This window comes from Camelus bactrianus, chromosome 15, assembly GCF_048773025.1.
Source record: "Camelus bactrianus isolate YW-2024 breed Bactrian camel chromosome 15, ASM4877302v1, whole genome shotgun sequence".
Classification (NCBI taxonomy): domain Eukaryota; kingdom Metazoa; phylum Chordata; class Mammalia; order Artiodactyla; family Camelidae; genus Camelus; species Camelus bactrianus.
Window position 1 is genome coordinate 67,908,447 of NC_133553.1, and position 143,233 is coordinate 68,051,679.

The 143,233-nt window shown below is 48.5% G+C and overlaps 2 protein-coding genes and 2 pseudogenes across 14 annotated transcripts; 1 reads left to right on the forward strand and 3 right to left on the reverse strand.

Annotated features, from left to right (window-relative positions):
- Positions 1-5,620: 5,620 nt before the first annotated feature.
- Positions 5,621-9,366, reverse strand: LOC141573376 (transmembrane protein 238-like; annotated as a pseudogene).
- Positions 9,367-16,802: 7,436 nt separating this feature from the next.
- On the reverse strand, positions 16,803-45,559 carry LOC105066983 (dynactin subunit 1). Of its 13 annotated transcripts, none has more exons than XM_074341375.1 (32): positions 45,426-45,559; positions 32,954-33,199; positions 32,586-32,664; positions 32,358-32,392; positions 31,629-31,649; positions 29,310-29,327; positions 27,913-27,933; positions 26,491-26,682; positions 25,959-26,156; positions 25,605-25,809; positions 25,451-25,529; positions 25,179-25,338; positions 24,851-24,955; positions 24,487-24,678; positions 24,286-24,402; positions 23,899-24,051; positions 23,141-23,301; positions 22,867-23,035; positions 22,619-22,687; positions 22,322-22,384; positions 22,060-22,209; positions 21,743-21,904; positions 21,520-21,651; positions 21,192-21,317; positions 20,841-20,983; positions 20,426-20,592; positions 19,038-19,052; positions 18,726-18,859; positions 18,413-18,605; positions 18,077-18,156; positions 17,504-17,593; positions 16,803-17,090 (listed from the first exon to the last, which is right to left on the reverse strand). In XM_074341375.1, exons 2-32 carry the CDS (start codon positions 33,179-33,181, stop codon positions 16,953-16,955), a joined length of 3,795 nt encoding a protein of 1,264 aa, XP_074197476.1. In that variant the 5' UTR covers positions 33,182-33,199; positions 45,426-45,559; the 3' UTR covers positions 16,803-16,952. The 13 variants fall into 13 exon arrangements, with proteins under 13 accessions (XP_074197476.1, XP_074197475.1, XP_074197477.1 ...); XM_074341374.1 differs by lacking the exon at positions 45,426-45,559 and adding an exon at positions 44,677-44,820; XM_074341376.1 differs by lacking the exon at positions 45,426-45,559 and adding an exon at positions 43,976-44,090.
- Positions 45,560-62,823: 17,264 nt separating this feature from the next.
- LOC141573377 (RNA polymerase II subunit A C-terminal domain phosphatase pseudogene) lies at positions 62,824-65,452 on the reverse strand (annotated as a pseudogene).
- A 24,212-nt stretch (positions 65,453-89,664) lies between these two features.
- On the forward strand, positions 89,665-106,281 carry LOC105066990 (NUT family member 2G-like). Its single transcript, XM_074341490.1, has 9 exons — positions 89,665-90,573; positions 91,490-91,618; positions 92,646-92,982; positions 93,342-93,545; positions 93,851-93,967; positions 94,409-94,605; positions 94,786-94,869; positions 94,978-95,119; positions 105,538-106,281. The coding sequence occupies exons 1-9, from the start codon at positions 89,720-89,722 to the stop codon at positions 106,279-106,281; spliced, it is 2,808 nt and encodes a 935-aa protein (XP_074197591.1). The 5' UTR covers positions 89,665-89,719.
- The last annotated feature ends 36,952 nt before the right edge of the window (positions 106,282-143,233 follow it).

Below are 143,233 nucleotides of genomic sequence, written 5' to 3' on the forward strand. Positions count from 1 at the left end.
AGTGTACATAAAAAGGACAGATTAATAGATAAAAAGTGAGAAATTCTTATAGCGAAAACAAGAAAGTGCAAACCAAAAGAAGCCAAATACATGGGATACAGAACATGGAATCTTTGTTCCACTCATGAGAAACGTAAAGTAGAAATTAGGGTATGAAACCATTTTTAGAGAGTTATGAATTCATTTTCTATACCGTCATCTCAATGGCCACCATGAGAATTTCAGTCCAATTTCCATATGATAGGAATATAGTCTTTACCCAACATTACCATCCAGGTATAGATGGTTCTTGTTTAATAATACAAAACCACTGAGAATAAAATTAAAAATAACAGTGAGAACACAGATTTGGACCCCAGTTATGTGATATGAGCTAAGGAGAAGTGATTCTGGACCTCCAGAGATATCTCAGAATATATCAGAATCTTGAACAACAAGGCAAGACATCAACTCCGGAAATTCCTTCGTAAAATGCAGATATTGCTTAAGGAAATGTCACATCAATGCATTATTAGATTGGATTAATATTAATTAGTCATTTCCCTACCTAGCAGAGAATACTGCCTTGGCAACTAACCTTTCAAGGTAGTCTGAATTTGATTCGTTTAGTCTGAGGAGCAATTTTTGCTTGAATAACACAGAGCAATCAGTGGAGCTGAACAGCTGGGTGCGGTCAGGGAAAGCAGCGCTCAGAGACTCCTGCCCAAGTCACTGTCATTCCAAGGTGACTGTGGGCTGACACAGGTTTGTACCCCCTGAGGAGAGGGTCAGAGACTTGACACTGTGCTATGGGGACATGTGTGGTAAACAGACTGTCAGGCGCTCAGCTGAGCCAGAGAGACTAAGCACAGTGAACTGCCAGGTGTCAGGAGCTGGTGAAAGCAACGAACCCGAAGTGAAAGTAACAATCAAGCCTTTCATCACCTACTTTATATACAAGGAAGAAGCTAAAGCCAAAGAATGTGCCAACTTCACCATTTAGTTCCCCCCCGTGGAATGGCATACTGGTAGAGGGCCAGGGGCATCAGCACAGGTGGGGGGCGCTTCACTGTTGAGGGAGCCCCAAAACAAATGGCTCCTGCAGTTTTGTGGACCCTGGGGGTGGGGAGGAAAATGGTTCGAGTGGAAAAGTTATGAGTACAGAGTCGGAGTCGAGAAAAGTCTCTTCAAGTTTTTACCCTCTTCTCAGTAACGAAGCCTCAGCTGAGGCATCTGAAGATCTCAGCAGAAGGTTCCAGATAAAGAGACCTAGGAGTAAAGGAGCTTAGCTGGGAATGCAAATATGTGTAAAAGCACGGCCAGCCAGAGGGGGCCTGAGTCTTTGACTGTGATTCCCTTCAGATACTGAAATGCATTGCTGGGGTCTGATGCGCTAAGAATAGCTTCCCCTTCCCAACCCTCCAAGTAAAAACCGTGCAACTGCCTATGGCCCAGAGTGAAAACCCACATAGGTTTTAACCAGGAGATTTTTGCAAGTTTGGCTTTTTCAGATTCCAGATACAAATAATTGACACTTGGACAAGGTGGGGGTTAGCTGGCTCTGACCTCCATGCAGTCAAAAATCTGTATATAACATTATAGTTGGCCCTCCATGTCTGCAGTTTTGAGTTTGTAGATTCAATCAACCATGGATCATGTAGCGCACTATTGAAACACATTTTCGTAGAAGTGGACCCGCACTTCACATTCGTGTTAGTCAGGGGTCAGCTGTACTTGTCTTTTTCTGTCCGACTTCTCTCACTTAACATTATGTGCCCAAGGTCCATCCTTGTTGTCACAAAGAGCAGGGTGTCCTTTTTGTCTTGTGGCAGGGTGATACTCCATTGTATATACAGTTGAAACTTGAAGAATGAGGGGTTTACGGGAGTGAACTCCTGTCCATTTGAAAACCAATCAGAGTATAACCTTACAGTCAGCCCTCGTGACCACAGTTCTGTATCCAGGAATTCAACCAACCTCAGACTGGGGAATGCTGTGTATGCATTTACTGAAAAAAAAATGCACATGTAAGTGGACTCATGCAATTCAAAGCGATGTTGTTGCATGCTGCTGAAGTGTCAATTCTTTATACCACATCTTCTTTATCCATTCATTGGTTGAAGGGCACTTAGGTTATTTTCATATCTTTGTTATTATGAATAAAGCTGCAATAAACATATAAATGTATATATCTCTTTGATATCTTGTTTTCAGATAATTTTAAAGACAACCAGCAGTAGAATTGCTGGGTCATATGGTAAATCAATTTTTAATTTTTGAGGAAATACATATTATTTTCCAGAGTGGTTGTAAGTTTACATTCCCACCAACAGTACACAAGTTTTCCCTTTTCTCCATATTTCACCAATCTGTGTTATCTCTTGTTGTTCTTGAGAATATTATTCTCACAAGCATGAGATGATATCTCATTGTGGTATTGACTCATTTCCCTGATGGTTTTTGATGTATGTTTTCATATACCTGTTGGCCATTTGAATGTCTTCTCTGGAAAAATGTCTGTTTAGTTGTTCTGACCATTTTTAAATCAGTTTGCTTGTTACTGAGTTGAATGAGTTCTTTATATATCTTGGATATTAACCCTTAATTGATATATGTTTGCAAAAAAATTTAACCCATTCTGTAGGTTGACTTTTCATTTTATTAATTGTTTCTTTTGCTGTGCAGAAGCTTTTAAGTATCATGTTGTCTCATTACTATTTTATGTATCTTACTGCCATTTTTGGTTTAGTCTGTTATGTCTGATAGAAGAATATCTACTCCCACTTTCCTTTGGTTTCCTCTTGCATGGAATATCTTCTTCCATCTCTTCACTTTGAGCCTGTGTGTATCTTTAGAGCTGAAAGTAATCTCCTATAGGCAACATATAATTTGTTCTTTTTTTTTTCTTATCCATTCAGTCCCTCTGCCTTTTGATTGCTGAGTTCAATCTATTTACATTTTTTTAACATTTTTTAAAATTGAGTTACAGTCATTTTACAATGTTGTGTCAATTTCTAGCGTAGAGCACAATTTTCCAGTTATACATGAACATACATATATTCATTGTCACATTCTTTTTTGCTGTGAGTACATTTAGATTATTCATATATAAGGTCTTACTACAGCCATCTTATCACCTGCCTTCCGGTTGTTTTGTAACTCCATTGTTTCTTTTTCCCTCTGCTTCTGCCTACTTTTATAATGTGTCGCTTCCCATGTCGATATGCTCAGTCTCACCTCTTTTTATGTTTCATAACTCTACTCTAGATTTTTGCTTTGTGATTACCGTGGGCCTTATATAAAAACAGCTCATAGATATAGCAGTTCATTTTATGCTGATAGCGACTTACCTTTATTTGCCTAAAAAGTCTCCGCTCTTATACTCATCCCCTTTTATATTTTTGATGTCACAATTTACCTATTTTTGGTATAAATTTATTAAATAATATAGTAGCAATAGTTATTTTAATGGTCTTTCCCTTTAAACTTCATACTATAATTAAGTGGTTAACACATCATTCTAATGTAGTACAGTTGATCCTTGAACAACATGGGTTTGAACTCTGTGGGTCCACTTACAGATTTTTTTTGATAAATATCACAGTAAAATGTGATTCATAGTTGGTTAAATCCATGATGCAGAAATATGGGTACCAAGGGTGGACTATGAAACTTGAGCATCCATGGATTTTGATAACTGTGGTCTGGAACCAATCCCCTACAGGTTCTGGGGGACTACTGCACAGGTTTCTAATGCTGACTGTTTATTTTTCACATTTACCAGAGTGTTGTGTACTTTTGTAAGTTTTTATGTTACTGATTAGCACCTTCTTATTTTAGACTGGAGAACTCCTTTCATCATTTTTTTGCAAAGCAGATCTAGTGGTGGTGAACTCCCTCACCTTTTATTTCTGGGAAAGCCTTTATTTTTCCTTCATATCTTAAGGATAACTTTGCCAAATAAAGTATTCTTTGCTGCTATTTTTTTCTTTCAATATTTTGAATATATCATTTCTACTCTATCCTGGCCAATAAAGTCTCTGCTGGAAAATTCACTGATAGCTTAATGGGGGTTCCTTTGTAGGTTCCTTTTTTCCCCTGGCAGCCTTTAAGATTCTTTCTTTATCATTAATTTTTGACAATTTGATTATAATATGTCTTGGAGAAGGTCTATTTGCATTGAGATAATAGGATCCTTGATTAACTTCTTGGATTTGTACATCCAGTACCCTCTCTGGTTGGGAAATTCTCAGCTATTATTTTAAAAAATAATCTCTCTGCGCCCTTCCTGTGTCTTCTCCTTTTGGGACAACAATTATTCTTATATTTGCTGTTCTGATAGTTTCCTGTAGGTCTTGTAGGGTTTCGTCACATTTTAAGAATCTTAATTCTCTCTCCTAACTGGTGCATTTCTCATTTCTATCCTCCAAGTCACTTACTCTTTTTTTGATCTGATCTGCTTTGCTTCTGATGCTATTACATTCTTTATCTCATTAACTGAATTCTTCTGCTCTAAAATTTTTGCTTGGTACTCTTTTTATAATTTCAATATTTTTGGTAAAAAACTGCTTATGTTCATTAACTTTATTCTGAGTTTCCTTAATTGTCTTTTTGAGTTTTCTTGTAGCTTGTTGAATTTCCTCATAAACATCTAGTTTGAATGTTTTATCAGTTAGATCACATTATTTCATTCTTTTAAGTTCAGTTACTACAGAATTATCATTTTCTTTTTGTGAAACCATATTTTTTAAAAAGTTTTTCATGAAGTTCACTGATTTTGTCCTGTACTGTGTCCAGTCTACTAATGAGTTTGTTGAAGGAATTCTTCATTACTACTATGGAGTTTTTGATTTCTATTATTTCTTTTTTTATTCTTTCTTAGAATGTTCATCTCTCTGTTTACTCATTTGTTCTCGCATATTGTCTACTTTTAAAATTAGAGTTATTAACATATTAATCATATTTTTCAAAATTTCTGGTCTGATAATTTCAACATCTTAATGCTATATGGGTCCGGTTGTGACACTTGCTTTGTCTGTTCAAACTCTCCTGTTTTCCTCTCAATGTGCCTCATAATTTTTTTGTTGAAAACTAGACATCATTTTGTTGAACTCTAGTACATAGTGTTTTAGTGATGTGTTCCTAAGGTGTGTTGGGAGGGAAAGTGTTTTACAGTCCCATGATTAGGTTTCATTCTTTTGTGAGACTGTTCCCCTGGGCTGTGACCTTTATTAGTATATCTCAGAGACCCTCCCCTCTTTAGTGAAGGGGCCAAATAACTAGAGGGAACTAAAATTGAGTATTTCCCTTCCCCCCATGTGTAAGGCTAAAGAGGGCTGGAGCTGAATATTTTGTTCCCTCCAAGTCAGTTATGATCTGATTAACCTCAGTAGGTTAGTGTCTATGATTAAAAAAACTCTCAGCAAACTAAGAATAGAGGAAAGATTCCTCAATTTGATAAAGAACATCTTAAAAAAGACCTATAGCCAATAACATCCTTAATTGTTAGAAAGTAGATGCTTTTCCCCTAACATCAAGAACAATGCAAGGATGATCCAAGACAAGAAATAAACAAAGTATACAAATTAGGAAGAAAGAAATAATACTCTATTTGTTCAGAAAAGACATGATTGTTTACATAAGGAATCTTACAAAATTCGCAAAAAACAGTGCTGGAACTCATAAATGATTATAGAAAGGTCACTTGATAGAAAGTTATTATACAAAATTCCATTTTTTCTATATGTACCAGTAATGAACAATTCTAATTTGAAATTCAAAACATCATTATTTATAACTACCAAAATTTTTAATACTTTGGTATAATATTAACAAAATATGTACAGAATCTAGATATGGAAAGCTAAGAACTCGGGTGAAAGAAATCAAAAACAGTCTAAATACATGGAGAGGTAATTCATGTTTGTGAAAGACTCAATATTGTTAAGACATAAATTCTCCCCATCTTTACATATAGATTCAAGGCAATTCTAACCCAAACCCAGTAATTTGTGTTGGAGATATCAACAAATATTCTAAAATGTATGTGTATATTCTAAAGACCCAGAATATCCAATATGATACCAAAGAAGAACAAAGTTGGAGGACTGGCACGATCTGATTTGAATCCTTACTATAAAAGCTACAGCAATCCAGAGGGAGGATGTAGCTCAGTGGTAAAGTGCATGCCTAGCATGCAAAAGTCCTGAGTTCAATTCCCAGTACCTCCATTAAAATAAATAAATAAATAAGTAAACCTAATTACTGCCCCCACCTGGAAAAATTAATAAATAAAAACTTAAACAAACAAACAAACAAACATAAAAAGCTACAGTAATCCAGAGACCATGGGACTAGTGAAAGAATAGACATATAGATCAATGGACTAGAATAGAGAGCCCAAAATAGGACACTGCAAGTACACTCATTAGTTCTTGATGGAGGAAAAAAAAAAAATCAGTGGAGGAAGGATAGTCTTTTCAACAAATGGTACAGGAATAATTGAACATCACTATGCAAAAAAAGTTAAACAGACACAGAATTTACCCATTTCACAATAATTAACTCAATAAAGATCAGAGGCATAAGTATAAAACACAATATGTAAACTTAGAGAAGAAAAAAAGGAAAAAAATCAATGTAACCTTGAGTGTGGCAATAAGGTTTTAAATACAATAGCAAAATCATGATTCATGAAAGTAAATTGGTAGATTGATAAATTAGACTTTATTAAACTAAAAATCTCCATGAAAGACATTGTTAAAAGAACAAATTGATAGTAATGGATTGGGAGAAAAAATATGCATAAAAGACATATGAAAAAGAATCTTTATCCAAAATATACAAGAAATAAATAAAAACACAACAGTAAGAAAGCAAATAACTCAAATAAAAATGGGCAAATTATTTGAGACACCTTCACCAATAAAGATATGTAGATGGAAAATAAGCATATAAAATTCATTTCATCATTTCTTTTCAGGGAATTTCAAATTAAAACAAGTACAAAATACTAATACAGACCTATTTAAAAGATTAAAATTCCAAAAACTTACAATGCCACATCCTGGCAAGGATGTAGAATAAGAACTCTTATTCATTGCTGGTGGGATTACAAAATGGTAGAACCATATTGGAAGACAGGTTGGCAGGCTCTTACAAAGTTAAACATAGTCTTGCCATATAATCCAGAAAATGCATTGTGTGATATTTTCTCAATTGCTTTGAAAAATTATGCTCACACAAAAACATGCATGCTAACGTTCATAGCAGTTTTATTCATAATCACCCAAAACGCGAAGCTACCAACATATGCTGTTCAAGAGCTGAATAGATAAACTGTAAATCCATGTAATGCAAGTTAGCAATTAAAGTAATTTAGTTATTAAAAAGCAGTAAGTTATCAAGCCATGAAAAGACATGAAGGAAACTTAAGTGTATACTGCTAAGTGAAAGAAGCCAGGAGAAAAAGGGTACAAATTCTGTAATTCCAATTATTTGACATTCTGGAAAAGACAAAGCTTTAAAGACACTGAAATGATTTGCAGTTTCCGGCTGTCTGGGGGTTTGAAGGAGAGATGAACTGGTGATGCACAGAGGACTTTTAAGGTAGTGAAAACATTCTATATGTTACTGCAGCACTGGAAACAGGACTTGTGTTCTCAAAACCCACAGAACTTAACAGAGTGAATCTTGATATGTGAAAATTTATATATATATATATATATATATATATATATATATATATATATATATATATATATATATATATATATATATATAAAGAGGTCAGGGGATCCCAGGAAAGAATGCAGACTGTGGCAAAAACAATCTAATTATATTACAAATGTATTAAACTATTGCACTGAAGTAAATGTGGGGGAAAATGCTGACCTATGTAACTTTGGAAACAAGTACAGTCTGTTAACAATAAAGGCAAAGAAACTGCACAGAAGGATGCCGCATAGTTCATGAGGTTGTTTCCCATGGAAGTAGGGTGAAAATCTGATACTGTTGAGCAAGTACAATGGGGTGGAACAAGTCTATAAATAGGTGACAAATAAAGGGAGCCAGGTTTTTCACTGCTGGAGTGGCCGTTTATAGCTAAGCAAAGGGAACAGATTAGATACAATGTACCCCTGTGGCTTATTTACGTTATTCATAGTAGCTTCTACCTCTTTTTTTTTTTTTTTTTTCTGTGAGGCTGAGTTGTTTATCCAGGGGATAGAGGGAGGGCAGGTAGGCATCCGGCCAGATGACGCTGGGGACAGCTGCACACCTCCGCCAGTCGGGGCCCTGACAGGTGGGGCCATGTGCGCCCGCCGCCCCAGGCCGGGGCGGGGCGCAGGCGCGCGCGGCGGGAGCCGGCGGAGGGCGGCGCGGGCGCGCGGGCGGCTCGGCCCGATCCCCGGGAGCCAGGCGCGCCGCGCCGACGGAGGAGGGAGGAAGCCGACGGAGGAGGGAGGAAGCCGACGAGCGGCGGGAGAGCTTTCCCGCGAGGCGGGCGCGAGCCGAGGGCCGCAGGCCGTAGTCGCGCTCGAGCTCCCGGCGCGAGATCGCGATGTTGCCCTGTACCAGAGGACCCAGCCCAGAGGCTCAGGAAGCCCGAGTAGACGAGCAGGTCGCCGAAGTCGCGGCCGCGCCCCTGCAGCTGCGCGAACACGCCGATCAGCAGCGCCGCGGCCAGAAGCAGCGCCATCGCGCAGCGGCCCAGGCCGGACGCCGGCACGGCCGCGCCCACCGCTGGGACGGTGCGCCGGGCGGGGGTCCCCTGCTCTTAATTCTCTATAAACATTGTCTATAAGTTAGCACTTGGGAAAGTTCTACTTTCTTAACTTGTTAATACCAGGAATAAAATATGAAAATTAAACAAAAAACAAATCACCCTGGCGGGGGGGCATCAATCTTTGAGACGTTGGAAACTCCCCAATACTGAAATGACAGGGCAGTCTTTGTCTCAGCTTCCCCACTGCATGTGAGCTGGTTTATGCCATTTCCCTTTGTTGTGCAGCCAAGGGAGGCTCTACCATGTCATTAGCAAGATGGGAACAGTGGGACGTACCATGCTTGTGGCTGACTGTGAAGGGCCAGCAAGCCAGGGAGCAAGGACCTGTGACGTCTGAAAAATTCTTCTCCACCTTTCAAATTCCTCAAAGTCTTTCAGTCATCTCATGACCCTCATATGTCTCTTTGTAAAGTCCTATTTAGCCATTTCAGGGGACAAAAAGCCACTTCTTTCTCCACTAAGCCACTCTCTGAAAACGGACAGGCTGGCCTCAGTGCTTACAAATCCAGGCTTCTGGCAGGGATGGGGAAGGAGAAAGCCGTCTTTCCTGGTCACTGTTCTGTGCCCTTCCTCACCGCACCCAGGCCTGACCGCAGCTCCATCGCCCTCCTGTGCGTTCGCATCTCTTCCTATGATAAAGGGCCGGTGTCGGTGGCACCTCCACTATTCTGTTTCTTGAAAAGTGCAGCCTCTTTGGCCAGTTCGGTGTGGCTTGAATGAAGGAAGTTCAAAGGGCTGCTCTAGGTTAGAGTCTAAGGAAGGGTTTATTTTCTTACAGCTCCATCCAGTTGCTGCATTTGAAGCAAAGCTTCGCTTGGTATTTGCCCCATATTTAATCTAAAGTAGAAACATTTTTAACCTGATCTGTGGAGCAGAGGCTGAAAGCACTTCACTCTTGTTCAATACCCAGTATCTTGTTCTTCCCTTACTGCCTGGGTGTCTCTCTGGCTCCTTTGCATAAATCCTTTTCCAATCCTTTCAAATCTTCAGTATAAATTTGTTCCATCACCATCACTTGTAAAGTTGGAGTCACCGCTTCAGCTATGTGACAGGCTTCCCAAAGGCGGCTTTGGCACCCACTGCCTCAGCGGGCCCGGGCCTCTGGGAGACGGTTCTGAGCAGGCCTGAGACTTGTCCCACTGAAGTGGGCGGAGCTGGGGTGCCGATACCCCGACTCCCTGTTGGTGCTGGCTGAGACCTGCGCCCAGAGGCAGCACCTCCCCGGGAGCAGGCCAGGGAAGACTTCGGGTGAGGGCAGGGGGGCACAGGACACCGTTGGCTTTTACGTGAAGAACGAATGATGAGGGGATATGGGCTGGGCCGTGTGCACAGACCCCCTTCCCTGTTCTCAGGCCTGGTTCTGTCGCCGAGGTCTCACTCCCCGTCAGTCCCTAGGGAGCCTTTCCTAACGGCCAGTTAGAAACAACACCGCCTCGTACTCTATGCCCCTCCCCTGCTGGTTTTGCTTTATAGCACTTACCACTCCCTCATGCATTATGTGTGTGGGTTTTTCTTGCCTGAATCATTTCAGTGCGGGAAGAGACAGCACACAAATGTTTAACGCATCAGGCAGTCGTGAGCGCAGGGGAGGAAGAGTTAGGAACGTCGTCCGGGGAGGGGCTGCTACTGTATTCGGCAGCTTGTGTGTGGCGGGGGGTCCTCTTCCACAAGATGTCACTGAGTGGACAGAAACCTTTAGGGAATGAGGGAGTGAGAAAGCTTCCCAGGCAAAGGAGACAGCAGGTACAAAGGTCCTGAGGTGGAAGCACGTTTGGCGTATCTGAGGCCAACGCTGCGGGAGCACAGGCTTGAAGGGGAGAGGAGGCAGGTGAGGTCAGGCAGGTGGCGGGGAATCTGACAGACGGTTTGGTCTCGGTAAGGACTTGGGATTTTACTCTGCGAATTAGTCAGGGTTAAAAAAACAAACAAACAAAAAACTAGCTGCCCTCCGGCCACGTGCCGCCTGTGCGGCCGGGCCCTCCCGCACACAAAGCCGGGGGAGCGCGCGCCTTCTCTGGTGACGGGCGCGCTCCGTCTGCTTCACTAACGGGTCATCTGAGGTAGAAAATGAGGACATCAGTTCTTCCCTCAGCACCTGTTGGGGTGTTGCATGGACTGAATGTTTGTGTCCCCCAGAACTCATCTGTTGAAATCTAATCCCCAGCGTGATGGTCTTTTTTTTTTAACCAAGTGAAGTTTCGGGGCAGGGCGGGGGGCGGGCACTGAGGCCAGAAAGGCGGCGCCCTCGTGACGGGTGTCAGCGCCCCCGTAAGGGCCCAGAGGGCAGGCGGACGCTCTTTGGGCCCCGTGAGAATAGGAAGAAATCAGCCGTCTGCCACCGGACGCGCACTGTCTCCGGAAACGGGCCACGCCGGCACCCTGAGCTGCGAGAAGCCAGTTTCCGATGTTGGTAAGCGCCCCGGTCGGTGGCGTTTTGCTACAGCAGCCCAAGCTGGGGCAGGTGCTTACGCGCTGAGGAAGGAGATCCTTGTATTGAGTTTCAAGATACATTCTCTCTCCTTGACTTCCTTTTACCTCGTCCTGGCTTCGGGTCCACTTTTTGTGTCATTGCTCTTCCCCTCTGCAGCTCTCTTCTTGCAGGGTCACGGCAGGACATCTTCAAGGTAACGTTCTCCGTACAGACACTAAAAGGAGAGTCTCTACAATCGCTCGCAACGAAGTGCTGGGAAACCAGTGTTCTCAGCCCTCCTCTGCGCTGTGCTCTGTGTTCTCAGGATGATGACGTGATACACCTGAACTGCTGGCTCACTGAGAATGAAATGTAAGGTATATGCATGTAAAGCCTATATTGGTGCAGTGATTTAGAATATGGAAGCCAAGAGACAACTCTCTGTAGTACATTACCTTTTTCCTGAATCTTACCCAAGTACACATATTGTAAAACAAATCATTTATAAGACAGTCGGGGAAATTTGAACACTGGACATTCGATGCATTATTTTTTTAGGTGCAACAATGGTACTGTAGCTTTCTTAAGAGCGCTGCCTTTTAGGGATACTAAAATACTTTTGGATGAAATGACAAAACGATGCCTCGGATTTGTTTCAAAATAATCTAGGGGGAGAGGAGTGAAGAGACAAATAGATGAAACAAGATTGGTCACGAAACAATGAAAATGGGCACATGGAGATTCACTACTCTCTACGCCAAGATTTCCTACAATAAAAAGAAACAGAACACAGGGTGGGACACGTATCTACTCTGACACCGGTTACTCCAGCGAGATGAGTCCAGGTCTCACCCTCAAACTGCCCAGCCTTCTAGGGAGAAATGGAGGCCAGACACCGCAGGCCACCCTTCTGAGGACCTCGGCAATAGGGGCCCTGCCCCGGGGAGCAGCACTGTGCCGGCTGGCACGTGGCAGGGATGGAGGGAGGCTGGGCAAATAGATGCGCTTCTCAGTACACAGAGGAGGAGAGAGCTACACGGGGCATAGCGCCTGCAGGGAGGCAGGGGAGACCGCACACCCTCAGATCCCACGTTCTCCAGGTGTTCTGGGCCTACCTGGCAGGGCTCGAGGGGTTCAGTGCTATGAAGCTTGCCCAGGGGAGCACACGTGCTTCTGGCTCGCTGGCAGCCCCCAAGCTGAGCAGGGCGGAACTGGCTCTGGGGCCTTGCATGTTCCCTGGGATCAGCCAGCAAAGACTCGGGTCTCTGTATTGCCCCGACTCCCGCTTCCCACCGCGCGACAGCCCAGAAAACGGGAACCCAGCCGGTAAATTCAAACTGGGGCGAGGGGCCAGCGCCAGGAATGCGTGACTCCTCTCCAGCCTCGGCTGCTAAGAGTAGGAAGAAATAGCACCTGGCTGGAAGAAACCACCACGGCAGCCACCCACGGAAACAAGCCCAAACTGGGGTGCTGAGGGACGCCTGTCCTGGGAGACCCGAGTGATGATGATTTGTGTCCCAAGCGTTTGTCTTGGGAATGCGGCTGCTCGTATTTCATTTCCTTTTCGTTTGCTCAGTATCAGCCTCTCCCAAGCATCACTTTTTATTCAGTGCCTGAATCAAACATGCTGTCTCATTCCGTCTTTCTCTGAAGATGACCTGAGCGGAAAATACCGCCCGCAGAAGGTGCTGTTGGCCTCACGTCACAGACACAGAAGCTGAGGTTGATAAGTTAAACAGCCTCCCCAAGCTCACACAGCTTACCAGTGCAAGAGCTGAGATGTGAGCCTTATTCTTACTTCACAAAGCTGCCTCCACGTTGGGGAAGGTGATGTTGGCCCTGAGAATCTGCCCAAGAACCCCCAAGAGAGGGGAGGGGCTACCAGGAGACAGAACTGCCCTTGCAGCTGCCAGCCAGCTCTCATAGCACAACTGGCAGTGCTGGGTTTAGATGGACTGAGGAACCCATCCTTGATACAGAGTACCTCACGAGGCCTCTCTCCCCACCATCACATCCCATCTCAGCTTCCAGAAATCTCTTGGGCCCCATTAGCAGCTCCCATTATCATCTACAGGCCACGTCTGCTCCCCCTCCACCCCCCAGCACGGCCCGGCCAAGAAGCTCTCACCACTGAGCAGCGGGACCCAGTGGTACACGTGTGTTGCTCTCTCCATTCTCCACCATGACCCAGTCTCTGTTCCCTCTATTCCAACACAGGGAACTCTGGTCAGCTCACCAGGCATTTCAGAATCACGTCACTTTCTGAACTCAGCCCACTGAACCTCTGAGCTACACCAGGAGCTGCTGACCACCTCCCCCGAATCCCTCTTCCTTGGCCCTGTGACACCTCCTCAGGGGGCCTCTGCTCCAGTGGACGATCCCTGGGGCTCTGCTGCGGGTTCTTCAGCTCCGAGAACTGCCCAGAGCCCCGCCCTCCTCCTGCCCTGTGCTCTCTCCCCAGGGGACCTGCAGCCTCACCCGACCCCCTCGACCACGCCCTGCAGGCCAGTGCCCTTCTGTTCACCGCACCGCTTCAGGGCTTGGGTGACGTGCCACGCCGCAGGGCACGGGATCTGGCTTTTCTGGGGTGAAGCGATACAATCCGGGCAGGTGAAGGGAGCCAGAGCCCGACAGGGCGAACGCGCAGCAATGACGGACGGGGGCAGAACGGAGAGGAGGTGAACTCGCGCTCTGTCCCGCCAGCAACCCCAGTGTGGTGCTTCTGTGGCGTCCACCTGAGACACCACACGTGGGCAAGCGGCTAGCTGTGTGTGCACCACCTCCCTGAGACAAAGTTTGTGTTCTCCTCTCCCTCCCTGCTCTGGGGTTGTATCTACCAATAAAGCGCCAACACTTCAGCTGTGTTTTCTAAGAAACCTGAGTTAAGGCAGAACTAAACTACGCTTGCAACCACCACGGACACGCTCCCCGCTCACGCCCCAAACTTCATCTCCACCCCAGACTCTCCACCGAGCCCTCGCCCAGCGGGTCCACCTGCTGACGGACAGCTCTGCTCGGCCGTTCTCCCACGCGCCTCAGACTCATCTCTAAACTGAAGCTCGCAGGGCCCCTCCCTGAACATGGGGCCTTCTCCCAGGTTTGGGGGGACGCAGACATGAAAGACACCCTGAAGGCGCTGTCAGTCTGGCTGAAGTGGGAGACAGATGGGTTAACTAACAATTACAATGGAGCGGGACGCTTACTAGCGTAAAGCAACGCTGCAGGAGCGTGTGCTGAGGAGGAGAGCGCCTGCCGTGCACCAGGCTCGCGTGTGCGATCTCATTTAGCCTTTACAGCGGCCCTGTAAGGTACTGTTCCTCCCGTTTTGCAGCTGAGAAAGCAGACCGGAGATCAGAAACCTTCCCAAGGTCACAGTGCACCTAAATCTAAGCATACCAGAAAAAAAAAAATAATAAAAAGGTTCATATTCTTTGCTGCCCCAGAACAGGAGCACCTAGTAGGTCACAGGGATTACAGATTTCCTAAGGCAGCAATGCCTGAGCTTAATAAATGAACACAATGTCAGCTAAGGTGGCGCGGGTGGGGTGGGGGCGGGGAGGTGGAGTGGAGGGAAGGAGGTAACTGGCATTCTGAGCAGTGGGAAGAGGCCTGAGCCATCACAGGGCGGCAGAGAAGCTGCAGGGGGCCACTGAGGCTGGACCGTGAGGCACGAGAGAGGCTGAGGGGCGGGCAGGACCCAGGGCACGGGTGGCCTCATGGGCAGTCCAGTGAGTCTGAATTTTAAATTCTAGGCACTTCAAGGAATCCTTTCAGGATTTTGTTTCATTTTAAATTCTAGTTGGAAGAACCACTTCAGGATTTAAAGCAGAGAATGACATGGCCCAGTCTGCATTCTGGAAAGGTCCCTTTGGCATCAATGAGCACTGGCTGAGAGAGGCAACGGAGGCAGGGGGACTAGTTTAAAAACTGCTGAAGTACCCAGAACAAGAAATTATACACAAAGTTAGCAGTGGAGGGAGTGGGAAAAAGTGAACGGGTATGAGAGACGGTAATGAAGGACAAACTGAGCAGGACTGGGTAATAAATTAGCTAAGGAGAGTGAAGAAGCCGTCAGATACTCCGGTTTGTGGCTTGTCGCACACGGGACGTAAGTGATGACTTCCCTTTTAGACCTGCTGACTTTGAGATAGATACCGACAGGCAACTGAATAAATGAGTCTTGCATTCAGGGAGTAAGTGGTGAGAAACTGCTCTCAAGGGACAGGAAAGCCCTGTCCTCTCCCCACGCCTCCGGGAGGTGCCCAGTCTCGGCCCTTGTTTTCTCACCCACCGAGGGGAAGGCAGGTCAGCAGCGTGGGCAGAAAGAACAGGGCCGCCACACACTCCCGGGAGAGAACAGCGTGCTGTGTGATCTCCTCAGCGCTAGCAGAGCCCGGTTTGGAGACAGACTCTCTGATACCAAGACACAGCCCCCCTTCCCAGCCAGTTCCGGGAGAATTAAGTCCTCACACCCCAAGATACCCCTCACATGTAATGAGTTACGTCCTGCGCGTCTAGGCTGGTAACAGCTACGTAAACCCCCCGACAGCATCGAGGAAGGTCACACAAATCATTTTCTCTTGGAAGCCTCCCTGAAGAAGGCCAAGGCACAGAGCAGGTATCAAGCACTGTAATTCACCGACCTTCCCGGAGCGGGCTCCGCCTGGGAACCGTGCCCAGCACTGCCTGTGCCCTGGGCCCCCAACCTGGAGCCTCCCTGTCCCATCTGCTCCTTCCCCTCCAGAGAGGAAGCTCCCCAGCTGGAGCTGCTCTGAAGCACGAAGGGTCTCTTCCTGCAACTGGATCAGAGACTGCCAGCGGCCTGGACAGGGTCTCCCCAAGAGAGGGATAAAACAGCGTATCAAGGAGCCAGCCCACTGCACTAACCGGCAGGGTCAGGGTGCTGCTCGCTGGCCTCAAATGTACAAGTGATTCCAGCAGATCTGGGCCAATGCCCAAAAAGCTGTAAGTTTTTTCAAAGGGGCTCCTCAGGTGACACTCATTTGTAGGGGGACTTGGGAGCAGCGTTTGTAACTTCTCTTTGCTCTTACTGATCTGTAATGTTCTCTCTGAGAGGTCCCGGGTCTTATGGGGAGACCGTGGACAGCACATCAGAAAGCTGGCTGGAGAGGTGATCGTACCATTAGCCCAGCTCCAAATGCTGGCTTGAAGGCCAGTGGAAGATCCAGGAAGCAGAGGCAGGCCTGGCGGAGGCTAAACACTCCTGACCCTCCTACCTCCGTAAATGAACTCAGGTGCCGAGCGCCCGGTCTAGCCCCTGCCCCCTTGCTCAGAGAAACTTACTGCATGTGAATTTGAGGGACACAGCATTCTACAGATCACTGCCTTCCCATCCGGCACAGCCAAGCCTCCTCGCATCCCCTGTCCTCCACTCCTGCTCCGAGTCGAATGGCCCACGTCCACTCCCAACACCACAAAGAAAGCACTGAAGCAGAGGTGGCCTTGATCAAGGCGTGAAGTCCTTCATTAGGGGGACCTCACTCAACCTTTGTGGTGGGGTCTCAGCCTGCCCCCCATGGCCCCTGAGGCTCCTCAGGAAGGAGGAAGCAGCTAAACAGTGGGTTTTGGCAGAGGCCGGGGAATGGAAATAGGGCAACCCACGTCAAGGGGCCGGGGCGGGACACTGACAGGTGGGGGTGAGGCTGACCGGGGCAGGAAGAGCTCTCCACACCCAGGGGCTGGCCGAGGTGGCTGTGTGGCAGGCAGAGCGGCCCCAGGAGGGCTGAGGGGAGAAGGGGACCGCGGGGGAAGGAGCACTTAGGAGATGAGGCGACCGTGAAGCTGGTGTAGCTGCTCCTGGGTGAGCACCAGCCGGTGCCGCTGCCCAAGGCCAGCCGCGCACGAGAAGGTCACTTTGCCCACGTACACAGTGTCGTCCTGCTGCTCCTCCTTGGCCTGGGGGTTGGGGGAGGAAGAGGCCCCAGGTCAGGGGCTCACTTCTGCCGTGTGCCCCTGACATGGTCCTGAGCGCTGAGACCGAGGCAGCCTCTCAGGACCTGAGGCTTTGAGGCTCCTCGGTTATGACGAGCACATTTTTTTCCAAATCAGAACTGGGGTACACAGCCTGACAAGGGAGTTTTCAGCCCATCCTGATATCGAAAGTCATAGAAGATGTTTGCGAAAATACTGGAATTTTTGGAAGCCTTGCCAGCACTCTTAAGTTGCTTCCAAGTAAGGCTGGGCGAGGTAACTCAGATGTGCAGTTGTTGGACCTGAGACCCCAGGGGCCTCTTCAAATTCTGGGGAGAGGGGAAGGGCCCACCTGAGCCCTCCATACTGCCCACCCTCCTCCCCGCACTCCCCCTTACCCTGAGGAAGGCTGATGAGGCGAAGGTGGCAAAGTCAGTGGGGACCGTGGCTCCGGGGCGCTGAGATACGGTCTCCTTAAGGACCTCATCCTGGTGGAGGAGGGGAAGAGGCTTCATTCAGGGGACCCCACCGGCTAGCCCAGTGTGGTTTCACAGGAACACTCAGACCAAGGAAGCAGGGACCCACTCCTCTTCATCACCCACTTTTGCTCTCAACTCCAACCCCACCGCTACCCAACATTCTTACTTTACAGATCCTTCAAGGCCCAACTCAGGCTCTGCAGCTTCTGGGAAGCCACCCCGACCATCCTACCCCGCAGTGACCTCAGCTCTGACAGAAGCAGCACCTGAACCACACGCTCAACCTGTTTTGCTGATGAGAATCTGTACCGAGTGAGCTCCCAAGGCAGGAACCCCGCCTTCCCTGCCACCCCGTCCCCAGCGGGCTGTCGAGCACAGGGCTGGGCTCCAGGAACCCCGGCACCTCCGGTGGAAGTGAGTGTGCTCAGGGCCCCCCAGCGAGCGCTCTGAAATGAGCACCGCAGGGTGAGAAAGGGCGGGGTCCAAACTGACCTTGAGCTTCTCGATGGTGTCACTTAGGGCCTTGAGCTGAGCCACCTGCTCCAGGAGCTGGGCCGAGGGGCTTTTGGCAGCTGTGGGGAGAGCAGGCCAGTGAGGCCACCAAGGCCCAGGCAGGCAGCCGAGCTGGGTTAAGGGTCAAGAGTGCAAATGCTGGACCCTCCAACGGGGCAGACACGGAAGAGAGCAGGCGAATCGAGCAAACTGAACACAGAGGCCACGGAGCAGTGCTGGTGGAGCCTCCCGGCGTGAGAACTGCCCGGGCAGGGACTGCATCTCTGGGGCAAGGCGGGGATCTGTGGTTCATCCCAGGAGCTGGCAGGTCCATACCTGGGCTGGCGCGGGTGATGTCCACCACGCGGGTGTGCGTGCTCAGCTGATTCAACGTCTCCAGCAGCTGGGCGGTCTTGCGGTACAGCGCTCCAGCGGCTAGCTCACTGCCAGGGCCCTCGTGGGGTGGGAGGGAGAGCTTCGCCACGTGCAGAGGGGGCAGGGCTGCTAAGGACGCCTTCATCTGGGCTCCCTGTGAAGGAGGGGACGAAGGAAGAGGGGTGGCAGTGAGAGGTGACAGCAGGCCCTGCTGCCTGTCATCAGTGAGGCAGCTACATGCCACCTCGACCCGTCCTCCCCGGGACCCCCTCACCTTGAGGACGCTGTTCTCGTGCTGCAGCTGGGAGATGTGCAGTCTCATGGCAGAGATCTGCTGAAGCAGCAGCGGCGAGTCCTTCACCAGCCCTGGGCCTGGCACAGACGCCGGAGCCTGTCCGGGGGCACCGCCTGTGGGGACCACAGCAAATGTCATCAGCTCAGGTGGAGAGGGCTGAAGACGGCCTCCACCCGCAATCATCCCCTCCTACCTCCAGTCCTGATTGCTCCCCAGGGGCAAGTCTCACCCTGCGCCCCCAGCCCCGACTCCCACCAGCCCTGTTCACCCCCAGCCAGGATGGGTCTCTACCTCGCTGCTGCTCTTCTGTGCTCAGGACAGCCCACGGGGAGCAGGAAAAGAGGAGAGAGGAATTAGATGATCTGGGCGTGAGGGGGACACACCAGAGGAATCCCGGGTGTGCGGGAAAACCTTTCTCCTGATCACCACACCTTCTCTAGCAAGACCCTGCCTCTCTCAGGGGAAAGAGCGTGTGAAAGACAGAAAGGGGAGGCCACGAGACGGGGTGCGAGGAAGAGTGGCCGCGGGAGTGTGCGCTGGAGGAAGCACGCGGGGCATGAGGCCGTTCCTGCCTCATACTCCATCTCCAAGAAAGGCAGACGGAAGGCTCCCGAGACCCTCGGTGCTCCCTAGCGGCAAAACTTACGTTGAAGATGCAGACACACTCCCTGTCCCTCAGGTCCCCCACTGCTCTGAGGCAAAAGTCACCATTTTTTTTTTGGTGGGAAGTTTCATAGATTAAGAACCAATATTTGTTTAAAGAACTCATGCTCAAACAACACAATGTGGCAATTCTGGAGACTCCTCTCCCAAGGAACATGGACACATCTGCACCATGAAGACTGTACAGTCAAGAAGACACTTGGTGACCTCCGGTATCAAGCAGCACCAGTGATGGGGCCTCCGAATGAGGAGCAGACCCTAGGTGAGGCCAGCTGACAGGAGAGGCCCAGCAGGGGGATCTAGAGATCCTGAGGATTTAATTCCACTACAATGAGTTTGTCTGCTGGTGGTGAGGAGGGTAAGCAAGAAGCGGAAGAGAGAACAAAAGCAAACTATACAGTAGATGGGAACGACAATGGCAATGACCGTGACCTTGGTCAGGAACCTGGAGAGATGATGCCTGGAAGCCAGAAAAACTCCAAGTAAGGAGCCTTGGCCACACAAAGAGACCAGGCAAAGGTCAGAACACAAGCCCCAGGTGACACTGGGCGAATTCAGCAATGGAAGGGACAACCACACCACAGGGTGAAGCCACATGGACTCAGCGGGGAAAATGTAATGGCCACGCAGAGGAGGAACGAGGGGCGAGCACCGGGCCCTGCTGGGCGCCACGGCCGCGAGTCCCGCCTGCTGCAGGCCGGTGGCCCTCGTAAGTCACGGCTGGGACAGAAAGGCCAGACCGCAGAACCAGAAGGGACATCTACCAGCGTCTAACTGATGCTGTAACGCTGAGCTTCGCGGACAACTCGCTGATGCCTCACTGCCCCCACTTGGTCAGACAACGCCACACACCTCAGGAGAAGCAAGTGCTTGGTGAAAGCTGCCACGGAGTGACACCGGGCAAGCACGTTCCCAGCTGAACGTCCAGGCAGGTAAGAGGGGGCAGAAGTCAAACTGCGACCAAGGGCGGGAGGGAGGCCTTTCAGGTTCCTCTGGGCCGGCCCCACTGCACTCACCCCCAGCAATGTCAGAGACCAGGGTGGCAATACCCGAGGGAGGGGGCCCCCGGAGCCCCTCGATCGTGCGCTTGGACTGGCTGTTCAGCCGCTGCTTTAACTCTGCTTTCTCTGCCTCCAGCTGGTCGATGTCAGCCTGAAGGGCATCCATCGTCTCCTCAAACTCTCTGTGAAGGAGAAGCTGGGCTTGGGCAGAGCCCCTTCCCCAGGGCCCCATCCCCACTCCTCAGTCCCGGCGGGTCCCGGGAGCGGCCCTGCCGGCGGGGAGCCAGGGGCAGAAGAGGCTCAGACTGGGACCACACCATGGGGCTGTGCCCCCGGGGGAGTCTCACTACGGGGGGGCCTGGGTTGGGGGGCAGAGAGCTGCCGCAGGAGGGAGGGCTGGAGTGAGCAGGGCCCGGGGGAGGTGCCTGACTTCTCCTTCTTCCGCAGCAGCGCCTGGGTCTCCTCCAGCCGGGTCTGGACCTTCTCGATGCGCTCATCTGCATCCTTGGCCGCACTGTCCAGCTTCTTCTCCAGGAGGCTCAGCCGCACGTTGGCCTCACTGAGCTCCTCCCCCTGGACGAGGGCAGAGCGCGTCTAGTCCCCTTACACCCCCATGGCCCCCCAGGGACCCAGCTAGACCGTGAGACAGCAGGCTCCCTCAGGCCCCCCAAGAACTCCCACTGACCACAGGCACCACGCCCCCCCTCAGCCAACACCACGGCTGCCCTGTGCCCCACAGTACTTCCTGGCCCCCCAGGTCCTGAGCCTTCCCTGCCCTCACCTTAATCTTGAGTGACTTCTTCAACTCCTTAATAACTGTCTCTCGATCTTCAAGCTTCAAGCCCAGGCCTTCAGCGTCTGTGATCTCCGCACGAAGGGCTGCCGCCCGCAGCTCAACAGGGGGAGGCTAAGGGTCAGGGTCAGGGCAGAGGGTGGGGCGGGGAGAGAAGGTCACCAAGGTGCTCCTTTTAGAGATCCGGTCACAGGGAAAATCTCCTTGCTTTCTCCAAATCTCTTCCCTCGGCCTCCCAGCCCTCCTGTAACAGCAGTAGCTCTGGCAGTCCAGGTCCTCCAGGCCCCCGGAGGCCTCCAAGGGGCTCCCCACCCACCTTGCTAGGGGGCCGCTCTGCGTCGTACTCTCCCTCCTGCATGGCCGTGGCCACCTTGTTCATGGTACTGATGAGGATGCTGCATGACTGGCGCAGACACTCATGGGGGCTGCTGGAGGGGGCCCCGTAGATCTGTAGGAGCCCACGGCAACAGTGAGAACTCCACACAGGGGGCCCAGCTGGCTCCCCCAGCACCACCTTCAGCCCAGCCATCCCGGCCCACCTGCTCGTTTGCTTTGAAAGCCAGCTCCTCCAGGGCAGCCACAGGCAGTCCCTCATTCTCTGCCAGCGGGGCAACGAGCTGGGCGGCAGCAGCTGCCACCTCCTGCAGCACAGCCACCACCCATGTCAAGTGCTTCCTGCAGTCCAGGAGGGTGTCAGATACCTGTGCAACCGGTCAGAGTCAGGAGCCCACCCTGGGCCCAGCACCACAGCCCCCAGCTCTCTCAAAACCATCCTTGTCCCCCAACCGATCTTGCCATGCCAGGCCCCTCCTGGTTCTACTCAGCTTCCTTCCCGTCCCCCCTCCCAGCCCTAAACCTGTGGGCCGAAGGCTAGTGCAGCTGGGATCCCGGGAGCATCCGTCCCTGGCATTCGCCTTCGGATCTTCTTGCAGAACTGGCGGATGTCGCTGCACGATGTTTCCAGGTCCCGGAGCAGGAGGGCAATATCTGAAGCCTCCTGCCCACCCTGCTCAGGGAGTAGGAAATGCATGGGGAACCCAGTCAGTACTGGGGCTGAGGGTGAGGAGGCGGGGACCAAGAAAGAAGAGGAGCCCACGCAGACCCAGCTGTGCTCTCACCTGCAAGAAGGCGCGCAGCCGGCCCGCCTCCACGCTCATGCAGTCCAGGGCGCTCTGCGTGAACTGTGAGGACGGAGGCACGGCGCTCAGCTCTCAGCAGGGGGCCCTCTGCCCTGTCACCACCTCTAAGGAGTCTCCGCCCTCGGCTGACCCCCGTACATAGTGGGCCCTCTGGCTTCCCTGATCTGGCCTTAGTGACCCTGTCCCAGTCCTACGTGACACCCCTTAAGGGCCTGATCTGATATCTTCTGTTTCTGGTCTCTCTAAGGGGCTCAGCCGCCGGCCCGGACACCTCACCTTGATGTGGTCGGCCAGCTGCATGGTGCTGTCCTCAGGCTGATCGGCGAGGTGGACGCTGTACAGATGCTGAAAACGGATGACAAAGAGGCAGACGGCCTTCAGGCCTTGGAAGAATGGAGAATTCTTCCCAAACTGCAATTTGAGCCCCAGGTATCCTGGGACTCCAGGGGTACGAGAGAGCAAGGGCGCCCAGCAGAAGAAACCCTCCCTTCCTCCCGGGCCAAGCCGGGATTCTCGCCCCAGACCTGGTAGTACTTGATGGCCTTGGTGAGAGGCTCCACGTTGACAGTCTCATCCAGCTGATCCTTGTGCAGCAGCTCGATGAGGAAATCCAAGGAGCGCTCGTGGGCACTCATCTCGGGGTAGAGGCTGCCCACCTTCTTATACACGTCCACGTGGCACTGAGAGAGGGCACTGGAGACCAGCGGAGGGCCCTGTGAGGCCAGGGTCTCCCAGGCAATGTCAGTTCCAGCCAGTCCCGGGCCCGTGGCCCTGGCGTAGGGCTCGGGGGTCACTTACTGCTCGTAACGGTGCAGGGTGGCCTGCAGCAAACTCAGCGAGTACACCAGCCCAGCAGCAAAGCTGAGCTGCTCCCCCGCAGCCCCTCGAAGCCCCGGCCGCTCTGAACAGTTCTCACTTAGTTCAAACTTCTCCTGGGCCTGCTTCCGGATCAGCTCTGCCTGTGGGAGGAAGCACCAGAGACCTGGGGCTCAGGGCAGAGAACGGAGAACGCAGACTTAGGAATACACGGAGCTGAGCAACTACGCGCGGGGCACGGAGACGTGAGGGGGAAAGCAGAGACAGCTCTCAGACGGGCAAGGAGCCATACACGGGGAGAGGGCACTGACGCGGTCACCGGTGGTTCTGGGGATCTGGGATGTGGGGATGGACGGATAGCAGGACCAGTGGGATCAAGCTCCTTCCCAAGCCTTCAGGCCGCCGCTCCTGCTGCCCTTCTCCCTAGAATGCTCTCCTGACAATTATCTCCCCACTAACTCGTAGGCATCTTCTGGGTCTCACCTCAAGCGTTATCCCTTCAGTGATGTCCCTCTATCTAAGTCAGATCCCCAGCTGTGTTCTCTCAAAGCAGCCACCTCCCCACCGTCACCCGCCACGCGTAAGAAACGTCTGCCTGGGCCCCTGCTGACTGTGCTCCTCACTGCATCGCGAACTCTGCGAGCAGGGGCGCTGCCTGCTGCCTTTCCTTGGCATCCGCAAGGCCCTGTTCAGAGCAAGGTCAACAGACTCCGGCGGAGCATGGGATGGACAGACTGTACCTTGCAAACGAGACGAGGAATGAGCAGCAGCACCAGGACGCAGTCGTGGTCCCCGCCTGGCCGAAGGAAGCTGTCGGGCATGAAGGCTGTCAGCAGGGACATGTGCCGGTTGGCCTGGGCCACCTCCATCTGCCTCAATTCCATCTCAATTGCCTGTGAGGCAGACGAAGAGGTGGGCTCTCAGCCAGTCTGGAGAGAAACTCGTAACCGCCATGCCGTGCTCCACCCCGTGCCCTGCTTCTGGGACAAGCCCAGGCCAGGAGGCTTCCAAACCACCCCCCCCACCCAGGAACCTGAAGCCCAGAAGCCCCGGCCAAGTCAGCGCACAGCCGCGCCCGGGCTGGCGCCCCAGCACTCAGCCGTCTCCGGCCCACCCACTCCCCTGACCTTGGCGTGGGCCTTCGTCTCAGCAAACTTGATCTTGAAGTCAAAAGTCTCCGGTGGCGGCTGCTGCTGCCTCTCCGCAGACGCCTCCTGCTGGCTCGCCAGCTCGCGGTTCATGTCCTGGGGCGGGACAGACAGTGAGGCCCGGCCGGCTCCCGAGGGGCCCGGGACGGCCGCGGGCAGCGCGCAGGGGGCACCAGGCACCTGCAGGTGGGCGGTCAGCTGGCGGTACTTCTTGATGGTTTGCTGATAGTCTGCCACCGTCTCCTGGGCCGCCTCCACCCGCTTCTGGGCCTCCCGGACCCGCGCGCCCGCCATGTCCAGCTGCTCCCGCAGTTCCAGCTCCGTCTCGCGCGCGTTCTCCTGCAGCTCGTCGTTCATCTCGTTCATCGCTTCCTGGGAGGCCGTGAGGTGGTGGGAAGGAAAGTCAGGGGGAGGGCACAGGCCGGGGTGGGTTCACTCACCACACGCCCTGCTCCAAGGTCAGGGGTCACAGGTCAGTCCATCCCTCAGCAAGTCCCTCCCAACCCCCCCAGGGTCAGAGGTCAGGGGCCTGCTGTTCTCTCACCAAGTCGCCCACGGTCTCCCTCAGTTCCCGCACTTTCTCCTCCAGATTCAGGTTCCGGTCCGTCAGCATCTCCACCATCTCCTCAGCACCCAGAGCGGCGTCCACCTGCGTAACCGGGAGGGGGCAGGGAGGAGGCTGCTGAAAGGGGCCCAGACAGCACCCAGAGGCGGCGCCAGCAGGGGGGTCGGCGGGGGCGCCCCGGGCAGGGTGCTGGGCCCCCCAGGCCAGCAGGGGGGTCGGTGGGGGCGCCCCGGGCAAGGCGCTGGGACCCCCAGGCCAGCAGGGGGGTCGACGGGGGTGCCCCAGGCAAGGCACTGGGCCCCCAGACCTGCTCCTTGAGCTCGTCGATGGTGCTCTCTGCCTGGGTCAGCTCCTCCTGCAGCCGCTCCCGCTGCTGCCTCACAGCTTCCAGCTCTTGGTTCTTCTTCTCCATGAGCTTCTGCAGTTTCACATGCTCCTGCTTCTCTGAAGAAGAAAGATCCCGCATCCTGGGGGAAAGTGGAGAGAGAAGGAGAGAGGGCGTGTGTCAGAGCCCCCGCGTGATGGCCGCCCTGACCCGTCTGGAGGCAGCCGGGCGAGCCCAGCAGCAGAGGGCCCTACCTCACCAGGGCGTCCTTCAGGCGCGCGTTCTGCTCCTCGAGCTGCTTGAGCTGATAGCTGGACGCAGCCCCGTCAGAGCCTGGGGAAGACCATCGACACTTTCAGACAAGGTTCCGACCCTGCCACTCGGTGCCCGGCTGCTCCTGGCCCTTACCCTTCTCTTCAATCTCGGCCTTGAGGATCTCCAAGTCGGTGGTGAGCTCGTCCACACGCTCCTTCAGCGCCTCCACCTCCTGCTGCAGGGACTCGGCCCGCTCTTCGGCCATCTCCTTGTCCAGAGTGGCCATCTCGATGGCGTCCGCAGTGTCGGCCATCTCCTCCATGTAGCGTTCCTTGGCCTCCAGCGCCTCCTTGGCTTCCTGAAGAGCGGTGGAGGTGGGCGGGGGCACGAGCGCGCAGCAGGCACCCTTTCTCACAGGACACTCCAGGCTCCGGTTCCAGCCCAGTTCCCAGCGTGCTTCCCCGGGCCCCGGGCCTCCCCAGACGCCCCCTTCATCCCAGGCCCCACCTTCCGCGCCTCCTTGAGGCGCCGCTGCAGGTCTGCCTGCTGCTCCTGCATTTTGCTTTTCCATTCCTGCACCTGCTCCAGCTGGATCTTGTGTTTCTCCAACTCTTTTAGTTTTGCCTTGTCTTCTGCGCGTTTCAGTCGCAGGGTCTCCAGTTTCTCCTCCAGGTCCCGCACCTGGGCCCTCAGCCCCTCCTCCTCCTGCAAAGGAGAGACCCCTTGGTCTATGCACAGCCACCCCACCTTCCCCACCGAGGCTGAGCGGAAAGAAACGTATGTAGCCGTCATTCCAGGCGCAGGGTCAATGGAAGTGGCATACGAACATCCGAGGGAAGCCCAACGCGTACGGGGCAAGTGTGGGAGAGGGGCAGCGAGGAAAGGGGAGCTTGGTCAGTGACGAGAGGCCTGTGTGCTGTCCCCACCCTTCTGACCCAAGTTCTGGGCCTCCCCCAGCCCTGGGAAACGTCTAAGCTCCTGCCAGGGTGACAGGCCCCTTTGTGTCTTGGTTCTTCTTCACGCTGACCCCAGTCCTTACCTTAGAGGGGGAAGGAAGCGGGGGGGCTGCTCCGGGAGAGGTGAGGGCCGGCGTGGGGATGATGGGGGCCGCCAGCGGGGTCTGGGCCGGGGTGCTGGGCTCGCTGCTGCTCAGCTCGCCTGCGGATGCTGATCCGGAGGGGCCCAGGGAGCTACTGGCCCCGGCCGCCCCGGAACTGGCTGGGCGGGTGGGCTATCGGAGAGGGTAGGGGCAGACCAGAAAGAGCAGGGGGCAGGGGTGGTAAAGAGAGAGAGACAGAATATGAGACATGGTGAGAGAAGAGACAGAGGAGGATAAAGGCAGAGAGTATCAGAGCACAATGAGAACAGAGAGAGCGGAGGGCAGACGGAAAATGACACAGCCAGAGACAGTGACACAGGACCGGGGTGAGGGGGCGGTGGCGGGAGAGGAAGGGATGGAAGGACACATAAGATTATAAGGCTCCTCCCTTGGCACTGACCCCACGTTCCTCCCAGCTCTGGCACTATCCCCTTGGGGCGGAATCCCTCACTCCCAGACCTCCCCTCTGTGACCCACTTGTGATCATTCTAGCGACTTCTTAACACTTTCCTATCGTTGCTCTGGGCCTGTGCCCTCCTCCCCCAGGGGGAAAAGTGCCTCAGTGTCCTTCCCAGAGAGAAAGAACAGGCTGATCTCTAACGTTCACGTTCCCAAAGACGGCTGGGCTAGAAGTGGGGGTACGAGGCTCTCCGCCCCTGTGAGGCCCTCCCCACTCTTTAAATGAAGCTGACTCTCCTTCCCTTGGTCTACTTCAGGGGAGCCGGCAGGTAAAAGGGCGAGGGTAAAAGTTGCAATCCTTGGCTCCCCTCAAAACAAGGTCAGTACAGTCAACCCACCTGTCACCTCCCTCTCCCAACACACAGGGGCTCCAATCAGAGGACGCTCCCCCGGCCCCGTGGAGTGAGGCCCCGAGCAGGCAGGCCTGCCCGTGCTCTTCCTCGCAGGGCTGAGCCTCCAGGCTCTCCAGCTGGGCTGACACTCAGAGACTGCGCGCTAGCCAGACTGCCCCCCGCCACCCAAAGCCTTTCACAGACACACCCACCTCCTTATTCCCTGACACTGACACAGCCAAGTTCTTTTTCACCTCTCTTCCAATTCCCCTGCCCCCCAAACACACACCCAAAAGCTGGTCAAAATGCCCTTCTTCGAGAAAGCCTGCCTGGATTAACCACAACCACTCTAACTTCTCTTCTGCATTCAAGCTACCCCCTCTGAGAGCCAAGAGTCATTTTCTCAGGAGGGGCCTGTCATTACCCTCGGTCCCCTCACTCCCCTGAAAAGAGAAGCCAGGATGCACTGTGACCAACTTTCACTTGCCCGTACACCTGCCCACACACACGCACACGCCTAAAATGTGTGTACACTCAGCAGTGGCTTGTACAGAGGCCTGCTTTTTCTCACCTTGGGCCGCCGAGTTGTGGTCTGGACAGGCAACAGGAGCCAGAGGAGAAGTAGTCAGGAAAGAAAGGACAATGGAAGACAGACAGACAGCAAAAGGGACAGCAATGAGAGCAGGAGCAGCAACAGGAATGAGGCCACGGCTAGCGGTCCCCCCCGCTCCCTCCCTCCCCACCCCATCCCCTTCCTCCAGTGAATCTCTGTGTCCTACTCCAGGAACTCAGAACTCCGATTCCCCACTGGCTCCTTTCCCCGCTTCTGTCCTACCCTTGCAGACCTCACCCCTTCAGACACCCTGGAAACCCCAGAAGTCCCTGTCTCCTAAGCTGAACCACAGGAGACCAAGGGCAGCAGCTGGCAGAGAAGGTCTCCAGAGACCAGCCTTCTGCAACACCTTCTCCCACTCCAGCCCAGAGCCCCACCCGCCCACCACTCCCAAGGACCTTCCCAGGTCAGCCCCTTTCTTCCAGTGCCAGACTCCACAGAGGACTCCCTAGAAATCCCATGTGACGTGAGGGACAGGAACCTGCAGAGGGAGATCAAGTCCCCGAGGCAGAGGAGCACTGCTGTCCTCCCGCCCCCCAACCCCCTCCCCGGGACCAGTTCCCGCAGCAGTCCCCAGCCCAGGGCAGAGGGCTCAGGTGTCAGCACCATGAATATTGCATTAGCCAGAAGCTCAGAGCCCAGCAAAGTAACCCCACCCGCCTGCAAGAAAGGAGGTGGGGGCGGGCAGCAGCACTGGGAAACCACTGCCCGGAGCCAAAGCCAGAAACCCCTCAGGTCACTGCAAAGTGGGAAACAGATGATTAACTCCAACACCCAAACGGTGTTCTTGCCACCCAGAGTCTCACAGATCTGGCAAAAACAAGATTTCCCTTGGGCCCTGCTTCTAGGTCTCCCCAGGAGACTAACCCCGCCCTCTACTACCCTGGGTGACCCTCCATAGCTGTGTGTTAAAAGCTACTCTAGGCAAAGCCCCTTGGTACAAACCCCAGCGAGGGTGGGATGCTGGCAGTGCAACCAAGGGTCATTCTAGCAAAGGTCGGGTGAGGCAGGCCTGCTAGAGGCATGAACATGTGGACCTGCTTCCCCAGATCCTCTCACAGGAATCGCTCCCAGAGCCAGTTCACAGCAAAAGATGCGTGAAGCCCAAACCTGTGAGGCCACTGGGTACAAGGCCCGGAACAGAGATTCAGAGCCAAAAGGAGGCAGGTCAGCAGACGCCCAGGGCACGGGGCACGGCAGCGACACACGCCCCTCCCTGCCCCCACCTGCATCCCCGTCCTCCTCCCCCGACCAGGTAGACAGAGGAAGGCAACCAGCCCCCACCCCCACCCCAGCAGCCTGCTGCCACCATCACGCTGGCAACCCGGCAGCAGGACCAGAGCAAGCAAGAGTACCTTTCGGGCTGTCGGTGCCTGTCTCATCATTGCAGAAAACCAGAGAGAGCCAGGGGAGGAAACAGAGGAAGGACAGACGGAGGGAAGGAGGGAGGGAGGGAGGGAGGGAAAGAGACCGAACAGAGGGAAAGGCGGCGGAGACAGGAGATTAGTGCATCAAATCCCAACAATGCAGCCTCAGCTTCCCGGCCCGGCAGCTCCCCAGCTGGCCAAGGGCTGCAGCTCAGATGCAGAAGCCCCCACAGGTGAGCGGTGGGGACAGCCAGGCTCCGGCAGGCACCGGAGAGGCACCCGGCCTAGTTCGCCAGCTTAGGCTGATGGCAGCCTCAGTGGCCGCAGCACCAGCTCCGCCTGACGTCATGCACCCACCCTCCTCTTCTCCACTGTGGGTGGAGTCACTGCTCCTCGGTCACCTAGCAACCGCCAGGCTCTGCTGGCTCCTCCTCCTCCTCATGACTGGACAAAGTCCTCCCCTGAACCAGCCCTGCTTCCTCCTCCAAAGAACTGGTTCTGGCTCCTCCCTCCCCTTCCCGAGATCCCACCCCCAAGAATTTGCTCCAAGAAATTGGGCTGGGGGCCATCCCATTTCTGCGATGACCTCTCTGGGACCAGGGTATCACTGGACAGGGACACCGGGCCTCGCTGCTTCATCAGCCTCTCTCATGCCCTCACTCCCCTCTGCCCACAACCCCATCATCTCCATTTCTGTCTCTTATACACACAGACAACACCCTAATGGTGGCTCAGGAGGTGCGGGCGCCCAGAGCACCCCTCCTGTGATGACACCAGCTCTGCAGGGCACATATGAAACCCTGGGGAACATTCCATCTGGGCAGCGGCAGCGCTAATGACAGTGTCTGGCTCCTCTCCCAACTCTCCCCTGGTTGTAGGCAGGGCTGCGTCTGTCTGTAACGGGCTTCTAGAAAGGGCTGCGCACCTTGCAGAGACGTCTGGTTTCTCTCCCGCCCTCCCCCTTTAAAAGCCCTTTTTTTGTTCTGGTGCAGCTCCCTGCTCCCTGTGAGAGAAGCACTGCGGAGGGAGACCGAGTGGGGGCCTGGACTACTTGGCTGGCACTCTGCACCCACCGGGAGCCAAGGCGCAGCAAGGGAGCCTAGGCCGGGCTTTGCCACATTTCCCCAGGCAGCTGCCGAAACCCCGAGATTCGGGCACGGCTCAGGCCCCACCCAGGGCCAGGTGGGACTGCGGCCAGAACTCCTCCACAGACCCCAGACTGCAGGTCCCTGCTCTGCTCTCTTCGGGGGCCTGCGGTAAGATGGGACCCGCAGCCAGGAGACAACAATCAAGGGGAAAAGCCAAGTGTCTGCAGCGGGTCCAGCATCCTTAAGGGCGGTATTTTCCTTCTTACATCCCTGTTCCGTCCTGAGCCAGGACCCCAGCATATTGTCTCCTCCAAGGCAAGACTCCCAAGTGAGGACCCGCCACCAAACAGACGTCAAAATACGTCTCCTCCCCACCCCACTGCCTCAACCTAGCAGCTCCCCATGCAAGGTCAGAAGGGCCAGAAACAGGCTGGCGACGCGGAAACCACAGAAACACACACAGCACAGGGCGTACAGGTCAGACAGGCACATGCGGGGGGGACAGCCCCCAGGGCAGGCGCTGGTGTGAAGAAGTGGTCATGGCAGCGACTTAGGCCAGAGCCTCGGGAGCGGGAGCGGCAGGGCTGAGCCGCACTCTGATGCTGGCCGCGGAAGGCTGCGGGGCGGGGGGGGGGGGGGGGGGGGGCAGGGGAGGCGGGCGGGCGCGGCCCCAGAGGACGGACGAGGCAGGGAGGGCGGGGCGGTCACGGCAGCCCCACCCAGAGGCAGGCACAGTGCAGGCTTCTGAGCTCAGGACTGCTCCCCCTGTGCTCTGTTCCCTGACCGCCCGCCTCCTGACCCAACCTCCTCACTTCCTACGTCCCCCACTCCCGAACCCCCGGTCTCCCCTGCCACTACCCCTCAGTTCAGGCTAAGTGAGAAGCCACTGCAACCCAGTAAACGCTCTACTCCATGCAGCTGCTGTTTCCGGTCGAATGCTCGGCATCTCTGACTAGAAGTCCGGAGGCGGGGGCAGGGGTGTGAGGACGGGTGAGGATCACCCCCAGTCAGTGCTACCTGGGCCTGGACATTGAGCCTGAGGACCCTGCACCCCTCAGAGGAATTCTGAAAGCCAGGCTGCCATGTCCTCTGGCCACCCCAGTCCCAAGGGCGCACGCACACGCACACACAGGCATGCAGCAGCCCAGGGACATGCAGGACAGCTGGGGAGGGGGCTCATGGCCCTCACCCACCCAGGCACAAACAGTAAACACACCACCTTCTTAGGCTTCAGTCCCCGCTGCATGAGGAGTAGGAAAGGGCAGAGTTAGAGAACAGAGTGAAGGTCACACGGCGCTGGCTGGCCAGACATCCTGGGTACAGGTGTTAGGACCAATTCAGGCACACACAGGTGTGGGGGGAGTCAGGTCACTGTCAAGTCCAGGGTTAAGTGAGAAGAGGGCTCTCTCAAGGATCAGCTTCCAGGAGGTCCACTACCTGGCCCAGGGAAGCTGGAGAGTCTGGAGCCCCACCTCACACACCCTGGACAGAGCAGCAGAGGGGAGCTACAGCGGGCCCTCCGCACACAGCCTACAACAGGTGGCAGAGGGCCCGGCTCCCTTCCATTCACCTGTGAATGGAGCGCGCCTTACTCCTCCAGTCCCTACCTTCCCCCTACCCTACAGCCTTCAGGTGTCGGCAGCCTTGGGGACCAAAAGGCAGGAAGCTGACACTACTAGGGTCAGACCTGGCCTCCTTAGGCCCCTGAGCCTCAGTTCCAATGGATCCAGAACTTCTGGGCCCTAACAGCTTTGCTCTGCTACCGCCTCTAGCGCTAAGGCAGCAACTCACGCCCAGAAAGCTTCCTTCGCAGGGAGAATGGAGGCTGGAAGGCTAACTCCGTTTACTCACCTACTGCTTCTCCCTGCCTAGGATGGGGTCTCCCTCCCCTCTTCCTCCTTTCCCGCTTTCTCCCTCTTGCTCCCCACGCCCACCCCCAACCACTTACCGGTTTGCTGGTCTTTGCGTTTGAGTCAGCTCCCTCTGCAGAATGCAAACAGAAACACAGTGTGTGCACTGAGGCGCAGGGGCACAGAGCACCGCGGCCGGGCAGGCAGGGTGTAACAAGGGCACACGGCGCTGGTGGAGAATCTCAGGATCCACCGCGGCCCCTGCTCGGGGGAGAAGTCCTGGGGGCTCGCGGGTGTGAGGAGCAATGCAAGCAGGTGGCGCTCACCTCTCCTGAGGACCTTCGAGGCAGAAGAATCGGGTGTCTCTGGGGAAGTAGTGTCTGCTCCATCTTCAAACACCTGGATCTGAGGCCACAGAACAGACTCACTATAGCCAGATCACGGATGGGTGGACGGAACAGGGGCCCCTGCCCAGGTCCTAAGCAAGCCTGGGGTATAGGGCAGTCTCCCTAAGGATGGCTCTCAGTCTTCCCTCCCCCACTACCTCCCACTCTCCCATCCAGAGACTTAAGCTCATACCCAGGACTCGGGAGCCCCAGCACAGCAGCTGCGCATGCAACAGAGCATGGGTCCACGCCCACGTGCGTTCCTGCACACGTGTACACACACACACACACACAAAGGAGGTGAGCACCTGGGACTGGCGCACAAAGATGCCATGTCCTTCATCACAAGTGAAGTACTTTCTGCCTTGGACAGTTCCATCATTCTTGCCCTTTGCTTCATCCAGGATCACGCCTACCCATTTGCCAGTGGCAAAGAGTGTGGCTCCAACATAGGCCACGGTGCCCCGGTGGCCTTTCCCAATCACCTCCACACGGGAGCCCACTCGCAGGGGCCGGGCGCTTGCCTCCGCACTCATTCTGCTGCCACTGGGAGTCTGAAAGACACATGCAAACGTGCAGGGTTAAAAGCCTCAGGTCAGAGGTGTCATCCTGATGGTAAGAAAGGCCCCAGTCAGGACCCTGGCCTGAACCCCATTTCTCACGGTGAAGTCCCCCCTGTCAAATTCCCCTTTGACAAATGTCAGTGATGTGTTCTAAAATTTCTCTAGACTCCTCTGGAATCTGCCAGAAATTTTTTTAAGTTTATACTTAAATTTAACAATAAATCAGAATTCACTGATAGATCTGTAAGTGTCACCCCACATGGCTGCTCCCTCAGGAACACCGCCCCCAGGAGGGGAACTGCTCAAGCAAATAACGTGGTTTAGACCAGGCTCCCCACAGCACAGTGCCCTGACTCATGGGCCAGGCGAGTCCGTGAGCGACCCCACAGAACCCTGCTCCCCTCCCCCCTGCTGCCTGTCTTCCCTGAGGTTCAGGTGGCTCTCTAAGGCCTCTCCCTTTCAGCGGCACACAACCGCCTCCCCTTCTAGCCCTCAGGTCACCACCACTCCTACCTGGGCTGACTCCCCACCCCCACGCCCCCCGTCACACTCCCAGACGCCTCAGGGAGCCCATTCAGCCATTTGACTCCCTTCTTCCCGGCCTGAGCCTGGGCTACCAACTCTCTACCCACAGCTCTGGAGAGTCTTCACTCGGGTTGCTGCTATGGAAACAAAACTGAAGGCCAGGTAAGGCAGGTACCTCAGATCTGTCCCCAGACTCCGCCCACTGGGCCAAACGGATGCCTTATCACCCCTCGGATGGACAAGCGCAGGACTGACTGAACGCTGTCCTTGGGAACCTCTCAGCTTCTGACACACCCGTGATGACAGGACAACGTGAAATTAGGTCCCAAACAGGCCCAGGGTTTAGAAGAAAATCACACCTAAGCCATTTTTAGCAATACCAGCTCCAAGAACCAGGGGCCTTGCAAACAGGTGAATGAGGCATGAAGTGGCAGCAAGGCCCTGAAGACGCCACAGGGTTCCCTTCTGACGCCCCACTTGGCTACATAGGGAACCTGGCCAGAGCCAGTCACTCCCCAACGTTCTCCCCCAAAGAGCTCATCTGGGAAGCTGATGCTAACATTCCCAGGGGCTCCGGGACCCCAAATCATACCTGAGACAGCAGAGTGGCTCTCATGGACCCAACAATAAAAGAAACTGACCGTAACATCAGGGCTGGCCTCAGACTCAGACACTCTCCCCAACCTCCTAACCCTAACCAGCCTCCCAGACCCGGGTGGACACACTGGGTGGACACTCCGGATTCAGCCTCGGCCAGAAGAGCGGGAGAGCAAGTGACACACAACAAAGCTGCTCGGAAGAAAGGCTTCACTGCAAGGCCATTCCAGCCCACCGACCCCACTCGGAATCCCCAGGACGGTCTGGCCGCCCGCAGGAACCTCTGGCCCGAGCTCCAATCAGAGTCAGCAGTCATGCCTTGCCAGTATCCACCGAGGGCCCAGCGCTGGGAAGGGCAGCCTGTGCGGTCCAGCACCAGCGGGGCTGCGAGTGGCCCCAGCCTGTCTCCCAGCCCCCACAGCAATGTCCACAGGCACCCAGGCCTTCTCCAGGGCCCTCCCAGACCAGGGCCACTTACCCGGCTGTACACGTGCCTCTTGCTCTGGGCCATGTTGCTCCCCTGGCCTCCACCCCCTCCCCCAGGTGGCCAGCGACAGAGAGAAAAGGCAGAAAGCTAGGCAGGAGGGTCAGGGCTCCGGGCCCTCATGGACAAGCGCAGGAGCCGGCAGGCATGGCCCTCCCCAGTCCATGGACCTCACTGGGTGGCCCGCTGGGGGAGGGATGGGGACAGAGATGGGGGCTGAGCAGCCAGAGCTCCTGCTGCCGGAGGATTCCTGAACCCAGACACAGGAGTCCTGCCGCCAGCTGATGAGTCTCACTCTGCGCTAGTGCTGCTCTAGACTTGTCAGGAGCCGCGCTGGCCTCTGGGTCCTAATGCCCCCCTGCTCCACCGGGGCCAGGACAAGAGGGACAGGGAATGCGGGACTGGGCCCACCGTCCTAGGGCCGGGAGCACAGCCCTGGCGGTCCTCCTAGTCTGCACGCCCTCACCATCCCTGCCACCCCCACCCCCGCCCCCAGGATCCGAGACCTCAGCAGACCCACAAGCATCAAGTGGCACTTCAAAACAGGGCCTGCACACGGCCAGAACAGGGTATCTCACTCTCCTTTCTCCCTCCCCTTTCTAACTTCTGGCCTCCGGGCCAGACCCACGTGACTAGGGTCTGGATTTCAATCCTACCCTGGGCCAGAGGAGCCAGGACCCCTGCCCAATACACAGCAAAGGAAGGGCAGCAATGGCGGCAACGTCACACCCACACACACAGCAAGTCACGTACCCCAGCCCCCACAGCACTGGCCCCTGCGCCCTGCGCTCCTGGCCTTGCTGCCCAGGCATCTCCTGAACAGAAACCATGAAAAAGCTGATTTTCTATATTGCACAAAATGTATTTAAAAATAACCATGGGTTCCTTTTATCATTTAAAATGTTTAATTTAGTAAGATGATACAGCCTAGTGAGAGGTCTCCAGAGGGCTCTGTACCCCAGACCACTGCATTCATGTACCCATCTAGCAGAGGCTGTAAGCCAGCAGTTCAGGGTCCCTGCCCCGAAGTAGCCAACAGGGTTGTCCAGGGCGCTGACCTCTGGCTCCACTGGGCGCAGCGTGGATGTAGATGCCCTGGGCCTGAAGTACCTGTCTTGTCCGCACTGGGCTTCACTGGCCGAGCAGGGTCTTCCTCCATTCCACCCTCTTGCTAAGGCAGGCCAGACAGCCTAACAGTAGAGTGATAGCCAACGGCCAGATACACGGCTCCCAAACCCCTCTCCACATCTCCAATCCTGGCCAGACTCCCTAAGAAACCATTCTTCTCCTCCCCTGCAAAAGCTCCATGTTGTCCCCTCCCTTCTATCCCCATTACACGGGTGGGCAGGGCCGCGCAGCTCCCTGCAGCCTGGGCTTCCGCAGGAGCACAGCACTTTACAGTCTACAGAGGACCTTGAAGAAGACTTGTTTAGCGCCGCGGTTCCGGTTCTAGACGGGGGCTGCTTCTGTTCGATTCCTGGCTTCAGCATATGGTAGCTACATAAACTCAGTCCAGTCACTTCCTATCTCTGGGCCTCAATGTCCTCACCTGTTAGTTGGGAACAAGCAGAGAACCTTTCTGAGAGCTGCTGCGAGGATTAGCTGAGATAATCCACGTGAAACATTTCGGACAGCGCAGAGTAAGAACTCAAAGCCAGGGAGCTGGCAACGTCGTCCTCAGGTTTGGACACCTCCATCCCCCACAGAGAGGCAGGCCGGGACCAGTGCTGACAGAGAAGCTGAGGCTTAGACAACTGAGCAACTTCCCTGAAGCTACACAGAAGGCAAGAGGTGAAGCCAAAACCGCAAGCAAAGCCTGAACCAGAACCCTCTGGGCTTTCCAGTCTGCTCACTGGGTTACATGCTTCTAGGTTCCCAAAGCCGTGCTCTTCCTCGGGGCCACACAGCCTTCAAAGATTCAAAAGGGCTCAGATCGAAGAGCCACAGCACAACTCACTAGCCACACAAGCATATACAGCCACCTAAGTCCGTGCAGGCTGTTTCCTCCCCTGTGAAAACGCGACCAGCACCTGCCGTACGTTGTGAGGCTCAAATAAGAGAACGCACGTCAAAGCGCTCTGTAACACGTGCAGAGGCTGCTGGAGTACAGAGAACTACCTCGCTGGATAAGAAGTGGTGAATAGGTCTTAAATAAAATGTCTCAACAATAAACATTATAAGGAATCACAAAGAAGAAGAAGGTGAGCTGGAAAGAAAAGGAAAACCCGACTATGCCTTGAATTACGAGTTGCTTCCGTGGCTCTGTGGAGCAGGAAGGCCTGCGACACTGCAAACTGTGGGCGCAGTGTGAGTAGCGACACAGGACTCTGCTTGCCTGGGGAAAATGAAAGATGACTGGCTGGGCTGAAGTGAAGAATTCTAGATGAGTTCTCCTATCAGACTAGGAGCCTTTCAAACCGGAGCCCACAACCTGTCCTCTTCACGCTCTCGTCACTCTCAGTGCAGGGAGTCAAACATTTCTTGAATGGCCTAGCGCGTCGACACTGAGCTGTATCAGAAGGTAAGTATGGACAGTCAGGGAGTTTAACACCAGCCAGAGATGAACTGGCTCCGGTAACAGCGGGGAGCCAGACCCCCCTGAGCAGGAGACTTGCATGATGAAAGCTCCTTGAGGAGGATCAGCAGGTGGCAGAGAACGAGGCGGAGCAGAGGCGGGAGCGACTTGGTGAAGACAGGGACGCACAGGACGGAGGCCGCGGCAACAGAGCAAGGGGTGAGGATGGTCTAAACCCGGTTCCTGAGAGAGACGGAGACAGAGAAGAGGAAATGGACCAATTCAGGGACAGTACAAAAGAGCCTGGAGAAAGCCCCACGTTGGATCAGACATGGGGAAAGCAGCGGTGAGCCTGTCCGGGCTCTGAAGGTGACAGACCTGGATACAGCTCTGCTTCTCCTAGTTCCTCACCTGCACATCAACTCCGGGGGAGGTATTTTCAGAGCACCAGTTACCCCATCTGACAAAAAAGGGGGAAGTAAAGCTGACCTCACAGGGATGTTGTGAGGATTAAATAAATAAGACCGGAGTACTTAGCACAGCGCCTACCACAGGGTACGTGCTCAACAAATTACAGACATGGTCTTCTCTTTGCTGAGAGGGGACGCTGGTAACAGTACAAACACATGTTTCATGCATAAATAGGTGGGTGAATGAATGCATGAGGAAGTGAAGGAATGAGTAAAACTTGGGCGTTTTCTAGCAGGAGGAGTGGAAGAATGATTGATAACAGAATTGGAAACTGAGCGTGTTAGCAGAGAGATAATCATCTTGTCCTTAGCATCTTCTCTGGGGCAGCTGTAACCGTGGCCACTAACACATGCATCTCATGACCTCCTTCCAAGGTGAACCTGTGATGCGGACAACACCGGTCCCACTACCTGCGTCCTACAGGCGACGGAACTGAATCTCAGAGGCCAAACGCCTCACCCAAGCCTCACGGCCGGTCACCGGCGGGGGCGCATCTGACTAAGCTGCGCAGGGAGGGAGGCGGCCCTGCAACAGCACCGCCGGGCCCCACCCCTCGTCACACAGGACAACGCCGAGTTCCACGTTCCCTCAGCCGGAAGACAGATACCCCCTGGACTTCTGGTTTCCTCCTCAGTGATACTGAATACTGCTACAAAGTCTAGGAAAATGGGAAGAGAGAAGGGAAGAGTCTCTGTCTGGTAAACAGGTTACCTGCAGTCTCGGAGCAAGTTTCAGAAATGACAGGAAAACCAGCGGATTATCGGGAATCGAGGCGCAACGAGTAAGGAGGACCAGCCCCTCCGCACCCAGCTTGCACTGTTTCTTGCTTTAACTGGTACCCGGCAACCTTGGAGCCCTTGACTTCCTCTTGCTTCACCTCACTTAACCTTGATCCTGGGATAACCCAGCTGTTTGCTTTCTCAGATCCCACTCGTAGAGGTTTGAAATCCAGGCAGTCTGAAAGCAGGGACCGCACACTTGAACTTGAACTGAACTGCATAGGCGCTGGGTATTCTGATTTGGTTGCGAAGAGATAAAATGAAACACAATGCTAATTAGCAAGATACAGATTTTCTTAAAACTAGGGTGAAGTTGTACATCTCTAAAGGCACCAATAGGGAAGGGATAAGCGTGAACTTGAGTCCCCCAGGAGTGAGGAAAGGAGAGGGGAACAGACACTCAGGGACTGGAAGCTTGGAAGGCTGGATGCCAGGTGTGCCCAGGAACCCAGAGAAGACGCACACAGAGCCCTTGGTTCCCAGGTCCTGTTCCAGCATCTGCCTTGCAGGTCTCAGACAGACAGAACTCAGACCCTACATGGACTTTCCTTACCTCTCCAGCTCCCCATTATCCCCAGAAATATCTGCAGCCCACTCCTAATCTGAATACAGGGCTACCCCCTCCCACGGTACCCCCCTCCCCCCAGGAGTACCCACTAATTGCCAGGTCCACCTCCACAGGGCCCAGACCTCCAAGAGCCAGGAAGGAAAGCTACTCCTTTTCCTCAATGAAGGAGCTTTTGCAGGAAGGCAACAGGCCCTTGAGCGCAGGCAGCCCTGTATGCAGGAACTGCAACCCTCCCAGAGCTGGCAGGAGTCCTCCTCAACTGCCTATGCAAAGTTCCTGCTGCTTCATCCCCATGAATCAACCAGCAAGTCCCTGGCACTAGGACCCTGCAGACAGGGAACCCTGAGCCTGCGCCCTAAAGAGAGAGATGCACCATTTCACAACTTCAGCAAAAGCTAAGCAGCCAACAAAGCCACGGCCACCTAGGCTGTGCTGGGCTCTGCCGTCAGGGCAGCTCACGGGCCACTCCGCAGAAGCAGGGCATTCTGTCCTTTCTCTTTTTAAATCCACGTCATCATCTGATCATCATGGAAATCAATCTCTTCAAGTCACCACGCAAAGGCGTATCCATGGCAACCTCAAGAGGAAGGACACAGAAACGATGCTCCAGCGGCTGCAGCAGGAGAAGGTAAGTCCATTTTCCACCCATGCCATCTCACCATTCTCCCCTTCCGCTCAAGCCAGGCGTGCGCCTTACCTACAAATTCTACCTATCACACCAATGGCGAAAACATAAAAGGTGAGTATTAATAATCTATGCTATTATATAAGGTTATGAGTCTGCCCTGTCCCACAGCTGGCAGAAAAAATTATTTTCTCAGCCTGCAGTACCTAACAAATCAATATCCATCACTTGTCTTTCTAGTCAGGTTGCTGGGAAACCACACAAGGATTTCAGAGTTCCCTACGTAGCTGTAAAAATACAGGAGCAACGTTGACCCCACCAACCTGCCCACCCAGGCCACCATCTGACCCCACCACCCTGCTCACCCAGGCCACCATCTGACCCCACCACCCTGCTCACCCAGGCCACCATCACACCCACAGACTGGCCTGGTAACATGCTCTCCTCAGCAGCCCTAAACTGCAGCCCCTCAAGGTCCAGAAATTGGAAGTTGGGATTAGATTTCTGCCTTTCTCTGAGGCCTCAGTGGAAGGAATGCCATTTCTGCAGAGCTTAGAGACTCATCGGACGTAAGTACCACTAAGCGTAAGTAAGTCATCCTCTCAATTCCCTCTTCTGTAAAACAGGGATAGTAGCAACACCCTTCTAACAGGATTGTTGTCAGAATCACGGGAAAATGCCTGGGAAGCACTCAGAAGAGTGCCTGGAGTCAAGCACTTACTAACTGCCAGCCACGATTACGATCAGGAAGAGGAAAGAGAAGGCTACAGTGCAGGGTTCAAGGTCAGAGGGAATCAGCGTTCCCGGAGCCCGTCTCGGGTCTGCGCTCGTCCCCTCTCCTCTCTGGGGAGCTGTTTCAAGCCTCCCTCCCCACTTTCAAGTCCCTTTCCTGCTCGAGCCCCCACCAGGGTCCCCACCCCTCAGCAGGTAAACTTGCTGAGAAGGAAAACTGAGCCTATTAGATGAGAATTCCTTTGCAATTTTAGATGCATCCATCACCGCCTCTTTCTCCCCACGTTCTCTCCTTTCTTCTGTCACTGCTCTTCAAGGAAACGATGTCCCCTTCTTTTCAGAGGCAACCCTCGCCCCTCCTCTAAGGGCCTGATTCAGCCATCACCTTTTCCTCTGTGCCTTCAAATGCCACCTTCCTACTGGCTCTTACACATCATCAGATAACCCATGCTCAAGGCTTCTAGTCCAGGAAAATCTGTCTCTAGTCTCTGCTACTCCTCCACAAGCTGCCACCATCTCCCTTCCTTCCTTCCTTCCCCGCCAAAAACCTCAAAGTGAGGGCATCTTCCGCATCCTCACTTCCCGTCCACTCTTCAATCCACCTGGCTCCCGTCCTTATGACTCCAAAGAAGCTGCTCACGCTAAATAACATAAAAAGCGCCCTGGTGACCACAATCTCCTCATTGCCCAGTCTCAAGGTACATTTTCCAAGCTCATCCTGCCTGACCTCCCACTAGTAACAGAGGCTGCTGATTCTCTTCCTGCAACTTTTTCCTCTGTCGCTCCCTGGACAACATTCTGTCTCACCTTGCCCACCAGTCCCTCTCCTCTCCTCTGGCATCCTCAGCCTTCGAGGAGCGTGGCTGGGCTCATCCATTCCAACAGCACCGACTACCGCTTCCACCTGCCACCCCCAGGGCACAGACTCTCCTCTGAACCAGACCCACATTTCCACCTGTCTGCTAAGTGCCAAAGAGCCCCCAAATTCAACACGATCCAAAACACGTGCTATCTTCCCCCCTCAAAAACATTCCTCTTCTAGAGGCGAGGGTATAGCTCAAGTGGTAGAGTGCGTGCTTAACATGCAGGAGGTCCTAGGTTCAATCCCCAGTCCCTCCTCCAAATATAAAAATAAATAAACCCAATTACCCCCCCCAAAGAAAAAAGAGAAAAAAACATTCCTCTTCTATATTCTCCCTTTACCACTGGCACCTCCACCCACCCAAAATAGAAAACCGAGTCATCCTCAACAACTCCCTGTCTCCTGTTCTCAACGAGTCGTTGCGTCAGGTTAACTCTGTCTCTGCAGTCTCTCTGACTCGTACCCTCCTTCCCACCCCCACTGACCTAATCTTTAACTCAGCCTTCAGCCAAGCCTAGGTTACTACAAGAGTTTCCTGACGTCCCTGATCCAGACTCTCCCCTTTCAGCCTAGTTCCACAACTGGCTTCCCAAAATACAATCACATCACCTCCCTGCCTGAAAACCTCCAGTGGCTTCCCTCCCACAAAACTGAATCTTAGCATAAACTACAGGCCGTTAAAAACCTGGCCTCCTTATGAATCTAGTCTCATCAGTCGCTTCTCCTTTGATCCCAAAGTTCTCTTATATTCCAGCCACCTGAATCTACCTCCCTTAGGCTTCTGTGAATGTTGCAAGCGTCACCAGGTCCATTCTCTCTTCGTCTTCAAGGCTCGACTCAGTTATCACCTCTTTCCCAAAGATTCCTTTGACGTCTCCACGTGGGGCTAGTCACTCCCCGCTCTGCCCTCCCGTAGCGCTTTGGAAAAACCTCCACTACAGTATCACAGTGTATTTAAAATGTTGTCTCACTTATCATCAATTCTTCCAGGGCAGACAGATTTTACTCATCGCAGTCTCCTAAGCACTGAGCACAGACAGCCCTCGACGCTGAGCAGAAGCCTGGACGTGCACCGCGCCAGGCGCTGGGGCACAGGCTGGCTCTGACAGGCTTCCCAGAGACGCCGGGAGGGACATGAAGTCCCGCACATGTCGCTCCGTCGTCCCCACAGAGGCACCTAAGAAACCACAAAGGCAGGGACAGCGCCAGGGACTGGAAGGTGGTAGCGACACTAAAACTCAAGTTCACACGCGTCCAGGGTCAAAGGAGCACAGGGAGACCGCGAGGCCGTAGGAGAAGTGCAGATCTTCTGGGAAAAGAGCTTTAGTGAGGCTCTGGGAGGGACAAGGGCCCAGTCGCTGCTTCAGTGACGCCCTCAGTGGACAAGCAGGCGCTCAGGGAGGTCAGACTGGACAGCCCATCTGTCCATCAGCCAAGGGTGACCAGAACTAGCCAGAACCTCTAAAGAAAAATTATATAAAACCAAATTCAGTGTCTCCAGGATGGCAAGGACCCTAAGATTTGAATCGGGTAACTGCTCAGCACTCACCTCCTCAGGGGACACTGAAGGTCCAGTTCCCACGCCCTTGGTGTGGGACAGACAGCCCCAGCCCCACACAGCACCCCCGGCTGTAGGCAGGCTGAACACCCGAGGAGTCCTCCACCGCGGTCCCTCCCAACCTGTAACTCCAGGCGGCCACCAGCGAATGGGACAGCCAGCAGAGTGCAACCCACAGCAGCTGGCAATTTTGCCTTACGATTTTCCCAACTAGTCTGACTCCTCCCTGACCACTTCTTTTCCTTTGTACCCTCCTGGTCAATCAGGCCCAACTTATCACTTCTTTCTCGGTATTTCTCCCGCATCCTTCCTTCCTCCTCCATCACCACTGTCATCACTTTGGTCAGCCACTCAACAGCTTTGCAAATTAAGGCAAATCATTTACCCTCTTTGGTGCCTCCTCTATAAAACGGGGTCACAGCTGCTCTGCCCACCTCCCAAGAAAAGACTGCCTTCTGTAATCTGTAAAATCTCACACATAAATATAAGGCATTACTGTTACCATCAATGTAAGTTCTCTTTACTGATCGATGAAACAGACCTGGCCCCCTGCCTTGCTGCTTCTCCATTTCCAACCACATTGCCCACCATAGTAAGACAACCACACACTCTAAAATACTGCTTTGCCCAAAGTCTTTCATTGTAAGTAACCTTACAATCTCACTGTAAGAAATCTTACCATTTCTTACTTTAATCAAACAATCCTGGATCTGACAAATGCAGTGTCATCTCTGCACCACTGTCTGCTGCTCAGGATGCTTTCCCCAGTTTTGCAAGCCCCACCCACCTTTCAAAGTCCAGCTACAGCCCCACTACACCGCACCGCAGAAGGGCTGAATTTAAGAGAGGGATCTGGAACAACATCATGGAAGAGTAAAGGATAATGCAGTCTGGGGAAACTAGGGAGAAACACCGTCATCTCACGCTTTAAGAGTCACCTATTTAAAAGAGGATTGCATTTTCCTTTTCTGTTGCATTCTAACAGATAACCTCGGACCAACAGTATGGAAGCTGCAGAGATGTATTTCAACAAAACAAAAAAGTTCCTTACTGAGAGATTCCAAGATGAAACGGGATGGACGCCTTATATGCATGCAGTAATTTCCCCACTATTAGAAATGTGCAAGCCCAGACCAGCCACTGGGCAAGGATATTTTAGATGGAACTCAACTGTCACAGGGGTAACCAGACTAGAACCACAGCATGTTAGATCTGAAAGGAATCTTAGAGATCTTCTAGTCCAGTCTGCTATTTTATAGGCCCGGACAGGGAAGCGATCACTCAGAAGCAGCCCAGTTTGCTGCGGAGAGCAGGGCGCAGAGCACGGTCTCCTTCAATCCAGTGATCCACATCCTTGCTGCTCAAAGTGTGTGTGGTCCACGGACCAGCAGCTTCAGCGTCACCTGGGAACCAAATCTGTATTTTATTGAACAAGAAACCCCCCCTCCTCCCCTCGGCCAGATGCATGCGCCACTAAAGTTCAAAAAGCACTGACCTACACTACACCCTTCCAAACCTTTAGTTTCGATGCTGGAACTCCATTTCCCAAACCGTTTCATATGTTAAACGGAAACAGTGCCCAAGATTTTCCATTCATATCTGGGAAACTCTCCATACTGTTTACTTCCAGTGGGAAGTTCAAGGTAAATATCATTAGCATATTGAAAACTGGCACATTCTATGGTAGAGAAAACCCTAACCATGAAGTTTCTAAACATATTTGAACACAAAACGCCTTTTGAAAACAGTTACCGTTAACTACTATCCTTAACGTCCCGTGGCTTGGGCTTTGGCAGTCAGTCAGGTAAAGTGTCAATCTCCACCTCAGAGCTCCTCGACTCTCAGGACTTTAAGCACATGCATTCGTAACTCGTCAGTATGGGCGTGCTGCTCTGCTCACTGTAAAAATGAAGGCAAGTTTCCACGTGACCGCCTCTTTAACAACAGCGGAGTTCCTCGTCTGAGTGATTTCGTTGGGAGGACGCGCAAGACGACTTCCCAAGGGTCATCCTTCCAGGTAAGGCGGGCCCCAGGAGTGGGTGGGAAACAGACACACTAAACGCACATCCAGGCCCCCATGCTTGAATCTATTTGGGCTGTTTTTTTGTTATGTTGTTTTGGGGTTTTTTGGTTTTTTTTTCCGTGTGACACAACTTCTCAACCATGTGCCCCACAGGAAACCTGTAGCTCGAAGTGGGTTCAGGGGTGCCTCGGACGCTCCCAGGAATGGAGAGGAACCCTGGCAGTTTCGGAAGAACTGGGAAGCACAAGCACTCCGACCCCGGGAGAACACCGCCAGGCTAGGGCGCTCGGGCGGGTGGGACCGGCCCAGACGCAGGCGGGCGCCCACCCCCGCCGCGGCCCCCCATACGCGCCGCCCCCGCCCCGCGCCCCCGGCTCCCGGCCGCGCCCCGCCGCGCGCCGAGCCCCCAGTGCACCGCCGGGAGCCTCGCCGACACGGGGTGGGGAGGAGACGGTTGCCAGCGTCGCCGCCTCCGTACCTGTCCTGCCAGGGGCTCCGCGCCGGGCTCCGGCCCCACCGGCGACCGACGCCCAGGCCCGAGCGGGGGGCCCGCCCCGCCCGCGTGGGCTGCCCGACGCGCCGCACGACACCCGCAGGCCCCCCGCCCCAGGCCCTCTCGCCGCTGAGGCCCAGAGGCGCGCTGGGTCCGGGGGACACGCTGCTCTTCCCCGAAGACCAGCCCGGGTTAAAAGCTGCCCCCCGGACGCGGCCGTGGAGACAGCGATCAGGCACAAAGCTGGACGCCTGTGGCGAAGCGCGCGCGTGCGCACTGCGCCTGGGAACCCGATTAGGCCCAGAGGAGGGCGGCGCGCGGCGGCCGGCGCGCTCCCCAGGCGGGCGCGGACGGCGCAGAGGCGCCGGGGAGCTCCCTTGCGTTGGGCCGGTGGGTCCCCCAGAGGGTCGCTGAGCTTTTCAGTGCCAAGCAGCTAATGAAAACAATAGTGATAAACCATATTTCGTCAGGTAGCTTAAGGAGAAGATTAAATTTTGCTGCTGCTCTGTATTGCCCATCGTATGAAGATACAGGCATTCTCACGCCCTTATGGCGGAAATGTAAAATAATGCAAATTTACATAATGACATTTTGGCATTCTTTAATTAAAAGAAAAGAAAACATTAAAAGTGCAAGATCCTTGACCCCAGTGCACCCACTTCTAATGATGTAGCCAAAAGAGGTGAAAAAAATGATAGAACATGTGTTCAAAGATATTTGTACAGGGATATTGGGAGAGCCAGGATTTGATAGACAATGGGTTCGAATTCGATTTCCTGGCTGCATGAGATCTTAGGTCGGTGACTTTACCTCTCACAGCTCTGCTCTTTTGAAAAACGAGGATGTTAATGATAGAGTCTACATGATTAGGTTTTTAGGAATATTAAGTGAATCCATGTAAAGAGAGAGCTATTGGAGGGTTAGGTTTATCCCAGTTAACTTCAGATTGAAAAACAACCTGAGAGATCCATGAAGTTGTTGGTGGGGTGGAGGTGGCGAGTTAATGGTAGAAAGGGGGAACTGGGCAACCTGTCCACCACTGCCCCTTTTGTCCCCATTTCATCTTCTAAATATGTCTTGTTCTTATTCTTGATAGAAAATGCATCGGCGTGATTCAAAAATCAAAACAGCGTGAAGACTGCACTGAGAAACCTCTCCTCACCCCTCTTCCCATCCATTCCTTCTTCCTTGCACACCGCACGTAACCCTTGTTACTGGTTTCTCATTTGGCAAATATGAATGTATAGTCTTACTCCCCCATTTCTTCTTTTTTTTCAATTTTCAGTCTTTTTAATGTTAATCATTCTTATATCTGCACTGGTTTCCCATTTTGGCTTCCAGAAGTTAATTGGTCTTTTGAGTATCTTCTGCTATGAGGTGCCTCTTCAAATCTGCTCATTAAAAAAACATAATTTTGTGTCATTTTTTTGTGTGATTTGTATAAATTCTTTATATATTTTGGGTAAGTCCTTTTGAAATGAGTGGGACTCTGTGGGACCTTCCCAGGACAGAGTGTCTGAGTGTCGGGGGTCTCTATCCTCTGTCCCTGCCTCGCTGTGTGTGAGTGTGGGGTGTCCTTGTCATCTTTCCCTGACGCGCTGTGTCTCAGCGTGGGGTGTGTTCTTCCTCTTTCCCGACTCGCTGTGTCCGAGTGTGGGTGTCTGTCCTCTGTGCCTGACTTGCTGTGCCTGAAACATAGACAGACAAATGCACTAGCCTCCTCCTCCTCCTCAATTAGGTAGACAGACACACTAAACAACTCCTCCTTTAGATAGATAGACAGAGACAAATAGACAGACATACTAGACTTCTCTTCCGCCCGCATTTGATAGAAAAATAGACGCACTAGGCTCCTCCTCCTGCTACAAGAGATAGACAGACTACACTCCTCCTCCATTAGACAGACAGACAGACAGACAGACAGACAGTGGGAGAACCACGCAGGGCTTTGGGGCCGTCACAGACACAGGAAGGCACTGTAGCCAATGTACCAAAGTGCCTGTTGGTTTCCCGTCCTTTCTCTCCCCTACAGTCTAGGAAACAGCGCCCTGCAGCTCTGTCCTTTATTGATCTTTTTTTGCCCTATGGTGAACACCTGGGCAGGAAGAGAGGGGTGAAGATACTGTTTTTGATTATGAAAACCTATATTCACCCTTTATGTCCGTGCATAGTTTTTATCTTGTAAATTAATCTGTTATTTTCCATACTTCACTCTTCTAGAAAATAATTGTCCAGTAAGCAATTGTCCTCAAACAGTTACCTATTCCATGTATATAAAAACATATATGTACTTGTAAGTGTATAATAATGCTTAAATGATTCTGAGTAAAAGAGAGAGCTGATAAAGAGAGTGGCTTCCAACTTGAGGGCACCTACAAGTAAGTGGACAGTCATAAGCTCTTGGGCCCTGGCCCCCCCGGCCCCCCTTGGGTTTTGTCTTTCTCTGTCCTTCTTGCCACCTGACCCCACATCAGGGGGACTTTTGGATTATAAGCCTCAGTCCGCGCTCAGACCAACCAGATGGCCATGCATCGTGACTGCCCGGGGTCCAGCTACGTTCCTCAGTCACAGAGTACTCAAGACTTTCCTTGTGGCAGTCCTTGCTACCCAGGCCCTGCCAGAGCCAGCTTCTGTCCACAGGACTGAGCCCCAAGGGAAGGAAGGAGTGACCCTTCTGTCTCTCGCCAGCTTCTAGGCCTAGGACAGGAGTTAGGGAATATGGGGAGGGGAGTGAGTGGGTCTCAGTGGATTAGCGGCCAACCCACACTCCCACGGGCTGCAGGCAAGCTCCCTGACACTCATGTAGGAAAGGGACAAGGGTCCCGGCACCAGCCTCGGTGCCAGTCAACGTTCCTGGTCGCCAGCTGGAAGGGAGTTAGTGCTGCCCAGCAGTTCCCCACATCTTGGACTCCTTTTTACTCTCATGAATGTTCTCATGATATTTTCTTTCTCCAGGTCCTCTTCGGTGGGCAGCCACTCTTCCCAAGATGCTGTCATTAGTTGTCTGCAGTCCAGAAGTTTCTGCATAGATACAAGTCCTCCTGTCTGCATTTCTCTCCTGCTTGTGTGGGTTTCAGCCCTCAAATGCCACCAGATACAAATTAAATAAATAAATAAATCCCAACAGAAATGGCAACTATGTCTTTGAAAGCTTATTGCTGTTAATTTCCAGGATTTTATGTATTAACCCTTCTAAGAACACACTGAACCTGCTAAAATCTAGCCAGTAGATCTTGGGAGACAAAAGTTTATAACAATAGTAAAGAAAAGTAATCATAGGAATTACACATGCTGACCCATGTTATCATAGGTTGGCCGTAGGTTTGAAAGGATCAGCAATTGGGTTAATTCATACATAGAATTTATAAAGTTATAGAAAACATTAACAGTTCTGTGGGCTTTAAATCATCAGAAGGCCTATGAAAAACAGGAGAGTTTACCTGCTAGTGAAACTTCTCTGTTTTAAGCCATTTATTTGTTTCGTCAATTTAACTCCAATGAAAAAAAGGGAAGGGTTCCCTAAGGGGAGGTGGTCACCATTCTAGAGTAGCGTTACCCACATTCACTCACTGAATAAGTATCTATGGGGGGATTCATTTTTCTCAGACTAAGGAGGAAATACCATCTGTGGACATGGGCTAAGACTGTACACAGGGAAGAAAGCGCATGCAGTGAAAATCACACCAGGAGATCAAACTGCTAAACTGAGACAGACAAGAGAGGAGGGGCTCCTCAGAGAGGCCTGTGAAGTCACTGTATTCTTCCTAATAAGAGTGACACCAAAAAATTGTAACATTTAATTTTTTAACATTTTTTATTGATTTATAATCATTTTACAATGTGTCAAATTACAGTGTAGAGCACAATTTTTCAGTTATACATGAACATACATATATTCATTGTCACATTTTTTTTTCTGTGAGCTACCGTAAGATCCTGTATATATTTCCCTGTGCTATGCAATATAATCTTGTTTATCTATTCTACATTTTGAAATCCCAGTCTCTCTCTTCCCACCTCCCGCCCCCTTGGCAACCACAAGTTTGTATTCTATGTCTGTGAGTCTATTTCTGTTTTGTACTTATGCTTTGTTTGCTGTTTTGTTTTGTTTTTTTTTTTAGATTCCACATATGCGCGATCTCATATGGTATTTTTCTTTCTCTTTCTGGCTTACTTCACTTAGAATGACATTTTCCAGGAGCATCCATGTTGCTGCAAATGGCATTATGTTGTCGGTTTTTATGGCTGAGTAGTATTCCATTGCATAAATATACCACCTCTTCTTTATCCAGTCATCCGTTGATGGACATTTAGGCTGTCTCCATGTCTTGGCTATTGTAAATAATGCTGCTATGAACATTGGGGTGCAGGTGTCATCTTGAAGTAGGGTTCCTTCTGGATATATGCCCAGGAGCGGGATTCCTGGGTCATACGGTAAGTCTATTCCTAGTCTTTTGAGGAATCTCCATACTGTTTTCCACAGTGGCTGCACCAAACTACATTCCCACCAGCAGTGTAAGAGGGTTCCCTTTTCTCCACAGCCTCTGCAGCATTTGTCATTTGTGGCTTTTTGAATGATGGCCATTCTGACTGGTGTGAGGTGATACCTCATTGTAGTTTTGATTTGCATTTCGCTGATAGTGATATTGAGCATTTTTTCATGTGTTTATTGATCATTTGTATGTCTTCCTTGGAGAATTGCTTGTTCAGGTCTTTTGCCCATCTTTGGATTGGGTTGTTTGGTTGTTTCTTATTAAGTCATATGAGCTGTTTATATATTCTGGAGATGAAGCCTTTGTCAGTTTCATTTGCAAAGATTTTCTCCCAGACGTAGGTTGTCTTTTTGTTTTATTTACGGTTTCCTTTGCTGTGCAGAAGCTTGTAAGTTTCATTAGGTCCCATTTGTTTATTCTTGCTTTTTATTTCTTCTAAGAGAAAATTTTTGAGATGTATGTCAGATAATGTTTTGCCTATATTTTCCTCTAGGAGGTTTATTGTATGTATCTTGTCTTATGTTTAAGTCTTTGATCCATTTTGAGTTCATTTTTGTATATGGTGTAAGGGAGTGTTCTAGCTTCATTGTTTTACATGCTGTCCAGTTTTCCCAACACCATTTGATGAAGAGACTGTCTTTATTTCGTTGTATATTCTTGCCTCCTTTGTCGAAGATTAGTTGACCTAAAGTTTGTGGGTTCATTTCTGGGCTCTCTATTCTGTTCCATTGGTCCATATGTCTGTTTTTGTACCAATACCATGCTGTCTTGATGACTGTAGCTCTGTAGTATTGTCTGAAGTCTGGAAGAGTTATTCCTCCAGCCTCTTTCTTTCTCTTCAGTAATGCTTTGGCAATTCTAGGTCTTTGATGGTTCCATATAAATTTTATTATGATTTGTTCTAGTTCTGTGAAGTATGTCCTGGGTAATTTGACAGGGGTTGCATTAAATCTATAGATTGCCTTGGGCAGTGTGACCATTTTAACAATATTGATTCTTCCAATCCAAGAGTATGGGATATCTTTCCATTTTTTAAGTCTTCTTTAATTTCCTTCATCAATGGTTTAGTTTTCTGTGTATAATTCTTCCACCTCCTTGATTAGTTTTATTCCTAGGTATTTTATTACTTTGGGTGCTATTTTAAAGGGGATTGTTTCTTTACTTTCTTTTTCTGTTGATTCATCGTTAGTGTAAAGAAATGCAACTGATTTTTGAACGTTGATCTTGTAACCTGCTACCTTACTGAATTCTTCAATCAGCTCTAGTAGTTTTTGTGTGGACGTTTTAGGGTTTTGTATTTATAGTAACATGTTATAGCTGAAATCTTTGATCATCATGTTTGTCTTTGTAATACAGCCTTATGACTTAATGTCAAGAGAACAGTTTTTCTCAACAAGGTAATTTCCCCGTTTATAATCCAAGAGTTTCCGTGTGACCCATCATGTCCTCCTTTTTGGCCTTGGCTTCCAAAAAGCGCAGAACTGAATGTAATGTTCAGTTGCAAAATGAAGCTGGCAGAAGTTTGGAGAGTCCCTCCCTTCCCCAGAGGTTATCTACAGGCGCTCATTCAGCAGGACACAGGGGTGTCGTGTCCCTGCCGTGGGTCCGCTCAGCTGTTTGTCGCTTCCCGTGGCTTTGTAGGGACATTGCTGTTGGGCTCAGTGCCGTGGAGGAGACCTTGTGTCCGTCCCAGGCTCCATTCCATCCGGTCCGTATTTGTCTGATGCCGTATGTTTTTCCGTTGCTTTATCCTGTCTTCCTAGGTCTCTGTTTTAGTTGTGTCTTTTAAAAAATTGACTCTAAAGCTCAATTCTTAAAAAGAACCTAATCTGAGAGTCTTTATTCTGTATGTGAGTTTAATCTTTTACAATTACAGTGACTACTAATGTATTTGAATTTAGTTTAAGTTCATTATTGTATTTGTTTCTCTTCTAATCAAGTTTCTAAATTTTTTTCCTTTCAAGTCCCTTTAATTATTCCTAAGTTTTAAAGTGTGATTTCTGGACATAAATCATGTCATAAAAATTAAGTATTTGTTAATTCCACAAAGTGTTGTTAATTAGTACTTCTCTTCCTGAGAAAATGTAAGGGTTATAGGATGCACTGAACTTCAGCTCCCCTTTCACCTTCAGTGTTTTAATTGTCCAGTAGGTGTATCACATTACATCCAAGGCACGCTATTTTTTTGTGTGTCTTTTTAAAAGAAAAATGCCCCCAATTGCAACATATAGATAACATTCTGATTTTGGAGTTGTTAAGACATGAAAAAATACCTCTTAGGATTGGTAAAATATAGTAATAATTTTAAACTCTCCTTCAGTTAATCATTATCATCACAATCATTATTTAGTAAGAGACCATACTCACTCAGATACATAGTCCTTTTTTTTTTTTAAACCAATTTGTTTTGTCATTTCTACTTGTAACCCCTCCCTCCTGGGTACCTCCTTCAGTAAGTTTCTTCGTTAAGGTCTATGAGTTTTGTCTGAAAATTCTGCTTGCTTCAACACTATTTAAGATAATTTAATGGGGCTTAGCTTTTTAGGGAATATGTTATTTATCTATTTTTTACTGAGGTATAGTCACTTTACAATGTTGTGTCAGTTTCTGGTGTACAGCGCAACACTTCAGTCGTACATGAACATACGTACGTTCATTTCCATATTCTTTTTCACTGTAAGCTACTGCGGGGTATGGAGTGTATCTCACTGTGCTCTGCAGTGTAAACCTGTTTGTCTGTGTTATGTGTACCAGTCAGTATCCCCCGGGATGTGTGTTATTTTATCAGCACTTTGTCTACAGACACATGTTCTGTTGTCTTCTGACCTTTATTGCTGACAATGAGAAATATTAGTGCAATCATGTTTCTTTGTAGCTAATTTGTCTTTCTCTTTGGTAGCCTTTCAGATTTTTATCTTTGTTTTATGATTGTAATACATTATGTCTAGGTCAGGATTTATTTTTGTATGAATAACTTGAGATTATGACCCTCATTCAACCTGAGTTTACACATCTTTAAGTTCTGAGATTGTTCTCTCCTTTTCTTTCTTCTTTTCCCCATGGAAAAAGTCCTACTAAATGTAAGTTGAACTTTCTCATTTTATTTTCCCAAGTATCACAACTTACTTGGTATGTTAAAGTCTCTCTATCTTTTTTACTGCTCACATTTTTAATCTTCCTGTTCTGCCTTCTGGGTGGATGACTCAATTCTCCTCTTCAATTCACAAATCCTTCCTTTAGCTAAATGTCCCATGTTTTTGAATTGTCCATTTAATACACTTCCGTGATCACTGCTTCGCCCATACTGACTAATCAGATCCCTGGACCAGCCGTCTGGGGGCAGAGCCTTCACTGTGCTGCACAGATGGGGGCACAGAGTTTAGGAACATCACCCAGGTGAGGTACCCAGTACCCAGGGTTTAGGGCTGGAACCTGGGGCCCAGGCTCTTCACACATCTGCGTTGAGGTTTTTACTCCTGTATCTGTTTTTTTCATTGTCAGAATTTATATTTTTGGTGTCTTCCAAGGCTTTCATTTTGCTCATTATAGTCTTATCTTCTGGGTTTCTTCCTTGAGCTGTAAGAACATTTACTTCCTTTATGGATTCATTCCAAGGTTTTTTTATTGCTGCCATCTTTTGGGGCATGTGTTTTGCCTCTTAAGCTGTCTGGACCTCTCCCTCATGGTGACCTAGTGTGGCTTGTTCTGACCGTGAGGCCACTTTGAGGAGAGGGTTTGTGGGGTATCCCGTTGCCCTTGGCTGTGGAGATGTCCTTAGAGGGCAGTTAGTATCTGTGTCCCTGAGGTTCCACGAGTTCCTTGGGCTCTAGGTGAGTTTTATTGTTCAGTTCTTGACTTGTGATACCCATTCCTGGATGGTGGGTATACACTTTTTTTCATTTTACTGGAGGTACTGGGGAGCGAACCCAGGACCTTGCACACGCTAAGGATGCGCTTTACCACGGAGCTCTGCCCCACCCCCCTGGGTGATATAAATTTGATTTCACACCTGTTCACAAGGCAGGCCGGGTCTCTGATTTCCTGTGGGGTTTCTTTGTGCCCAGAGCCTTGTGTGGGCAGTGGTGCTGGCCTCAGGCCTGGTGGCTGACAGGCAGGGGGCCTCCCCACCTTCTGCAGGAAGCTCAGGTTCAGTGGGCTGACGTGGCATTTTGTGTCCGGAAAGGCTTCCATCTGCTCTCAGAGCCCAGAACCCCTGGGCTCCCGTCGCCTGTCTGTGTGAGCTCTGGTCTGGCCCTGGAGGCATTTCCTCGTGTACCCGCAGCCTGGCTATAGAACTTGTAAGCAGCTCTTTGGTTACATTATAGTCACTATTTCTGTTTGGTGCAGATGGTTGGGGGGAGGGTGGAGGTTGCTGTTCCCACGTGGGTTAACATCTTTGTTGATCTTGGAGCTTTTCCATGTGCAGACTTGTTGGGTTTACAAAATTCCTCTTACAAAATACCTTACTGTGGATTCTCACCTACTGTGGGTAAATGTGTTTTAATCTAGTTAAAAATAGTATGTGTGCTGGGAGGTTTTTCCCTTATTGTTTGAATAAAACTCAATTTGAAATACTATTTCATCTTTAATAAGATGTGCAAAGCACTCATTCTTAGGGCTTCTAAGTGAAAACTGTTTCTCTCCTTTCGGTTGCATGCTGCCACTAGTCACCAGGTTGACCCGGAGTTCCTTGGCTTAGGTCTGGGCAGCGCCCTCCTCAACAGCCTGAAGCAGGCGGTGGGGGCCCTGGCCAGCAGCGCGGGCGTGCTGGGCACCGTGCAGGCAGCCGCCCAGGCTGCGCCGCAGGGCGGCTGGTCGGCGCTGCTGCCCACCGCCGAGCGGCGGCCCGGGTGCTCTGCGCCCTCCTGCCCTGCGCGGTGGGCTCGGGCTCAGAGCAGGGGCGCGGCGGGCTGGGCTGGGCTGGGCCGGGCAGGTGGGCACTGGAGAGGCTGCCAGGAGGGGAGGGGGCTTACCTCACATTGGCAAAAACACTTTCCATTTTCCACTTTCCAGCAACGAAGTTAATATCAGTCCAGGTCGGTGATTCATGATCAGTCTCGGGGCAGCTTGATGGCTGATGGAGGCTTAGAGTCTGCCTTCAATGCAGCCGTCACTGCAGAAATCCAGGCTCACGAGCTGACAGAGGTGAGCTTACCTGCCAGTGAGCTGAGATGGAAACGCCGTGCGCTGTGCTCGTACTCGTGAGAAAATAACAGCCTTTTGCCAGAATTATTAAAAACTGAAACACAAGCAAGACTTTTAGTAACGTCCAAATATTTCTGTAATTAAAACTTTTATCTTACATAGCTTTAAAAAATATTGTTACTAATATGATAAAATGCACCTGCTTCAAGTGTCTATTTAATGAATTTGACAGATACCCTGATCATAATATGCATTGTTTCTATCTCCCCAGAAAGTGCCTTTGTGCCCCCTTGCATTTGAAATCAGGACACTGTCCTGCCTCCCTCAGATGATGTCAGTTTTGCCAGTTCTGAACGTCACATAAACGGAATCATACAGTATATACTCGTTCATGTCAGCTTTATTTTGCCTTGATAATGGCTTTCAGATTCATCTGTGTTGGGTGTGTTGTTTCTGCTGCTGAGCAGTGTTCCTCTGTATGGTTATGGCACTGCTGGTCTGTCCATTCTCCTGTTGATAGACATTAGATGATTTTAACTCCATGAAATTGCTATGATCATGCTGTGTATTTTGCAAATGCAAGTTTTTCTCTTGGGTAAATACTTTGAATTCCAATTTGCCGGATCCTAGGGTGAGCGTGCGGTTACAGCTTCCCAAAGTGGTTGTGCCATTTACATTGGAACCAGCCTGTGTGAGCGTTCCAGCCCTCGACCTCATCAACATTGGGCATCTTCTTAGCTTTGGCTCCTCGGGGGGCAGGGTGGGGTGTTTGTTTGTATTTGCATGTGCTAATTGGCCACCATAGCCTCTTTTGTTACTTTCATTGTTGTAATAGTTCTCAATTTAAAAACTTACGCTGCTAAAATTAGACGGAGTGAGTGTATTAGAAATATTTTTGAAAATACACTTTGATTAAATTGAAAAACAATCAGAGGAAATCATATACGTAATGATGTTGGTAGCAACAGCCATTCTCTGTGTACCCTGTTATTTTTCAGGGACCTGTGCTGGGTACTTTACTTTTTTTCTCTTTTAACCTAGTCCACTGTGTCGAGTGGGAAAAGTTGTCTCAAAATTCCATTTTATAGACGTGGACAGGAGCACCACCGATTTGCTGAGGTGTCCTGACTGGTGAGTGGCAGGTCTGCTGACTCCAACCTCTGCCATCTTCCTGCACCCCATGTGGCTCTGTGTGATGGCTCGCCTGCTGGGGCAGTGACAGCAAATGGGCAGAGGCTGTCCTCACGTGGGCTGGCTGGTAACCTTGACGCGATCCAAGCGGTATTTTTAGAACCTGTTAGTTTGGTTAGCACCTATGTTTATTCTGTGCTTCCTGCTGCAGAGCGGGACTTGGGGGGGGGGTTTGGGATATGTGATCCCTCGGATCATAATCAAGGTGCCTAAAAATTAAGGGGCCTCTCTCCTCTCTCTCCTCAGAAGGCCATGTATTTGAAGCCAAGAATGTCTCCAAGCTACAGAAAGGCATAAACAAAACCCCTCATCACTTAGGAATAATCATTGTTAATATTTTTGGTGCACTGTCTTCCAGAATTTCAAAAGTGCAGACGTTTGCTAACGATACTGCCTGTGGTGCCAGAGCTGGTCCCAGCGACCTGCGTCCTTTTCACTCACAGGTCGCCGTGTCTTTTGTGTTGACTGTTCCGCTGCTAAGTCCGTTTGTTCGGTTGCTTTGGGGAAGACTGTCGTATAGAAGGGGAATCACTTTTTCTTCTTCTTTTTTCTTTAAATAATTTTCTATTGTTGATCATTTAGGTTTTAGATATTTTTAATACCATAAATAATTTTAACTATATTCTTGTAGATTATAAGTCATTGAGTATAAGAATGATCATTAGGAAGGAGTTCTAGAAATGAAATTGGGTCAAAAGCACACACATTCTTAAAGTGATCCATGTTGCCCTCTTACCCTTTAGAGTGGGTGGCACGGCTCCAGTCCTGCCATCAGTCACAGTCTGCATGCCCACACCCCTCAGGGTGGGGAGGGCTGTTGCATTTAGGCAGTTCTGGCTTTCTTTTTTAAATTGAAGTATAGCTGATTTACAATGTTGTGTCAGTGTCTGCGTACAGCATACTGCTTCAGTCATACATAAACGTACATATATTCATTTTCATATTCTTTTTTACCATAGGTTGCTATGAGATTGAATATAGTTCCCTGTGCTAACAATATGAACTTGTTGTTTATCTATTTTATATTAATTAGTTAGTATCTGCAAATCTCGAACTCCCAATTTATCCCTTCCCACTCCCTTCCCCCTCTGGTAACCGTAAGTTTTTTTTCTATGTCTGTGAGTCTAGACTGGTCTGGCTTTTGCCATTAGAAAATAAAGCCGAGCAGGAAAGACCTTGTTTGCTTTTTCAGAGTAAATTTGATGACTAGAACGATGCTTGGTAGGTCTCAGGAATATTGATTGCGTTGATTGGCAACAGATACCTCCTTTAAATTTAAAAAAAATAATAGCTTTATCAAGATATAATTCACCTACTATGAAGTTTTGTCTTTTAAAGTGTGTGAGTTAATGATTTTTCTTATATATTCACAGAGTCGTGCAACCATCATCACCACTGTCTAATTTCAGAACATTTTCATCATTCCTAAAAGAAACTCTGTGCCCTTTAACAGTCAGTCCCCATTCCCACTCCTCCCAGCCACTGACAGCCACCAGCCTGCTTTCTGTCTCTAGGGGTTTCCCTGTTCTGGACATTTCATGTAAGTGGATTTGTACTGTATGTGGCCCTTTGTGTTTTCAAAGTTCGGCCAGGTTGTAGCATCCATGTTGATGTGCCTGGGGTGGAGTTGCTGAGTTTTATGGTGACTCTGTGTTTCATGTTTCGAGGAGTGGCCAGACTGTTTCCTAAAGTGGCTGTACCGTTTCACATTCCCAGTAGCACTGTGTGAGGGTTCCAGCTTCTCTGCATCCTTGCCAACGCGTGCTGCTGTTCATCTTGTTTTTAATGACAGCTGTCCTAGCAGGCGTGCTTTCCTTGATGACTAGTGGTGCTTAGCATCTCTTCGTGTGCTTGTTAGCCATTTGCATGTCTTCTTTCATGGTAGATCTATTCAATTCTTTTCTGCTTGTTTCTTAATCAGGTTATTTACCTTTCAGTCGTCAAGCTGTAAGAACTCTTTCTGTATGGTGGCCGTCGTGTATCAGACACCTGGCTTAGGCACATTTCCTCTTAGTTTGAGGGTTATTGCTTCCTGTTTACAAAACAGATAGACCCCCGCCTCGGTGATCACAGCAGGGGTAGAGAGTTTAGGAACTTCACTGAAGGAGGCTGCAGACCATCAGCACTGGCCGCTTGGACACTGGGTTTGTAGGACAAATTGTTTAGGAACTGAGCAGTGAGTGATGGGTGGGTGTGGGCTTGTGTCACCAGCGGTGTTGAGTCGGTGCACAGCCAGGCTGTGGGATTAGGGCTCAGTGCAGGGTGCCGTCACACCTGCTGCTAAGACAGCTGGTAACCAGTTTCTGTTTCCTGTTTCTTGAATTACAGGCTATTGAAGCCAAAAAAGCAGCACAGAAGGAAAAAGAAATTGATGAACAGGAAGCGAATGCCTTGACATTTCACAGAAGATCTTATTAGTACAGGAATCTATGAATCTTCTGGAAAATAGTGTTTGCCTCTGGTTCAACTCATACAACAGCTTCTTAGGTAAATATTTTAACGGGAGGATGATTGGTTTTCATATTACGATAGTGAGGTGTAGTGCTGGGGTCGTCTCAAAAATGTGTTTGGTTGTTGAGAAAATGCTCTGAAAATCACCAAGGACAGGCTTTAGGGGGAAGAGCAGACTCTTGCCCTCCTTAGCAGGCAGGTAGATGGAAGCGGACATCACCAAGGCAAGTTCATTTTCTTTTTAAACTAGTCGTGTCATGGCCACATTCTGTGGATCATAGGTTCATTTGTTTAATTTGTAAGACAACCGTTAAAAGTGGAAGTAAATAAAAGAATGGTGAGGGTTATTTTTGAAGGGACTGATCAGGAGGAGGTAAGAGTCAGAGTCAAGAGTATAAACAGACGCCGACCTGGACAAGGGCTGAGGTAGCCAGACCCCGTCTACTGAGGAAACGTCAGCCTGCGCTTCAGGGCCCTTCACAGAGAGCAGAAATGCGAGGTGGTTTCTGGGAGGCGTTTGTTAGATACTGAAAAATGACTGCTCCTTTATGTAACACAGCTTTGCTGTCTGTGAACTTGGCTCCTGGTTTATTTTTCACACGGAGAGGAAAGAGAGCCCTGGAGGGTTGCCTCAGACACCCAAGTCCAGAGCAGTGGCAAGTAATATTCTGGTGTGGGGCAGCCTGCCCCCCACAGCTGGGGACACCAGAATTTACTGGGCACGCAGTGAGCTTTCAAAAGAGGAAGCTTTAGAGCTAGTTCCTTGCATAGCTTTTTAGTACATACTAACTAAAAAAAACCCTTTTCCTATTTTTTTTATGCCTAATCTGATGGTTGGGTTTCTTTGCTTGATAATTACACGTTCTGATCTTCAGTATAATGATCTGAAAGAAAGTGAATTACTTCAGTGCAGTTGGTGGTAGTGAAGAGAGCTTGGGAATTGCTCCGAGACAACGTCAGTTGTGACTGTTCGAATAAAGCTGGCAGCTGAAACTCTGCCCAGTTTGGTAACTGGGAGTAGTGACAAGAACAGTGTTCATGTTGCAGAGTGAATTAATGATCAAGTGAAAAAATGGACACTGAGTGCTTTGGAATTAAAAGGTAAAAAGTTCTAAGGCGACAAAGCATGTATCTCAGAGAAGTGCTTTCCTGAGGTCAGCTGCCTTCCTTCACCAAGGAGGCTGTGCCCAGGCCCGCCGGCGTCGCTGGCGGAGAGACAACGCTGGGCTCCTGTCCTTGTTCTGTAACAAGGTCCTGTTCTCACGAGGGAGGGGCCGGCTCTCCCGCTCTCCTGCTTGTTCTGTCTCCTGGGTGTGGAGAGAGACCGTCCATCTTACCTGCCCGCACCTGTGCTGTGCAGCCTGGCAACCACTTGCCACGTCGGCCTGATGAACACTTGAAATGCGTCCAGTGTAGCTGAGACGCTGAGTTTTTACTTTGAGTAACTAAAATTCAGATTTAAAAACTGAGACCTGATTCAGCTATTAGAAAACTTGTATGTTTGGAGTAAGCTGGCCACGAGTTTACCTTTTCAACTCTGCCTTTTTATGAGTCTTGAGTGCACATCACGTTATTTTCAGTGAAAATCACTTGCCCGCGTTGAGATGTGCTATCTGCACAAAATGACAAAGGCTTTTGAAGACTGTGTGGGAAAACTAATATAAATACTTCAGTGCTTTTTTAGTTGGTTTTATGTTGAAGTGATAATATTTGCACTACACTGGAGTAAATACCTTACGAGTACTGATCTTTTCAAGTTCTTTCCATCCTAATGTGTGGGACTGGTGGAACATTCTACATTACACGGGTGACTCCCGGGCAGCACTTTTCTGTCGGGCAGCGCTCTCTAGACCGGCCTCACACGCTGCCTCCTGAACCTTCCTCTTTCCTTTCGGTCCCTCTGGCCCACAGGGAGGAGCTGGCTCCACGGCAGGTGTGTAATGAAGATGTACCTCTTTGGAAAACAAAACAAAAATTGAAACATGGAGGGACACAACACCTTAAACACTTTTGGAAAATAGAGAAAATGTGTCGGCAGCTTTCTCACCAACAGGATGCTGTGATCCAGGCGCTTTTCATAGCACAGATAATGTGCCCGATCCCTTGCGGAGGCCAACTGTACCGTTTACTTCTTACCTTAAGGTTTTGAAGGGTTTGTGGTTGAAGGAGACTCAGTGTGTTGACTTAGCTGATGCAATTGTTGAAAAATAGTCTAAAGATGTAAGAGATTTTGGAGACATTTCATGTGCTTTACTCCTTGGGAAAACAGGTTGGAGAAACTGCAGCTTGCCCAAAATAAGACCTGAAACAGATTTCAGAGTAATTCTAATGTTGGAAAACCATTTATACTGGAAAGTAGAGAGCTATGAAGATTTTTCAGTTAGTGAACTCTTGTCTGAGTCACACACTTTGATTATGGTTCTGAGTTTCATACTTGGGAAATAAGTCAGCATTTATACTGTGTTTCATTGCTGTCTTTTGCACCATCCTATATGGCACAAAACCCAGACTCTGGGCCTGTGTCTCCTATTGCGATACGGTTACCAGGGCGTGGAGCGGAAAGAGGAGGGGGACCGCAGGCGAGGCCCTGCGCACCCACCTGCCCCTTGTGTGGCCGGGAGCGCGCCGGGCACCGGGGCTCCCCCTGCTCCTTCTCAGCCACGCTGTGCACGTGAGTTGAACTCCTAACGTCTCCTGCTCCCGTCCTCACTCCACCGCTGTTATTCCTGGATTGAACCCCGGGGGCAGGTGCAGCTGAGAGAGGTTCTCCACAAACCTGCTCTTACCTCAGGAATCAAAGAAACGGAGCAGAATGCCCGTCCACGGCCCGGTGCTGTGCGGAGGGCCCGGGCTCGCCGCCTCAGTGGCAGGGCCAGTGTGGGCCCCTGGCCCTGCCCTCCTGGCCGGGACGGGGCTGGTGTCGGGGAGCTGCTCTGACGGTGGGTCCAGGACCAGGCTCAGCGCTGGCTCTTTTCCTCCACTAACTCCCTTCCTCCTTCCGTTCTCAGTACCGCAGGTCAGGCCTCTTTCCCCTGGCGCTGGGGCTGTCCCTGGCTGGCAGGCTCTGATCTGATGTTTCTCGTGCCCTCTTATCTGCCTTCACACTGACTTCAGAGTTACCTTTATCAGACACAAACAGGATGTCACTTTCCTAGTGAAACCTCGGTGGCTCAGTGTTGCAGAATCTAGTTGCAGCAGCCCGACACCCCATCACCTACACCGTGTCCACTGCGGCCCCCCACTTCCTTGTCCTGTCTTGAACTCGCTGCCCTTGGTCCTTTGCATTCTGCCCCTGGAGCCAGAACATTTACTGCTCTTCTAATTGCCCCTTCTGCTTTCTCCCTGTTTGCTCAGATGACGTCGGATCCTGCAGCTGGAATCGGATCCTCTGCCCCTGTCCTTGCTCCTGTGTTCCTGGCCCACCTCTTACTCTGTCTGACCTGTCCTGTTTGTACCCACCCTGGTCCTCCTTCCTGTGATTTCTGAGCCCTGGGCGTCTCCCACATGGCCCACCCGGGTGCTCCCTTGAATAGGTCTGAAGGCAGACTTGTGAGGCAGATGCAGAAATTCGGGTGGATCTTGTCTTTAAGAAAAGTGTCATGTTTATGTCTGAAATGCAACTTTGGACCAAAAATAGTAACACAGTTGTTTTTTCTTTCGAGGATTTGTAAAGGAGTTTTCTATCATTTTGGGCCCTTCCCCGCAGCTCTTAGGAGCACATTTGTAGAGCAAAGGGTATCCTTCTGTCTTCTGTGTCTTCTGAGCTCCGCTGCTTATTAGCTCTGGCTGAGGTGTGCTCACTGCACGTACACCTGACACCCAGGGGGAGGAAGCCAGCTGCAGCTCACCTGGGCGTGTGAGCTTTGCATCCTCTGCTCCCTTCCATAGAAACATCGCTTCTCAGTCGCCAGATTGAAAGGTGTTGCCCGTCGGGTATCGTCACGTCTAGACTGAGCAGCACAGTCGTGGAAGATCTGCGCCACCGCATTTGCTGCTGCGTTTTCACCACCTACTTCTCAGTAAACCTCATCCAGGAGGACGTGTTGGTCAGACTTCAGGTATTTCTAGTAAGTTACTTTGTTTTCTTTCTTTTTTCTTTCTTTCTTTTCTCTTTTTCTTTTTCTTTTTTTTTTTTGGAAGGTGTTGGGTAATTAGGTTTATTTATTTGATGGAGGTACTGGGGATGGAACCCAGGACCAGGTGCATGCTAAGCATGTGCTCCACCACTGAGCTACATCCTCCCGTCTCGTGAGTTACTTAAAATGTTAGTGTCTTGTGTGTATTTCTGGCTTTTTCACTTAGGCTTTTTGACATGCCTATTCTGCATGGCCCAGATGTGTAGTTTTTACACTATTAGATGCACCAATTTTGGGAGACTTCATTTTGCATCCACTTTTTTGGGACAAATGTTCCTATATTAGATGCATTAATATTTTTTATTTTATTGTGCTAACATTTAAATTCTTTGTTTTTTTGGAGAGAAGGAAGATAATTAGGTTTACTTATTTATTTTTTTATTTAACGAAAATACTCGGGATCGAACCCATGACCTCATGCATGCTAAGCATGCGCTCTGCCTCTGAACAACACCCTCCCCCAGCATTTAAATTCTTTAGACATCACAAACAGCGACTTGTGTGTTTGGGCTGGTCTTACAGGAGATTTATCACACTTACTCCAGATGTTAGTTAGGGTCTGTTGGAGGTGGACTTAATGTGGGAATGAAATAGTGACAGTATTTGTGTGTCGCCCTGGGAAGCTAGCTGGGTGAAGCAGGAGGAAGGCATCACCGTTGGAGGAAGACTGAGGGAATCTCAGGTACAGCCCTGGTTTGTCAGCCGCCGGACGCAGGGCTGAGTCTTCTGGGCGCTGTAGGCGGCCCACTACGGAGCTGGGATGACACCTGATGGCGCCTGCGGGGATCCACGCAGGATGATGTGCAAGTGCTCAGTTCTGTGCCTGAAGGAGGGTACTTTGCACAAGCCCCGAAGGTGGTGACTGGCTCTCTCTATAAGGTAGTTTTCTCTGGCAGGGATGGAAAGGCTTGCTGCTTTTAATATTTTTGTACCCTCCCACGGCTGGTGCGCCCGCTTGTGCAGAGTTTAGGCCATTTGGAGGAGGAGAGCTCTGCGTGGACGGGCAGGGAGCTGGGGCCCCGGGCCCTTCCAAATAAGCTTGCCTGTGCTGGCGTCGTAGACCCAAGCCTCGGGGCCTGGGTGAGGCCCTGGGATAGACGGGCGTTGGGTGGAACAGAGCGGTGGGAAGCGCACCCTGCCTGTCGGGAAAGGCTGCCGGGTGGTCCTCCCTCTGCGCCCTGCCGTGGTCATCCCTCAGCGGGAACAGCTGCTCCTCCACCTTGTCCCACCGCTCCAGGCAGCTCCACAGCCAGTCGGGGTTGACCACGTTCTGCTGCGTGCACCCCTGTGCCTGGCGCACCTTCTGCTGCCGGCCCGCGCCGCGATCAGGTGGGTGGCCCTGTCGGGGGTGTCCAGGTCTGGCACCAGCTGGGTGAGGATGCGCGCTGAGCGCCGTGGGTGGTAGTGCTCCTGTGTCTTCACCGGAAGTCCATGCAGCCCACTGAAGATGATGGCGATGGTGGCCAGCACCCTGCTCCTGAGCTCAGGCACGATCTTCCGGATGTCGGGGGCCTCCAGGCCTCCCCGCGGAGCAAGCAGTCATTCTTGGTGTAGTGGTCGGAGTGCACATGGGCCAGGATCTCCTCCAGGTGCCTAGGTGGTCGTCGTCCTCAGCGTCCTCCTCTTCCCCCACGCTCTGGTCCAGGGACTCGCCCACCGTGATGCCAGGCTGCCGGCTGCTGTACAGCTCCGTCTTGGCCTCCTTCCTGTCAGCTCAGCTGCTGCCCAGCCCGCAGAGGCCGTCCCGCTCGCCCTCCTCCTGGCCGTCCAGGTGGGCACCGGGCGTGGGCTCCCTGCAGTGGTTGGTGCCTGCAGGCCTGTCCGCTGCCGCGCCGGGAGGGCCACCTGTGCCGGCGTCCCGGGGGGGCCTTGGTCTTCTTCCGGGCCCTCTTCTCCCCGCTTTTGCGGTCAGAGGCAGCGGGGGACAGCCAGCTCTCAGACTTGCTGCTGCTCCCGCCGTCACTGGGGACGTCCAGCTCCAGGTCGGGGCCCGCGGGGCCCCACACAGGCCCCTTCTCGGGCTGTGTCCGCCCCCGCTGCTGTGCACACGCCGGGGGCCCCCTGCCATCAGACCCAGGGGTGCAGGTGGTGGGCTGGGTGCCCCTCTCCTCCTCCTTCTCAGGCCAGGGCCAGCCGCCCCCACCCCATGGAGCAGTGCCCCCATTTAGCTCCCTCGTTGGCTTCCCAAGGCCGTTGCTCTGCTCAGCCCCAGGCACCTGCCTTCCTTCCTCAGGGTCCCGACAGATGGAAGCTGTTCCCGGATGTCGGCACCTCTCTTCCTGGCCTGAGGCTCCCAGGACCCGGACGGGGGCAGGAGAAAAGTCAGCAGGCCCTTGGGAGCTGAGAGCTGTTCTTTACTCTGCAGAGCCTGGTCCTGGGGGCCTGTGCTCCTGGATGAGAGTCCAAGTGTAATTAGGTGCCATTAAAGGGTTTTAAGCAAAGGAATGTAATGACCTAAGGTTTTAAAGGACCATTATGGCTGCTGTGTAGAGAAGGCCCAGCCTCGGGGAGGCTTCTGGGGTCTTGGGAGACAGATGATGGTGGCTTCCCGCTGGATGGTAGCAGTAAACATGAAGTGGCTGGAATTAAGATCCATTGTGGAGGTTACACTAGCAGAACTTCATGAACCGAGTGTGGGAGGAGGGGGAATCAAACTAACATGCTGCCTCTGGGTTTTCAGCATGATGTAGGGAAGATGGGGGAGGAGAAGATTTGGGTGTTGGATGTGGTGGCGGTGAATCAGGAATTCTACTTTGGACATATTAAGGCTGAGGTACCCATTAGACACCCTGGTGGAGATGTTACGTAGGCCACTGGATACATCCAATCTGAAATTCAAGATACAAATCTGAGTGTGTGCACCTGAAGATGCCAAGTATAAGCTACAGATGTTAAGCAATAAGCACAAGAGAAATGTTACATACTGATAAATATTAGTGTTCGGTGTATATTATTATCAAATTTCATCTAATGTATAGAGACGGCATTAGCAACCTTCATAGTACTTTCCAGTCCTATACCTAATATTTCTTCTTTAAATTTTGAATTTCACTGTTTCCTCGAAGTGTTATATGGCAGGCACTGATTTTGTTTATTTGGGTAGTTATTTTTAATTTTTTATTGAAGTACAGTCAGTTACAATGTGTCCATTTCTGGTGTACAGCACAATGTCCGAGTCATGCATGTACATACATATATTCATTTTCACATTCTGTTTCATTAAAGGTTATATAACAAGATATTGAATATAGTTTGCTGTGCTATACAGAAGAAATTTGTTTTTTTTAATCTATTTTTATATATAGTGGCCACAGGTACTGATTTTAAAATTTAAATGGCTTAGAATTAATTCTGCTTTTCAACACTTCAAATCAAGGTTGGAAATCATTATGCCAAATTGTAATAGAATTAATCTAATAATTTTCTACACGGTAATATCACTGTTACTTAGAATATGTACTCCTCTTAAATCAGACTGTTTCATAGTCACAAAAGGTGTTTTGTTTCTCTTAGACTGTTTGACAGTTTGCTTCTTAAATCACGGTTCTAGAAACTTTCATTGTTCTCAGTGTCACCAAGAAAAATCAGAACCATAAGACCCTAGTAAACTAGGATTTTGGTTGCTAAATCACTCAACTTATACACTTAATGTGAACTGACATTATTCTGTAGTCAGGAGACACTATTTTTATTGCCTGTAGCAGCTGGAAATTGAACAACATAATGCAAATTATGGGAGGTATTACATGGAATAAGCTTGTGGTTCCAATTTAGTTCATACACAGCAGGTGTCCACATTATAAACATAACCACCTAGATGGCAGACAGACTTGTCAGTTTTGGTAGGAACCCCCAGAATTGAAGGAGGAACAATTCAGCCACTCATTACACTTTCTTTCAGATCAAAACTAAGGCAGAGGAGAGCGAGGAGGCAGGAAGGACCTGGAGCATCAGAGCTTCTGCCTTAGCTCAGCCTTTGTTAATGTCTGTGGTGTGGAGAATTCACACACGATGGAAAAGGAGATGTGTACAATTTACTACAGTCGATACAGTTTTATTTATGGTTTCTTCCAGTTCCCCAAACTGTCAACCTGCCATTTTTTAGTTACCATAAAAATGGTCTCTCAAATGGGAAACAAAAAGAATACTAATGGTCTTTTCTTAAGACAACTCCAGGTGCTAACAATCATTTCAAAAACAAACATCAGAAAATGGCTTATGTCAGTGGCTTGCTATAAACCCATACTCTGAGGGTGTTCAGGATTTCTACTTCTAAAGAGCATGTTTTGGAAAAGTTACAATAAAGCAGATATCAAATTGGTGTTTAAAAGAAGACCTTTAGAGGAGTTTTCATGATTTGTCATGCAAGAAACGTGGCACAATGGATATTTTACTGGGCAAAGAAGCTACACTGGGTTCATTTCGCTACTTAAATAAACACAATTTACAGTTTCTTTAAAAACAAGTATTATCTACAGAGGAAAGAAGACAGCCGGTCAATGACTATAAGGCATATTTGTGCCAAATTAATGCCATGTCACAGACGCCGGGGGGATATATATTCCTGAAAGAACTGGGAGCTTTCCACATTCCACAAGGGGATAAATTCCGTCTTCACTATTTGAAGTTCTTCCTCCAGCTTAAAAGCTAAAGTCAGTACAGAGTCACACGAGCCTCTCCTAACAGCAACTGTCCCTAGAAGTACGGGTCATCTGAAGACACCACTGCCAGCCCCACCATGGCCGCCCTCCGTGTGCTCACTGCCACGGCCCCGAGGATTTGCACACACTTGACAGTGCAGTAACACCGAGCTACTGATGTAGGTGCAGAAACCACACTTGGAGGGAGGTGAGCTGGGACGGGGAGGGAATGGGACGGGTCTCCTTTTGCTGTCCCTTGCTTGCTACCCTCAGGCCCTCCTGCACCAGTTCTCCACAGCTCCCCTGCCTGCCCGCCCCACAGAGCTGCAGATTCCCCAGCGCCCAGGGGGACCTGCCCCCAAGGCCCACCCAGCCCCCCGATGTCCATGACTTCCATGTGGACCGGCCTCTCGAGGAGGCGCTGGTGAACCCGGAGCTGATTCACCCCTTCATCCCAGAGGGCACAGATGCTGGGCCAGGCCCCGCCTGTGTGCCTCCAACCCTGGACAACTCAGGTCTCCTGTTCCTCTGCTCCAGCCTCATTCAGCCACAGCGGGCCTACTCCATGCCTGGTCCTGTCCCCAGCCAGGCGATGAGGTCACCCAGTTCCCTGTGCGGTCGGCCCCCCGCCGGGTGCTGCTGACAGATCCATCAGGAGGAGGCAGCGCGTCCCGCTGCCGCGCCCGCCATGGTGCTGGTTCTCTGGCGGCTGCCTTCCTGGTCAGGGGTGGTCCTGGGGGAGCCCTGAGTGTACGGTGTCCTCATGTCGGAAACCCCAGTGGGAAGGAAAGTCTGGTTTGATTTTGTTCTCAGAGACATTAAACACTAGTTCAATTTTGAGATTCATTACTAAAGCCCTAAGCAGCTCTGCCTGGTGTGCGCCCCTTTCCTGTTCCTACTGACGGAAATGGCCGAGGAGACACACCCGGCCCCTGCTTCTCTGTGGTCACTGGGAAAGTGTCCCCATTCATGGCGACTTTAGTCTGGGGGGCTTCCTGGGTGCTTCATGTGCCGGAGCGCCCACGTAGAGGTGAGGTGGCGGAAGTCAAGGCCCGGGGTGGCTCAGGTTGGGGACCCAGTAAGTGACCCTCCACACCTCACGCTGGTTTACCCACATCTCCCTCAGGGTAAGGGTGAGCCAGGGCCACACGGGCTGCTTCCCTCCTCAGAGACACCAGGCAGATAAGGAGACAGACATTCCCAGAACTCATCTTAATTCGGTAAATCCCAGTACAGTCTGAACTGGCTTTTTTTTCTTATTTAATAATTTGGTAAGCCGGTTCTAAAATAGATGTGGAAATGAAAGCGTTGAGAGGAGGAGGCAGAAACAGAAGCAGAAGGAAAGGAGGAAAACTGTGAAAGGACTTACTCGACCAGGTACCAGGACTCACTATCAGGCTATAATAAACAGGACCGTGTGGTACTGGTTCACAGATAGATAAAAACAGATGAATGAGATCAATCTATTCTTAGCAGTCTTTTATTCTTAAAGTATTCGTTTTGTGCTTCAGTATTTTAATGTATTCATTTTGCGGTTAAACTTCTGTAAGCACTGGGGTCACAGAGGTGACTAGCACTGCCAGTCCCTGCTCTCCAAGCTCTTAGAGGGCAAAGCACAGTAAAGTCCAGCTGTTGCTTCCAACGAAAAGTCTGAGTGTCTCATGTCTTTAAAGATGTTTTAAGGATCTGGTCTCTGCCTGTTGGTCCAGCCACATCTATAGACTCCAAGCTTCAGTCTAGCTCAGTTTTCTGGTATCTCTGACCTCCACATGAATGTGAGTTTGCTCCCACACCCTGACCACTGACCCTCAGCCAGTTCCACTCTCAAAGATCCTAACCTTAGCCCACCCTACAGTGACCCTCACCTTGACCTTGAGCCTTACACTGAACCTGACACTCAACCTAAACCTAATAGTTAACCTGATCCTATCACCCTGACATATACACTCACTCTCACCCTCACTCAGTTCTTTGCCAGTCCCTTCCCCACCCATACCTGGCTTTGATCTTGGCATTGACTCCAATCCCGCTCTACCTGGAACTTCACCTTGTCCATGAACTTGGCCCTCATCTTCACCTTAACACTGACCCTCTAATGGACATTCCTCTTACTTTGATGCTCATTATGACCTGGTTTCTGATGCTGAACATTAACGTGTCCCTCACACTCACCCTGGTCCTGACTTACTCTTGACAATGACAACTTCTCTCACACTGATCATGACTCAGAACACTATCTTGAATGAGACACCACCCTCAATCTGATCCCGACTGTCAACCTCACTTTGCCCTTACACTCAATCTGCACCTTGACAAGGACCATCATGCTGACCCCCCCTGCCCTTGAACTTGAGCCTGATGCTGAACTACCCTGTACACTCAAGCTGAAACCGAAGATAGTCTGCATGACAAGCCTGACCATGACCCTGACACTGATCTTGACCTAAAATTCAATTTCACTCTGACCTGGGTCCTCATCCTAACCCTGAGCCTCACACAGAACCTGGACTCACACTTTGTGGCTGTCATCACTGACACCCTAATCCCATCATGACACTGAACCTGACCTAGACCCTGACCCTGAAATTGCGCTTCACACTGACATTGATCTTCATTATTATGTTGACCCTCGTTCTCAGGTTAATCACCTTAATGATGACCATCACCTTGACTCAGTGTCACATTGAACTTAGCCTTGAACTTGACCGTGAATCAAATTCTGACCCTCTGTGATAGGCAGAATAATGCCCCACCAAAGAGGCCCATGTCCTACCTAGCCTGTAAGTACTTTGCATGCACACAGAAGGGACTTTGCAGATGTGATTGAGGGCACAGACTTTGAGATGGAAAGAATATCCTGAATTATGCAGCTTGGGCCAAAATAACACGATGAGGGAGGGAGAGGTGGAGGAGGAGGAGGGTGGCAGAGGAGGACTTAATTCCTTCCAGGAGTAATAGAAAAGGAACCCCAACTTGACTTATAATTGACCTTGAACTTAACAATGAACATCATGCTCACCCTGACCCTGACGCACATTAATCTTGATCCTGAACCTGACACCGACCCTAATCCTGATCATCACCCTCATCCTCACAGACACTGAATCCTTGACTTAGAACTGGACGTTCACTGTCAACCTGAATCCAACTTTCAATCTTACCTACACCTTGATGATAACCATCATCCTTACCCTGACATTCATCCTCTCACTGATCCTCTCTAATGGATTCTCAACCAGACCCTGACCCTGACTCTCACATTGACCTTGACCTTGATCTCGAACCCAACCCTGGGCCTAAAATTGCCCTCACACCGATCTTGTCCTCGAACCTGATTCTGACACCATGGCCTTGACCATTCTTTTATCTTGACCCTTAACCTGACACAGAAATTTACCCTGACCTGGATACTCACCCTCTGGTTCTGATCTTCATCACTCTGTCCCTGATCTTACCCTTGTCCTGACCCTGACCTGCTGACAATGAACTTGATCATGATCCTCACCCTCACACTATGGTGTGATTTTGACCAGGGCCACAACCAAGTCCAGAGCGAGGTCAAGGGTCAGGACCAAGGCTAGGCTGAAAGCCAGGGCAGTGGCCATGACAAGGGAGGCACCAGGTTTAGGGCCAGGTCTTGGGGGCCAGTGCCAGGGTAAAAGGGAGGCTGAGGGTCATTGAGAAGGCAATCGTGAAGTGGGGGTCAGCCAGGGCGAAGTTCAGGGTGAAGTGTGTGTTAGGGTGTGTCAAGGTTAGGTGAGGGTAGGAACAGGGTACCGTAGATGTCAGATGCTAATGAGGTCAATGGTGATGATTAGGGCGAGGCTGAGGAAGAGAGTCAGAGTCTGGATAAGGGCCAGCACCAGCGCAGGGGCTCATTTAGTGTGGAGTTCAGGGGCATCACAAAGTCTAGCGTGAGGGTCAGTGCAAAGGCAAAGGTCAGAGCGAGGAGGAATGTCAGTGTAACGGGATGGGCAAGGGTCTGGGCTGGTGTCAGGGCAAGGGCGAGGGCCAAGAAGCACCCGGCGCGCCGTCACCATGGAGAGGCCGCGAGGAGGCGGCGAGCAGGTCCGCAGCGCAGCGGGCAGGGCGGCGCGGGACCGCGCGGCTGGGCAGCGGGCAGCGGGCAGCGCGGAGCCGCAGCTGGGCTCGCAGGAGCTGCTGCGCGTCTTACTGGAGGCTCGACACTTGCTCTGCGCCAACCAGGTGGACAAGGCAGCGCTTCCTGGCCCGGGCGGGAGGCCGCGCCGGGTTCGGAGTCGCTGGGGTGGCCGCGGCCCGGCCCTGCCCTGCCCTCAGCACCTCGGTTTCCCAAATCTGGGAGGGGGCGTCGGGCCGCCCTGAATCCGTGATCCTCCGAGGACGCTCTTGGCCGCTGGGGCGGTGACCTCGGCGGTCTTCGGAGGGGTCTCTCTGAAAGCCTCTTGCCCCTCCGTCCTTCCGTCTATCTGTGCGTCCAGGCCTCCTGCGTGGTTGGCCTGCGCTGGGAGCCTGTGTACAGGATTTACCCCCAAAGGTTGGTTTAGGGATCCCACCTCTTCTGGAATATTCTGGAATTTCCCCTCTGGGGCCTGCCTGGAGAGCCACATTCTCCGTGAGGGGAACCTCCCACTGCAGACTCAGGGCTGTTTCTTCCCAGCCAGTCGAACTCCGCAGCTGGCTGTGCTCCCTAAGCGCCTGCTGGAGTGCGTCAGTCTGACCTGCGCTTCCGCGGGTGTCACAGGCGCCTGAGCTCTTCTCTCTCCTCTGTGCTCGGCCTCAGCACAACTGTTAACAAAATGATGGCGCAGCACGTCTGTTTAATGTCTTCTCTCCCCACCCCGTACCCCACTTACCCCTGTGAGCAGGGAATTTGTCATCACTGTATAATCACCGTGTGTATACCCCTAGTGTATGGCTTGACATTTAGTGTACTCTCAGTTTGTTGAGAAAATTAAATTTCTTTACTTTTAAAATACATTATTATATCATGTCATGAAAAGACTAATAAACAGCCCCTGATCTGAATTCTGTAATTATAACTTTAAATGTATCAAGTGAAACACAGGGTTGTTATCCTCATTTTTACCAGTAAGGAAAGTTATCACAGTGAGTGCGTTGGCGGAGGGCCACCAGGTGGTCCCCCAGCAGACTGTGAAAGGGGGGTGCCTCTTCCTCTCTGATAGCACCAGTTTCTCCAGGTTCTAGTTTGCCAGTTAAGTAAAATGAGGTCAATAAGCCCTGCCTCACAGGGTCACCCTGAAGACAAGGATCTAGCAGAGAGATCCGCAAAGGTGGGGAGCACTTACTGCGCAGCTCATATTATGTGCTGTGATTCTATATTAGGGAAGTAAGAAGCTCTCAGGTGGGTTTTGAACTGGGAACTACTGAAAATAATGCATAAATCTTCCTACCTGGTTTGATTATTGCAAAATATCAACTTTACATTGCTACCAGCCAAAGAGACTTCCTAAGGGCTGAGAAACTTTGATCTTGGCCGAGTGAGGGCTGTGGGAGTGAGAACCTGGGCTCAGAGGGGATGGTTATTTCTCCCAGGGCTCGGACGGCCACACATCTGGATGGGACCCTCGGTGGGTCTGATCTGGGCCACAGAAAGCTCCTCAGTGGCTTCCACTGAAGCTGCATAGGCTCCAGAATCCAGGGTGGCCCAGCTGGAGAGGCCAGGAAGTTCCAGGATGCAGGTGTGGGCCTGACGGAGGAGGAGGCGTGGCACTCTGATCCTTTCCCAGGGCCATCCTGAGCCTCTTCCAAACACTTCTGCAGAGAGCAGTTTGTGGGCACGGGGCCTATGCGCCCTCCCCTAGGCAGCAGTTCCATTCCACCATCTTGGCATCTCTGGGACATCCCTTTAGCCTTAATATGTGCCTTAATTTACTGCATTGCAGCAGCCTTCTTACAGGCCCTGCTGCTCAGCCCGCATTTCCAATCCTTTCTTCTCATAGCAGCCAGTGATCTTCCTGAAACAGTGTGACTTGCCGCTCCCCCGTTCACGGTTCTCAAGTGACTTCACTGCTTTTGCCCCATGAGTTCCCAGAGTTGGTCTAAGCCTGCCTCCAGCTCCTTTCCCTGTGCTCTGGTTAAGACAACTTGCTCATCCTCTTTTTCACACTTCAGAGTCTTTGCCCAGGTGGGTCTGTTTCGCTCTGAAATGGGTAGTTTTCTTAGAGGACAACTACTCAGCCTTCAGGAGCTGATCAGTAACTACTTCTAAACCCCTTGGCCCCAGTTGCGTTAGTCATTCTCTCCTTTCTCAGTCATGACTTGCTTGATCGTCTGAGTACGTCTCTAATTCCCCAGGGGGAGTGCTCTTGCGTGCAGGCACTGGGTCCGGATTAGAGCTCCGTGCCCTCCGCAGGGGCTGGCAGGCTGGGCACTAAGAGTGTGTTCACTGACCAGATACTGTCTTCTCTCCTCTCTTGTTCTAGGTCTGGAATGAAGTTTGAAGGACCAAGGGACTGGAGGTGTGTGAAGGAAGAGCCACGCCTGATCAGGAGAATGTCTCTCAAAGGAGAGAGGTGTACACTTTTCAACACTCACTGTGTTTCTATTGAGTAGAGACAAGAAGGGACAATCCACAGTCCCTCCCAGCAGGAAACTCCTCCTTAGTTGGGGGTGTAAGCCTTTTTAAAAATAGTATATTGAAATATAAGAGATTATATTAATCAAGTAGAGGTTGATATAAGGCGGTGGTACCAAACTCAGCAAATTCAGTGTAGCTGGCTGATAGACAAATCAATAGACAAATAAACCACTACGGTGTAACAGCATAGCTATATAAGCATGTTTGATGTTAGAACTTAAAAAGTTTCAAAAACAAAGTTGAAAATAAAAAATATTTTAATCATTAAATTATTAAAATTTTCTTTTCTGTTTATTCCTCCTTTGGAAGATGACATCTTTTTGTTTTAGGTTTTTTTGGGGGGCAGGTAATTAGGCTTATTAATTTTTTAATGGAGATACTGGGGATTGAACCTAGGACCTCGTGCAGGCTAAGCATGCGCTCTGTGTCTGTCCTCACCACCACCATCTTTCCTTTTCTCCCAAGACACAAGTGTCAGATCTGCCTCTTGCTGCATATGGGACAGCCTTGACTGTCGACTAGGAGCTTTATGCAGTTTTAGTGACTCATGATGGGAAACAGCTGTTCACATGAAGTTTCCTCCAGAAATGGAGGGAGTCTTTCTTTGCTTGATGGTTTTTATTTTTAGGATAACTGTGCATTGATACATTGAGAATTCTGGAATGCCAGTGTTGCCATATTTAGTTTTCACGATCATATACCATTGTTCTGTTTGTTGCTTTTTATTCATTTTTGCTGCTAATATTAATTAGAAAAATGATGTCAAGCTCTAGTCGGTTCTGAAGTCAGAGAACTTCTATTAGATCTCAGTCTGTACAATTTGAGGAGCGTACTCTAGATAGCACACTCATTTCTGGAAATTGATTTTTCTGGGGATAAGTGGACAAGTGTGTGTCTTGCCAAATGTGATTCTCAAAGACACTGTGTTACTGAAATAAATGAATTGGCTCAAGATTGCTGTAACTATCTGTGGGAGCCCCTGCAGAGCAATGCTCACACGTTGAAATGGATAGGATGCCAACCCCAAACCATAGTCTTTGTTCTCGACTTTACAGATAAGCTGGAGTAGGAATTTTCATCTGAGCAGCACAAGCAGGTATATCTCTTTCAGGAGTTCCAAAAAATCTCCTCCGCAGCTTGTCACCGGACCTCCCCACGTGTAACGTGTATGTTATCACATGTATTCCCATGTGTAACAGGTATGACCATGCACGTAACTCCAAGTTCCTCAAGCAGATTGTTCAGCTGTCTACAAGCCAAATCACGAATGGGTTTTTTGGTTCATTACTATTTTATAGTTTTTGGTGCTAGGCTTTTTTTTTTTTTTTTGCATAAAGTCATCCCTTGGGATGGTATCCTTGACCTATGTTCTTACAGAAACACTGGGTTTATGTTTCTGGAGCTGGGGCAACAGCATTCCAGGAGCAGCATCGCATGCGCGTGTCGTTTCTGATGCTGTGCCTGCTACGGGTACCAGACCCCAAAGCTCTCAGGCCCACAGCAGTTCTCATGGACACAGTAAGTGGACATGGTTAACCAGTCGTGTATTTTTTATTTGTACTCTATAATTCTGATTTATGAATACTGCAAGTTACTTCTATAAATGCCTCATGACCTTTTAAATTCTGCCACTTCTTTAATACACTAAGCATTCAATGTTTTTAAATTACTGAAGTGTAGTTGATTTACAGTGTTATTTGCAGGTGTACAGCAGAGTGATTCAGTTACATATATACATACATACACATGTATTTTCCAATTCTTTCCCATTATAGCTCATTACAAGAAGTTGAATATAGTTCCCTGTGCTATATAGTAGGTCCTTGTTGTTTATCTATCATATATAGTAGTGTGTATTGGCTAATTCCAAACTCATATTTATCCCTACCCCTCTTTCCCTTTTGGTAACAATAGTTTTTCTGTCGTTGAGTCTGTTTCTGGTTTGTAAATAAAATTTGTATCTTTTTTTTAGATTCCACATATAAGTGATATGGTATTTGTCTTTCTCTGACTTACTTCATGTAATATAATAATCTCTAGGATTATCCATGTTGGTGCAAATGTCATTATTTCATTTTTTAAGGCTGAGAAATATTCCATTGTGTGTGGAATACACACACACACACACACACACACACACACACACACACACACACACACATATCTTCTTTTTTTTAGTTTTCATTACCTAAATTATATTTTAAAGATTGTTTTATTGTCATTTTAATATTAGAAAACGAAGTAGTGATTTGCTGGGCAATGTCAAGAAGTTGACATGGTTCTTAATTACATTAAGAATATTCTAGTATTTTGGCTCTGTGTGAAATGTAAGTGGTGGTTTTCACCTCGTCCAGCACAGACCTACCCTATCAGATACATCATATCTTCTTTATCCAGTCATCTGTCGATGGACATTCAGGTTGTTTCTGTGTCTTGGGTATTGTAAATAGTGCTGCTATGAACATTGGGGTGTATGTGTCTTTTCTAATTAGAATTTTCTGCAGATATATGCCCAGGAGTGGGATTGCTGGATCATATGGTAAAACTATATTTAGTTTTTTAAGGAGCCTCCATACTGTCCTCCAAAGTGGCTGCACCAATTTACATTCCCACAAACACTACAGGAGGATTCTCTTTTCTCCACACCCTTTCCAGCATTTATCATTTGTAGACTTTTTAATGATGGCCATTCTGACTGGTGTATACCTCACTGTAGTTTTGATTTACATTTCTCTAATAATTAGCAATACTGAGCACCTTTTCATGTGCCCATTGGCCATCTGGACTTTTTCTTTGGAAAAATGTCTATTTATGTCTTCTGCCCATTTTTTGACTGGGTTGTTTTTTTTTTGACATTAAGCTGTATGAGCTGTTTCTACATTTTGGAAATTAGTCCCTTGTCGGTCACATCATTTGCAAATATTTTCTCCCATACTGTAGGTTGTCTTTTTGTTTTGTTTATGGTTTCCTTCGCTGTGCAAAAGCTTTCAAGTTTAACTAGGTCCCATTTGTTTTGTTTTGTTTGTTTGTTTGTTTTGCTTTTATTTCCATTACTCGAGGAGACAAATCCAAGAAAATGTTGCTGTGATTTATGTTAAAGAGTGTTCTGCCTCTGTTTTCCTCCAGGAGCTTTACAGTATCTAATCTTAGATCTTTAATCGATTTGGGATTTATTTTTGTATACGGTGCTAGAGAATGTTCTAATTTTATTTTTACATGTAGCTCTCCAGTTTTCCCAGCACCACTTGTTGAAGAGATTGTCTTTTCTCCATTGTATATTCTTGCCTCCTTTGTCATAGATTAATTGACTATAAGTGTGTGGGTTTATTTCTGGACTTTCTGTCCTGTTCCATTGATCTGTGTGTCTGTTTTTGTGCCAGTACCATGCTGTTTTGATTACTGTAGCTTTGTAGTGTTGTCTGAAGTCAGGGAGCATGATTCCTCCAGCTCTGTTCTTCTTTTTCAAGATTGTGTTGGCTATTTGGGATCTTTTATGTTTCCATACAAATTTAAAATTTTTTTCTTCTAGTTAGTTCTGTGAAAAATGTCATTGATAATTTGATAGAGATTTCAGTGAATCTGTAGACTGCCTTGGGTAGTATGGCCATTTTAACAATATTAATTCTTCCATTCCAAGAACACAGTGTATCTTTCCATCTCTTTGTATCATCTTCAGTTCATTTCATCAGTATCTTACAGTTTTTGGATTACAGGTTCTTGGCCTCCTTAGGTATTTTATTTTTTTTGGTGTGATGGTAAATGGGATTGTTTCCTTAGTTTCTCTTTATGTTATTTTGTCATTAGTGTATAGAAATGCAACTGATTTCTGTATGTTAATTTTGTATCCTGAAACTTTACTGGATTCATTGATGAGGCCTAGTAGTTTTCTGGTGCTGTCTTTAGGATTTTCCATTTCTAGTATCATGTCATCTGCAAACAGTAACAGTTTTACTTCTTCCTTTCCAAATTGGATTCCTTTTCTTTTTCTTCTCTGATTACTACGGCTAGGACTCCCAAAACTATGTTGAGTAAAAGTGGCGAGAGTGGTCATCCTTGTCTGGTTCCTGACCTTAGAGAACATGCTTCCAGCTTTTCACCACTGTATGATGTTGGCTGTGGGTCTGTCATATATGGCCTCTATTATGTTGAGGGATGTTCCATGTATGCCCACTTTCTGAAAAGTTTTTAATCATAAATGCATGTTGAAATTTATCAAAACTTTTTCTGTATCTATTGAGATGACCATGTGGTTTTTATTCTTGAATTTGTTAATGTGGTGTGTCACATTAATTGATTTGCAGATATTGAAAAATCCTTGCATCCCTGGGATGAATCCCACCTGATCATGGTGTGTGATCCTTTCAAGGTATTGTTGGACTTGGTTTGCTAGCATTTTGTTGAGGATTTTAGCATCTATGTTTATCAATGATATCGGCCTGTAATTTTTTTTCTGATATCTTTATCTGGTTTTAGTATCCAGGTGATGGTGGCCTCATAGAATGAGGTCAGAAGTGTTCCTGCCTCCTGTTTTTCAGAATAGTTTTGGAAAGACAGGTGAGAAGTCTTCTCTAAATGTTTGGCAGAATTCCCCTGTGAAGCCTTCTGGTCCTGGACTTTTGTTTGTTGAGAGTTTTTAAATTACTGATTCAATTTCAGTGCTGGTAATTGTTCTGTTCATATTTTCTATTTCCTCCTGGTTCCATCTTGGCAAATTGTACCTTTCTAGGAAATTGTTCATGTCTTCTAGGTTGTCCATTTTGTTGGCATACAGTTGCTCACAGTAGTCTTACGATCCTTTGTATTTCTTTGGTGTCAGTTGTAACTTCTTTTTTCATTTCTGATTTTGTTAATTTGGGCCCTCTCCTTTTTTTCCTTGATGAGTCTGGCTAAAGGTTTATCAATTGTGCTTATCTTCAAAGAACTGGCCTTCAGTTTCATTGATCTTTTCCATTGTTTTTTTAGTTTAAGCGTTTAGCTTAAGCATTAGGCATTTAGATTAAACATTAGATTTTTGGTTAGAAGTAAAATTGCAAATATTTGCTTTTGTTTAAGGTCCATAATTTCCCTTGTGTACAACAGATTGTTTTGCTATTATTTGCTATTTGTGAAAGGTTTTAGAGCCATGGTATTTCTTCATTTGACACATCATTGTATTTCAGAGGCAAATCACGTACTTTATTCATATTCACACTTTGACTTTGTTGACAGTTTACCTTTTTTTTTTATTCAAATCAACTGGTTTTATTTCTTCTGAATGTTGGTCATGGGCCCTACAGGTCATTTGATGTATAATGACCTTGTATATGTAGAAAAAGAATTCATTTCCATAAAGAAATGAGTCATCTCCCCTTTTTCTTAAAACCGTATTATCTTCTTGGTCTAGCTTTTATTTTCACACTGTTTAGATTGAGATACGGGTACAAGATATTTCCCCTTCCACTTATTACAACTAAAAGAAAATCAACAACATAAGAATGACAATAAGACACAGCTGACACTCAGCCTCATAGTCCAGGAGCTAAAAGGGATGGAAGCCAGGGTGGAGCTGAAACCTCATTCTTGTCTGAAGGGTACAGTTCTGTGTGGCCCAGACAAATTTTGCCAGGTGGGAATTTGATTTCGGTATACCTAGATCTTCTTTTACCTGATTTACATTTGAAATCTCTTGATTTTTAAATGTTTGCAACTAGATCATGCGGGCCATCCTATGTGGGCCAAACAAGGTAATCTGGAGGCCCATTCCGCCCACTGTGTGTCAGCATGCTACTTCTGGTAGAAGGAACAGTTTCAACAAGCACAGGGAAACCTTTGTCCACCGCAGGCACTGGATCTTTCTCTCTCTCTCTTTTTTTAATTTTTCAAAAACAACTTTATCCATGACACATACTAAAATAAAAACTCCCACCCTCTGGAAGTGAGCTGAAAAAAAAAAATCCACCTCCCACATCCCTGTTCCCAACTCCTCCCATTCCCTGCAAATAAAAGGGGAAAAAAGGTGAAGAAAAACAAAACAAAACAAAACAACTGAAAAATGAAAGCCCTCAAAACCCCCCCAAAACAAGGCATTTCCCCAGGGGGAAGGGGAATTTACACTGAAGCCGCTGGGAGTGGAACAGAGATCTTCCAGCTACAGAGTACATTACCCAACTACACGCTGTCTATAAAAGACTCACTTGAGAGCTAAGGATATAAACAGTTTGAAAATAAAAGGATGGAAAATTATATTACTTGCAAATAGTAATCAAAAGAGATCAGGAGTGGCTATACTTATATCAAATTAAGTATACTTTAAATCAAAAAAGCTTATAAGAGAAAATAAATGATACATTAATAAAAGGCTCAGTACAGCAAGGAGATGTAACAACTATAAATAATTATGCACTTAATAACAGACCACTGAAATATATGAAGCAAAAACTGAATTGAAGGGAGAAATAGATGGGTCTACAATAAGAGTTGGAGATGTCAATACCACTCTCACAGTAAAGGACAGAACCACCAGACAGAAGACAAATAAGGAAATAGAGAACTTAACACAATAAACCAATTAGAACTAATACATACACTCAGAACACTCCATTCAACTACAATAGCACACACACTTTTCTCAAGTGCACAAGGGACATACTCCAGAACAGACTATAAGGTAGGCAACAAATCAAATCCCAAGATTTTAAAAGACAGGTATCATACAAAATATCTTCTCTTACCACAATGGAATGAAGTTAGAAATCAATAACATAAAGAAAACTGGAAAACCCGCCAAATTGTGGACATTAAACAATATGCTTTTAAATAACCAGGGAATCAAGAAAGAAATTACAAGGAAATTAAAAAATTTTTAGAGATAAATGAAAACAAAAATACAACATACCAAAACTTATGGGATGCAGCAAAAGTGGTGTTAAGAGGGAAGTTTGTATCTATAAATACTTACATTAAATAACAAGACATTTCTCAAATCAACAATCAAACTTTACAACTTTAAGAAACTGAAAAGAACAAATTAAACATAAACCTAGCAGAAGGAAGGAAATGCTGAGGATTAGAATACAGGTAAATGAAATAGAGAATAGAAAAACAGAGATAATCAATGAGATCAAAAGTTGGTTCTTTGAAAAGATCAACATAATTGACAAGTCGTTAGCTACATGGACTAAGAAAAAAGACAAGACTCAAATTGCTAAAATCAAAAATGAAAGTGGAGTCAATACTACCAACTCTACAGAAATAAAAAGGGTTATATGAGAGAACCGTGAACAATCTTACACAACCCATTGGATAACACATACAAAATGGAGAAATGCCTACAAACACAAAACCTACCAAGACTACCTTACACACCAAAACAAGCAGTCTGAAAAAAATCAGCCATGATGGTGGAGTAGAAAGACCCTGAGCTCCTCTCCTCTCAGAGGCACTCCAAAATTTAAACTATTTTTAGTTTTAGTTTAAACCTATCAAAACTAACAGAGACGTTTATAATAATATATACCTACATTGAGGAAAGAGAAAGACCTGAAATAAAGGACCTAACTTCATATCTCAAAAAACTAAAACAAACTACAAAGTTAGAAGAGGGAAGGAAATAGCAAGGATCAGAGCAGAATTAAATAAAACAGAGACCAGAAAAACAACAGAAAAAAAAATCAATAAAATTTAAGAGTTAGTTTTTTGAAAAGACAAGCAAAATTGACAAACCTTTAGCTAGACTAATAAAAAATAGAGAATACTCAAATAGAAATGAAAGAGGAGGCATTACAACTGATAACACAGAAATATCAAGTGGCATCGGAGGTTACTATGGACGATTATACAGGAACAAGTTAAACAACCTAAAATAAAAATTTCCTAGAAACTACACCCAACCAAAGTGAATCATGAAGACAGAAAGTCTGAACAAATCTGTAACAAGCAAGGGATTTGAATCATAATCAAAAACCTCCTAATGAAGAAAAGCTCCAGGGCCAGATGGTTTTCTTGGTGAATTCTACCAAATATATAAAGAAGAACTAATGCCAATCCTCTCAAACCATTTCAAAAAATTAAGAGGAAGGAATGCTCCCAAACTAATTTCACAAGGCCAGCATTACTCTGACATCCAAGCCAAATGAGGCCACCACAAGAAATGAAGATTATAGGCCGATACAGATGCAAAAATCTCAACAAAATACTAATGAACCAACTTCAACAGCACATTGAAAGGATCATACACCATGATCAAGTGAGATTGATCCCTAGGATGCAAGAATGGCTCAACATATGCAAATCATTAAATGTGACACACGTCAATAGAATGAAAGACAAAATCGTATTATCATCATAATAGATGGGGGGAAAGCATTTGATGAAACACAATATCCTTTTCTGGTAAAAAAAAAAAAAACAAAACAACCCACTTCTCCGTAAGTTGAGTATAGAAGTAATACAGGCCGTATCCAACAAGCCCACAACTAAACTCACACTCAAGGGTGAAAGAGTGAAAGCTTTTCCTCTAAGATCAGAAACAAGACAAAGGTGCCCAGAGTGGCACCAATCATATTTAATTTAGTATTAGAAGTCCTACCCAGATAAATTAGTCAAGGATAATAAATAAAAGGCATGCAAATCAGAAAGAAAGGAGTAAAGTTGTCTCTGCAGATATTCAGGATTTTCTAAAACTCCACTAAAAATGTTAGCACTAATAAAAAATATTCAGTAAAATTGCAAGATACAAAATTAACCTACAGAAATCAGTTGCATTTCTATACATTAGCAACCAAATATCTGAAAAAGAAGTAAAGAAAACAATCTTATTTATAATAACATCTAAAACAATTAAATAGGAACAAATTTGAGGAGGCAAAAGATCTGTATACTGCAAACTATAGGACTTTGATGAAAGAATCTGAAGACATAAATAAATGGAAAGATATCCCATGCTCATGAATCAGAAATAACATTGTTAAAATATCCACATTAACCAAGGCCATCTGTAGATTCAATACCATTCCTATCAAAATTCCAATGGCGTTTTTCATGGAAATAGAAAAAACAATCCTAAAACTCAAATGGAATCACAAAGACCATGAAAAATTAAAGCAATCTTGACAAATAATAGCAAAACCAAAAGTATCACACTTCCTGGTTTCAAACTTTATCACAAAGTTATAGTAATCAAAAGAGGATGGCATCAAATCAGACACACAGACCAGAGGAACAGAGTGGACAGCCCAGAAATAAACCCACACATATATAGTCAATTACTACTTGTGACAAGCATACTCAGTAGGGAATGGATAGTCTCTTCAAATAATGGTGTTGGGAAAACTGGAGAATCACATGTAAAAGATGCAGTTGGACTCTTAACTTACACCAGTCACAAAAAAATTAATTCAAAATGGATTAAAGACTTAAACATAAGATCTGAAACTGTAAAACTCCTAGAAGAGAACATAGAGTAGAAGCTCCTTGTCATCTGTCTTAGTGATTTTTTAGATGTGACACCAAAAACACAAATAACAAAAGCAAAAATAAAAAAGTGGAACTACATCAAATGAAAAAGCTTCTGTACAGCAAAGAAACAATTCACAAAGTGAAAAGGCAACCTATGAAATGAGAGTAATATTTGTAAATAAAATATCCAATAAGGAGTTAATATCAAAAATACGTAAGAAGTTCACCCAGCAACATACAACAGCAAAAAGCCCAAACAATTCAACTTTAAAATGGGCAGAGGGCCTAAACAAAGTTTCCCAAAGAACACATATAAATGGCCAACAGGTACATGAAAAGAGGCTCGATATCAATAACCATTAGTGAAACACAAATCAAAACCACAATATCACTTCACATCTTCTGGAATGGTTATCATCAAAAAGACAAAAGGTAACAAAAGCAGAGGAAAAGGAGCCCTTATACACTGTTGGTGGCGATGTGAGTTGGTACAGTCATTATGGAAAACAGTAAGCTCAAAAAATTTAAAAAGCCAAATGTATACATGTATATGCATGACTGGGACATCGTGCTGTACATCAGAACTGATGGCATTTCAACTAAAAAAAAATTTAAAAAGAAAACTACCATATGATCCAGTAGTTCTACTTCTGGGTATATAACCAAAGGAAATGAAAGGAAATCACTATCTTAAAGATATATCTGCACTCCCATATTCACTGAAGCATTATTCACAATAGCCAAGACATGGAAACAGTCTTAGTGTCCATCAACAGATGGTTAAAAAAGATGTGACTGATACAAGCACGCACACACACACGTATCTACTGAATGTAAATACACACAATGGAATATTACTCGGCCATGAGAAAGAATGAAATCTTGCCTTTTGTGTGACATGGGTTGACTATGAGAGCGTTGTGCTAAGTGAAATAAGTCAGAAAGACAAATACTGTGTGATATCACATACATGGAACGCAAAGAAGCTGAACTCATAGAAACAGAGAGTAGGATGGTGGTTGCCATGGGCTGGTGGTTGGGGGAAATGGAGACATATTGGTCAAATGGTGCCAACTTCCGGTTATAAGATGAGTAAGTCCTAGGGATCTGATGTATGGCATGGTGACTGTAGTTAACTATTCTGTATTACATACTTGAAAGTTTCTAAGAGTAGATCTTAAATGGCCTAACCACACACACACACACACACACACCAGTGATAAATGGTGATGAATGCTTAATAAAATGCTGTCCGGGGGAGGTAGGAAAGCTTTCATTATGGAGTTTCACAGTTTACCTGGTGCAGCTATTCTCAACATGACTAAATTCAGCATCAGAGAGCTGGGAAGAGATATGAACCACTGACTATCCCAAGCTGGTACAAGCCAGTTCCAGGGCACCCCATCCCCTTTCTTATGAATATGTGCACACAATCCAAGTGCACCCTGACTAACACCCTGAACTCTCACTCCAAATGAACAAACAAAACTACACTAGACATCGCCAGAACATATTTTAGAACATACAATATACACTAAACACACCCTTACAACTGCTACCTGAAACCCGAACAGACATACAAACCACCTCTTACTGCCTGGTTTTTTATACAAATTCATACTCACCTTGAATGTGTATGAATATAAACCCATGCACACCACCTGTATGTTCACAACAGATACTCTACAGACACACAGGCCTTAAGAAACCACCCCCCAAAATACCGACACACAATCCTAAAATACATATATTTCAAAATTCCTCACCACACAAACCACACAGCCTGTTTGTCAATACACACACTGAACGTCTCCCGTCTGTCAGAGTACACACCCCGTAAGCCCCTTGAACCCAGACACACACAGTCACACAAACAACTCAAATTACTAAATATACAGAAGACTCTACCACAAACACTGAAAACACATAGAAGCAACTGCACCAAGTTCTTCAACCATTACCTTCTAGAAGTAACACAAAGGGGGTCTCTGAATGCTTTAATACACACAAAATCCTTATGCACACACTCACAAACTATCCATGAATATACACCCAGCACCCTCCGATACACACGAAACACAAAAACAACAACAATATGTTGGAAAGTATATTAGATTTAACCAGAAAAAAACCTAAAAGCATTTTCATACATGAAGACACGTTGCATTAGTATTTAGCTGCGTACCACATCTCCGAAAACATTTAAATGCAACTCAAAACAACGGTTTCCTGTGTGAAAGAGGATTGGGATGACAGGGGAAAAGAGATGGGAGGAGGACTCACGATGGCATATTCCACTTGACACAATTTCACTGTGAACCATGCAAAGGTACTACTTGTTCAAATACTACATTACAATCATTTAAAAAGTAAAAATTAAATATTTAGCAACAATATATTGAGAAACAAAAATGAGTGATTTCTCTTCTTAGACACACGGGCTGCATGATCATTTTTTGATGGACTGGGGCTTTCCAGCAGAAAGGATCATTAGTAAGGCTGGTCCTGCTGGATATTCATTGGCGCAAAAGGACTGCTTCCTTACGAATGCTGTGCCGACAGAATGGAACAGACAATCTTAATTTCAAACACTCAGTTTCATGGAGCCATAAATACCCAAGTGTCTAGCAGACTCTTAAGTTCTCAATTTTTTCAAAGTCTAGTTTCTGTTGAAGTCAGTCAAGAGCCAGAAAGGAAACAGAGTGGGTTGAGGGACACAAAACTAGGTTGACGGACAAAGAAGTGAAATAAAGGGAACATCAAGTAAAACCTTCATGCTATGAGTCTAAAAAACAATTTATAAATTGCCGAAAGCCTTAAACATAAAACAAGACACTGTAAACCTCTTGGGCAAAATAGTATTGGACATACATCTCAGCAATGTCCTCCTAGGGGACTCAACCCAAGCAACAGAAATAAAAGCAAAAATAAACAAAAGGGACCTAATTAAACTTACAAGCTTTTGCACAGCAAAGGAAACCATAAGCAAAACAATATGACAACTTAGATAATGGAAGAAAATACTTGAAAAATATGAGACTAACAAGGGATTAATTTCTAGAATATATAAACACCTCCTACAACTTAATAAGAAAAAAACAAAACAACCCAATCTAAAAATGGGCAGAACTAAACAAGCAACTCTCCAATGAAAAAATAGAATTGGCCAATAGTCACAGGAAAAAACGCTCAATGTCACTAATTACCAGAGAAACGCAAATCAAAACTACACTGAGGTATCCCCTGACACCAGTCATAATGGTTGTCATTCAGAATTCCAGAAACTATCAATGCTGGAGAGGCTGTGGAGAAAAGGGAACTCTCCTACACTGTTGTGGGGAATGTAGCTTGCTGCAGCCATTACCAAAAACAGTATGGAGATTCCTCAAAAGGCTAAATAAAGATTTACCATATGGTCCAGCAACCCCACTCCTGGGCATATGTCCAGAGGGAACTCTAATTCGAGAACACACCTGCACCCCAGTGCTCACAGCAGCACTATTCACAAGAGCCAAAACATGGAAACAGCCTACATGTCCATCGACAGATGACTGCATAAAGAAGTTGTGGTGTATTTACAAACTGGAATACTACTCAGCCATAAGAAATAAAATAATGCCATTTGCAGCACCAAGGGTGGCCCTGGAGAATGTCATTCTAAGTAAAGTAACCCAGAAAGAGAAACAAAAATACCATACACTATCACTTATATGTGGAATCAAAAAAAAAAAAAAGGAAAAATGAACTTATTTACAAACCAAACAGACTCACAGACATACTAAATAAACTTATGGTTACCAGGGCAGAAGGCAGTGGGAAGGGATAGCTTGTGAGTCTAAGACTTGAAAATACTGAGTGGTATATATAAAGTAGATACATAAGGTTACACTGTATAGCACAGGGAACTGTATTCAGTGTCTTGTAGCAGGTTATGTGAAAAAGAATACAAATATTATGGTGAAAAGGAATACAAATACGAATATACATATATTCATGTATGACTGAAGCACTGTGCTGTACACCAGAAAATTACAAAATGTTGTAACCTCACTGTACTTCAATTAAACAAAATTAATAAAATCAAATAAATTGCCTACACAGACACACACCAGGTGTGCTGCCACTCTGCCCTGTGGAAGGAAGTTCTGGTTCTTGCCTTCCTGTCAGAGCCCTGCATGGAACGTCTCCCCACACCCACCCAGGACCACCTGCCCTCTGCCCCTCCCCCACTACAGAATGTCCTGAGCCTCACATTCTACTGTTGAAATTCAAACTTCACCTGCCTTTGCTTGAATTCTGAGCATCTGCTGGAGCAGTTAACTCACTCTCTGGGTCTTCGTCTGGATTTCTCTCATTGAGGCTACCAGGCAGCGCTGGTCTGTGCCCACACTTTACAAGTGGCTTTACATTTGGGAATGGCTTTACAAAGAGGTAAGCCTGAATGCTGGGGATATGGTCTCAAACACTCTGCCATCCCTCAAATCCTTGGGGTCACGCGATCCTTCATTGTGGGCACACAGGTGGACTAAAGTGGAAGAAGGAGGGAGCCCTGGACGCCCAAGGACATCTCCCCTGGGAGCCTGGGGACATGGTGGAAACCAGAGATCGCAAGGGGAGGAGGGCTCACTGAAGGAGGATCAAGGAGGCTCAGGGGAATTGCCCTGGGTGTGGAGAAAGGACAGCAGCAGGCAGGGTGGGGCTTTGTAGAAGGGAGACAAGCCACTTTGAAGCCTGTGTGTAGGGTTAGGAGGTCTGAGCTGGTGGCACAGGGAGGGCCACGGGGAGAGCCTAGCCCTGTGCCTTGTTCCTCAGGCACCTGAAGCTTGCCCCACGATTTCCTTCTAAGGGATCTGAACCGGGGCATCCTGTATCTAACAGGGCACGGGGAGAGAAGGGCTCAGCCAGAAAACTATTCACCGAGGGGTGGGGCGGGGTGGTCTGTGGCCACATCTGCTATGAACTTTCTCCAAGAGCTAGTCAGGAAGGTACTCTAACTGCCACAGCCCAGAACTGCTCCCCTCCTTCCAGCCCAGAGCTCGCTCCTCAGTTCAGGTAACTGTTGCCTTGGATTCAGCAGGGGATGGGCAACCTCTCAGCTTCAACCAAGACACGGCTTGAGGTCCCCAGTGGTTCTGAATTGTTCTTCCTTTTGTGGAAACGCAGTTCTGCAGACACTTGTGATACTTGTCCAGCATCTCAGGCAGGACCGTCAGGCCTGCCTGTGACACGAGGAGTTTGTTCATGTTTCACGCCAGCATTTCATGGACAGGGAAGAGACGAGGAGTGCGGGTGGTTCTGCTGGAACGTCTATGAAGGCTGATTCCTTTTTAAAGGGGGGAAGGAGTATAGCCCAGAAGCAGGAGGACAATCTTCTGTGTTGTTACTACACGCCCTGTGGCACATGTTCTGATTAATTAGGTGCACTGGGGTGAGTGCCTTGTGCTCCTGAACAGGGATGTGTTGCAGACAACATCATCAGTGATGGGACCTGGCTCACGCCTCTTTCTTAGTCTGCCTTCAATTTGAATGACTGGGAACTGGAAGAGGACGGACCACAGACACTACGTAGGCCCATGACCAATGTAACATGACCATTCCCTGGACTTCTGTACTCTTCTGTGGCCATCACTGGCTGTGAAAGGATGGAAATCACACATGTGACTGCTTCTCAGACCCTTGTTCCGGGAGCAGAACTCCTGAGTGATGGCAGTGACTTTGGGCACTGGGGATGGGGTGGCAAAACCCGGCCCGTGTTAAGTGTCTGCTGCGGGTGGCCCTGAGGTCACGTGCACGCTGGGCCAGTGTATTACGGATTTGTATCAGGGTTCTGTGGAGAGAGATGTTTCCAGCATTTTTGTTTTGTTGTGTCAGGCCACGAAAGAAAGAGGATTTATACTGAGCATCAGGAAAAGGAGGAGGTGGGGCCTTAATATTTTAGACACTGCCTGGTTCACAAAGGCCATTTGGCTGCCCTCAACTTCCCTTGCAGAAGCTCTCTACCTGCTAGTGAGCCTGCAAAGGAGCAGGCGTCCACCCACCTCCAGGACTTGGGGGACAGCCTGTGAGAGTCGGGTGCAAGGGGGTTCCTTGCGGAGGCCCTGCGAGACACTGCTTGCTCAGGCTGTTTCTTCTCGGCACGCAGGGGTCGGGGCCTGGGTGAATGGGAGCAAGCTCCCTACTGGAGTAATTCCCAGCTAGAGGTCAGAGCATGAAAACTAGTCCAAGACACCTGCACATGGCACAGTCTCCCCTGTCCAAATGTCCTTCACCTGTTGACACTGACACTCCAGGATTCCCCGGAAAGCCCCAGTCCTGGTTGCCCATTCTCCTCCTCCACTCACCCCTTTCCTTTGTCTCAACAGCATCTCCACTGCTGGGAACGGATGTGCTTATGAGCACTGGTGCCTCCCTGACTCCAGTCACGGCACTTCCCTTTCCACCACCTGCTCCTGGCCCCGAACACTGGCCACCCTGGGAGCAGCACCTGCCACCCTCATTGACCCCATCGTTCCCTCCTGGAACCACCCTGTTGCTGCCAGCTTTCCCCATGACACCTTTGGTGGCTACTGGTGGCCAGGTCCCCATGGCCACTGGGCCTTGCAACATCACCGTCCAACTAAGGTCAGAAGGGAGGCCAGCAGAGCCCCTCCAGATGCAGAGCTTCGTTCTTACACCAGGAACTGTCACCTGGGGTGCTCCAGGGGCCCTCAGTGGGAGTGCTACTTGCCCTGCTCCCCTATCCTTAGCACCCTCATTGGCGACCCCAGCTGTTGGGGTAACTCAGGCTGCCATGGGAGGCTGGGCCCCAGGCCTTCCCCCTCTAGCTCCACCACCAGCTGCCCAGCGGGCCCCCAGCATTCCCCCCATCAACGCTGGGCCACGGCCACCTGGCACTTCCAGGGAGGGGAGTCTGGCCACCTCCCAGTCTCAGCCCCCGCAGGTTGACTCCTGTAACCGCAAGAGCGTCTACAAGAACTACCGACGTTGGCAGCGCTTCAAGAGCCTGGCCCGGAGGCACCTTCCCCAGAGCCCTGATGCAGAAGCTCTTTCCTGCTTCCTCATGTGAGTGAGTTCTCGGGGGGCACGTGCGCTCATCTGGAGTTTCACGTGGAGGACCTTGGGGTGCACCTGCAGGTTAGGTTTCTAGGGATCCTAGAAGGAAGGTCTGAGGGTGATGTCCATGCTATGACATGGCACTGTCCATCATACACTCACACTTCCAGTCCATGACATCCTTTCAGTGCCTTCTCTCAACTGAGCCCAACACCCTTGATGAGTCCAGCTGACTTTCCTTCCATTATTATCTTGGGAATATTTACTGAAGACTTGCAGTCAGAGAGGGTGCCGGGGGAAGGTGAGGAGCCACGGATGGGGTGCCCCCCTCTCCTGTGCTGCTGTCTCCTCTCAACACAGGACTTGAGTGTGGGATGGCCAGGGGATGCCACTGCAGGGAGGGAGGACCTACAGGGCCCAGGGGAGAGCTGTGTGTGTGCCTGGTCCTCACTGTTCTGGAGAATTCTCGCTGAAACAGGGAGATGGCAGAGCTCTCCTGAGGGCAAGGACTGTCTCCTACTAGAGCTGTGAGCCTGACACGGGGACAATTACAGGTGATTCAGAGGACTGGGCAGGAGCCCCCTTGGGCTCATCTGTGAAGAGACATCAGGTTCCCTGGCACAGGCCAGGCCTCAGTGATGACAGGGATCTGTATTATGAAAAGTCAGTCGTGAAGAGGAAAAGAGCTCCCCGAGGCACAGTGTCCCAGCTATGGTGTGGGAGTGGATGGTCTCCCTGCAGTGAGTGGGAGGGGGCGACAACAGTAGCCAGGAAGGCCTGTCTTTGTCTCCCAGACACCTGCCTCTGCCCCTGCTAATGCTCAGACATGCTGTGATGGGGGACGTGTGGTCCATGATGCCGGGGGCGGGGGGTCAGGCTGGTGGGGACTGGGCTGTTCACTGAGGCTGACCCTGACGGTTCACAGCCCAGTGCTTCGATCCCTGGCCCGACTCAAGCCCACCATGACGCTGGAGGAGGGACTGCGGCGGGCCGAGCAGGAATGGGAGCGCACAAGCGACTCTGACCGAATGATGTATTACGCGATGGCGGCAAAGTGAGTCCATGTCCTGGGCCCAAGGGCTGCAGCGGGTGAGGGTGACACCCCAGAGCAGGATCTGGCTGTGGTCACAGAGGAGGAGGGAGGAGGCAGCTCCCCGAGCACAGGGTCCCCGCAGCCCAGAGGCCAGACTACACTCCAGAAGCCTCTCCTGCACCTTGACAGCTTGGGTCTATTTGTCCTCTGCCCAGGGCTCTGCCCTCCCCTGAAGTGGCCTTCTTTGCCTTGATGAAGGGCTCACTTGGGGTGGAGGGGGGAAAACTGTGAGCCCAGTGGGGTCAAACTCCAGCCCTCGTGGCTGTGCAGGGAAACGTGTTCCACCCGCCAGCCTGCTGCCTCCTTAATGCTGGGGGCCTGGCGGCCACTCACATGGCATTTCGGACCCTCTCTCCTCCCGAAGTGTGGCCTGACTTGGTAACCTGGTTCCCTCCTGGAGAGGCTGCGGAAGCCAGAGTGTCTTTTACCCCAAGGGTCTCTGGCTCTTCATGAGACTTCTTTGGGCAAACCCTTTATTTGAAAAACTGAAAACAAACCAGCATTTCTCAGAGGAAAGGAAAAGGAAAGCCTCTCCACTGACCTTAGGGTCCACATCCTACAACCTGTCCTGGGCCCTGTCTCCAGGCTTGTATTCCAGGACTCTCAGCCTCAGCCCAGGATCCTGGATCCGGACAAGGACCCCCGTGGGGAACACGTGCTTGATCTGGCCTCTGGCTGTCAGCCCTTCCTGTGTTTCTGGGCATGGGCAGGGGGCAAGTGGATGGTCCCCTTTGGGCCTTCCACGCAGGCCTGGTTCAATTCAGCAACCTGGGTCTACGCTGTTGAATGGCCTGCAGTGCTGGGGAGGCAGGGGTGTCCCCAGATCTGGTATTTGCCCCAAGAGCAGCTCCCTGCTGGGGACACCACCTCACAGGGCCATGACCGCCCCCAGCAGAGCGTCTCGTGATCCCTCTACCTCTGCACCCTGGGTGGGCTCCAGGGCCCAGGACTTTTTCTCAGCATGGCCTGGGCCACACTAACCCCTCAGGTTCAAGGAATTTGAGGCAGAGGAGGAGACGCAACTTCAGCAATTGCAGTCCATGAAGGGGGTGCAGGGCCTGCCTCCTCCAGCCCCACCAAAGCCGGAACCTCGGGGGCCCCCAGCCCCAAAAGTGGGCCCACAGCTAGGTACCCACGTGCCCACTGGAGCTCAACGCAAAGGTAACAGGGACCTAGGGATGGCCACTGTCCCCACGTCAGCCCTCTTCCCTCAAGGGGGGCATTGGTCTTTCCACCTGAACAGCCACCCAGAGGGGGTCTCGGCTGCCCTTTGTCACTATGGGGTATTGACCTGGTCTGCTGTTGAGCTCCTCTCCCACCTCCCTGTCTGAGGGCCAGCCAGAAAGTCTTCCTCAGAAGTGCAAAGGATGGGGACACCTCTGAAAAAACTGGAGGTTGCACACTTGCTCACATGTGATTCTCTTAGCTGCTCCCACTCACCTCTCCCTCCTCACTCCCCATCACTGTGGGTGACAGTGCTGGTGGTCCTGACCCCACCCACACCGACTTCAACGTCCCCCAAACACTGCGCTGCCCGACAAGCCCCCCCCCTCCCCCCGTGCTCAGGAGCTGGAAGCGGGAGCCCCTCACCCTCCTTCCCTCCTCCCGCTCTGCCTTAGCCTGTGTGCCCAGGAAGGCCGGCCCCAGGGCCAAACCCGCCCGCCCTCTGCCACACACATCCCAGCGGCCCCGGGAGACCAAGGCACCCAAGGAGATTCCCCTTGAGGCTGTCAAAGAATATGAGGACATCTTGGAGGAGCTGCTGGGGCCTGTCCACTTGGCCACTGAGGAGACAGATGCAGAATGCCCAGAGGACGGGACCTACCCGGACCCGGGTCTCCTGAGCTACGTGGACCAGCTGTGTTCCCAGGAAGACTTCGTCACGAAGGTGGGCTGGGCCTGCAGCCTTGGGGCTGCAAGATTCCAGGGACTGGCACTCTCTGCACCCAGGATTGGGGTTCTGCCCAGGCCTTTGGGACTTAAGCTCTATCCCTGAGCTCTGTGTCTGTGTGTGTGTCTGTGTGTGTGTGTGTGAGTGTCTCTGTGTGTAGCTGACTGCCACAGTGGTTTAAAACACGCCACCTTGTGGAGGAGAACAGGGTGGGTCTCTCCTGTTCACTATTTCTCCAGGTATTCGTGGCTCACAGGTTACTCCTGCCCAAGGATGCTCACAGCCTTATCCTTCCATCTTAGGTGGAGGCCGTCATTCACCCTCAATTCCTGGCAGCTTTGCTTTCCCCAGAACCACAGCTGGATCCCTTGGCACTGGCTGAGGAGTTAGAAGAGGAGGAAGGACTCTCTCTTGAAGAGGTGAGCCAGAGGAGGGAGGGACACTCAGGGAGACAAGGGAGGGAGGGATTCCAGGTACAAGAGGGAAGGCAAAGGACACCGAGGGAACCAAGGGAGGCAGGACCCAGGTCAGCCAGGGAAGGGATGGGACTCCAGAACAGGAGGCCCACAGCGCTCTACTCAACCCTCCCCTACCTGGAAGGCCTGGCATTGTGGAGGGCCCACTAGGGACTGGGGCAATGCAGGACCATAGTAAGGAGAGGATGGGGGCCCGGAGAGAAAGGAAGGACACACAGCTGGGAACACGCCCAAGAGGACAGCAGGAGCGCTAGTGTGCGTTCTTTGGAGTCCTGGAGACAGTCCCCCCTACAGCCCCTCACTGCCATCATCCCACGGCCCAGCCCTCCTACTCCCCTCACCTGTGTGTGCGGGGCCAGTCACCGACCACCTCCCTCCTATCAGCTGGTGCAGAAACGACTCCTGGCCCTGAAGGAGGAGTTGGGTGTGCAGGCACCCACCACTCACCGTGCACCCCAACTGGACTCAAGTCCTCGTCAGTCTGATGTTACACAAGATGCCCAGAGGCATGATGAAGGCCCTCAGCTAGGGGTCAGCGAGGAAGACAGCCCACCAGAGATGGAGTCTGAGGAACTTCCAAGGTGCAACGGAACAGAGAGTGGCCTGAACACATCAAAACACTGGATTCTCTCTCCAGATCATGAGGGTTTCCCTCTATCTGAGGCTGGACAGCCCCTCTCTCCTCCCCAGGGTCAAAGGCACACTCCACCGAGCCTGGGACCCACGGACACCTCAAATCTCAGAGAGACCTCTCCTCTTAGGGAGGACGCAGGGCCAGGGCCAGAGGATGGGTCCAGTGAGGAGAAGGAGGAGGTCCCCAGCCTGGACTTCATCTTGGCCACTCAGTACTGCCTGATGCCCTGGGGAGGGAAGTCCCACAGCTCTGCCCCAGGGCCCTTGAGATTTCTCTGCCCTGGAGTTCGGGGGGCCCCCCAAGCCCCCTCCCCTCATAGAATCAGCCTTAGCTCAGCTCCTGCACCAGCTGCCGAGTCCAGGAAGCGGGATCTGTGTGGAGGCCAGGGGTCTGATGACAAGCTGCCCCAGCCCACGCCCGACCTCAGCATCTCTGGGAGGCCAGCCTTGTCTCCGGAGCTGGTGCGCCCCTCACAACCAAACAAGAGGAGGTGTGACCCATTTGTCGCAGGGAGTGTGAGGAGGAGGAGGAAGAGGCACTGCAACAACTAACAAGCCTCCAGTGCCAGCCCCCCAGGCGGCCCTCAGGGGAGTTCAGGGGCTCTTCCTCATCCAGTGCTGATCCTGGCTGATGTGCGGGGCAGGGAGGGAGGGCGGGACCATCAGGGCCAGGGTGGGATGGGGTGGGGTGGGGTGGTGGCAGTTAGAGGGCTGGTGATGTGGATCTGGTCAGCTGTGGGGGGGGGGGGAGTAGCACCTTGCGGTGATACATGTAAAATGGGAATAAAAATAAGTTTTGTTTGGAAATGTTCTAATACCAGTGTAGTCTTATTCGTGTCTGCACTGCTCTACAGAGAGGGCTCCTGAGAGGGAGGATGAGGAGGTCCCAGGAGCTATGGATCCACAGGGGGCCAACTAGATCTTCCTCTGCATTGACACGGGGTCCTCAGATGCTCTGGGAGCCCCCAGCTCTCACTGTCCCCAGGAACCCCCACATCATCCTTTTCACTCAAGTCTGCTTGGCCACAGGCCTGTGGGACATCCCATCATCATATGCATCCTGGAAAAAACTAGGGATGGAGAGCTGTCTTCGTGCCTTTCAGACCTCAGGACACTAAGCAGTTCTCTAGAATGGAGCCTCGAGACAGCCCTGGTCTTTGGGGAGCTTCTCTCTGCTTTCCTGAAGCAGCCAGACCAGAGAGGAAGAGCCTAGGCCTGAGGGACAGGACGTCCTGCCTCTCTGCCCTGTCGTACAGGGAGCCTCCTCTAGTCTCCTGGGATTCCTGCAGTGGGTGAAGTGGAGGAGGCAGCTCCCTATTAATCCCAAGGACACGTGGGGAATGGGCTGAGAGTAAGTTCATGGGCGCCTGTTAAAGGTGTGTGAAAGGGGAATGACAATGGATGCCGCTGTGGGACTTGTGGGATTTCTGTGCGGGGGCATCATGTCCAGCTGAGAGTTTGTAACACGCTGGACTTTGCTGATCCGGGCACTGGTTAGTTGCATGGTGTGTTTAGTTTGTGAATAGTTATCAGGCTGTAAGCTTGATATCTGTACTATTCTGCATACATATTATACTTCACTTAAAGTCAAAAGTTAAAAAATAATAAAATTTTCTTTAAATTTTTGAAGTAAAACAAAAAAGAGACACAGAGAAGAGCAATTATCACAAAACTGAGGATCGCGGTCACCTCTACAAGGGGATTTGATGACATTTCTAAGGTTCTCACAATGTTCTAGTCTACAACTTGCACAATAATCACATTATTGATTTCTTTTTTAAACAGGTATCTTTTACATCTGTTTCAATACGTGAAAATCGAATTAGATGTAGTAAAAAATACAGCAGTCCAATAAATGTAAAAACAAGTAAAATAAATTCCTAGAAAAATAAAAATTATCAAGAAAAAATTAAAGACACAGATAATGAAAAGTCATGTAAACATTTGTTAAAGAATTTTTGAATCAGTAACTTAACGTGTTCCCATCAAAATCAGACAAATAAAATTCACGCTCAGACTGCTTTACAAACAAACAGTGAAAGCTTCACTTTAAACATCAGCAATGCCCACTCTCACCACTGCTCTTAAGACAGGGAAAAAAACAGTCTAAGTAATGAAAATAAACCAAATTGTCATGATATTCAAATGATATGCTTGTTGTAAAAGAATTTCAGCACAAGTTATTGCAATAAGACTTTAGCAAGGTTGCAGGATATCATAAAATCAACTGGTAAAAGTCAAAGGCCTTTCTCAAAACCAGTGCAGACAGAAATTACAGTAACCACAACAAACATAAGGTAGCAAGGAATCGATTTAACAAAAGATATACAAGAGGAACAGCATAAAACTTTACTGGAAGAACTACTTATGAAAAAATTGTGGCATCACCTAGTGAACACGCATGTGCCCTCCCACCCAGCAACTGCACCCCTGGGGATGCGTCACTGGGGAAACTCTCCTGTATCAGGAGAGATGTACCAGGTTTTTCTCAGAAACACTGGAATAACAAGAAACAACCCAAAAGTCCACTAATAGTAGAATGAATAAACTGTGGTATATTTATACATGAAAGTAGTGAAAATGATTAACTATACTCAGACACATGATGAGTGAACAAAGCTACCTGAAGAACACACACAGTGACTCCACGTACATAAAATTCAAACCAGGGAGTGCTAAGCACGACACTGCTTCAGGAGCATCACAGGAGGGGGATATACATGAAGGTGCTTAACGGACAAGAAGCGCTGAAGAAACAGCAGTCCCATGGGGGCTGTGGGGAACCACCTGGAGGGCGGGCCAAGAAACACAGACCAGCACAGCCAGTGGTCACACGGGGACACTCTCCACCGCACGATGAGGTCGTCCCAATGCTACCTCACAGAATAGAAGAGCTTCCAAATGCACTTCATGACGCCAGTGTAACAATAACCCCGAACCAGACAGCCTGCGCACACACACACAAAACAGACATGATACCACTCATGAAGAGCAGCACAAAATATTCAGCTTCTAGCAAACAGAACCCAACTGCACATTACAACAGACAATACAACAAATACCAAACACCAAGTCTGGTTTACTCCCAGACTGCAAAGGAGGTTCAGTAGATGGAAACCATTAACACGATCCTCATGCTAATAACTCTGAACAGAGTGTTAACCTCTCATTAACGATCATCTTCATGGAGGCAAAAAACACACTTGACAAAATTCACTCATTTATGTGAAAACAAGCAAAATGGCAAGTGCTGGCTACTTCCATAAATAAAATACACCTCAGCTCAATGCCAGCATCTTACTTAGCAGGGAGACACTAGAGGCTTTCCTGCTCAAGCCAGAAACCACGGAAGGCCAAAATATTCACCAATTTACATTAGAATAGGTAAGTATTAAATTCTAGGATGTGAGAGGAACATTTACCAACTCTTGAATGCTACATCCCGCCTGCTGGGGTAACCAGAAGCACTCCTGAAGTTTCTATAAAACTTTAACCTTCTTATGACTAATTTCTGTAAAGGGCTCTTTCTAGCAGTTAAGTCAGAGTGGACACAGACTCAGGAATGTCTTTTCTTTCCAGCTCACTTAGGACTAAAGAAAGGATTTACAACACTCCTAAAGAATATCACCTTTATCATCACTTGAATGGTAAGGGGTCAGAGCTGTCCTGAAAGGATGCTTGAAGACATCAGCGAAATACAAAACACGCGGAATGGCTCAATGTGCAGTACCACTCACACCCTCTCCAGACGGGACAGAATCAAAAAGAGGGGCTGGGAAGGAGGTGAAGAACTCAAACACCTGACACCTGCTGACAGAGGGCAAAGTGGCACTCTGGAAAGTGGTCTGATGGTTTGTTAAAAAATTAAAAACACACCAATCTGCCGAAGTGTCAAGGCACTAAAGCCAAAGGAGTGTGAGGAACTGCTCTGTCCTGAAGGGGGTCAAGGAGACAGCAGGTAACTGCAACACGCACCCGCCACGCAGGGTCTGAAGAGCAGGGAACCGTCCTGGGCTGGCGCTCACGGCCCGACGGGCATGGCTGTGTGACGGGTACACAGGAGGGCCGTGTGCGGTGCTCTGGGGGGCCGGGGCACTGTACCAGCGATTCACTCTCAAATGATGCAGGGGAGAACCTTCTTTGTATTGTCCTTACACTACTTCTATACATTTAAGATGGCTGAAAGATTTGTTAGATATACAGCATTTAAAACATCTTAATTTATTACAGGAAAAAACAAACCATGCCCTCCCCTTACACTCTCTACCCTTTTAATTGTTTTGGTTTTCTTCACAGCACCTACCAGTAGCTGAAGCATCATGTGTGCAGGACAGTCCACCTACCCTCTGAGAGTAAACGTCTGCAAGCGCTGGGACCGGGTCTGGTCTCCACGCTGCTCCAGTGCCCGCATGGTGGCCAGCGCACAGGGTGTTCAAATCAGTTGAATAAGTTAACCTGTAGTCTTATACCGGTTTAAAATAAATTCATTTACCATCCCCCACCCCCATAACACGCACACATCACTCCCCCACAGCAACTCTACCCATGTGTACCCAAGAAAAGTCAAAACGTATGTCCACATCAGAACTTAGAGATGAATATTCATTGTAGAATCATTCACAACAGACAAAAACTGGAGACATTCTGTCTATAATCTAGTGCAGCCATCCAATTAATTAGTATTTGAAAACAAAAAGCAACAGAACTACTTGTCCTGACAGTAACATGGATGAATCTCAAAATATTGTAATTGAAGTAAACACCAGATGAAAAAACTTTCTTATATGATGAAAATGTTCTAAAACTGGACTGTGGTGATGACTGCACAACTCTGTAAATTTGCAGTGAGCTGAACATTTAAATTTTATGAATTTCCTACTATGTTGATACAGTTGTTTAAAAATAAAAAGTAGAGAACAAGGGACAGCCGCCTTTTGCTTGCTGTTTGGTCAATTTTTAAAAAATCAGGATGGTATAAAGAGAGGGATGAGCATCTGAAGAGAGCTTGTTAACCAGAACTAATAAAGTCCAAACTGCAAGATGTGGGACCCTGACAGTCAGGAGCAGTGGCAGTCTCATGCTCCCTCCCTGTGCCCGGCCCCTCCAGTCCGCCTCAAAGGCAGTTCTCAGAGTCTGCCTTGACTCCACCACCAGCAACCCCCCAGCACCCAGGCAGGAGGCTCTGGGAGGACCTGGGCTTGGAGACACAAATCCATCAGTGCCAGCGCTAACTGCACACTACAAAGTCTGAATTTGTATAGAAGTTCTGACTGGCTGAAAAAGAAATTTAATTTTCGGGGTTAGGATGTGCCATCGACTTTTTATTTGTCAACCATAGCTTTATGTCTTACAACAGACTATGCAATTCTTAAACAGAGGGGACAATCATGTTATGGTTTCAAAATCTCAAGAATTATTTTAGGGGGCGCATGTAAGAAAAAAGAAAAGTATCTGCTAACTCCAGGAACTGCTCAGAGGTGGTTTATCTTCATTTAATAACAATAAAAAGAACTACCCACTTTAAAAACAGATTTGTGCATAAACCACATTTTTCAGTTTTCCAAAGGCATAAAAATGGGGAGGATAATTTAAAATTAAATGATTTATCAAAAAACTCTGAAAAAAAAAGTATCTTAGACCTGTGTTTGTGATAAGTGCCATAAAAAAAAGAGAAAATAAAAGAAAACTCTTTAGAAGGAACCTAAAGCCAAGGCCTGACCAAGCCTTTTTAATCCTCTCTCCAAGCCAGGCATCCACCGACCACGAGCAGCCTGGGGACCTGGTGTTTTGTTCACTGAAGTAGCTGAACAGCTAGTCTGCGTACCACTGCAGACAGACACCACTTGCTGGATTAATCAGAAACTGGGAAGCCCAGGTGGAGTTAGCGGCTTTGTCCAGAATGACCTCCTATCAGTGTTTTCACAGAGTGACACAGTAATCTACTTCGTTATCAGTCTGTCTCCAACAGGACCTGCAGCATCCCTCAGGGAGGGTCCGAACTGAACCAGGGCCTGGCAGAGAAGATGCTCTGACTGTTAAATCTCACCGGGAGGAGGGGCTGCCCTAGACCACACACCTATGTGACCCAAGTCTAACAGTCTCACTTCTGCAGACTCTGCTTTGCGATGCAGGACGGTGTCCAAGAGACTGAGGGGAGGGAGGACCCCGGCCCCACCAGGCCCATTCACTGCCAAGGAGTAACAACTAGAGCGTTAACCCAAGGCTAAGGGCTCAGCGCTCACCTATGTGTTTCATCCAATCCTCCCAACACTGAGGTGGGTATCACTACCCCTTCTCTACAGGACAGAAAAACAGACTCAGGTCACATACAGGTGTTCAGAGCCCACACTCTTACCCACTCTACTGTACAGACTCCCAGCCACGGATCAGAACATGGGCCTCAGATAATCTGTTCTGCCGTCAGTCAGTGGGTTTTTCAGTGTTTACTGCATAACTCACATGTTACATATGTATCAAATATTAAGTAAGTTATGAAGAATGCCACTCAGATTGGCTGCCACGCACATACTACCAGAGACAGGAAGGCAGAAGAGCCCTAAAACCAAGCCGAATCCCCTGCTCTGCCTATTTTGCCCTCCCCTCTTTTCCTCCCCCCAGGCCCCCAAAACAGGCCTCGGCCCAGCACAAGAAGAGCAGGGAAGCAGCACCAAGAACTAACCTGGTTAGTCAGAGGTCAGCGGGAGACATCTCATGACCACCGCCACCTCACTGCGCCACCTTAGAGAGGTCCAGCCTCATCAAATGATTCCACCTGGGCCTCAGGTGCCCTGGATCCAGTGGTGGACATTAGCCCAACCTGGATCAGATTCCCTCCCCCAGGACTCAGAGTGCTCTGAAGACACACACCTCTGGGAAGCTAGGGTCAGCTCTCTTCTGCCAAGTGCACAGGGATGTGGTAAAAGTGAAAAAAGTTGAAAAAAACCCAAAAACCCAGCTGTGCAGAGATGCAGGATGCAGGAAGATTTTGTAAGTGTAAAGAGGAAAGGGAGTAGCTGCCTTGGTCTCGCTTTCAGTTCCTGGTTACATCCGAACCTGAAGCTTTAACTGCTCTTCCTGTCCCTGCAACACCATGAGAAATATCCCTGGATATTAATCACAAACTCCCCAATTTCTACAGCCCGTTTTCTACAAGTCGTGCCTGAAACGCTTTAGCACCCTTCCCCACCTTTCACTCAGCTAGCTCCAAGTCATTCTCCAGGTCCCAGCTTAAACAGCACTTCCTCCGGAAACCCTCCCAGACTACTCTGCGAACCTTTGCTCCACTTTTTATGGGTATAAAAGATAGCACTCTGCGCCTTGTCATATTCAGTACATGTGATTGCTTTCCTGTTAGACTGTAAACACCAAAGTGTAGAAACCAGTTTCATCCTCCTGCTTAGCACATAGGTCAGGTACACACTCAATAATATTACTAAATGAATGAAAATCAAGAAACAGGTGGAGGTACGTAGGAGCGAGAAGGATCAACACTGATAAACACTCTTCTGATGAAAATGAAGCGGCTTTGACCCTACCTCCCTCACCCCTTCCAAGTTTCTGGTTCCTCCCTCTCCCATCTCCACAACAGGCCCAAGTTAGTCATGACAATCATCGTTTTATAGTTTGTTGCCAACACATTCAGGAAGCCAGGCTGGAGGAAGGACATTTCCCGGTAACTCGCTGTGACAGAGGAAAGTCTATAGTAGTTCAAGGGGGAAAAATTTACACGTTTTGAGGTCTAGACAAATCTCAGTTCTGCTGTATGTTTACTGGCTAAGAACCCTAGAAAAGTTACATGAGACCTGGTTTCTTTATCTCTAAAGTGAAAAAAAAAAATTTATACCTCAAAGGTGAGAATGGAAATGACTTTGAAACCACAGCACCTAAGGCAAGCTTGCAACTAATGTTAGCCAGCTGGTCACGATGAAGTCCATGCAGACCTCACCCCTACATCCCACCCCCAGCTTCTACCAGCCACAGATGGGTTCAGAGCCCAGAGTGTGCTGAAAGACTGAGCATCTGAGAGGGACCCTGGAGAACATCTATCCTGTTGTCTTTCAAATGTACAGGAGCCCCAAGAAGCGAAAGAGAAAAGAGAAGCAAAAAGGAAGAAAGACCATCTCAGGGTCAAGGAGGTTGGCGGGCAGAGCAGGCTGGACGCAGGGTGGGGTAGCTGGAGATGTTTGTTGGGCAAATGGTTGTTTTCTACTTAGTAGGTACATTACTGAGAGCAAGATGAGGAATAAACTATACATAGTTCCCAGAAAACTCAACTTGGATGCTTTGCATAAGAATCTTTTATTAATGCTTGAGAATTGAGAACATACAAGTCAAATTCATCAGAATGACATCAACTACAGTCACCACCAGGAGCACATTATTAGTGATGTTACTGATACCAAAAAGAATTCTGTTTGCATTTTACTTGCACTCAAAACTGTTCAGAAACTCTGGATTTTCTGTTGCTCACGTAAGATGGTCTCCTCACATCTTTGAGCTCCAAAAACCATACAAGAGACTTCTTTGTTAAAGTTACATTAACAGTTAAGCCAGCACAGCCAGGAATCTGGTCTGGAGCATCTGTAGAGGATTTATACTGCTGCTGGCCCTGCCTTTCAAACAGGTGGCACCAAAACCCAGCAAAGTTCCAGGGAGGGGTGGGCGGACTGCTAGAGCCCAGAGTAAGAAGGAAGTTCATGGAGAAGATGACTCTCCCAGGAAGGCAGGACCTGCCCAGGGCCCAGCCCTTCTCGGGGATGGGCTGGAGGGAAACACCACTGGCATCTTAACAGGACACTCCTCCGCTGCAGGGACCAACTGTGCTGCCTGTGCGCTGCGTGCAGGTCATTGGGCACGTCCACCTCCACCACATACACACCGAAGGCCAGTAACACCTCCAATCAATGGAACAACAAAACGCAAAACAAAACTCACATACATCTCAAAATGCCCCTGGAGACAGGGTAACAATCACACCCACTGAGTACCCCTAAGTAAGCAGAAAGAAGAGAGAACAAGTACAGCGGGTAGAAAGTAAAAGAGAGACGAGGGAAACACAAAATTTGATGAGGAACCAGCAGAAAAGGGGCATCTGTCAGTGATTTTCCCCTACCATCTCAAGTCCCAGCTCCTTAGAAAACAAAGGCCTTCAGAACTCGGCCTCGCCCATCCCAGCTGCCTCCCCTCCAGCCTTCTCCCCAAGGCACGCACCCACACCCTCCCTTCCCAGACAACTCCTGGTTTTCCTGACTGGATGTGCCCTGCTCAGACCTCTGTGCCTTGGCATGTGCATTCTGCTCTACCTGGAGTGCGCTTCTCAAGGCAAACTCCCAGTCATACATCCACACCCAGAGCCAAGATTTGTGAAGCCAGACCTCGCCACCCCGGCCTTCTGCCCCCACAGCACTCCCCACAGGCCTTCTGTGCTCCCACCCAACTGCACCCCACTGTCTGGAGCAGGAGCTAATGAAGGGCAGGTGCCTCTTGAGTCCTTGCAGGGAACTGGTGCTCGATGAATTCTAAGTGAATGACCTTGCATGAAAGGTTTTCGTAAAAGGCTAAAAAAGCAAATCACACAGAAAGCAGACAATAGATATTTTTGACTATTGAAAGCATGTATTTTCTCAACTCTGATCTTTGGTTGAATATCATCAGGAACCAGACAGAGATGCTCTATCACTTCCTAGTTGGGTATCTGTGGGCAAATTAAACTCGCTGTGTCGTCTCCAATTTCCACTTACTGAAAGCAACCAGCCCTGCAGTGTGGCTAACAGGACTAATTAATATACGCTTAGAAACAAACAAACAAAAAGTAACAGAAAGCGTTGACTAAACGGTCGTTCTGACTAGCCTGCCGTGATCACAGACACCTTAACAGGACCAAATACTGCACCGTCAGGAATGTGAGCACAACGAAATTTTGGCTAAAACTGTTTTGTTTTGTTTCGTTTTGTCTTGTTTTGTTTTTAGGTGAGCTGAAAGTCAGCAAATCCAACAGCTTATCTTCCAGCTGCACTGTGCCCTCTACAGTCCTCAGTACTGATCCCTAGTGAGCACTTGTAAGAGTAAAATATGCTAAAATTCCAAAATTATTATTAATAACACTAATTAAAGAAAACACGGAGTAATGAAAAGGGCTCTGGCAACGGAAACAGGATCTCAGTCTACAATCTCAAGTCTGACTCTTTAGTTGTACGACCTCAGGAACTGGCTTCACCTTTAAATACTTTCTCATCTGAGAGAGAAGGAGAGCACTGCCTTTACCTTTCTGCAAGGTGGCTGTTCAGGTGACATGAGATAACAGTACCTAGTAGAGTACCTGACACGAAATGTTCAGAAATAGTCTGCTTCCTTCATTCAACACGAAAGACACACTCACATGAAGGTTTAGGTGTAAGTCAGCACAAAATACAACGTGTAGTTCATTCTAATAAAACAACACCACCACCATCACCCCCATTCCACCAGAGCTTCTGAGGGAACTGGAGCCAGAGAGGGAGCCGGCACGTGGTTCTGCAAGAACTGCATCAGGGCTGCATGCACACTGAGCACTAAAGCAGTAACAGGGAAAGTCCACAGTCATTGTGCTAAAACGTCTGGATGCCTTTATGCTACTACGAGAGCTCACACAGGGTAAAGGAGGGGAAAAAAAGTCAAATTAGGTCCAACTCCAAATGACTCCTTAAGAAATCAAGACAGCGATGCTGACTTAACTTTCCTGAAACACCAACAGTACCATCCCAAAATCCGTTTAAAAACTTCAAGATTGACACATTCCTCGCCAACACTGGTGCCGCTCATGGTGTTTAGAAAGGCTGCGCAGGAGAGAATCCCTGGCACCACGGAAGGTGTTGAACCAAAGCCGGCCGCGTTAAACACAGGCGAGGGGGGGCAAACAAGATGATGATTTCGGGGTTGTGCACGCACGCCGCTCCAACCGCTTTGCAGACCATGGCCGCCACCCCGAGCACCTGAAGGACTTCGCGGCTTCACAATCGGCTGTCAAGGGAAGGCCGCGAGACCAGCACCGGGGGGTGGGGGCCCCGTTCCCGTCCTGGGGGTCTCTGGGTGCCGGGATCCCGGCCTCCACCCCCACCCTCGCGCCACTCCCGGCGCCCAGCGAGGACCGGCCCGGGAAGCGCGGCAAGCAACGCCCCAGCCCGAGCGGCCCGGCCCCGGCCGAGAACCCCCGGCGCGCGGACGGCGGGGCAGCGAGCCTGGGGTCGGGGCCGGGCTCGGGGTCGGGGTCGCGGGGCCCACGCCGCAGCTGCGTTCGCCGAGGCCGGGCGGGGGTCCGCGCGGGCGGGCGGCACGCGGGGCGCGGACACTCACCACACCACGCCGCGGGAGCCCTCGCCGAGGCAGCGGGCTGCTGGAGCGCGGCCTCCCGTCGAACACCTGCCCGCGGACCGCCTCGGGGCCCGCGCCCGCCGCCGCCGCCGCCGCCGCGCTGGGCACGAAGCTCCGCGGCCGCCGCTCTGCTCCCGCCTCGCCTCCCGGAGGGGCCGGGCCGCGCCGCCGCCGCTGCAGCCGCCGCCGCTGGCGGCAGGGAGCAGGGGCGGCGTCGCTCGGGAGACCCGCAGAGATGCCAAACCGCTCCAACCGACTGCCGCCTGCCTGCCTGACGAAGTGACCGTTGGGCGGGCGGGGGGATCAGAGCGGCCAAGGCGGGCGCCGGCCGAGACCGGGCAGCGCACGCGCGCGGATTGGCTCCCGTGGCCCGGGGGCGTCGCCGGGCGCTCAGGGCAGAGACATGGGTGTTAACCGGCGTCCTCACGGATTTTCTCCATCATACTTTATCTATAATCACTACATCATCAGTCTGTTTCAGAATCACTTAGACGACGCAGCTGCAAATACTCCTACATATTACAGTGTATTATCCCCCAAAGACTGTCTCCATAAACACTTTACAACACTTTTAACCAAGAAATTAATATCAACACAACATTAGCAACCAGTGCACAGATCCCATTCAAAGACTGCCAGCTTTCCCAATACTACCTCGTTCCGTTTCTGGCCCACGATTCTGTCCAGGATCACACATTGCATGCAGTTGTCTTCTTAGCCTCCTCCAGTCTGAAACAATTCCTTGTCCTCTCCCTGTCTCTCGTGCCCTTGAGGTAGAGAGAATGAGGTCTGATGTTCCCTCACGACAGGCTCAGGCCACGGCTCCTCAACCGGGACAAAGCTGTGCTCAGTGCACGTGCTGTCTACTCTTCCCACTTCTGTGAAGTGTCACCTTGATCATCTTGGTGTCCACGGCAAAGTCACCATCACCTCCCTCGTAACTGATTAGTATCTTGTGGAAGATGCTCTCAAACTACAGCAAATATCCTTTCTCCATCAAGTTCCACCCATCAACCACAGCATCTAGTAATGACTCTTGCCTGAATCACTATCCTTATAAAGATTTCCAAGTGATTCTGCTCTAATTCCATCATTCCTTTTACAAGTATTCATCATTAGTCCTTTTACATATATTACATGTACTCTACTCTGGGGAAGAACTTTCCCTCTTCCATTTACTCAGTTATTTGTAGCAGTAGGACTCCTGGGTGCCTATTTCACTCACACTGTAATCCATGACTATCATAATTTATTCTGATGCTCAAAATTTTCAACTTGTGACTAGTAGAAGCTTCTTTATTTTCAATCCTGTATCTTTCAGACACAACTCTATCATAAGGAAGCACTGAAAAGCCCCTCCGCAATTTCATACCTATTTGCTGGAAAAATGAAAAGTACTCTTATGTCATAGATTATCAATTCTCCGGCATTCTTTTCTTCCTTTTTTTTTTTTTCATGAAAAATTTAGTTGAAGTGGAGATGGGGCTGATAACCTGTTGGATTTTCTAGCTTAGACTTTAGAGATCTTGGTCACTAAAACTTATTTCCCATTAATGTGAGATTTGGAGGATTGGAGATCTGGACCTGCTTGTTAAAGACAACTCCTCTGGCTAACCAGCTGTCTACCCACAGGTAACTGGCTTGATGTGGCCTACAGGTCACTGTAGGCCCAAGCTGGAGCACTAAACCAGCCCTGATGTTTGTGACACATACTGTGTCATTGCTGGCAGTGCTCAGGAAATCCGAATCCTTCCCACCCCATTGTCCATACTAAGCGTAGAACCCGACAGAGTCACTTTCAAAGACTAGTCACTCTCGTTTTAAACTTTATAATGACAAAATGAGTCATATGCAAATGGACATGCTGCCAAAAATATTGATCAAGGCTTGAATTAATTTATTCATTCAACAATTTTTGAGTATCATGTATCAAACACTATTCCGGGTCCGGGAGATAGACCAAGGGGTCTTTGTGGAGACTGAGAGAGAAACTGACCATTAAAAAGGTGGGCAAACCCCAATGTTCATAGCAGCACTATTTACAATAGCCAAAACATGGAAACAGCCTAAATGTCCATCAACAGGTGACTGGATAAAGAAGATGTGGTATATTTATACAATGGAATACTACTCAGCCATAAAAACCGACAACATAATGCCATTTGCAGCAACATGGATGCTCCTGGAGAATGTCATTCTAAGTGAAGTAAGCCAGAAAGAGAAAGAAAAATACCATATGAGATCGCTCATATGTGGAATCTAAAAAACAAAAACAAAAACAAACAAACAAAAACAAAGCGTAAATAAAGGACAGAAATAGACTCACAGACAGAGAACACAGACTTGTGGTTACCAGGCGGGTGGAGGGTGGGAAGGGATAGACTGGGATTTCAAAATTGTAGAATAGACTACACTGTATAGCACAGGGAAATATACACAAAATGTTATGATAACTCACAGAGAAAAAAATGTGACAGTGAGTGTGTATATGTCCATGAATAACTGAAAAATTGTGCTGAACACTGGAATTTGACACAACATTGTAAAATGATTATAAATCAATAAAAAATGTTAAAAAAAAAAAAGGTGGGCAAGTTAATATGCAGCATGTCATCTGGTGACAAGTGAAAGGAGAAAACTAAATGGAGTAAAGGGAACAAAGACTCTAGGTCTGTGGGGTGGAGGGATGTTACTGTGAGACAGTATTCAGGGAAGGTCCTGCTGACACAGCGCCGCTTAAGGAAAGGCTGGAAGGACATGAGAGATGATCTGGTAGAAGAGTGCCCACTCTCATCAGCTAGGATGCAAGTTGGTGGTGGGCACGTCCCTCACATGTCTAAGAAGCAAAAGAAGCCCGTGGACTGGACGGATGGAGACAGGGGAGAGGATTAGGACATAGGACGGAAGAGGTGATGAGCATGGAAAGTCTTAGAGGCCAATTTAATGGATTTGACTTTTACTCAGAGTGAATGGGGCATCCTGAGCAGGTCTCAGACCAGTGTAGCCCAACTTGTGCTTTAAAAGATTCTCTTTGGATGCTATATTGACAGTGGATTATAGGAAGGCAAGGGCAGAAATATGGGCACCAGTTGGGAACTATTATCATAATCATGGTGAGAGGCGGTGGTGGCTTGGACCAAGGTATAAATGATGGAGATGGTAAGAAATGGTCAGATTCCACACTATTTTCAATGTGGATGCAAAAGGCTTGGCTAATGCACTGGACATGGGATGTGAGAGAAAGATAAGACTTGGCATTTCCCTCAACTATGAGAAGGCTGGAGTGGCTACTTCCTGGATGGGAGTGCTGTGAGCTAACCACGTTGGTGGATGGACTCTGAGGGGGCCAATTCTGAGATGCCTGTCAGACTTCCTAATGGAGAGTAGGCAGTTTAGGAGGGAGGCTGGGATGCAGATTCAGATATAGACATAAATTTGGAGATACAGATATGGTTGGTGTTAAATGCCATGAGACCAGATGGGTGCAACTAGGGAGTGAGTGCAGATAGAAGAGAAAAAGAAAGGTGCAAGACCATGCTTTAGAACGTGCCAGCATTCAAAGATCAGGGACGTGAGGAGACCATGTACGAGTGGCCTGTGAGAGAGGACAGAGCCACGGGGTACATGGAGTTGAAGGGGAGAGGGTATCTCAAGCAAGGAGCAATCGACTCCATCAAACCATGTGACAGGTCAAGTCTGGTAACAGCTGGGAATTGGACATTGGATTCAGCAAAATTGAGGTCCTAGACCATCTTGATAAGAAGAGTCTGGTAAGGAGGTGGAGACAAAGCCAGGACGGAGTGGGAGGGAAAGAGGAGAGAAAAATGGATATAAGCAACATGAAACAAAATGATGGAAACATTTTTCAGCCCTTCCCTGACATGCTGTGAATAAGGTGAGATCCATTTATCAACCAGCTCCAGGAACAAGGAGCAACTTCCCCAGTCTCTGAATGCCACAGATTTCTCATCAGGCAAAGGAAAAAGCAAGTCTAACCCAGACTTATGGTTACCGGGGGGGGGAAGGAGGTTGGAAGAGATACAATGGGAGTTTGGGATTTGCAGATACTAACTACTATATATAAAATAGATAAACAACAAGGTCCTAATGTATAGCATAGGGAACTATATTCAACACCTTATAATAGCCTAGAATGAAATAGAAGATGAAAAGGAATATATATATACACATATATATGAATCACTATACTGCACTCCAGAAATTAACACATTATAAATTGATTATACATCAAACAAACAAACAAACAGAATGTTGGCTGATGCTGTTGAGGTTTGGTAACTGGGGAACAGAACAAGAGTAGCCTTCAAAGAGGCACATGTCATATTATCAGCTCAATTAAAAGCACAGGATTTTCAATGATTATTAGGAAGACCACAGGAAGTCCTGAAATTCCCATGTCAACTAATGGCCTACAGATTCCTTTTAGTTTTGAAAACAAATGCTTAGTAAGTCTAGGCAGAGTCTCTCCATTCCCATTATTGGCCTGTCATCATTAAATGGAGACATTCTACAACCAAGCTTCAGGCACATCATCATTTGCCTTTAAAATAGGCTCTCATTAGATCTGAACCCTGTGCATTTTATTTGGAGAGGAAAACCAAAACCTAGCTGAAAATGTTGTATTTCCCACAGTACTGTCCTTACACTCAGCTTGAGCTGACACTGCATGATATCCATATGCTGAGATGCCTTCCATTTTTCTAAAATGGCTTTAGCTACTGTCACTTCGATACGAAAGTGAACAGGGCAGGGCTTCACTGGACTTTCCAGACTTGTCTGACCCCACTAGGAGGTCTGACCAAGGGTGACAAGAGAGGAGAGGGAGACTACCCGAACTGGAGTTACTTCCAGAGATTTTTAAATGTAGTTTAGACATGCAAGTCAACTTGGGGAAAAAGAAATAATCTTGCTACTGTTGTTCTGTTTGGATGGAAGCATGATCCATAGCAAAAGACTTGAGCATCACCTAAGAGCCCACTGAGTGGTCAGCCTGGCCTGGAAGGGATCAGGAGCCAGACAAGGGAGCCTGCATGTGGTTCTGCAAGAACTGCATCAGGGCCGCATGCACACTGAGCACTAAAGCAGTAACAGGGAAAGTCCACAGTCATTGTCCTAAAACGTCTGGATGTCTTTATGCTACTACAAGAGTTCACACAGGGTAAAAGGAGGGGAAAAAAAAGCCAAATTAGGTCCAACTCCAAATGACTCCTTAAGAAATCAAGACAGAGATGCTGACTTATCTTTCCTGAAACGCCATTACCATCCCAAAATCCATTTAAAAACTTCAAGATTGAGACATTCCACGCCAACACTGGTGCCGCTCATGGTGTTTAGAAAGGCTGCGCAGGAGAGAAAGGCTGCGCAGGAGAGAATCCCTGGCACCACGGGAGGTGCTGAACCAAAGCCGGCCGCATTAAACACAGGCGAGGGGGGCAAACAAGATAATGATTTCGGGATTGTGCACACACGCCGCTCCAACCCCTTTCCAGACCATGGCCGCCGCCGCGAGCACCTGAAGGACTTCGCGGCTTCACAATCGGACATCAAGGGAAGGCCGCGAGACCAGCACCCAGGAGTGGGGGGGGCCCGTTCCCAGCCTGGGGGGTCTCTGGGTGCCGGGATCACGGCCTCCACCACCCCCTACGGGCCTCTCCCCCATTCCCCGCGCCCAGCGAGGTCCGGCCCGGGAAGCACCGCGAGCAACGCCCAAGCCCGAGCGCCCGGCCCCACCCGGGAGCCCCCGCGCGCGGATGGCGGGTCAGCTCGGCTGCGGGCGGGGCCGGGCTCGGGGTTGGGGTCCCGGGGCCGGGGACGACGCCGCAGCTGCGCCCGCCGAGGCCGGGCGGGGGCCCGCGCGGGCGGGCGCGGCCGGCACGCGGGGCGCGGACACTCACCACACGACGCCCTGGGAGTCCTCGCCGAGGTAGCAGGTTGCTGGAGCGCGGCCTCCCGTCGAACACCTGCCCGCGGACCGCCTCGGGGCCCGCGCCCGACGCCGCCTCCATGTTGGCTGCCGGGCCGCCGCCGCCGCACTGGGCACGAAGCTCCGCGGCCGCCGCTCTGCTCCCGCCTCGCCTTCCGGAGGGGCTGCGCGGCCGCCGCTGCAGCTGCCGCCGCTGGCCGGAGGGAGCAGGGCCGGCTGCTAGGCAGACCCGGCTGCTAGGCAGACCAGCAGAGCCGCAGCCACTCCGACCGACCGCCGCCCGCCTTCCTGACAAACTGACCCTCGGGTGGACGGGGGGAGGGGAGGAGTGGAGGAGGGCGCCGGGCGGGGCCGGGAAGCGCACACGCGCGGATTGGCTCCCGTGGCCCGGGGGCGGGGCCGCGCGCTCTGGGCAGAGACACCTGTGTGAACTAGAGTCCACACAGGTTTGTATTCTTTTTGTCTATTTTGAATAATTCGGCTATCAACATTTGTATACAAGTTTTGAGGGGATATATGTTTTCACTTCTCATATATATTTTTTCCATATATTTTTCATTTTTCATGTACCTGAAATTGTCATGGCTGGGTTTCGATTCTTGCAGTAGTGAGAGGGCAGGGTTTACTTGGTCATGATCGTCTCCCTGCAGGAGAAAGGCTGGACTTCCTTAAGACTTCATGGACATTGACCACAGCCAAGGCTTATAGCTGTCAAAGCTGGTAAAACCTCGTCTTAAATACCCATTCCATGGAGAAAGCTGGACTTGGGGCCTCCGTGTCGCAGTGCTGGTTCTAGTCCCTGCCCACACTGGGCCTGGGCTTCTCTGATCGTCCCGTATAAAGTACCAGAGCCCAAAGTTTCAGCCCCTCTCCTGGATCCCTATTGAGTCCCTGTGTACCAGCCCAGAACATAATGTGCAGTGGGGACCCACAAAGTCCCCAGTATTCCTGTGTCTGTGAACTTCCCCTGATAACCACATCTCCAGGATTCATATTTTCAGGGAATTTCTTTATCCTTACTCTACCAGTAAGTACAAAAGACTGAGAATAACTATGTAAAGTTAATATTTGAGAAGTTCATTCCAGTGGTCTTTGAAGAACCTATATAAAGTACCAAAGCAAACATAATTGCATTTAACTCTTCTGTGTCCAAAATATAAGCTTTAAATTGTATAAAAATGAGAATAAGAAGAAAGCCTCCAGATATTTGGAAATTAAGATGCATACTTCTAAATAATCCATCATATTAAAGAGGAATCGCTAGGAAAATTTTAAAAATAAATAGAAATAGATGAAAATAAATATACATCACATAAAATGTGATAGGATCCAGATAAAACATTGGCAAGAGGGAAACAAATGGCACTAAATGCTTATAATAGAAAAGAAGAAAGGTCTCAAATCAATAATCTGAGCTTTTACACAAGGAAGTTAGAAAAAATAGCAAGATAAAACCAACATATGAAGAAGAAAGGATTGTAACAAAGCACTATGATCAAATGGAGTCTATTCTAGGAATACAAGACTGGTTTAACATTTTAAAATCATCCATGTAATTTGCCATATTAATAGATTAACAAAAAACCCTGCATATTCACATCACAGTGGAGAAAACGCATTTGATGAAATTCAACATGCATTCATGTTAGAAACTCTCAGAAAACTAGGAACAGAAGAGCACTACTTCAACCCAATAAAGAACATCTACAAAAAACCTATAGCAAACATCATACTTAATGGTGAAAGAATGAATGTGTTCTTCCTAAATTAAAAAACAAGGCAGAATGTCCCCTCTCATCTCTCCTTTTCAATTTAGTACTGTAGGTAGGTAGTAGCCAGTGTAGTTATGGCAAGAAAAAGAAATAAAGACATGCAGATTAGAAAGGAAGAAATATTAGTGTCCATGCTCATGGATGGCATAACTGTCCACATAGAAAATCCCAAGAAATCTATAAGAAATACCTGATAAATGGCAATTGCTTTATCAGTCTCAGGATACAAGATCAACACAAAAATACTAATCCTATTTCCAATTACTAACAGTGAACAACTGGAAACAAAAACCAACATATGTCGTACACAATGGTTCCAAAAAGTAGTATATTTGGTTATAAATATTTTTACTAGAGGATCTGTATGATAAAACCAAACAGGACCTAAATAAATGGAGAGACATATCATATTCATGGATTGGAAGACTCAACATAGTAAAATGTCAACCTCCAACAGAAATTTTTTGTCAACATGGGCAAGCTTATTCTAAAATATGGAAAAGACCAGATAAAGGTAAAAGGCACAGAGTAGCTAAAACAGTTTTGAGAAAGCAGAATAAAGTTGAAGGATATGAAGACAACATAAAGCTATAAGTACGCACGGTGGTATTGGTGGAGAAATAGACACATAGTTCAATGAACATGATAGAGAATACAGAAATAGACAGACATTGATACAGAAAACTTTTTTTATGCAGAACTTTAAAAGCAATATAATGGAAAACGGATCATGTTTTTAACAAATAATAAAATTAACTCAAAATAGAACATAGATTTAAATGTAACTTTTTTAAACTTTAAAACTTTTACAAGAAAACAAGCAATAAATTTTTGGCTCCTAGGGTTTGGTGAAGAGTTCTTACAAATGACAGCAAAAACACTACCCATGAAAGAAAGAATAGAAAATCGACTTCATCAAAATTAAACATTCTCCTAATGGAAAGACCCTGCTAAGGATAAGAAGCTATAGCTATAGCTTTGGAGAAACTGTTTGAAAACCACACATCTTACAAAAGTCTTGTGTCTAGAGTGTATAAATAACTGTCAAAACTCAACAGCTAAAAAAAGGAACAATTCAATTAGAAAATGGACAAAAGATATGAAGACATATTTCACCCAAGAGGACATATGTTTGGCAAATAAGCCATGAAAAGATGTCAACATCACTTACCATTAGTGAAATTCAAATTATGAACACAATGAGAATTGTTATATGTCAATTAGGACAGCTAAAATAAAAAATAATTTTATGCCACTGAGGATGCCAAGCAACTGGATTTCTCATACTATTGCTAGAGGGATTCAAAATGACACAGGCATTCTGGAAAATAGTTGGCTTGTTTCTTACAAAAACTAAATATATGCTTACCATATGGCCCAGCAATTACTTTCCTGGCTGTTTATCCCAGGGAAATGAAGTCTTCTGTCCACACAACGATCTGTGTATGATTGATTATAGCAGCTTTATTTGGAAATGTCAAACGTTGGAAACAACCCAGATTCCTCCTAATAGGTAGGTGAATGGTGAAACAAACAGTGGTACATGAATACCAGGAATACCATTCAACAATAAAAAAAGAACAATCTGTTGATACAGCATTAAACTGGACGGATCTCAAGGGCATTATGCTGAGTGAACAAAGCCAATCTCAAAATGTCACATACTGTATAATTCTATCTATGTAATATTCCCCAAATGACAAAATTGTGGACTTTGAGAAAAGATGAGTGGTGGCCAGGGATTAGGATTGTGGTGGGTATGACTGCAAAGGGGCAGAATGAAGGTCTTTGTGGTGATGGAATCTCTATTTTGACTGCCGTGATGGTTACCCAAATCTTCATATGTGACGAAATAACAGAACACCACAGACACCTGTGCCAACGTCAGTTTGCTGGGTTCAACATTGTCCTGTAACTATGTAATGTGTAACTACCTTGGGGACCCGGGTGGAGAATACAGAGGGTCTTTCTGGACTATTTTTGCAACTTCTTATGAATCAATAATTATTTCAAAACGTTAAATTAAACAACTCAAACAAACAATAGAGGCAATCAGTAAGTTGACCCCTCTATGTACTTAGTGAGAAATTATATACTTCAACTAATTTTTTTAATGCTTCTGAAATGTTTCTTGGCTCTTGGAGGCTTATGGTAGAACTATTCCTGTCTTAATGAGTTTTGGGTGTAGTGCTGTGCAGATTGAAATTAGGGTATCTTTAAGTGTGTATATTGCGGCCAACATATACTGGGTCCCGTTTTTTACCCACTCTGACAATTCTGCATTTTAATTGGTGCACTTAGACCATTGACATTTACAGTGATTATTGATATAGTTGCATTAATGGCTACCATATTTGTTACTGTTTTCTCTTTGTTGTCCTTGACCTTTGTTTCTTTTTTGTCTTCCACAAAGAAGGCATAAAAATGCCCTCTCTGATTTGACTTGAGCATTTTCCAATTCCATTTTTCTCTTCTCAATATTATGAGTGCACTTTTGGTTTTGGTTTTTTTTTTACATTTTTTTAGAGGATGCCCTTGATTTTGCTTTATACATTTACCGTTAATCCAAGTTCACTTTCTTTTTAAAAAAAATTTAAAAATCGAAATATAGTTGATTTACCATATTGTGTTAGTTTCTGATGTACAGCTTAGGGATTCAGTACTTTTTTATTATATGTTATTACAAGCTACTGAATATAGTTCCCTATGATATACAGTAAGATCTCATTGTTTATCTGTTTACACACAGTAGTTTGTATCTACTAATCACAAACTCCTAATTTATTCCTCTCCCCTTCCCTGTCCCCTTTGGTAACCCTAAGTTTGTTTTCTGTGTCTGTGAGTTTGTTTCTGTTTTGTAAATATGTTCATTTGTGTCATTTTTTTTTTTTTTTTTAGATTCCACATGTAAGTGATACCAAATGATACCTCTCTTCCTCTGTTCCTTACTTCACTTAGTATGAGAATCTCTAGGTCCATCCATGTTGCTGCAAATGGCATTATTTTATTCTTTCTTATGGCTGAGTAGCATTCCATTGTATGTCTATATTACATCTTCTTTCTTATTTTTAACTTTTTTATTGAAGTATAATGAGTTTACAAATGTGTGTCAGTTTCTGGTGTACAGCACAATATGTCAGTCATACATGAATATGCATATATTCCTTTTCATATTCTTTTTCACCGTAAGCTACTATGTAAGCTACTACAAGATATCAAACATAGTTTCCTTTACTATACAGTATAAACTTGTTTATCTATTATATATTTACCAGTCAGTATCTGCAAATCTCGACCTCCCAATTTATCCCTTCCCACTCCCTTCCCACTGGTAACCATAAGTTTGTTTTCTATATCTGTGAGTCTGTTTCTGTTTTGTAAATAAGCTGATTTGTCTGTTTTTTTAAGATTCCACATGTGAGTGATCTCATATGGTATTTTTCTTTCTCTTTCTGGCTTACTTCACTTAGAAAGACATTCTCCAGAGACATCCATGTTGCTTCAAATGGCATTAGTTCAGTCTCATTTATGGCTGAGTAGTATGCCATTGTATAAATGTACCACAACTTCATTATCCAGTTATCTGTCAATGGACATTTAGGTTGTTTTCATGTCTTGGCTATTGTAAACGGTGCTGCTATGAACATTGCAGGTGTCTTTTGAACTAAGGTTCCGTCTGGATATATGCCCAGGATTGGGATTGCTGGATCATATGGTAAGTCTATTTTTAGTCTTTTGAAGACTCTCCATACTGTTTTCCACAGTGGCTGCACCAAGCTGCATTCCCACCAGCAGTGTAGGAGGGTTCCGTTTTCTCCACAGCCTCTCCATCATTTGTCATTTGTGGACTTTTGAATGATGGCCATTCTGACTAGTGTGAGGTGATACCTCATTGTAGACTTGCATTTCTCTGATAATTAGTGATACTGAGCTTTTTTTCATGTGCCTCTTGGTCATTCGTACGTTTTCATTCTTAAATAAGATCCGAGATGTGCATTTCCTTTAGTTGTAATCCCCTCATGTACAGGAACTCTACTTGGTGATGGTGAGGTATGTGGTGGGTAGAAAGTATTCTGTAGTGTATCATTAGGTTTCAGTCTTTTAGTGAGTCTGTGTCCCTGGGCCGTGACCTTCACAAGTGCTTCTCTGTACCACTCCCTCCTCTAGGTGGGATAGGACGGCTAGAGGGGGCTGGAGCTGGGGATTTCCCTTCTTCCAAGTCACTTAGGCTGTTAAAAAAAAAAACCAGTAAATTAAATTTTGTTAGAGTAGTTTCTCTGCAGGGCAGGCTTTTGTTAAGTAGAATAGAATGCTCTGGGTATACGTCAAAATGGTTACATTCTCCTTCCCCCTAGCAGAAGCAGGCAGGGGTTTCCTCTGATCTACACTCTGAGACCCTAAAAAGGATGTTGGAAGAAAAACTCATGAAAGAGGGGGCCTCCCTGAAACTGGACCCCCTGGAGCCTTCAACGCTCAAGCTCATCCACACAAAGCCCGCGGCACTTCATCAGTGACAGTGACAGTCCTCTGCGCCACTCCTGGCCCTGGCACCTGGCTTCCGCTCTTCGGCTTCACTCAGGTAAGCTGTGGTTCTCTGTATCTGCTTGTTTCTCTGAATCTCAGGGCATTGCTTTGGCCTGTGACCTCAATTCTCTGAATGGTCTAAGAAGAATTGGTGCTTTTCAGTTTGTTCATTTTTTCATGTTTTTAGGATAGGAGGGATGACTTCCAAGCTCCTTACTCCCTAGACTAGAAACTGAAAGCCTCTGATTGATTTTTGTTAGTTTCTTCTCACCTCCGTATCTTGTCTGTGGTTGACTTTGGCAATGAGCACTAGGAGCCCATGCCAGCGCACTATTTGCGAGGGCAGGGAGTCCCTAAAGACAGACTTTTCAAGTCCCTCTCCTTGGCAGTGACTTCAGTGACACTCCAGGCCGCACTCCCAGGCTCACTGGCTCCTTCTGTCCTCTGCTTAGCCCTTTCCCTTCACCCCTACCTTAGTCTCTCTATTCAGTTGTGGGTATCTGGGGTTTGCTCTTGGGACAGGTTAGAGTAAGCCTTCCCCAGGTGATGAGGGGAACTCAGATGGGGTAATAGGCATCTGGGTACAACATGCAGGAGTGAGAAGAACAAAGATGTTCAACTTCTCTCAAGAGAGGTCAAGTTTTGAATTCCTGTTCCACTACTTCCTACCTATGTCATCTCTGAAAAGCTACTTCCAACCTACTAGGCTTCAGTTTATCTTTAAAAAAAAAAAAAAAAAAAAAACTAAACCAGGATAATAATACTAAACACTAAGTTGGTTTCAGGCAATGGGGAAACTGGGCTGGAGCTGAAATTTGGTCATTGTGTTTTGAGGATGAGGTATGTATTGGGATCCCTTAGAGGTCTTAGAGAATCACCTAACTTCAGGAACAGGGTATATGAAGGCCAGGCCCCCGGGGCACAGCCAGCCCAAGTCTGCTGTGGTTGGGCGGAGAATAGGAGTTTAGGGCCAGTGGAGGGGCTACTACTGCAGCTGAACTGCCTGAGCTCCCCTTGTGGAGAATGTGGGTGAACCACATGCCATCTCAGTAACTCACAGACATCCAGAGGCCTGAGCAACCCAGCCTGAGACCCCATAACTGAGTTTACCACCAAGGGAGGGAATGTTTGTCTTCCCCCTACCAGAGACAGCTCAACTCTTAAGGGCCGATGGTGGGCACATAGCTAGCCATAGTGGTACCTCAGTGGTAGAGCTCCATCTAGAGAGATGGCCAGAGACTAGGACTGCTGGCGATGCCTAGACAGGTGTGGATGCTGGGAAGCCACTTTCTTGAGGCCTCCCAAGATTACCTTGGGAAGGGAGTTCCTGTGCACGTTCCTGCTCAAGCCAGTGAGATCCCAGTGTTAACGTGCATGTGAGTCCGTTTGCGCCCATCTGCCAGTGAGGGTGGTGTATCATGTTGATTGATAAGCATATGTCGAACCATCCTTGTGTCCCTGGGATGAACCCAACTTGATCACGGTGTATAATCCTCTTCATGTGCTGTGGGACTCTGTTTGCTAATGTTTTGTTGAGGATTTTGCATCTATGTACATCAATGGTATTGGCCAATAGCTTTCTTTTTGGTAGTGTCTTGGTCTGGCTTTGGTATCAGGGTGATGGTGGCTTCATAGAATGAGTGTGGAAGCGTTCCCTCCTTTCAACCTTTTGGAAGAGCTTGGGGAGGATTGGTATGCTCTCTTCTTGGTATACTTGGTAAAATTCCCCAGTGAAGCCATCTGGTCCTGGACTTTTGTTTGCAGGGAGGTTTTTTAGTGCTGATTCTATTTCACATCTAGTGATCGGCCTGTTCAAATGATCTCTATCTTCTTGGCTCAGTTTTGGTGGACTGTTTGTTTCCAGAAACTTGTCCATTTCATCTAAGTTGTCCAGTTTTTTTTATTGCCATATAGGTGTTCATCTGGAATCCTTCTGGCTGCACAAGGGCTGTGTGTCAGACAGATGGGCATGAGGAATGACGAAAACATTGCTTCAAGGCTTATTGCCAGGTCGCTGAGTCCTGAGCCACCTAAGCAGAAAAGGAGACATGAGACTCCAACTGCCGGAGGTGTGTGGACTAGCTGGGGGAGGCTGACTTGGTTCCTTGGAGAGAAGGGAGCAGTTTTGTGTGGGACTGGGGGCCAGGAAGGTGGGCAGTGAGTTGGTCCCCTTCAGACAGGGAGAGCAGGGCTTTGCGGGCAGGTGAGGAAGGCGCTGGGAGTTGACTCTAGGAGCAGAGGTCTAAGGACTGCCAGCCTGAACCCCAGCTCTCAGCCTGGCCTCGGGCCTCCGCTGTCTGTTCCCACGCCGTCTCCCAGACCCTTCACGCTCAAGAGCCCTCTGTGCTGCAGGGTGGAGCCCTCTTCCCCACGGGCCGGGTCACACGCTCCAGTCCAGCTCAGTTGTCCCGCACCCTGGAACTTCCCTCCACCTCCGTAGGAAGTTGGTCCTGACTTCTCTAAACCCCAGGGGTAGCGTTTCTTTACTGTGAGAAAGCTCCACTGCTCTGCACTGTCGTCACCTGGCAGAGTGTCTTGCTTCCTGTTAGGGGCTGAATAGCGTCCCCCCAAATTCATATACTGAACTCCTAACCCCCAGTACCTCAGCATGTGACTTTATTTGGAGCAGAGCTTTAAAAGAGATAATTAAGTTAAAATGAGGTCACTAGAGTAGGCCCTAATCCAATATGACTGGTGTCCTTATAAAAAGGGTAACTTTAGACACAGATACGCACAGAGGGAAAATGATGTGAGGACACAGGGGGAAGATGACCGTCTATAAGCCAAGGAGAGAGGCCTCAGGGGGAGTTAACCCTGCCTGTACCTTAATCTCAGACTTCTGGGCCCCATCCAGAACTATGAGATGATAAATTCCTGTTGTTTAAGCCACATTGTCCATGGTATTTGTTATAGCAGCTGGAGCTGACTGATACACTTCCTCTGAAGGCCTGTGCACTCCCATAGCAGGAGTGGAGTCCACAAGTGAACACATCCTTCTCCCTCCCCAGCTGGCCTCCTTCAGCATCCTCACCCCTGTCTTCCTCCTGGGGACAGTCTCTCGGCCAGGTCCTGTTTCTTGGTCCAGGGAGCCAGACGACAAACCTCAGGGGAAGGGGTGAGCGCTGAGCATTAGGAGGGGCAGCAGGGCCCAAACACAGGAACAGGTTGAGTCTTTCATTTGTTTTTATTTGATTTTTCAGGCTTGGTTTGGGGAGTGGCAGCTGTTGGACTGGAAAGCCAAGAAGGGACCAATGAATGCTGATGGGGCTGGGGGAGGGGAGGAGTGGAACATTCCAGCCAGAAGACTGGGGTCTGAGGCAGAGGGAAGGAGCAGAGGGGCTTGGCGGGTCACCACAGGGCCTGCCACGGGGCCTGGAGCAGGAACAGCAGCAGGGAACAGGTCTGTGAAGGCACAAAGCCTGTGCTGGGCCCCGGCGAGCCAGCAGCTTGCAGAGACTGGTGTGGAAACTGGGTCTGAGGACAAGCAGACATAGCATCAGGGAGCGGCGTGAGCCTCTGGATCTCATCCATCCAGTCAATGAAGTAGGAGACGTTGGTGAAGATGCTGGGGTAGATGGGATGTCGGCAGTCCAAGCCCCAGCTGGCCAGCCCCACCAGAACCCAGGCATCGGTGAGGTCGCAGACAAGGGGTCCCCCGGAATCACCCTAGGAAAGAGAGGGGAGTCAGTGTGGGCGGCTGGGCCAGCGCTGAGAAGACCAGGGAGCAAGGCCGGGCTCATGAGTGTCTGCCACCCAGGCTCACTCAGGTGGACCTCTTTGAAAATCCAAACACCAGTGTCCCCCTGCAGCCACAGTCATGCAGGCAGGCGCTGGCATCACACTTCAGGAAGCTCTGACTGACCCCCAGGATGGCTGTGGATTGAAATCTACAACACGTGGACACTTGCACCCAGGGAGGCCACTGTGGTCCAGGACAAGGCCGAGAAGGGACAGCTGCCCCAACAGGGCCCAGGAGGACTGGTCTGTGAGTGGAGCCTGGTCAGGTCAAGCCACTTCAGACCCCAGTTCTTGCAAAACCCTGTCCTGCAGCAACACATCCCCACCTGGGTCCTCCCCCTTTTCATTCATTTAGGCCTTTGGTTTTCTCTCAACCTCTTAAGAGAAAAGAGAGATGCTCTTCGTGAGCAGCCTCAGAAAATGCTCATACCCAGGCCTGGCGGGGGCAGCCTGCGTTGCTCAGGGAGCAGGAGGGGGTCCCCAGAAAGCTGCTGGGAATTACTGGAGTCTTGAAATACTGTCAGGGCAGGACCGTCTGGTTGAAAATCCTCTCATGTCATCAGCCAAAGGGAGGGTCTCACCCTTGGGCGTGGGGGGAGTGGAGCGGGGCCACAGCCATGCCTGCCGCTCTTCCGCTCCCCTGGCCACAGGCACAGTGAGCATCCAGGGCAGCCTCCGCCCCCGGGCACAGGGGTGAAATGACAAGGCCCCTCCCCCATGGTGCTTTTGTCATTAAGCCCGCTAGCCTGCCGTGGTCAGATGTGACGTGTGGAAATAAGCCATGGAAGGGACAGGACAGGCAGGGTGGAGGCACAAAGACTTCCTGAGCTGAGACTCTAACCAGGAAAGAACCTAACCTTCTGATGCAGGAGCAGAGGGAGCAGTAAGTGCAGGCGAGGAGAAGAGGGATGAGCCAGATGGCAGATGCGGGAGTGGGCTGTGGGGCTGGGGAGGTGGATGGGCTCTCGTCTGACTGCTCGCTTTGATGTTCTCGGTGAATTAAGAAGCAAGACCTCTGGCTGAGAGGGAGGGGTGGGGGAAGCGGTGGCTTGAAGGAGAGAGACGGGTACATGGTGTGGCCAGCCAAAAATAACCCTCAGAGATGCCCATTCTCATCCCTGGAACCTGTGGTTATGTCACCTTATGTGGCAAAAGGGACTCTGCAGATGTGGAGTTAGGGATCTTGAAGGAGGAAGCTTATTGTGGATTATCTGGGTGGACCCAAGGTAGTCCCAAGGGTCCTCATGAGGAAAGAGGGAGGTGGGAGGCCAGAGTCAGATGAGATGTGATGACAGAAGCAGTTTGGAGTGATGTGCTTTGAGGCCGGAGGAAGGGGCCATGAGCCAAGGAATGCGGGCGGCCTCTAAAAAGCCAGAAGAAAGGCAACATCCTCCCCTAAAGTCTCCAGTAGGAACGTGCCTGGCCAGCACCTTGATTTTAGACCTTTGACCACCAGAAACCTAAGGTAATAAATCACTGTCATTTTAGCCACCCACTTTGAGGCGGTTTGTCTCAGCAGCCCCAAGAAAGTCATACATGGGGTTCCTTGGAGACAGGGAATGTGCCGTCTTCCTCTCAGCTCCTCCCCCTGTGGTCCCTGCCTGGAGATCCCTCGGCCCTCCCCACAGTGTTCCCACTCCTGGTTGCTCAAGGCCAGGGGAAGGCCTGGTCCTTGTCCACTCCAGGCCTCAAGGATTCATGCAGATGAGCCACGTGGTTGCCAATATCATGATGGATTCTGGGCCAGTCTGGGGGAGATGGGAAGGGCTCCAATAGCCTCCTGGCCCCTGGGGAGCTCTCAGAAGGCAGAGGGAATCCTGACACTAATATTTCCCATGCAGAGTGAGCTGTGGTTTGCACTGCTGTAGAGACAGAGCCAACCGTGCGTATGTGTATGTGTGTGCACGGACACACACGCGCATGTGTGGTGAGTGGGGCCAGGGCGGTGAACTCCAACTTGAGTGAGAGGAAGGTCTAAGACAGGCCCAGAACAGGTACAATTAAGATAGAGGGGGGCAGACCAGGCCAGGAGAATAAAAGCTAACACTTGTTAAGCGCCTATGAGTGCCAGGCACACTACTCAAATTTTTATAAGAACTTTATTAAGTGGAGGCTGTTAGCGACCCCATTTCATGGGTGAGGAAACTGAGCTGAGGCCACAATCCCCGTAAACAACAGATTAATGCCTGGAACCAGGTCTGTCCTGCCCCACAGTCTGAGTGCTGAGTGCCCCTGTGGCCCTTCTCTCCTCAGACCTGTTTCTGGGGGCCCTGTCCAGGGGAAGGGACACTTTAGGAGAGAGAAGAGAGCCCCGGGTTGGAGGATGGGGGCCAGAGCAGGTGACGTGGCAGAAGATGACTCTAGAAGGAATCTCTCAGATGGGCTTGGGTGACTGAAAGGCTGAGGGAGGCAGGAGGGGGTCATCTGCTGGGACTCCTGGGTGTCCAGCTCAGTGGTGTCCTCAAGCCGGGGGGCAGGGGGGGCTAGAGGAGGAGCGAAGTCAAGGGGCAGTGTGCATGTCCGGCGGGCAAGCCCTGCGCTCCATGGGCATGACCTCTGCAGGGGAAGACAGGTGGAGGACAAGGCTGGAAGTGGGGTCTAGGGTGACAGCCAGATGGGGACTTAGGAGGCGGTGGGCTGAGCCCTTTGTTTCACCTCTGGGTGCAGCTGACTCTGTGAGAAGGACAGGCCAGGCCAGACAGTCAGCAAGTCCACACCATTGGTTAGGGCCTGGGCACCAGGAAACCTGGGTCCGTCTCCTACCAAGGGGGCAGGTGGCCAAGCTTCCCCCCTCGGGCTCAGCAGCTCACTGGGCCGTCATGGCAACTGCCATCAGCGTGGCCCTCCCACAGGCCAGGCGCACCTTGTCCCTCCCGTGTGGGTTCCTGGGGCGCCACAGCATATCACCCCAAACTGAGTGACTCTGCAAACAACAGAAATGTGTCCTCTCACGGTTCTGGAGCCAGAAGTCTGACACCGAGCATCTCTGTGTCTCTCTCTCTTCCTATAAGAACACAAGTCATTGGATTCAGGGCCCACTGCAAATTCAGAGTGGTGTCATCTCGAGATTCTTATCTAGTCACATCTGCAAAGCCTCCATTTCCAATTAAAGTCATATTCTGAGTGGATACAAATTTAGGGGACATTATCCAACCCACTACACCAGCCTTTCAACAACCCCATGAAGGAGGCCTTAGAATCCCACACTGCAAATGAGGACACAGGCTCCGGGGGTGAAAAGACTGCCGGAGGTCACAGGTATCTTCTGGGTGTGCCTGGTGTGCTGGTACAGCTGGGGGTTTCCTAACAAAACCAGGTAGTTCTCTAGGACGTGAGGTTTTCTGGAGGAGGACGGGCACACGGTCACCATCATCTCTGAGTGTGGGCCAGCTCTCTTTCCCTGCATCCTCATCTAACTGCCCACACCCCTCTGGACCCCTCTACCCACCATGATGCCAGGCAGCTTTTGTCTCCCCATTTCTAACGGTCAGGAGCCCTTCTTTCTTGAGGCTAATTGATACTCTACTTACAACGTCAGCATATGGCTTCTCCATCACACCCATGAATTGGAGGAGCACTGAATCCTAGTGCTGGGTGGCGGGGTGGGGGGCCATCAAATGAAGGCCTTGTGGTTGTGTACAGGAGGAGTCCTGGCTCAGTCCCAGCTCTAACTTCACCCTTCCCAAGGCTCCTTACAGCCCACCTTCTGGCCCTGCACTTTTCCCGACCCCTCTTTTCTTTAAACATCTTCCTGCCCAAGGGCTGCTTGTCCACTTAGTTATAAGCACTCACAAAAGATTGTTAAATGAGCCATTGAGCGCAGGAAATGGAACCTTGCCTTGTTCCCTGAACATGGGTGGTGAAACTTCCCACCTCCCTGACCTTGCATGCTTCGCTCATCCACCCAGACACCCTCCCCCTTACCCCCCTCCAGCAAGCCCCTCCCTCTACATGCCCACTGGAGCTCGGAGCTTCTCCTGACCTCCCCCACCACCATGTGGTCTGCTCTCCTCACCCAGGTTGGGCTTTCTCTCCTGACAGGATGGAGACACGGTGAGGTGGGATCTTGCCACTCCCGATGCCACAGAGGGGCATGCATGTAGCTTGGCACAGAGGAGGTGCTGACAGGACTCTGGGTTCTCAAATCTCCAGCTCCTGGACCTGGGCTGTGATGCCCTTGCTCCCTGGAGACCCCTCCTCATCTGTTCAGAAGCTGGGAACTGGGCCAGGCCCAGGAGAGGCAGTGAGTTAGACTCCTGCAAAAGCCATGTCACTCTCCAGGGAGCCCCATCTCCCACCTACGCAGCCTGGCAGCAGGGTTCCCCCCACTCACACCAGTGACCACAGCTCCTCCTGGGAACTCAGTTTTGCACAATGGCCCAGCTGCTGGCCATACACACAGTTCCAGTTCCCTGCCCAGAGTCTGACACCCAGGAATGTGGGGACACTGAGAAGAAGCTGTGGTCTGAGGTTGGTCCACACCACATGGCAGCCAGGATCGACACTGCCACTCTCCCGGGGCACATCTGTGTTGGGGGACAGGCACAAGGGCTGCGGGCAGAGCATGAGGAGGCTCAGACAGGTGAGCGAGGAGGACAGTCCAGGTGGAGGGTACGCAGGTCAAAGGCAGGGATGACATGCATTTGAAGGCCACAGACTACCCCAGAGAAAAGCCCAGAGGGCTGCTGTGGGACGCCCATCACCCCTTTTCTCCCCTTCCCCTGCACCCCTCTCCCCAGCCAGCGCCGCTGCCGGCACCCGAGGAAGGAGGACTCACTTGAGAGAGCAGCGGGCAGCAGCAACCAGCCAGCAGGAGTTGGTGAGGCGGCGCCTCAGACATGCGAGCCCTGGAGCCGCAGGCAGGCTTGCCATGGCCACGGGCCCGCTGCCGCGTCCCGGCCGCCACAGACCTTCCCTGTCACCTTGGGCTTCCCGCGTGCACTGGAGACGCCCCTGCCTCCTGTGACAGAGACACTGGTAGTGCCCCAGGTGCCACTGCCAGGGAGGCCCCGTCCACTTCAGAGATGGGAAAACCAAGGCCAAGCGTCCAGAGGCCTACCAAAATGACAGCGTGCCACTGAGAACTGGACAGCAGAGCACAACTGAGCAAGTCGTGTGGGGATGAGGGCTCAGTGGTCTGGTGGGTCGGGCAGGGGGACCAAAGGCAGCCACAGCAGGTGACAGCAGCACCTCCAGGGTGACAGACATCCCTGAGTGAGCCTGCCTCACTCAGCACACCTCAGGGCCTGCTCTGCAGAGCCAAGAACTGCAGGCCTCAGAGGCTGCCAATATTATTTCTTCAAGATCATGGTTGCTAAGGGCTTGTGCCCCCTCCACGTCATCCCAGTATCTCAGGGAAATAGATTCACAGGCAGAACTCTGTGGTGCTGTGTGACCTAAGGAAAGTCACTCCCCCTCTCTGACTCAGGATCCTCCATTTCTAAAGAGGGAGTGGGCTAATGAAGACAGCCCTGGCTCTAGGACCCACACTTGGGAGGGCAGAGGTGTGCCCAGGCCCCCTGAGAGTGGGCATCCTGGTCTAGGGCCTGTGCTCCCAGGGCCTCGGGGAGGGAAAAGAGACCCCTGGGCCTCAGACTAAGGGCCACTTATTCAGCAGTCCCTGTGCTTTCCTCCAGCCAGCCTCCCAGCCTCAGGGCCGGAGCCGGCTACCTGCCCAGTTCACAGCCCCACCAAGGTCCTGGGGCGGTTCCCACCCAGAGGCCCCAGAGTGGGGGCCTGTGACCCACTGTGTTGAGGTGGTCTCTGGGGGCCTGGCTGGAGGGAAGGGCGACAGAAGACGAGGCACTCAGGCCCTGGTCACAGCCGCGCCCCCCTGAGGCCCTCCTGTGTAACCCGACCCCGCCCCGCACTGAGGCCCCAACGCACCTGCGGCCCCCGGAGCCAAAGGCTGCGCGTCAGGGGTCAGAGCGCCGCCTCCACCGGCCGCCCCGCGCCTGGGGCCCTGCTGGCCGGGCGCCGCCGAGGCCCTGGCGGAGGACCCCCCCGCAGCGCCGGGGTGGCAGCGGGCGGCAGCAGCAGCCAGAGGAGCGCCGCAGGCCGTCCTTGGCCTTGGGGAGCCACGCCCCGTGCCCATTGTCAAGGTTGCTGACCCCCGCCTGACCCCGGTCTGACCCTGGCCTGACCCAGCCCTGAGCCTGGGCCCTGAGCCTGCCCGGGCCCTGAGCCTGCCCTGGCCCAGCGCCGATCCCTCTCTGCCCTTATTAACTTTGAACAGCTGTACTGAGGTGTGATTTATATACCATGAAGTTCACTTATTACAAAGGACAATTCAATGATTTTCAGTACATTCTTATTTCTTTCTTTCTATTTAAATAAACTTTTTATTTTAGAATAATTTTAGATACATGAAAAACTTGCAAAGACAATGCAAAGAGTTCCCATATCCCCCTCACCCAGTTTCCCCTAATATTAAGATCTTATATTACCATGGCCCATTGGTCACACATTAATATTAACTGAAGTCCATTCTTTCTCTCTTTTTCATTGTTTAAAGTTTGAAGTGTACATTGATGGAGAAATCAACAGCTTCACAGATAAACAAAAACTAAAATATTTCAGCACCACCAAACCAGCTTTACAACAAATGTTAAAGGACCTTCTCTAGTCATCAAGCCATAAAAAAAGAGAAAAAGAAGAAAGTGAAAAACAAGACCTACAAAAGATTGCTTTGGCTGTTTGGGGCCTTTTGTGGTTCCTTATGAATTTTGGAATTGTTTGTTCTAGTTCTGTGAGGAACGTCGTGAGTATGTTGATGGGGGTTGCGTTGGATCTGTGGGTTGCTTTGGGTAGTGTGGCCATTTTGATAGTGTCGATTCTTCCAGTCCAAGAGCACAAGAAATCTTTCCACTTCTTTGTGTCATTTCAGTTTTTGGAGGATAGGTAATCTCTTTGGTTAAGTTTATTTCTGGGTATTTTGTTGCTTTTGATGTAATGGAAATGGCTCTGCTGGTTATAACATTCTGGTTTTTGAAGTGAAAAAAAAAGTGAAAGAAGGGCTGCAAATGGCAATACATCCTTCTTTCTTATGGGTGAGTTATATTCCGTTACATGTATGTATGTGCTGCATCTTCATTATCTATTCAACTATGGGTGTGCAGTAATGATGCTTCCATATCTTGGCAATTACAAATAATGTTGCTGTTAATAGCAGGGTATATGTATCTTTTTGAATTAATTCTTATTGTGGTTGGCTTTATTCCTTTGATAACTATATAAGCTTAAAAAGCTAAAGCTCTAAACATTCCTAGAAACAATGAACAGTACATACATGTAAATTTAAAATATATATGCAGTGAAAAATGATCTATCAAGGCATGAAAGACATGGAAGAAACTTAAAAGACATATTAGTGACTGAAAGAAGCCAGTCTGAAAAGGCTACAAACTGAACAATTCCAACCAAATGACCTTCTGGAAAAGGCAAAGCTACAGAAACAGTAAAAAGATCGTGGTTCCCAGGGGTTTGAGGAGAAGGAGGAAGGAATGAATAGATGGAGCACAAGGGATTTTTAGGACAATGAAATTATTCTGTGTGATGCTATAGTGATGGCTACATGTCATTGTGCATTTGTCAAACCCATAGAATGTACAATATCAAGAGTGAACCCTAATGTAAACTATGGACTTTTGTTGATAATAATGTGTCCATGTTGGTCATCGATTTTACCAAATATGCCACACTGATGAGGGATGTTGAGGGTAGGGGAGTGTATATGTGTGGGTGGGGAGGGCTATGTGTGAACTCTGTATTTTCTGCTCAATTCTGCTGTGAACCTAAAACTGCTCTAAAATAATTAATCTATTAATAAAGTTTTTTTTTTAAAGTTTAAGGTGTATAGCATAATGAGTTGACTTACATACATCATGAAACGATCATCACAATAAATTTAATGAACATCCATCAACGTGTATAGATACAAAATTAAAGAAAGAAAAGAATTTTTTCCTTGTGATGAGAGCTCTTAGGATTTACTCTGACAACTTTCATATGTAACATACAGTAGTGTTAATGATATTTATCATGTTGTATGTTACATCCGTAATACTTACTTATCTTATAACTGGGAGTGTGTACCTTTGACTGCCGTCATCCAGTTCCCCGTCCCCCCAGCCCCCGCCTCTGATAACCACAAATCTAACCTCTTTTTCTATGTATTTGTTTTTGAAGTATAATTGACCTACAGTACTGTGTTAGTTCCCGTTACAGAATAGAGTGATTTGGTATTTCTGTACATTTCAAAATGGTAACTGTAGTTATCACATGACACCACACAAATATATCACATAGTGACTGACTATACTCCCCACACTGTACATTTCATACCTGTGACTCATTTATTTTGCAACTGGAAGTTTGTACCTCTTAATTCTTCCTCACCTGTTGCTTTCCTCCTCCCCAAACCCTCCCTTCTGGCAACCACGTGTTTGTTCTCTGTATCTATAACTCTGTTTCTGTTTTGTTATGTTTGTTCATTTGTTTTATTTTTTTAGATTCTGCATATACGTGTAATCACACAGTATGTCTTTTCTGTTTTATTTCACTTAGCGTAACATCCTCTAGGTCTAGTCATGGTGTCGCAAATTACAGGATTTTATTCTTTACCAGATATGTGATTTGCAGTATTTTCTCCAAGTCTGTGGCTTGTCTTTTCATTCTTTTAACAGGGGATATTGAAGAGCAAGAGTTTTTAATTTTGATCAAGTCAATTTACCAATTTTTTCTTGTATAAATTATGCTTTTGATGTTGTATTAAGAGGTTGTGAAGATTTTCTCCTATGTTTCCTTTGAGAAATGTTAAGAGCTGCCTTTTACATTTAGATCTATGATCAAGTTTCAGTTCATTTTTGCCTAGTGTGATGTAAGTTTCCATTTCTTTGAGGGTTGTGTGTGTGTGTGTGTGTGTGTGTTGTTACTTTTCTTGTGGGTATACATTTACTTCCGCACCTTTTCTTGATTAAAAAAATAAAACAAGTTTCCTCCCATTGAATTGTCTTGGGGCCATTGTTAAAAATAAATTCATAGTAAAAAGTAAGGTTCTATTTCTGGACTTTTAATTCTTTGCTGTTGAACTGTGTTCCAATCCTTGTGCCAGAAGCCCATTGTCTAGATGAATACATGTTACAGTAAAATTTGAGATGAGGTAGTGAAAGTTCTCCAGCTTTATTCTTTTGCCAAACTGTTTAGACTATTATCATCCTTTGCATTTCCATATGAATTTTCAGACTGGCGGTCAGTTTCTACCCAAAAGAAGTCAGCTAGAAGTTTTATAGGGACTGCATTGAACTCAAAGATCAGTTTGAGGAAAGTTGCCTTCTTGATAAAATGAAATCTCCTGATCCATGAAAATCTATTTCTCCATTTATTTAGATCTCTAATTTCTCTTAGCAATATTTTGTAGTTTTCAGTATATAGATCTTGCATATCTTTATTAAATTTATTTCTAGGTATTTTATTCTTTTCTAAGCTATTATGAATGAAATTATTTTGTTAATTTCCTTTTCATATTTTTGTACCTAGTGTATAGAAATGCCATTGGTTTTTGTAACAAATATTGCTTCTTATTACCTTCCTAAACTCGTTTATCAGTTCTAGTCTGTTTTGCTATCTGCCCTGCACTGGTTTTTATTCATATTTGTATCCTCATGTCCAGTTTTCTGTCAACATGTACTGAATAAAGGAGACACTTTGCAAGAGTTAAGGTTTGAGCAAACTCTGGATTTTGCTGAATTTCAAACAGAAGGGATCGCCTTTGATATATATAGCCTGCATACTTTTAACCAATTAAGTAATAATTCTTTGAGAGCTGGAAAAATGTCCCCCAGCCCACTAGAAATACAATTTCTGAGGCTACAAGGAACCGCCTATGGATATATGAAAAGGAAAATACCTAAATGATGTTCATCATGGTCTTCACACGTAATCACAAAAAAATTAAGAGTCCAACATTGAAAGCATGATTTTAAAACTATCGTACACCCAAAAAAGAACCCATCGGCCTTTAACAACAATTAATGTAGAAGAATGTGTATGAAATAGAGTTAACTGAAAAAAAAATTAACAATTCAAAAATACAGATAAAACTTTGGAAAGATAGTCCTAAAAGTATTGAAAGTAATTGTTGTTGGTGTGTATTTCCTAATTTTTTTTTTGCTTGAACCTGGCTATTATCATATTGAGAAAACTTAATGTTAAAAAAATTATTTCACCTAAAAAGCTTGTGTGGAAGGGTAAATGGTACTATCTAGGGTGGTTGCTGACATACAGACACTCAGTAAATACTTTTGAATAAATATTTATTCAACATTGACATTGTTAAACAGAAAGAATATAACACTTATGTAATATTCAGAATATTTCTTCACTCTGTAATGATAGGTAAATAACTTGGGTTCTGGTTTGGAAACCCTAAAAATACACTGAATATATAAATGGATGAATCTTAAGTCTGATAACAGTTTAAGGAAAACAACAAGGAGCAAGAAAAACAATAAATAAAATTGCCTCCAAAATGGCAACTGTCTTTTTTAACATATGCATTAATACTGTGAGTGAGTCTGTCTTATGAGCGCATGAAAGCTGCATAAGAGTCTTGTAGGGAAAATTATAGAGGAAAGACTTAGAGGAGAGGAGGGAGAGGAAACAGAATGTGTGAATCCACTAATCTAACAGCAGGGACAGAGAAAGATTTTGAGCAAGACCTAGCAGAGGAGAGGAAGAGGAGAGACAAGCTACAGAAAAGACAGGCTGCCTGGAAGCTGAGCTGTGGGGACATTAGCTGAGTTGGGCACAGAGCAGTGCTTATACGATGGCCAAATGACAAAGGCCTGTTCTTCAAATATGAACAGGCTAAAACGAACAGCTGGTTCCGGAACTGACGGCACAATGTAGGATTACTAACTTTAACCTCAGACAGCACAATAGGAATTAATGGAGAAAAAAATTAAATACATCTGTTTTCACACAATTTTCTTTACACACATAAGTTAGATTTTTTTTCTTACTCTGGCATGACTTCCAAAGCCAAACCAGATCTCTGGTGGCAAGGGGATTTTTTACAGAAATAAAGCTCATGGAGCGTAAGAGGACTGCTCTTTGCTGTTGTGGCGGTGACACTCCACCTGTCTACCTGCAAGAAAATACATTTTGACTTTGAAAAAAAAGTGTTTAAAAAAAGGCTGGAGAGTTTAATATTTCTATTAAATTAAGGGGCCAGTACAAGCTCCCTGCAGTGGCTTTTTAACACCTACGATTTTGAGAGCTTTCTCACCAGAGAATACAGCCTAATAGATAGGTTTTTCTGACTTTCAAAGGTTATGGACTTAAAACCCATTGCCTTTTCTTTCAAATTCTATAGTTTACGTTTCTTCTTTAAATTGAGGGTTGAATTTTTGCCACTTCATTATATGTCTAAATAAATTACTTCTCCTTAAAAAAAATCATACTTTGTAAGTACAAAAGAAAGTAAAAGGAAAAAGGTCAATCGTGAGTGTGATAACTTTGAAATGTGCCAAGTGACAAAGGGTCAGCTACTCTGACAGCCAAGTTAAACAGGGCATTTTGGGGCTCTCTTTCTCCCCATTCCCACCATTTCTCCCCAGAGACCCCTGGTATGGGTTTATGAACACCTGAGGGCCCCGATCTCCTAATTGTGTCTCGTGTTTAACTTGGCCATTTCACTGTCTAAGTGCTCCCCTCTCTCCTTCCCAGCTTTATAACTTGGCTCTTACTGAATACATCACACCTGTATGAAGTGGACCACTATCTTACAAGTGCTTTTTGCAGTAAATTTCCCAAAATCAGTTTTTATCAGGTAAAATGGCTGAGACACTTTCAACCGAGAAGCACTACAAGAAATAGAATGAAGAGCCAGCAAGAAAAATAGAAATAGGTCACAAATGATCAACTTGATGCAAGTAAGTTGCTGCCCCTGAAGACAAGCTGACAGGAGAACTATTTCCAGGCAGGTGATCTGCTCAGATATCATGTCTCCTCTCAGAAATTGAGATAAATATCCAACTAGTACAAATAGGGCAGAAGGCGACTCATTCAGCTGTCTGACCATCCATGCCTCTAAATTCTGGCTTTAACTCCTGTCTCATTAAATATAGAAAGAATTATTCTGAAGATCCATAGCATAAAGACAGAATAAGCTTCTTGACTTGGTGTGTGGACTGAGAGAATTTTGATGCTAGGCCTTTGAGAGGCAGGAGGGGTAAAACAGTTCCATGTTTCAAAATACAGCTCACAGATTTCACCAACAAAAAAATGAATCTTTTCGGTGTTACCAGTTTTAATGCCCTTTAGCGGTAAGGAGACCAAACAGGGCAGGCTCCACTGCAGCCAGAAGCCTGGTCCCCACTCCCAGGGGGTGGGCTATTAGGATAATTACACAAAAGTTTGCTATGAACAACAACAATGAAAAAAAACCTGCATAATTTTTAAGTATGAGAATAAACAAAATAAATACAACTGGAAATTTTTGGAAGTCCTTATTTTTAAGCCTTTGGTTGAAAATGAAAACTCCAAACTTAACTGTCATTTTGTTTTAACATTTTTACCTGCCTTATGTAAACTATTCCCCTGAGATATGAGTTTCAAATTATGACACTGGAAGTGACAGCCATATCAGAAATATCTTTCAAACCTTGTTTGTTAAAGAAATAGTATAGATGTAGGAGACAAGTTGGAGACTGACTGTGGATCCTCATGTTTGATTTAGAAAGGCACATTGCATTTCCCTGGTTTCCAATGCCTCCTTCAAGTGGCTGTGAAGTAATCTGCAAGGTTTTGAAATACTGTCATTTATCTAATAAAATCACCATTTTTATCTTAGTTGCAAAACGACAAATCAGTTTTCAAAGAAGAAGAAACAAATCAAGGCTGCCTTTCTATGCCTGCTGATAGCAAACTGTCGCTCATTGCTTATTGTTATTTTTATGCCAGAACATTTCGCATACCAATACTTCCCTGGCTCTTCTATGATCCAAGTGTGACCGTCCAATGTACTGCACAGAATACGCGTACTTAGAACACTCCTCAAACACATTGTGAAAAATGGAGACTCTTCCAGGTAGACATAGGGAAATGAAAACAGTGAAGAAAAGGCGAGGCATTTAAGAAGAGCCATCTAGAATGCCATTCTACTGCTGCACACCCGCTACTAACACCACAATGGTCATCTGACATAACTCACCTAAATACGTGTTTTTCCAGGTAAATGCATACCCTGAAGAAAAACAAACCCGCTCCTCAGTAAGGACTGTACTATTTTTTTCCTGTCTTCAGCTTCTCACCCCAAAGCTCAGCCAGCCCACCTGAGGCTACTCGCTCTTCTGGGAGCCGTCCAAGCAGCTGACAGAGGAGAACACCACTGTGTTCCCTGCCCACACAGAAAACAGAAGCTAAATCTTTGTTTTTTATGTAAATATTTTATTTAGAGCTTGGCAATTGAAACAGATGCTGTGTCTTCATGGAGAAGATATCCAAATGTTTTTGTGTTACGACAATGTTAACAAAAGAATGAAATGCCTTCTACCCAGTTTCACTTGCCTTTTTTTCTTTTCTTTTTCTTGTTTGGCTTATTAACTTAAAGGCTGCACAAGTCTCGGTCCCAGGTATTTTGCAACTCAACTTGCCAAAGACTGCCCTGCGAATACCAACTGACAGCTTCACTGACCGCCCATAAAATCTTAGGTGCATGAGAATAAATCCTCTTTAGGAAGCCCAGAAAGCACGTGCACCACAGTCAACAGAACGTTCCCCGTGAATTCACTCCAAAGGCAGGCAAGCTGAAAGCTCAGAAACTGCAAATGAGCAAAACTACCGATTGTGCAAACTTCAATAAACTCTTTTAAAATGAAACGCCTCCCTAATCACTTAGGTTTCTGAAGCCTCTAGCAGCTCTTCAACCCGGGCTGACACCAAGCGCTCTCCTATCAAACCCGTAAAGTTCTTTCCAAGAGAGGATGAAGAGGTTGGTCCTGGTGACTTTTAAGGCAGCTGAGTCTCACGGCAAGTTCCCCCGACACGAGCGCCGTCCGCCGTTACCCTGACACCGCACACACCCCCGCGCTGATTTTTTACCTCTCTATGCCCACATCTTTCAGGCCCTTGCTCTAGATTTTCCCAGAATATGTGTGGCCCACGAGAATGGAAACGACCACAGAAACGACCACAAAAACTGTGTCAAGACACATGTCGATGATTCACCTCCTTTTCAAACTAAAACTTCTGTGCTTCAGGAAAAAGAGAAAGCGTTCTATTCTGCGAGGCCCTCCCCTACCCCATCCCTTCCCAGGAGAAGAAAGGGCGTTGTGTGTGCGGTGAGGGCTCCTTAATCGAGATCATGAAAACACATCGGCCAGGGAGGCGCGGGGCGCCCAGGTCTGCCCATCCCTTCCCCGGGCCGGCGGCCGAATCGGGAGCGACAAGGGCAACTGGGCGCCAGGACCCGGGCCACCGAGGAGGAAGAGGATGCTGCGCCGCCGCCGCCGGGACCCCGCGGGCGCACAAGCCGCCCTTCGTCCGCCGCCGAGGTCGCAGGGCCCCCCCGCCGCCTCCAGCCGTCACCCCGTGCCCCTGCCCCGATTCCACGCCCGGCCTGCCCGCACCTCCTGTGGTCCTCCCGCTCCGCTGCTCGCCCTCCCGGCTCTCGGCGTCTGAGCGCTCGACCTCCCACGGCTGGCGGCCGCCCGCCCCCGGTTTCCCCGGGAGGAGGCTCGGGAAGGTGGAAGAGCAGGCGGCCAAAGAGGAGGAGGCCGCCACGTGACTCTCCTCACCACCTTCCACCACAGCCAACAGGTGGATAACTTCAGTGTCCCCCGTCTCCAACCTCCCCCCGCCGCAGCCAGCCAATGCACCCCCCAAAATCTCCCCACACGCAACCCGCAAACTTCTGTCTCCACCGGGGGAGGCTGGTCGCCGGAACCCGTCTCGCAAAGCAAAAGACCAAAGAGGGCGGCTGGAGGAGTGAGGGGATGGTCAACTTTCTCGGAACGGCCAAGATGGGTGCCCTGCGCAGGGAGTGGGGGGCCGGGGCGATCCCGAGCCGGGTGCGGGCGGGGAGGAGGCGGCGGCTGTTGTGTCCTCGCCCTGGCGAGGCCGGAACCCCGGGCCATGCTTGTAATGAGCAGAAGCTGTTCACCCCTCTTCAAAATCACTTTTTTCTTCTTCCAGAGAAAGGAAAAAAGAAGCACCACACGGTTTTTTTATTCTCTCCGAAGACACAACAGAAACCTCTTCCTCCAGCCCAGATGTAGAGCACAGACGGGACTTTTCTCTTCCCCTCCGGATGATTTCTATTCTTTTTCCTTCTCCTTCCCCGTCCCCTTCCCCTTTGGTTGTCTTTTCCTGCCCACTGTTTACCGCCGCTCCACTTGGGGATCCTCCTCCCGTCTTCCCATCTTCCCCCAACACGTCCCCACCACCCCCGACACATCACCCTCATGCCACCTGCGAGTTAAACAAGGGAGGGGAGAGTGCGCGCCCCCGCGCACACATGCCTCGCGGCCACGCAGCCCTCGTTCTGCTACCCACAGTGACACTCATGGCTGGGGGAGGAAAGTGGGACTAGGGCGGGGGGGTGGTCCTCCTTACCTTTGAGGGATCTCGGTTTCGCTTGCTTGAGGCGACGCGTCGTAAAAGCAAACATCTTGAGTTCTTTCAATTCAACCCTGTGAGAAACTACACTTCCTCGTGGCCGCGCGCCCCGCGCCCTCCGCTCGGCCTCCCTCCTGCCCTCGCTCCTTGCTCCGTTCCTCGCTCCGGCTCCTGCTCGCGCTCGCGCGCGGGGCTCGCGGCTGCCCGGCCTCCGCGTTCTGCGCGGCGGCGGCGGCGGCGGCGGCGGCGGCGGCGGCGGCGGCGGCGGCGGCGGCGGCGGCGGCGGCGGCGGCGGCGGCGGCGGCGGCTGCACCAAACTTTCCCAGCCTTCGACCCCCAACCCCCACCCTCAAAAAAAAAAAAAAAAAGAAAGAAAGAAAGAAAAAAAGCTGAGAAAAAAAAAAAACTTTGCAGGACAACGTTTGAAGAACCGCCAGATAAACACTATTTCCACTTAAATCAAACTTCACATACTTAATTCCAATAGAAAAAAGGCTAATAAAAAGAAAAGCATTTTTTAAAAATCGCTTTCTCTTCTCAACAAAATTCCCTCCTGGGGAAAAGAAATAGCAGTGATTTGTTTACAAAGCCAGTCGTGCTCTTGTTGTAGTTTGAGGGGGGACGGATGTGGGGAGAGGGGATCAATCCTGCAAGGTGATAAAAAGGACTTGAAAAGTCTCCCACCATCCAAGGCAGATGTGAAGGGGCAACGAAAATAAGCAAAGAGAAAAAAATACTTTTTTTCCCTTCCCATCTCCCCTCTCCTTTTTTTTTTTTAAGTCACACTAAAGTAATTTTTTTAAAAAAGATAAAAACACCTCCACCCCGAGCCGGTGGCCCCTCAGGTGGTGTGCAGGTCTGCTTGTGTGCGGAAGGGTGTGTGCGAGGCCCGCGGCTCGGGGCGCCCGCGCTGGACCGGGGGCTCTAAAGTCTACGGCTGCCTGGGCGGCAGCGGCGGCAGCAGCGGCACGGGCAGCCAGAGCAGGAGGAGGAGTAAGAGGAGGAGTGTGCTGCGTGCTACGCCCTCATCACAAACCTGCAAGGTCTCGGACTGCGCCGCCGCTCCCGTTAATAGTACAGGTAACAATGGGAAATGGAAGCAAGGGCCCCAAAGCCATCAGGATGGCTGCAGAGGGGGCCCCTAACCCGCAGGGACTCGCTCTGTACGCAGTCACTGAGGACATCATTGTCAGCCTGCCTGCACTCACTCACAGACAGAGGAGCAGGATTAAAAGGCGAGCTCGCGGGGAGCCGGAGGGTGGGGGGGCCCCGCCAAGACCCGGACTGGAGGCGTCGCCGCGGCGCGCGGACCCGGAGCCTGACGGCGGCCGAGCGCCCCGCTCGCTGCCGCCGCCTCCATCGCCCGCTCGCCCGCTCTCTCGCCCGCTCGCACACACCCGCGTCCCGCCCGTCGCCGCCGAAATGTTATTAGAGATGCGCGGCGGATCTCGGGGCTCTTCTGCTCTCTTTTTTCCTCTCTTGAAATTAAAGCAGAGGAGCATATGAAAGTGGAAAAAGCCCCCCCTCCTTCTGGCAGGATGGATGTAAAAGGAGGCAACAATTTGTCCTTGAGGGGGCAGAAAGGGGAAGCAATGCCTCGCCTGGCTTTGCCTGGTCGGGCTTTTAAAACAAAGTGTGGCGGTGCTTGTTGCCCACACTCGGGAAATCTTTTTCCAGGGCAACCACAGATCTGCCAAGTGTCTCTTACTGGAATCTTTTTAAAGGCAAGTTGCTTGGACTCTTTTTTTTTTTTTCTTTAGCGAAAGTCAGTGACGCTGAAGAATGTCGTAATGTGATTCAAAACAAGACAGCGTTCACTTCAATCCTTTAAATACTATTCTTAAATTAACATAGATCTCTGGCTGGAAGATAAAGTTTTCTTTTGGTTTAAAAAAAGAGCAAGAGATAAGAATATATGCACGTAAGAATATGCTAACAGGATGATAATTCCTAAAACACACTGGAATGTTTGCAGGTTGGTTGGATTTTTATTTTCATCAGAGTTTTGCTTTCTAACTTTTCACCTGCTCCCATCCCCAAGTAAGAAACTGTCACGTGTTAACTTCTTCTACCTTGTCCTAGGAAGAAGGATATTAAAATTTTGTTTGTTTGTTTCGCTGCTTGTTGATTGGATGTTTGTCAAGTCATAAATGTCAGAGAGGACTACCAAAATAGAGCTTAGGCCTGCAAGTCTTTGTGGAAATTAAGACATTCAGAATAGATTTAATTAATTACACAAATGGGCAGAATTTAATCTTAACCAGATTTTTAAAAATTCTCCATTCAGTAAAATTAAGATACAACTATTTAATTGAGAGACCACCTAGAGACATGAAAGCTTAATGGAAGTTGTTATTTTTCCCCCCAATCTAACCTTTAAACTGCTTTGACCCTGAAATACATACAGCATATGTTTTCCCCAACGTCTTCATTATAATTAGATGAGTTTTCAGTACATCTACAGTAATTTCTAAAGTAAAATCATAGTTGCACTCAAATAAATATAATTCTGCAAGGCTGTGAAATAATAAAGCATAGGACTTTAGCTGCAGAATCTATGTTTGAACATTCAGGATTCTAGATTTAACTTTATAAGCATTCAGTTTCACAGAAATCCTTCAGAAAGGGAAAAAATGTATAAACTCCAAGTTTTCACATCGTTTCCTTTCATGTGGTAGCCGTATGTGTGCAGGATGCCATGGCGCCAGGTATGTGTGGTCCCAAGTTATGCGTGATGTGATCTACAATGCTGATAGCATCTAAACCTGTTTTTATTGGAATGTGAAAAATTGTTAACGTGTTACTGAAGTGTAGTCTAATTTAAGTTGTCTTCTGTGAGGGTTGATAGTTTTTCTTCTTCCTCTATTACTACTTTGTCTATTTGTGATGGTTCTTTCACCTCCTAATGTTAATATTTCTCTTGCATTCCTCTATAAGAGGTGGAATAAAGGTCAGGGAATGTAGCTCTGTTTCAAGAGTCTCAGATTCCAGTTTAGGATAGTACTATATAGTATTTCCAGGGAGAGTTAAAGTGCCAACCCCCAAAAAGACAAAAATAACGATTTTTACCTAAATCTCACATATTAACCTACACAGATAGTGAGAAATGTTTTTTGAAACATTTCTTTAAATACTTTAACTTCAGTATCGAATGGTGGGAGTGGCTGGGGGAAGGAATTACTCCTTATGCTAAGCATAAACTCCAAACTCCATCCATAAACCCAAAGCCACTATCTCAAAACTCTGAGTAAAAACATCACTTTGTAAATACTTGAATGTCCTGGTTGGTGATAGATAATAACACATAAAGGAACAAGTAAAAGGAATTTCACCAAAGTCAGGATAGTTGTTTTCCTAGGACTCATCAAGATGTCTGGAAGCCCAAATGCATTCATCGCACCTTTTGGAGGGTCTAGTATTTCTAGACCTGGTGGACAAAACCCCACTGGTCTCAGCATCCCTTGCCGTTGTGTGCCATGTGGGTTAGTCAGTTACGTGACATTGGTGAGCACTTGTATTTCATTAAGCACTGCTGCGTAGACTCATAGTTACTTTCCATGCTTCATAAATAAACAGACATTAAATACGTACAATCTATTCAAAACATACGATGAAGGCAACACAGATGTTAAAGAAGGAAGATGGTCTTTTGTCAAGAGAATATAATTAGTAACTACAAATATGTAAACATGCCTAATTAGTAAACATTTTTCTTACATAATAAAATTTATTTTGGGTATAGTGAACTGCTGTATGCGCAGTTACTTATCTTTCAGCTTTTAGGTACATCATTCCCATTTTAAAATCAAAACTAAAAATTAAGCTATAATCAAAATGTCATACATTCAACAACAGTATATTGAACACCATTTTCCATCAAGTTGTGCTGTACACCAATTAATCTATGCAACATTTTATGAATAAATAAAAAAGATGAATGTAAGGCTTATAAATGTTAAGTATTATATACAGATAACCTGAATAATAGTATAAGGTTTAAAATGAGACAGACCCTCTTAACAGAGTCCCTCAGTCCCTTCATGAAGACCTTAAGCACCTATATAATTAAACTTTCCATCTCTTTTCAATGTATGATTTAGTTAACTTCCAGGTTTTGGGGCTTTGTTTGTTTGTTTGTTTGTTTGTTTGTTTTGCCTTACACTGACTTCCTAGCATTCACTTTTAACATATTTTGCACTTTTAAGAAAATCTTGTATCTGTGAAACAAATAATGCCTGGAACTGAGAACCTCATTTGAAAAAGATTAACTTTTTTTTTTCAATTGCTAATTCCAGCAATCAAGATATTACTAAAGGAGTGATTAATGTTAAAGGCATTCTGTGTCTACGAAAACTGACCGCAAAGGAATTAATTACAGAAGACATATTGGGTACCAGTACAAGTAAATCTTCCATTTAAAATGTCAGTTACAAAACATAAATTTCTTTGTCAAGTTTTAAGTCAGTGTCAAAGTTGCAATCTGGAGTCTAAACCAATTACAAAGGAAATACTCTATTCATGATTTTATGAAACTATCCCTAACATATGGTTTACTTTCGTGTACTTATCTGTACTGTGTAACAATTTCATATTAACATTTTCAGATTGTTCTACAGACTGGTTCCAGATTTTTTAATTTAACTATTGCAAGTTTATTTCAAATCTAAGTGTAGTATCTGCCTGAGCATTATGCTGTGTTACTTCCCAGAAGCTTTCTTTTAAGGAAGATCATTTAGAAAGACCTTTTAAAGTTACATGAAGGGATGATGTTCCATCAAAAGCCATCTGAGTCTAGTGTGGAAGTGTATGTGCGTGTGTTTAAAATATCAGTGTTACACACATGAACATATTACAGTTAGAACAATATATGAGGGGCTTTTCAGTTAACATCTGTTGACAGATGTTTATCAACATTTGTGCAAAATATCACTGATACATATGGGGAGGCAATGTTTTTAGTACACAGAAACAATTACCTATCCCCAGTTCCTTTACTTGTCCCCCATGTAATCCTCAGTAAATTACTGAGATCCACCCCCCATACCCACAACCAACCCCCCACCTCTAATCTATGACATGGGTAGCAGCATTTGACTACAAAAGCATTTAAGAACTTTACATGGAACAGTCTGTACTAAATATATAAATGTAGCAATGTATTTTGCCATTATGAATAATAAATACTGTTTCAATCTGTTTTTTTCACTGTCATACTAACTTGACTTTTCTTTCTTTGATACAATATGAGTCATTAAAGGCTCCTTTTAAAATTTGATACACATGCATAAGTACTTTTCTATATCGTGGTGAACTATATCAAGAAAGAAATGTTTTAAAAATGCACAGTATACATCATTCTGTTGTACTACACTAATGTAATTCACTGAAATTTAAAAATTTTAATTACAACATGTATAGAAACATTTAAAGCTCAGTGTTTGTCACTATCATCTTTTCCTTCTGAGGTTTTTATAACTACCCCAAAGGTCCTTGTTGATCCACTGAAACAATAAAAAAGGTGAAAAGATCCTTTCTTTACTGTAGAAGATGTGAAAAGAAAAGAGAGATCTTGCACTAGGATGAATAAAAGGTACCTTTGAAGGTATCTTTAAAAGGTGAGGCATCAACTCA

Excerpts from the sequence above, each read along its gene's own strand:
- LOC105066983 (XM_074341367.1), bottom strand. The coding sequence starts at position 34,841 with ATGGCCCAGAGCAAGAGGCACGTGTACAGCCGG. Across the intron at positions 24,052-24,285 it reads AGACGAAGGCCCACGCCAAG|GCAATTGAGATGGAATTGAG; the intron begins GTCAGGGGAGTG and ends TCTGCCTCACAG. Across the intron at positions 20,984-21,191 it reads AGAAGTCACTCAAGATTAAG|GGGGAGGAGCTCAGTGAGGC; the intron begins GTGAGGGCAGGG and ends GCCCTCGTCCAG.
- LOC105066990 (XM_074341490.1), top strand. The coding sequence starts at position 89,720 with ATGAAAACTAGTCCAAGACACCTGCACATGGCACAGTCTCCCCTGTCC. Across the intron at positions 90,574-91,489 it reads GCTCTTTCCTGCTTCCTCAT|CCCAGTGCTTCGATCCCTGG; the intron begins GTGAGTGAGTTC and ends GACGGTTCACAG. Across the intron at positions 94,606-94,785 it reads GAGTCTGAGGAACTTCCAAG|GGAGGACGCAGGGCCAGGGC; the intron begins GTGCAACGGAAC and ends CTCTCCTCTTAG.